The 144,179-nt window shown below is 40.5% G+C and overlaps 3 protein-coding genes and 1 long non-coding RNA gene across 8 annotated transcripts in view; 2 read left to right on the top strand and 2 right to left on the bottom strand.

Annotated features, from left to right (window-relative positions):
• Positions 1-17,765, top strand: part of LOC134493327 (neuferricin) — a 33,127-nt gene extending 15,362 nt beyond the window's left edge. Inside the window, exon 5 of one of the 2 annotated variants that reach the window (XM_063297814.1) lies at positions 17,626-17,765. The gene's annotated coding sequence lies outside the window, so the exon portion shown is untranslated. Of the gene's footprint in view, positions 1-3,492; positions 3,811-17,625 lie in introns of those variants that run through there. The other variant, XM_063297804.1, reaches the window with a different exon arrangement.
• Positions 1-65,750, bottom strand: part of ANKFY1 (ankyrin repeat and FYVE domain containing 1) — a 70,137-nt gene extending 4,387 nt beyond the window's left edge. The window contains exons 1-23 of one of the 3 annotated variants that reach the window (XM_063297754.1): positions 65,716-65,750; positions 51,914-52,106; positions 46,324-46,442; positions 41,853-41,988; positions 37,022-37,145; positions 35,098-35,247; positions 34,284-34,449; positions 29,459-29,663; positions 28,254-28,322; positions 27,653-27,852; positions 27,440-27,537; positions 26,276-26,501; positions 23,901-23,999; positions 19,612-19,765; positions 16,993-17,161; positions 15,287-15,405; positions 13,496-13,652; positions 11,715-11,915; positions 10,594-10,770; positions 8,506-8,653; positions 6,249-6,339; positions 2,574-2,698; positions 112-258 (exon numbers count right to left, since the gene is read on the bottom strand). In XM_063297754.1, the coding sequence (XP_063153824.1) occupies positions 112-258; positions 2,574-2,698; positions 6,249-6,339; positions 8,506-8,653; positions 10,594-10,770; positions 11,715-11,915; positions 13,496-13,652; positions 15,287-15,405; positions 16,993-17,161; positions 19,612-19,765; positions 23,901-23,999; positions 26,276-26,501; positions 27,440-27,537; positions 27,653-27,852; positions 28,254-28,322; positions 29,459-29,663; positions 34,284-34,449; positions 35,098-35,247; positions 37,022-37,145; positions 41,853-41,988; positions 46,324-46,442; positions 51,914-52,106; positions 65,716-65,725 (3,283 nt within the window). In that variant the 5' untranslated portion in view covers positions 65,726-65,750. Of the gene's footprint in view, positions 1-111; positions 259-2,560; positions 2,699-6,248; positions 6,340-8,505; positions 8,654-10,593; positions 10,771-11,714; positions 11,916-13,495; positions 13,653-15,286; positions 15,406-16,992; positions 17,162-19,611; positions 19,766-23,900; positions 24,000-26,275; positions 26,502-27,439; positions 27,538-27,652; positions 27,853-28,253; positions 28,323-29,458; positions 29,664-34,283; positions 34,450-35,097; positions 35,248-37,021; positions 37,146-41,852; positions 41,989-46,323; positions 46,443-51,913; positions 52,107-65,715 lie in introns of those variants that run through there. The other 2 variants (XR_010067575.1, XM_063297767.1) reach the window with 2 other exon arrangements.
• Positions 65,751-75,485: 9,735 nt separating this feature from the next.
• Positions 75,486-125,325, bottom strand: UBE2G1 (ubiquitin conjugating enzyme E2 G1). The gene is made up of 6 exons (XM_063297741.1): positions 124,860-125,325; positions 89,585-89,687; positions 82,488-82,585; positions 80,043-80,221; positions 78,113-78,234; positions 75,486-76,546 (listed from the first exon to the last, which is right to left on the bottom strand). The coding sequence occupies exons 1-5, from the start codon at positions 124,903-124,905 to the stop codon at positions 78,148-78,150; spliced, it is 513 nt and encodes a 170-aa protein (XP_063153811.1). The 5' UTR covers positions 124,906-125,325; the 3' UTR covers positions 75,486-76,546; positions 78,113-78,147.
• An 817-nt stretch (positions 125,326-126,142) lies between these two features.
• Positions 126,143-137,092, top strand: LOC134493294 (uncharacterized). 2 transcript variants are annotated; one of them, XR_010067574.1, is made up of 3 exons: positions 126,143-126,220; positions 132,318-132,479; positions 135,386-137,092. It is a non-coding gene; the product is annotated as an uncharacterized LOC134493294 (long non-coding RNA). The 2 variants fall into 2 exon arrangements; XR_010067573.1 differs by having other exon boundaries at positions 126,185-126,266.
• Positions 137,093-144,179: the final 7,087 nt, after the last annotated feature.

Genomic DNA, 144,179 nt, shown 5'->3' with positions numbered 1-144,179 from the left:
GTCCACATACCTTAAAGTTGCCATGGTTGAGAAACACTGATCTGGAAGTTGGTCATTTGTAGCTGTTTCCCACGGATAGGCCCTGGACATGCAACTTTCCAAGATCCTTACCCAGAAGCCGGAAGAGAAGCTGTTTAGTTGCTACTTGATAGTTGAAGATATTGATCCCTTGATTGTTGTTGATGCCCAGACGAGCTCCAGCTCTCACTATAGCCCGACACAGGTTGGCATTTCCCTTCGTGTAGGCCAAAAGGAGCACTTGGAAGGAAAGGACAAAGGCAAGTATTTGGATCCCATCACGCCCAATTCAATTAAATCACCAGCTTTTGCACTTCAGTGATTCTAGGAAATTAACATTCCCCAGCAAGTCATATGGCAGCAAACAATTTTCCTTAATTGGAAAAAGAAAATAAAACACTGAACCCAGCCTCACATGCAACCCAACTATTTTGACATGTGTTACTGGAAGTCACTGGGGCAAGGAATAGCTGAGATCAATGTCTACTTCTTCTAGTCTGCCAAAAGATCTTTGACAGAAGCCACCAGAGAGGCTAACACGTTGACACGCTGTTGCACGCTGACATGCTTACACTTCTGCCCCAAATAACAGCTGCCACATACACTAAACACAAGTGAGCATCTGGTAAGTTCAGAAACATCATTCCACCCCAGGAAAATTCCATGATTATGTTAGCAAAGAGGATGACGCTGACACTGTCCAGTTTTTCCCCAGCTCAAGGATACAGATGCCAGCTGCCACGCTCAAAGTGTCTTTTGTCCTCCACTTCTAAAGAACGTATCTCTTATAGCCACAGAAGATGTTAAGCTACACCGACAACATTTTATTTATTAATATATTTCTACAGCATACTTCCATTTGAAATGTTCATAGTGGTCTCTACAATTAGAGAGATGGAAGAGGACATGAAGTCTAACGCCTGTTCAGTGCAAGAATCTGAATTAAAGTATGGCTGATGAAGGCTCTTCAACCTGTACCAGAAAAGGTAGAACTAGAAGCAAATCACGACACTGGGTGGAAAACTGCAGATGCACATATAGCAGAGATAAAATGTGGGGGGAAAAAATGTCTGGTATCTCCCTGGTCTGAAATCCAACACGGTCCATTCCAGGTGGGTTGGAACTACACAGCCCAGAATTTCTAAACAGCATGGGTAAAAACTAGGGAAATTCTGGGATTTTCAGTCTCAACATATCTATTTATTATTATTAATTTCTTAAACAAATTCATATGGCCATCCAACTCCCACATAGTGACTCCGGGCAGCTTACAAAATTAAAAGGTTACGCGAGGGACCATCTCACCCCCATGACATCGACCCGTTCCACCTGATCATGCAGAGAGGGCATGTTACGGACCCCGTTGGTAAGGGAATTTCATCTGGTGGGGTCCAGGAGGCGGGCCTTCTCTGCAGTGGCCCCCACCCTTTGGAACATCTTGCCCCCAGAGGTGAGACAGGGCCCTTCGCTCCTGGCCTTTCGGAGGAATCTGAAGACCTGGTTCTGCCGTCTCACTTGGGGTGGGGAGGTGGGTAGCCATTCCTGGGGGTGGCTCGCGCCTTAGAGCCCCTCTCACCGGACTGGAATTTTTATAGCCACTTGGATGCTGTATTTATTTATATTGTATTTTATATCTGTAACTTATTTTTACTTTTTATTGGATTTTAATTGTTATAGTATTAATTTTATTGTAAACTGCCCAGAGTCCCTCTTTTGGAGGAGATAACAAAATCTGAATAATAAATAAGTAAATAAAATAAAACCCACAATATAAAAACCCGCAGCTAAGCCACTTGATCGGTGCCGTCTGGGGTCCCCAGGCCAGCTGACAGAACCATGTCTTCAGGGCATTTTGGAAAAGTATCAAGGTGGGGGCCAATCTAATCTCTGGGGGAATGATGTTCCACAGGGAGGGAGCCACCACAGAGAAGGCTCTTTTTCTAGAAGGGACTAGGTTAAAGAAAGGAATTCTAACAGCTGCACCACAGCAGTTCTTAGTACGAGAAAGCAAGAAGTCAATAGATTTTTAGTGGAGTGAGAATTTCTACCCCCTCATTCACATATCTCATCTCTTTTGCCAAGACTGCAGTTACTCTGTTCGGCTGGGAAGACGCTAAAACACCTTCTCCATCTTGGATGAGAATTCTGGGAGCTACATTCTCAACATGTGGAGGGAAGGGCTAATTTTGTTTTCAGCAAATCTTATGAAAGGGCCAGACCAAACTCAATGCCTGTTGTACCCAAAAGCACAATTAGCTCTCTTTTGTGAATGGGGATCCTTGGGCAACTTTAGACTTTAAAAACAAAAGGCTAAAGCAAGGAAATGGTTGGGCAATAGTTAGCCTAAAACAGTGTTTCTGAAACTTGGCAGGCCTTGGTGGTAGCCTCTTCAGTCCCTCTAGAACAGTGTTTCTCAACCTTGGCAGCTTTAAGATGTGTGGACTTCAACTCCCAGAATTCCCCAGCCAGCACAGCTGGCTGGGGAATTCTGGGAGTTGAAATCCACACATCTCAAAGTTGCCAAGTTTCAAAAACACTGGCATAAAAGTACTTACCTGTGTTTCCATCAGCATCTGGCTTGTCAAGTGGATAGTCTGGCATACATTCCCGGAAGAAATCAAAGATGGTGGCTGCATTTTCTTTCCCATATTGCCCCAGGATGTGCATCGGGGACTGGCCTCTAGTAATGAGATGCTGAGCTTGTTACATTCAGAGCAAATTCCACTGGCAATACAAGAAGCTTTCTCCTTTCCAAGTCAGGGCTCACTTTTTTACACACACACACACACAATACATCTTTAAAGGGAGTGCTGAAGCAAAAAGGTGTTACCTGCTAATCACCATTATGACCCATAAATTCAGGCTTGTGACAAACTCTTTATTTTTTAGAACTGGCACAGCAATATCCCTAAAGCACCTGGTAAGCTGATCTCAAAGCTGAATAAAACTGAATAGAGTGAATTATCTTTTGTTTTGTTTTTTAAAAAGCTTCTCTCATATAATCTTCTCAACGCAGGAATAGTACTGTTGAAAACTAGTGAGGACCTTTTTCGTTCAGCTACACAGGCCCTGGAAAGGTGACTAACGCCACCTGATATGTACCTCCCTCCCCTTCATGCTGTTCCCCTCAGCATCATGCAGAGCACAGAAAAGGAGTAGGAAATACAAAACTAAGAGATTAAAAGCCTGGGATAAGCAAAAGAAAGCAAACCATAGCTAAAACTACTTTACCCAGTCACCATTTGCTGTACCTCTCTGCTTTGGATCATTTTCCTCAATGAATAAATGAATGAGGATAATTTTTTATTCATTCATTCAAGTTCTCTTTATCGAGTTTTAGGACTTGTGCGGAGAACGGATGGCGTTTTAGGTAATAAACGTGCACAAATGTTTAAGCACCACTGTACTTTCCTAGCCTTGCGAATCTTCCTTGTTGCCTTTTGTTCTTTAAACCTTTCACCCTTTTTTCCCCAGGAACTCATTAAGCCCATCCAGCTATGACTTTCTCAGTCCTCCCTTTCCTCTTGACTCCTTCACTCTTTCTTCATAATTTTTTTGTGATTCAATCCTCATTCATTCTCTGCAAGACCAAACCACTTCAGCAAATTTATTTCATATTCATACAAATATTTCATATTCAATCCACATCATATTCAATCCACATTCATTCAGCACTCATTCATTTTAACTCTCTTCTCTTACCATGCACACTTAAGTTCCTCATTCCCACTCCATTCAACTCCATGTTTCCCCTGACATACCTTTTACTTCCATTAAAACAAAGTGGGCATAGGCATGTTCTACACAGCCATTAGGAATGACAAACATTCATTCCTAATATAACAATATTACCCACTATCTTTTGACCAGCGTTTGCATGTCCTCAAATCTGTCCATCCATTTCACCATCTTTAGTAACCATTCGTCCAAGTTGCAAAAATTGCTTGCTCAATTTTTTTTACTATTTATTAGGGACGCGGTGGTGCTGCAGGTTAAACCGCTGAGCTGCCGATCGGAAGGTCGGCGGTTCGAAACCGCGCGGCGGGGTGAGCTCCCGTCGCTAGTCCCAGCTCCTGCTCACCAAGCAGTTCGAAAACATGCAAATGTGAGTAGATTAATTGGTACCGCTTCGGCGGGAAGGTAACAGCGTTCCGTGAGTCATGCTGGCCACATGACCCGGAAGTGTCCTATGGACAACGCCGGCTCCAAGGCTTAGAAACGGAGATGAGCACCGCCCCCTAGAGTCGGACTCGACTGGACTTTACGTCAAGGGAAACCTTTACCTTTACCTTAAAAATACTCTACTCACTGTCCCTGCCAAACACAACTACCTTAGTATTTTATACATTTTCAGATCCATACTCCTTGTTGCATTATACAGTCTATCTAATGTTCACTGCAAATCAATCAGGTTCTCAGCCAACAGCACAGCATCATTTGCATAGAAAAGTACAGGCATATTCATATCCCCAACCAACACATCACAACCCTTGCTTAAGCTTATACATATATCCATAAATATATTAAAACCGCAAGGGGACATCACACATCCTTGTAGTAGTTGCTACTCAATGTTGAACCACTTGCTAAACATTCAACATTCTCACAACTTTTACTTCCATAATACACCATTCTTATTGCATCCAGCAATCAACTTTGCATCTATAGTCATGCAAAACCTTTCATAATTCAAGCCTATTCAGTTTATTATATAATTTCCCTAAATCAATAAATGTATAATCGAACTTACATTCTCACATCCATATATTTCTCAACAATATGCTGAAGAGCAAAAGCTCCTGCTTGGCAAAGAAGCTCCAAAACCACAAATTATACTTTCCACACTTGGCTCACAGTCACCTGCTGTCCCGATGCCTTCAATCGGAATTCTTCCCAGCACCTTCCCAGGCACACTTAACAAACTAATCCCTCTGCAGTTTTTGCATTCACTCTTGCTACCTTTCCCTTTGGAGGAAAAATAATGGCATTCTTCCAACCAGCTACAGGTACATATTAAATGATTTGCATAGTCACTCTATAAGCAAATATTTTGACATTTCACTATTTGCAGCATCTACATTTGCAGGTGGGTTCAAGGGGGAATTCCTTGGTGGAAGGGCTATGAACTTCCCAGCTAGGTAAATTAGGTTGTAGCAGGAAATTTGGGCTGACTGGAAGCATCCTAGGGTGATCATTCATCCTTGGAAGAATGGGACCATCGGTGAGCCTTCTGATTACCCCTCTGAGAGAAAACAGATTGTTCTGCAAGCATATGGGGACCAAAGCATCAGGAGTTAGTTTTTTAGGCTTTCTTGGACAGCAGTCCAGAAGTGTAGTTAAGTACCATGTCAGAAAAACGGCTACTTCCGGTTATTGTAGAGGCTGACATTGACAGGAAGCCAATTTTTCTAATTTCGCTTGATGTTCAAATGTACCCGTTATGTCAAAGAGAAGGCAACAGCAAACTTCTTGGATTTTACTTGCTTTGTGCATCAACACTCCAAAGTGAGAAACAATGACGAGGCTGAAACTTTCTGCATTCAAAGCATAGTCTATCACTGAACAATGACTATCTCCCATATTGGAAAGCCTAATATCTCCTTGCAAATTTCAAAGACATTTTTGATCCTGGTTAGATGTTATACACAATTACTTTTCAATGATGATTGCATACTAAGTGCTCATACTCAAAAAGTGCTAAAGACCAGGAAAAGAAGGTCTGTTTCATCTCTCATCTTTCTCCCTTTCCTCCAGAGGAGCCTCCCTAAGAAAGCCTTGTTATACATGGCTACTTTTCCCCAGTGGACTGTTTCTCAACCTTGGCAACTTTAAGATGTACAGACTTCAACTCCCAGAATTTGGCTGGCTGGGGAATTCTGGGAGTTGAAGTCCACACATCTTAAAGTTGCCAAGGCTGAGAAACTGTTCCAGCGTGATTGCATAACCACAATCTCTGAAACAGTCTGAAAATCCAAGGTCAGATAAATTGACAGCTATGAAAATGTGGCAATCATGTGCCAGTGTAAACACACACGAATCTATTAAGAGCCTGACTTCTGGGAAACCCCCCTAAATTTGCAGCAACCTTACTGGATATGGGAAAAGTTCCTCCCACTGAAAGATATTTGCATAGCCTTGCTTCTGAAGCAAGGAAAAAAGCAGTCCACCCCTGGATAGTTTTCAGGGCTAAAAAACAACTAATGCAGAGACAAAACGGCTGTTCCTCTTACCTGGCATTAATGGCTTCTGCATCTATATTACACTCTGTCAGGAGGACACGAATGTTTGACAGACGCCCTTGCATGACTGCCAGGTGGAGAGCTGTATTTTGATAAAGAGGAGAAAGCAACCATGATTCAAACAGAACATAAAGGAAGATCTGTGCTTGATTTTCTCTGCCACTTAAAAGCAAACTTTATATTCAGTATTGTTAATATTGTTGCTATCTATTTAATATGCAAATTTATAAGTCCACCCATCTTGCATCAACCCTGTTACACAATCTCTTCTGAAGAATAAACAGCAAATGCTGGTAATTTAGAGTCAATTCAAACTCTAAGAATTGGCAAATACCATATAATATGTATGTGGTTCCAAGCAAAGCTGTTTTTGTAAATGAACTGTTGTGAGGTCAATAATTCTAATTTTGTCAGCTGTTCCGATTTTTCCATTATCTTGCTCCCAGTGTTCTCATAATTATGACCGTTTTACTCCATAATCTTTGTATTTCAATTCTTAAGACTCAATATTTCACAGTTATTTTCCACCTCACACTAGGTGACCTTGGGCCGGTCCCTCCCTCTCAGCCCAACTCACCTCACAGGGTGGTGGTTGTTGTGGGGAAAATAAGAGGAGGAAGGAGTATTAGGTTTGTTCCCCACCTTGAGTTATTTATAAAAATAATAAAGGCGGGATAGAAGATAGATAGATAGATAGAATGGTAGTAAGTCAAGGACAACGTGTATTATCATTATCGGCTGTTGTTCTCCTTAGCATTTGTCGGTTGCAGAATCTACTTCGTTTTTGCACTGTGCTCACCTAGTCCTTAAAGTTAAGCTATCAGTGCATCATGCAACAAGGAGTTTTGTTTTTCAGCTGGTTTGTCCCAGAGCTTCATGCTGGTTAGGGTTGGAAGGGAGTGACTGCCAGGGTCACCCAACTGGTTTTCATGCGTAATGGAGAACTAGAACCTGGGTCTTCCCACTCCTAGTCCGGCACCTAAGCCCTCATTCTTACTATGAACAGTACTATTTTTATTAATACTGAATAGTTCATTTAAAATGAGGATTAAAGTGCAACATTTGGTCAACTGCAGTGGCACAGAAAACTGGATTCTGTAACATGGTCACATTTTACAAACTGGAATGATTATCTTTTTGCTCCATCTTTCCCTGCGTGCTTTGTGCTCCAATGAACATTTATTCCATTTCTGCTCTTCACAGGGAAGAGGCAAAGAGCTTTGTGGGGCAGAAACTGCAGCGTAAGTTACTTCCCATCAGCAGAGACAGGAAACATTTTTCCTTGGGGGTTTCTTTTCGCCAGCCTACAAGGGGTACAGAAGCACAGTGGTAAGGTTGAGATCTTCCTTCTTTATTGCTGTTTGAGGGGGAATATAAAGAAACAGTGCTAGCAAAGCTTTTTGGTCACCAGATTTCAGAGTGGCTATATGGCTGCAAAATATGGCTCAGGGGCTGCAAAGCCGTACACCACAGGTCATTCCCCCTGTCTTAAAGCAATACAAGCGTTAGATGATAAGTTTCACTGCAGTTGGCCATACCAGCTTGGAATCCTGAAAGATGGACTCAGATGCATCTGCAAGGTGGCACACTGGGAAAGCCTAATTAGAAAAAGACAGCCAGCTCAGGCTATTAAGCATCATATGCATTAAGCCCCGCCTACCCCAACTGAGAGAACACTAGCAAGAATGCTGAAAAGGGCCCTGAAGCAGAACCAGGAGCCCAGAGAAGCAGGAGCTTGCAAGGGAATCAAGATGGCTTCTCAAGCCAAGGAAGTACAGGTAGTCCTTGCTTAATGACCAATTGTTTAGTGACAGTGCTGAAAAAACGACTTACAACTGGTTCTCACGCTTACGACCACTGCAGCATCCCCATGGTCACGTAATCACGATTTGGATGCTTGGCAACCGGTTCGCAGTTACAACCATCACAGCATCTTGCAGATTGCCATTTTCGACCTCCCCAGCTGGCTTCCAGCAAGCCAAATCAATGGGGAACTGTGTGATTTGTTTAACAACCACGTGGTTTACTTAATGATCACAGTGATTCACTTAACAACTGCTGCAAAAAAGGTCATAAAATCAGGTTAAATTTGTTTAATGACTGCTTCGCTTAGCAACCAAAATTCTGCTCCCAATTGTGGTTGTTAAGTGAGGAGTACCTGTACTCTGCTAAAGCTTCAGAAAAACTGAGAGGGGAGTGAACCTGAGTAGCGCAGAAACTTCTGAACCTTGGAGTTCAAAAGACATACCGTTGTTTTTGTTTTCATCCATGGCAGCAAAGTCAATGCCATTCTCCAAAAGGACTGAGCAGATTGTGGGCAAGTCTTGCTGGGCTGCGAGATGGAGGGCAGTCTGGCGGTGCTTGTTCAGCTCATTGACCCTGGCACCTGCAAGCAGCTATGGGGAAGGGAACACACAGAGAAAGCATACTGTATTTATGTTCGATATTATATTTGTATTTAGTTATGGTATTGTCATGCTTTTATCTCTGTTGTAAACCGCCCAGAGTCCCCCTTTGGGCGGAGGCAAAACAAACAAACAAACAAACAAACAAACAAACAAACAAAGGGATTGTTTAACACTGCCTGTTCCAGTGGCAGTAAGATGTAAGGCAGAAGACTGCCTGGAAGAAAAACCATCTACTCCATTATTAATAATTCAATACCTTGTTTACTGTTAATAAGATACCAAGGCTGGCTGGAGCACATTAAAGGAATCAAAAGCTCCCATCACAGTCAACAGTGAGAACTGTTCTGGAATCATGACAAATTGAAGCAATTTGGCACAACAGCCTCTCTTAATTTTACATGGTTTTAAATTTTAAAAAAGACCCTCTTTCAAGTCAAGTTTGACTCCAGATGACTTCAAGGACATGTCAATGCAGTTTTCTTAGCAACAGAAGAAGTGGTTTGTTATTCCATTCATCTGAGATGCATTGCTACTTTCTACAGCTTTGGGATTTGCTTTGGTCTCCCACCCAAATTCAGACCCAGTTCACTTTCAGGTACAGGCAACGCCAACCAGGTGCTGCAAGCTGCTGGGATGATTTCAAAATTAAAAGCCATACCGGTAACTTTGAAGGAAAACACTGTTTCCATTTCGTAGCAGCCGCGTCTTAGGCAGGTGCTTCTGTATGACAGAAAAAAATGGTCGGGGAGAGGCCTTTTCTAGCAGTTGCCACCTGCAAGCCAGTTGATGGCTTCGTGAAGATGTCCGTGTAGCTTTCTTGGCGACCACACAGAAATGGTTTGCCCTTTTTTCCGGGAGGTGCTATAGTTCAGTGCTTTCCTGGTGATCTCACATCCAAGGACTAATCAGATTCTGAAGTCAGCCAATACTGGCTAGCTGCTCGGTTCATAATAGATTTCTGAAGTGCACCAGGCAGATCTTATGGACTACAAAAACTGAGTGGGGGAATTATATTGGAATGTGGGAATGACCTTGGAAGACAGGGGGAAGAGACGCCGCCTAGGGAACGATCAGATAAAAGGCGGAGGAGCCCGCAACTGGGTAATGGACAGAGAAAGACACTTAGGAAGGACCCGCCCTAACTTGGCAGGCAATAAAAAGGGATGGCAGGAGATTTGTACTTTCCAACTTGCAAGGTTCTGTTACTGTAGCCTAACAGTAAAGTAGAATTAGCTCATCTGGTCATGTTTCCTGTTTGGTTTACCTGGGAGGACTGACATCTATCTTGCAAGTCGGAAAGTACAAATCTCCTGCCATCCCTTTTCAATGCCTGCCAAGTAAGGGCAGATCCTTCCTAAGTGTCTTTCTCTGTCCAGGCTCCTTCCCCTTTTATCTGATCATTCCCTAGGCAGCATCTCTCCCCACCCGCCCACCCGTCCTCCAAGGTCATTCTCACATTCCATTACATCGATAAACATGGCCCACCAGGTACCACCTCTGCAGTAAAACTACCTTGCCCAGTTGGGCCAGCAATCAGGTCAGATGGGAAAAAAGGATGGAATAATCCCAATTTATCAGCACCAAGTTAAAGAACAGCACTGTAAAGCAAGCCAAGACTAAAAGAGACTTGCAAGACAGAGGCAAGCACCCAAGACCTGCAAAGATCCACATTTGTGTCCATAGTTTGCTCACTTGAAGCTACATGCAGGGATCAGGTCAACAGCAAAAGATTTTCCTGAGCCATTGTAGAAAAGTTTCTGCTCTTCTGTCTAATCTGCAGTAGTTTAAATTTAGAAAATGGTTAATAGTCTGCTATTGTCTGCTGTTTGTCTTCTTCCTTCAAAAATGTCCTGAAGCCAAAAAAAAAAAGCCTCTTTTTTCCCTCCCCATCGCAACTTGAAGAATGCTGTAAAGTTTGCACCACATACCAGGTTGCGCACAATAATTTCAGAGCCAGCTTGCACAGCAAGATGCAATGGTGTTAGCTTGGAGGTATCCTGGACTCTGGAATTCACATCTGCTTGGACGCTGATCAGGAAGAGTACACTCTCAATGTCCGAATTCTGAACAGCCAGATGGAGGAAATTCCGACCTTTATTGTCCACCTAGCCAAACAAAATACTGTTTTAAGTCAACCAAAATAAGTTAATCCTTCTGCAGACATGATTACCCGAGCTATGAAGGATAATGCTTCTGGGGTGGCTTCGCACAGCTGGGCTGGGGCAGTTGCAGTTTCGTGCTGTGCTGCAGCTCAGGGGCTTCTTGCAGCCCCAGAGCTGCACGGTTCTGGGTCTGCTTGCCACCTTGCCAGGCAGGGTGCTGGGCAGCCAAAAGGGCAGAGGTTGGGGGGGGAAGATAGGCAGGTGGGGGGAGTTGAAGGCAGCCGCTTACCTAACTGAGGTTCGGGGCAGGGAGGGACCAAGCCTGGAATGGTTTGGACTGGGGTGGGTGCTTGGCTAATGACTGGTAAAATTCACTTAACGACAGCAAGGGAAATTGCCATCGCTAAGCAGTGCAGTCACATGACATCTTGCTTTATGACCGCACTGCTTAGCAATGGAAAGTCCAGTCCAAATTACCATCATTAAGCGAGGACTACCTGTATACCATTTACTCAGAACATCTGAGAAAATTAGTTGTTTTTAACAATAGCCCTTCTACTGAACAACAGTTAATTAAGCACTTTTAGGGAAAAAAGACTGAGATTTGCAACAGTTGAGGTACCCTGTATTTCAGCTTGCTTTAAGCACCCCTGCAGATAGACCAAATCACTTAGCAAACCCAGAAAACTACCACTTCAGCAAAGGATGGAATTCTTGTTTCTTGTAACAGCTGATTTCAAAACCAAAGTGACGGCCGAGTGTTTTATGGTCAAAGAACACAAAAGAATTTCACCCAGTTTTTTTTTTCCTAAATGAGTCACTTGCCTACATACTGAATACTTTCTAGCCATGAAACTAACACGGCATATCGATGGAAGCCAGCGGTGTCTCTGCAAAGGGTGGCCTGCACAAGAGTGTTTAATACAGAGCATTTGGACCCCCTCTACCTGCTCAGCAGCTCCAGGCTCCCGCTTGAGGATTGCTTCTGCTGCCTTGTTGTTTTTATACGTCATAGCACACGCAAAAGGGGTGGCGCCCTGCCGGTCCCTTAAGTTGAGCTGGATGGCAGAATGCGAGATCATCATCTGGATAATGACGTTGTGCTGATTGATAATGGCAACATGGATTGGGGTTTTCCCTTCCACATCCTGCAAAAACGGTTTAGTCAGTGGTGCAAAATAAATACCCAGTGCCCACAGGATCTGCCTTGGGGACAAAATGGCTAGATTTTGCTAGGAATATCAGCAAAGCACAGAGTAACAGATCAAGTACAGAGGCTTTGAATATGATAGGACAGGGGTGGGCAACTTGAGGTCCTGAACCCATTTGGACCCCACTCCCCAAAGCCCTTTCAAAATAGACCTACTGGAAACTGATCACAGGGTTACTGCTGTTTTGAGGTGGGAAAAACATCAACACTGCCATGTAAGTCCTAAAAGAGACTTAACACCATTTTCAAAGTGCTAAAACAAAAGAACAACATTCTCTCCTAAAATCCAAGGAAAAGTAGTAGACAGGCCTAGTGTCATGAGTACTGATGGTGAGCAGGAGGGGGCCCCTATCCAGGGGGGAAAACGCATGCGTAGTACTGAGGAGTTAAGCAGCCATTCAAAGAGACACAGATCAGACCCGCCTTAACTTTTGGGGTTTATCTGTCTGGGTTTTTCCCACGCTTCTTCAGTTTGTTAGGATTTTCTGTCTAATGTAGCAGTAATAAAACACTAGAGACCTATTCCTTGTCTCAGCGTGGTTCCTGACTGTTAGGACACCTAGCTTTATTTGCACATGCAGCACCACCGTGCCCATCGTGCTCCAATTTCCCACCCAATTCAGCCTCTATCTGGAATCAAACCCAACTCCATACTTCTTATGTAGCTTGAAACATACAATCACACACCAATAATGTAACAGCGACTGTGGTCTGTAAGTGTGGTATTTATTCTAAAATAATTATGCATCAGAGGAGGGACACGTGTCCAAAAATGGTGCAAAGAGCTCCAAGTGAGTGGGACAAATTAGTCAATTTAACCTGTAGCCTCACCTAATCTAAAGAACAGAAAGGATTTGAGCTGGCTTTCAACTGAAGGACAGACCTTATATGCAAGCTAGGATGGGTTCACAGGAAAGGATGGACTTCTTAACAAAAATGATAAACCAGAGTACCGGTAGTCCTCACTTAACTATCACAACAGGGACTGGAATTTTGGTTGCTAAGCAATGTGGTCGTTAAGCGAGGCACCCCGTGACCAGACCCAATTTTACGATCATTGTTGCAGCGGTCATAAAGCAAGCCACCGTGGTTGTAAAGCGAATCATGATGGCTGTAAAGAGAATCGATTGTTTCCAATTGATTTTTTGAGTCGGAAGCCGGCTGGGAACATCGCAAATTGTGATCATGTGACTGCAGGACACTGCAAAAGGTCATAAATGCAAGCCGGTTGCCAAGTGCCTGAATCACGATCATGTGACCGCGGGGGGTGGTGTGACGGTCGTAACTTCGAGAACAGGTTGTAAATAACTTTTTAAAGCCCCATTGTATCTCTGAACTGTCATTAAACAAATGGTTGTTAAGCGAGGACTACCTGTACAATGTAGAGCTAGAACGTTTTCATATCAACGGTCCACAAGGAAAGGTTTAAAGAGCAGAGGCACAGAAATCAGTATGCCAGCAGTGAAGAAAACAGGGCTGCCAGCAGACAGCTGAAGTGTTGCAACTTCCCTCTCATACCTGTGCATTTACATTGGCGCCAAACTCCAGAAGGCATTGGACTGTTTCTTCAAGTCCCCAGCAAGCTGCCAAGTGCAGTGGTGTCTGTCTATCATGAGCCTCCTCATCACCCTCTCCATTGGCACCTGGCTGCCTTGGGCTGTTCACATCACAGCCACTGGGAAGAAAGTAGCATTAAAAGATCAGCCTGAGCCATTCAAACTTCCAGAGACAGGAGCATAAGAAAAATGGAACTTGCCTCATACGGACGAGAGTTAAAATGCTACCCACTAGTCCTCAAATGGGAAGAAAACTATGTAAAATTTCTTACCCCTGCTAGTGACCCCTATCCTGCCACTGCACCACACCAGCAAACGATAGTGTCTTATTTAGAAAGTACAGTGATCTTTATGGACAGAGATGGGCTTCCTATCCTTCCAACCAAACATTACCAGCTATCAGAACTTCCACCAGCAGCTCTCCTTAACTGGGGCAGGGCCACAGCCGGGGGAGGGGTGAATTCTGACAGACAGCTGGACCATCTGTTTCAGCACAAGTGCTTTGTGCAGGTGCATTCAAAGGGAATCTGACTATCAGGTAAGATGCTTCATTTGGCTTGAGTTTAGCATTATTCCAGAATAGTGCTAAACCTGTGTCCAAAAACACAACCGATCAACCAATCACCATGTTCCCTTTGAACATGGGTTTAACGCTATTTCAGAAAAGCACTAAAGCCATATTTAAAAATAGCCTGAACAACAGCTGATGGGCATTGGGAGAGCTGTGCTGTGAAACAGCAGTGAGAGAGAGTTGGCTTTCTCTCTCCTAATGTACTGTATAGCCTACTCTCCTGCAGTACTACTAGTCATACACAGTTCAGGCTGATCCAGGCTTCCAATCTGGGGATCTGCTCAACTACCTGGCAGATAACAGGAAGAGAGCTGTCTGAAAGAATCGGATTCTCCCACTGCCAAAGCAGAATGGCCCCGCAAAACAGTGCCCACACCAGTCTAAAGTGGCCAATATGTGCCAAGCTGATGCTCTGGGGATAACTGACTGTGCCAATAGAATGGTAGGTGAAGCAGGTCAGAAATATCCACAGTAATACCTGTGTTGGAATTAAAAGAGAAAAACAATGTTTCTATAATATCAGCGCAGTTAAGGATGTTTTAATACTGCCTTGGATGTGAGCTGGGGCTCAGAAGAAGGCAACACCATGAGGACTCACAGAAGAAAGAATTTGCCAGGGCAATTTTGGGCTATGGTAAGATGCAATTGAGGGAAGGCTCAAAGTCACCAGCTGTTTGACTAACTCAGGGTTCTCCTTACTGCCTGGTAGGGGATTCTGTGGTTTGGGGCAAGCTTTTCTCCAGCTGTACGTGAAGAATCCAAAAACTGAATCTGGGACCCTATAGAGAGAGTTTGTATAATAGGTTCAATGAGGTCCATTAAGGATGGCTGCATTTATATGATAAACAAAAGTTGTTTAATCTTAACTTTAGTTATTTTGCAGCGCAGTGCATTTGGACAGCTTATTGATCAATGCATTGTGTGCAGCAAGGAACTGGTTTAAGTATCTGTGCAGACCTAGCCTATTAATGCATCAGGCTTCTGTCTCTGTCCTACAGCCTTTTCTCAAGAAAGGAAGCTACGTTTGACTTCAAAGAACAGCAAATGGTGGCTTGCCAATAAAAAGATTGGTTAACTGAGCAGGAACACTGAAGTTTCAGTTTATCCACAAAGTATTGATCAAAACAGCTTCCACAGCCCATAAAATGTTGAAAATCTTTGGACCACAGGCTTTTTTCTGACCTGCGGATCAAGAAGCAGGCAATCTGTTCATTGTTCTCATCAATGGCTCGGTGCAGCAGTGTCTGTAAACAGCCACTTGGTCCTGGGCCCCAGCAAGTTGCATCACAGCCATGCCTTACCTGCAGACAAGAGGTAGAGAGACTTATATATGCCACTCAATATATGAAAATCAGACTTTAAAAAAACTTTTAAACATGGAGAACTGGCCTCTGGAATCAAAAATAGGCATCTTTATACCATGATCTGCCTTTCTTATGTATATATAGACTAAGAGTATGTGGACTGTTCAACCTGCAAAATTGCATTTATTTATTTGCTCTCTTAAGATATTTAAGATTGTAACATTTGTTCTTGACTTTATCAGCCTGCCCTTGCTAGCATAATATATGGATTACAGTGTTAATTTTCTGCTGTATTATTACTTTTTTCTTAGAATACATTATTATTTGAACATGCTGCACTTTTAAAAAAAACAGACTTCAATCCATAAATACATCCTATCAAAAATACTAATAAGCTAGAAGGGGTGGAGAGGGGGAAGAAAGCATAACAAATCAAGCCGACTCACTATGAGCTCACATTTATATATTTGGAACAAGTAATATTTACCACCTCAGCTAGAAGAAGTGAAAACTATTTTCAAGCTGCAATTGAGCACATAACAGGAAGGTACAAAACTTAACTATCTGGAAAATGGAACATCTTGGCCTCTCCCAGAACTTTTCCTCAAATGCGCTGATCTGACTAGAAGCAGTTTCTTATTTTCCAGAAGTGAAAATTCCAGAATAATCTGCAAGCCACTCCTGTTTTAGAATAATCACTTCCAGGAAAAAAACAAACTGCACCCAATCCCATGGCTGGATCAGTAAGTTCTTGGAGAAAATCAGATCATTCTGAGGACTGTTGAATGTTCTATCACTGGACTATAGAGGTTTGCATACAACTACACAGTAATAGAGCATCATGCAGTAAGGAAGGAAAAAAAAAACAATTTTAACAATTCAATTTATTCTGACTTTTTCCTGGGTATTTAACACTAATTTTTCAGATTTTTTTCCTGGGGTCCCCCCACTACTACCAAGTTTCTTTTTGCAGCATCTCTGGGTTTTATTATCTGCACTCTCTGCATGTATTGCCTAAAAATGTAATACTGCATGGAGTTGCATTAAAATAGACACAACTCAATTTAAACACTTCAAGTCAAGTCAAGGGGAATACCTACTCTCACTTCATGAGGCAATTGACTGCGGTGTTGAATTTCCCTTAGTGGAATCTGCAATTGTGTTTCCTAAGCTTATTATTCCCTGTCCTGCAATCTGAGACAAAACAGAAGCTTTCTTTTAAATGACATCTCTTCTGATACTTGAAGAGTGCCATCATATCCCACCTCAATCTTCTCTTTTCAAAGTGAAACATAAAACTGAATGTAAGTCGTTCCCTCCATCTCTCATCGGATTTAGTTCTGGATCACCTGATTGTCTTTGTTATGCTTCTGAAAACCTGTTTCAGTCTCTCTGAAACCATCTTAAAGGACAATGTGCAGAACTGGACATAATATTCAAAGTGGGACCAGTGCAGAATGGAATGGAACGACTTCTTCCTGTGATTTGGAAACTACTTCTACTGAAGCAACTTAAATTTGTATTAGCCCCTTCTGTAGCTATGACCCATGGTTGACACATATTCAAATTATAATTCCCTCTTACCAGCGTTGAAGCAATATCTTCCAGATTATTTTCAAGAGCAAGCCAGAGGGGAGGGTTCCCTTTCTCATCCGGCACAGACATGTCTGCTCCTCTTGTGCAGATTGCATCAACTACCAATGGCAGCTGGTTTTTGATAGCTAGCTGGAGAGCTGTCTCACCATCCTGAGTCCTGCAATAAAGCCAATGTGAAGTCTATCAGTAGATCTTTGCATCTGGCAAGGGAATCATTACTACTCAATACTTCATTAATATAATCACCATTCCACACCTTAATGGGCTTTCCCTCTGGGATCACAGACAAGAGTCCATCAAAAGATACAGCAGAACTGTACTTGCAGTGACACAGAAGGGGGAAATTATTGCACAGATGAAGAGCAACCACATTAAATATAATTTAAATTATATTAAATAAAGTGGGGAGGTGTGCTGGACCTACTCTTTAATTAGACCCTATCCTCTTATTGGGACGTGGCTCTCAAATGCCTTTCAAACACCCTGTAAATACTTTGCCCTTAAAACAGTGGCAGACCCCATCAAAGAGCATGTAATGATTTCTTCTCCTTTTCTCAAAAGCAGTATAGAAGCTAAACATTAAGTTCTCTATGTTTTTATTATTATTATTATTTCAACTAGGTAGATTGGAACATGCATGGAGAACCACAGTATCTTTGCTATTCTTGAAAATGAAGGTTCGCTGGTCCATCTGCCCACACTAACTGCCTCACAAAGCATGAGTCATCCTCCAAGATTTCATACATGCTCCTGCCCACCCACCTCCTACTACCCAAGGCCTTTTCAACTGACAATGCCAGGTGGTTGAAATTGGAGCCAACAAGATAGAGAAGTCAGACAGGCCAGGCTTTATCTTAACTGTCATGCAAAAAGTGGGGTTGAGGGAGCTTCTTTTACTTGTTCCTCTCAAAGTAATAACAGCGGTATAAAATAGCATCATTTTGTGCCTGCTGTTCTTTTTCTCTTTACATTAAAAGTTGTGTCTTACATACTCTCTTCTGCATTGGCATTAAGAACAATGAAGCAACCCTGAAACAAACAAGGGTTGATAGTTACTAAAAAAAAGCATAAATTGTTCAATACTGGGTCAAGAACAATATTGTTCATGTACCATGTTACTTCATAATATGGGGTTTGAATTTGCCTTAACATTAATGTGCATTATAGTTTAGTGTGCAAACCAGGACACTCTGACTTCCTCAACAAACTTCAGTTAAAACATTAGTACCTAGGTGGGCAACCTGTAGGTCTTAAGCCCTTTTTTGTGCCTGACTTAGAGCCCTTCCCTTCCCCCAAGATCACAAGCTGCCTATCAGGTTTCTCTCAATCAGCTGGGCTGGAAACACACAAGCAAACAAAAACCCAGATACTCAAGTATACAAGAAATTCTGATAAGTAGATTTAAGAAATGTTAAAAAACCATTGTGAAAGAGTTTTACTAATTCTGTATTTTATACTGAAATCACAGTTAAAAATCCTTGTATCGCTTGCCTGAGAAAGGCAACAAGCTACACCCCCTCGGTTTAGGTTGGGAGACCTGGATTCCTGGTCCTGATCTCAGGCTGTTTATCTCTGACCATGTGAGAACTTGCTCTCAATAATGCATACTTTCCCACAATTTTTAGTGGGAAACAAAAGAAATAGTGAATAATCGATCGGACTAACTTAATACATTTAAGTACTTTTTAAAACAAAACAAAACAAAACAAAACAAAACAAAACAAAACAAAACAAAACAAAACAAAACAAAACAAAACAAAACAAAACAAAACAAAACAAAACAAAACAAAACACAAAACATTTCCTGCCAAAAAAAACCCTCTTTCTGGAATATCCTGGCCTTGTTTACTTGTGTAGTATTACTACCCCAGCCACTGAATCCCTCAATACAAACGAAAAATGCATCCACAGCTACAAAAAGGGCACTCACCCTTGGCTTACTCTAATATAAGCAGTGACAATACATCCTTTACTATAAAGGACAGTCCTTTATTTCAGGAAGCTGTCCTTTAGATTAATTTAATTTAATTATTTATTATCTTCGTTTTGCTCTTGAATCTTCCTTTGTAAAGCAAAGTTATCAACATAAACATTTTTTTTATCCTAATGAACCTCTTTCAGATTTGTCCTTTTTCAGGTTTGTCCTTTATTTTTTCCAAGAAAATATGGTTACTGTAACTTCTATAAGAAATAGTCATTTTAAAATCATTATATAGAACAGTTGTACTTCTGTCCTCACAATTCCTTTTATATGGAAAAGCAAGCTTTACCTCAATGAGAGTGACAAAGAGTCATGAGTTTTGTTTCAAACAACTGTATGTGCAGGTCTGTGTGAATTACGTTTACAGCAGATTCAAATATTACAACATAAGATTACTTCTAAAAAATGAGCCCCTCCCAGATTGACTCAACTTCCAGGGCATGGAGAGGGCCAAAAGACTCAAGGCAGCTATGAGAAGCTGTCTGACATTTAACTGGCGGACAATGAATATAGCAAAATGGGTTCTTGGGCTGGTTCCCCTCAGATGCTTGGAGCCTAACAACTGAAGTCAGAACGCCTACCAAGAGTTACGTACAAATACAGAAATAATACCAGACTGTTATTACCTGACACTGATATCAGCTTGATGCTCTAGGAGGAACAGGGCACTCTTGCTGTCCTGTCTCTGTATTGCCATGTGGAGCAGAGTTTGCCCGTCTGACATTGTGTCATTGATGGAGGCTCCAGATCCCAGGAGCTGAGCTGCGATTGTGTGCATGCCTGATAAGAAAAGGGGCAAGGTATTCATTTATGCCTTCAGAAAAGGATCATTACCTTGTCGTGGTGCTGGAGCTTGAGCACCTCAATGATGCCATGAGCTAAACCGTGAAGGGCCACCCAAGACGGGAAGGTCGTGACAGAGAGGTCAGACTAAATGCGATCCCTGGGGAAGGTAATGGCAACCCACCCCAGTATTCTTGCCGTGAAAACTAAATGGATCAGTACAACCAGAGATATGTCGGTATACTATCGGAAGATGAGACCCCCAGGTCGGAAGATGGTCAAAATGCTACTGGGGAGGAACGGAGGATGAGTTCAACTAGCCCCAGACGTGATGACGCAGCTAGCTCAAAGCCGAAAGGACAGCTAGCGTCCGACGGTGCTGCTGGTGAAAGGCGAATCCGATGTTCTAAGGATCAACACACCATTGGAACCTGGAATGTAAGATCTATGAGCCAGGGCAAATTGGATGTGGTTATTGGTGAGATGTCAAGATTAAAGATAGACTTTCTGGGTGTCAGTGAACTGAAATGGACTGGAATGGGCCACTTCACATCAAATGACCACCAGATCTACTACTATGGACAAGAGAACCACAGAAGAAATGGAGTAGCCTTCATAATTAATAGTAAAGTGGCTAAAGCAGTGCTTGGATACAATCCAAAAAACGATAGAATGATCTCAATTCGAATTCAGGGCAAGCCATATAACATCACAGTGATCCAAATATACGCCCCAACCACAGATGCTGAAGAAGCTGACGTAGAGCGGTTCTATGAGGATCTGCAGCACCTACTGAACAACAGACCTAAAAGAGATGTTATTTTCATCACAGGAGACTGGAATGCTAAGGTGGGCAGTCAAATGACACCTGGAATTACAGGTAAGCATGGCCTGGGAGAACAAAACGAAGCAGGACATAGGCTGATAGAATTTTGCCAAGACAACTCAATGTGCATAACTAACACTCTCTTCTAGCAACCTAAGAGACGGCTTTATACATGGACTTCACCAGATGGACAACACCGAAATCAGATGGACTACATCCTTTGCAGCCAAAGGTGGCGGACATCTATACAGTCGGTAAAAACAACACCTGGAGTTGCCTGTAGTTCAGATCACGAACTTCTTATTGCACAATTTAGGATCAGACTAAAGAGATTAGGGAAGACCCACAGATCAGCTAGATAGGAGCTCACTAATATTCCTAAGGAATATGCAGTGGAGGTGAAGAATAGATTTAAGGGACTGGACTTAGTAGATAGGGTCCCAGAAGAACTCTGGACAGAAGTTGGCAGCATTGTTCAGGAGGCGGCAACAAAATACATCCCGAAGAAAGAGAAAACCAAGAAGGCAAAATGGCTGTCTGCTGAGACACTAGAAGTAGCCCAAGAAAGAAGGAAAGCAAAAGGCAACAGTGATAGCGGGAGATATGCCCAATTAAATGCAAAATTCCAGAGGTTAGCCAGAAGAGATAAGGAATTGTTTTTAAACAAGCAATGTGCTGAAGTGGAAGAAGACAATAGAACAGGAAGGACAAGAGACCTCTTCCAGAAAATTAGAAACATCGGAGGTAAATTCCAGGCAAAAATGGGTATGATCAAAAACAAAGATGGCAAGGACCTAACAGAAGAAGAAGAGATCAAGAAAATGTGGCAAGAATATACAGAAGACCTGTATAGGAAGGATAACAATATCGGGGATAGCTTTGACGGTGTGGTCAGTAAGGTAGAGCCAGACATCCTGAAGAGTGAGGTTGAGTGGGCCTTAAGAAGCATTGCTGATAACAAGGCAGCAGGAGGCGATGGCATCCCAGCACAAACTGTTCAAAATCTTGCGACATGATGCTGTCAAGGTAATGCATGCTATATGCCAGCAAATTTGGAAAACACAAGAATGGCCATCAGACTGGAAAAAATCAACTTATATCCCCATACCAAAAAAGGGAAACACTAAAGAATGTTCAAACTATCGAACAGTGGCACTCATTTCACATGCCAGTAAGGTAATGCTCAAGATCCTGCAAGGTAGACTTCAGCAATTCATGGAGCGAGAATTGCCAGATGCACAAGCTGGGTTTAGAAAAGGCAGAGGAACTAGGGACCAAATTGCCAATATCCGCTGCATAATGGAAAAAGCCAGGGAGTTTCAGAAAAACATCTATTTCTGTTTTATTGACTATTCTAAAGCCTTTGACTGTGTGGACCATAACAAAGTGTGGCAAGTTCTTAGTGGTATGGGGATACCAAGTCATCTTGTCTGCCTCCTGAAGAATCTGTATAACGACCAAGTAGCAACAGTAAGAACAGACCACGGAACAACGGACTGGTTTAAGATTGGGAAAGGAGTACGGCAGGGCTGTATACTCTCACCCTACCTATTCAACTTGTACGCAGAACACATCATGCGACATGCTGGGCTTGAGGAATCCAAGGCTGGAGATAAAATCGCTGGAAGAAACGTTAACAATCTCAGATATGCAGATGATACCACTTTGATGGCTGAAAGTGAAGAGGAACTGAGGAGCCTTATGATGAAGGTGAAAGAAGAAAGTGCAAAAGCTGGCTTGCAGCTAAACCTCAGAAAAACCAAGATGATGGCAACCAGCTTGATTGATAACTGGCAAATAGAGGGAGAAAATGTAGAAGCAGTGAAAGACTTTGTATTTCGATGTGCGAAGATTACTGCAGATGCTGACTGCAGTCAGGAAATCAGAAGACGCTTAATCCTTGGAAGAAGAGCAATGACAAATCTTGATAAAATAGTTAAGAGCAGAGACATCACACTGACAACAAAGGTCTGCATAGTTAAAGCAATGGTGTTCCCTGTAGTAACATATGACTGCGAGAGCTGGACCATAAGGAAGGCTGAGAGAAGGAAGATCGATGCTTTTGAACTGTGGTATTGGAGGAAAGTTCTGAGAGTGCCTTGGACTGCAAGAAGATCAAACCAGTCCATCCTCCAGGAAATCAAGCCAGACTGCTCACTTGAGGGAATGATATTAAAGGCAAAACTGAAATACTTTGGCCACATAATGAGAAGACAGGACACCCTGGAGAAGATGCTGATGCTAGGGAGAGTGGAGGGCAAAAGGAAGAGGGGGCGACCAAGGGCAAGGTGGATGGATGATATTCTCGAGGTGACGGACTCATCCCTGGGGGAGCTGGGGGTGTTGACGACCGACAGGAAGCTCTGGCGTGGGCTGGTCCATGAAGTCACGAAGAGTCGGAAGCGACTAAACGAATAAACAACAAATTCATTTATGCTATTTTTCATCCTGTTCCTTTCTTCTAAGGTCAACTTAAGATAGCTTCCCAGTCCAGGTTTTCAATAAAATATATTTTATTGAAATATAGGTTCTAAAATATATTTATCAACCTGTTAATAATTTCATTATTTTTCATTCAGTCAACAGAAAGCCCAGCACCCTCCAGATGTTTAGGGATATACAATGCTAGATTTTGTGTATTCAAGCTCAGCATATCTGGATGATGCAAAATTAGCAAAGATTATTCTGCACCTAAGGCCTAGGAGTACATATGTCCCCTGATGGCCATGGAATGCCTCTGGAATGCTTCCAAAAGTTGCCACTCAACTGTAATTTTTAAGGAAGTGTTAGGGGAAAATTATTATATTTATGTAATACAATCATGAACTGTATTTAATTGAAATTTAAATGAAATTTAAATGAAACCAATTTCTTAAATGTCTTAGCAGCATCCTATTTTTGGCCCTGACCTCATCTGCTTTTTAGGATGTATCCCTACCCACAAGTGTACTCCTTGGCTTGCAAAAACTTACAACTTCAGGGAACACACTATTAAAGAAGTGCTGAGCTGCTACCCATAAAGAATAAAGGGTGGTTAATCATAGGAAACAACTAAATCTCCTCTGTATTTGAAAACAGAATAAAAAATATCAGGTTGGACAAAGGTAAGTGCTTTAAACTCCCATTAATTTCAACTGAGAGAGTAAAGAAGTGAAGTCTCTGTGAATCTTTTGAAAGGATTTTTAAAAGAATTAGTTTTGTCTGGATTATATCCTTAATTTTTTAAAAAATGCTTTCTTTTATTTTGCAAAATAAAGCCTCCTCAACATATATGTATCTGTCCATCACACTTGTTTCAATCTTTACCTGTCCACAATGCTAATCCCAGCACAGTTTGATCTCTAGAGTCCTTGAGACTGAAATCTGGAATGATTTGCAAGTTGTTGCTGGCATGAAGAGCATTAGCTAAAAAATAAAAAGTAAAAAATCAGGTTTTCTTTTAATATGCTAATTTAACAATCTAAAATATGTTGAGACTACAATTCCAAAAACTCTTAGCCAACATCAATAGTATCCTTCCCCAACCTGAGATCTTCCAGATATATTAGTCTTTAATTTTCATAATCTGTGACTCAACTATCATAAAGGTCATACTTATCTAGTCCCCTGAAGGGAGGAGATGGACAGGGACAAATTGGATGGATGGATGGATGGATGGATGGATGGATGGATGGATGGATGGATGGATACATACATACATACATACATACATACATACATACATACAGGTTGAGAATTCTGGGCTTTGCAATACCAACCTATCTGGATGGAGCCAGGCTGGGAAGGGCTACAATAAGATAATTTTTGCTTTAAATGATCAGATTGAGACATACTGCTTTTCTAACACTGGCTTCCATTTTATTTTAACAACTGGGAATTCTATAGCTGATCCCTTGGGTAGGATCCACAGTCTGGAGAAGAGCAAATGCCTAAGGTTCTAGGGTCAGTGCCACACATCTTTAATTTAAAAGGGTCAAATAGCAAACAGTAAGAAGAACCCTTTCCCTGAGATCCTGAAGAGTATCTACAGGGCTGGATGGATAAATCAGAGGTCCAACTCTGCATACAGTAGTTAGAAATCTTAATATGTTTCAGTCAAAGGTGTTTTGATTTTTTTAAAATGCACTAAATCAAAATATAATAGCAAATATTGAATTCTTTTCAACTTGTCCAGGTTGCTTAAAGGAAGCTACCCAATTAAGAGGGATGTGCACGCTTCAAAAACAATCTGGAAGAGGTGCTTCAGGCCTCACACAAGCCCAGTGCCTCTCTGCTGTTGGTTAAAGCAGCCTGACTTCTTTCAAATTTCTGCATGAGCCTACAAAAACATTCAGGCAAAGCAGCCTGAAAAAAAGTCAGGCTATTTTAACAAGCATCAAAGAGAGGCTGTGCTCATGTGAAGTTCAAAGCACTTCTACTGAACTGTTCTCAAAAAGTACACAGCCCTACGAATGAACCATTTTTAAAATGTTCAGGAGGAGTAGTCAACTCACTGTATCCCTCAATTCTTTCCAGGAACTGGAAAAAAGGGAAACAGGAAGGCAGGGCAACTCACATGCTTCAGGGAAACCTAATACAGGTAGTCCTCACTTAACAACCACAATTGGGATTAGAATTTTGGTTGCTAAGCAAAGCAGATATTAAGTGAATCCAACCCAATTTTACTACCTTCTTTGTGGCAGTTGTTAAGCAAATCACATGGTCATTAAGCAAATCATGCGGTTCCCATGCTGGCTGGGAAGGTAAAAAATGGCAATCGCAGGACCGCAGAACGCTGTGACCATTGTAAATGTGAACCAGTTGCCAAGTGCCCAAATTGTGATCACGTGATTGTGGGGATGCTGTGATGGTCATAAGTGTGAGGAATGGTTGTAAGTTGGTTTTTCCAGCACCACTATAAATCTAAACTGTCACTAAACAAATGGTCATTAAGCAAGGACTACTGCTACTTCATTAATGCCCCTTTCCCAAGCTCCTCCTTCATGAACATGCATGCTTCTCCATACCACAATTAGAGCAAGTTTGTAATTCTTGGATGTAGAGATGGCTTTCCTCTTAAATATTACCCTCCCTTAAATGGGCTCTTCCTCTACACTAGAGGTAAGTAACATGGCCCAAGAACAGTCGTTGTCCCCGGGTCCCTCTTGGGGGGACTCTGGAGCCTCTTGCAACTTTATTTTAACACACTGTAAGCCCAAATTGTAAGCCCAAGAAAACATCATGAAAGCGCCGTCCCCCCAAAGGGTCAGACATGACTTGGTATTTGCACAGGGGACCTTTCACAAGCCCAAATTAGATTTGCACAGTAAAAGTTCTGGCACAAGATATAACCCCTTCCCACAAAACCACCCAGAAATACTAACTCCACCACTTGTGCAATGCCACGCCAACTACATTGTCCTACCTCTATGATCTTTTCCCTCCACAGAAAAGCATTACGGACACCCCCTCAACCATAAAGGTTTTTCACCTCTGCTCTAGACCAGGTTGTTACAGATCTTTTAGGGCCCCAGAACTCTCTCCCTTACACAGACCACAAGCATAAACTCCCAGCCTCCCTTCTCAGATTTCTCCTCTTGGCTCTTCTTTAAATCTCAAGTAAATCTTTTCCAGGTGAGCCTTTTCCTACTCCTTGGTCTTATTCATTCTACTCTGACGCTTTCCAGTGAGCAACAACTTACCTTTTTGCTCCAGGATGACAGATACCACATCTGGGTGGTTATAGGCTATTGCCATATGAAGAGGCATTTGCAAACTAACACTGTCTGCAGTGCCAGCCATGACAGCCCCCTTCTGGGCAGGTGCTGCTTTCTCTGTCTGGATATTTGGGTTGGCTCCCTGTTGCAGCAACTCAGCTGCAAGATTGGCTAGACCGTGCTGGCAGGCGGTGTGCAGTGGCGTTTCACCCTTGAATAGAAGAAGAGTGGAGGAAATGTAAGGCATCTTTTTCAAGAGAAAAAGCTCCTGAAAAAGGCTTTCCAGAGCTACGTAGCCCAGTCCTCAAGAATCATGTGCTGACATGAACTTAGTTCTCACTGAGCTGATCCAATCTGTGTCCGGGCCAGATTGCTTCTGAATGCAAATGTGAGTTGGCCTTCTATCCCACCCTCCCCTAATCCTCCCCCCAAAAACACTACCATGCTGGGCTTTACACCAGAAAAAGAGAAGTGATTATATTCCTGTCAGCTGCCTTGGATTCTCAGTGGCCAGTTAAAGGCAGCCACTCTATCATACTGCATAAGAAACAGAAAGGAATCAAACAAGGCTACGTGAATGGTTTTAATCGCACCTGGTCATAACTTAAAAAACAGTAATTTATGGATTTGTGTCTAAGCTTGTTTTTTCCTCCTCCCCCTTCTTCCCGTGTGCCATATCTTTTAGAGCATAAATCTTAGGGCAGGCATTATTTTTGCTATTCCCATCAGGATGCCATTCAAGGAACCTTGCTGATGAACAACAAGAATCACACGGGTCAGCAAGTTACTAAGTAAATACATAAAATTGCCCCGGATGGTCTCAAATACAGTCTGGTGGCTCAGAAAATGCATTGCCCAGATGGCAAGATAGATTTTTCAGCAGCTTTGTAGTTAAACCAATTCAATAATTAAGTGCTCGGCTCTTTTGATATCACCAAGCTTGCTGACTACAAGGTTTGAATGAGGATGAAATCAAGGCATATTACCTACCCTCTAACAATACCTTCTACCCTTACATTTTGCAATAAGAGCTTTCTGTGTTAATGATCTATCTCCCATGACACAGTGCAAAAGAAGCCCCGCTGAGAACTACTTCAGGACAGATCAACCGCAATCTTTTGAATTCAATATTCCTTTCTCCAGACCTACCCATTTATTCCTATGATTAACTGTGGCCCCATGTGTGGCTAGGAAGAGCGCCGCAGCTTCTTTTTCAGCCCCCGCAGCTCTCTGTAGCAAGCAGCTTCCTAAAAGCAACCGCCAACATGCAGACAAAATTAGAGCAGTAAGTACAAATTCAGCCACCCATCCCTTGTTAAAGCCTCACTCTTAATTTCTTGCCAGCCTCACCCTCCCTCTCACCTGTCACTGTATCTGGAGCATCAGTATTGCTCCCTCGTTGGATGAGCCTGGCGGCAAAGCTGTTCTCATCAAAGGAATTGCCATTCTCCACTGGAACGTCCTCAAAGGGGTTGACAGATGGGTCGGAAGACATGGTAATATACTGAATCGCAAGCCATAGGGCGGTACTTCCTTCATGGTCCTTCAGTTCCAGATCAAGTCTAGGAAGAACCACAGCATCTTACTTTCCATTCTTCTGGAGGTAAGGCTTTGTTCCAACATAGTAAAAATCAGGCCCTTCTCCTGTTGGGGGGTTCCCTGAATCTCACCTATTTACTGGACTGGGCTTTCAACAGCTACGTTTTGCATTCTCTGCCTTCCAGAGAAAGTAATTAGAGTAAATGGATATATAACTTTTAGGACCGAGGAATATCCGGCAAAATTTATAAGGTTTATAAGATCAACATTTATTACAATTTCTGATAAATGCAAGTAACTCTTCCAGGCTATAACCTAATGTAACAAATGGTTCATAAGGACATTATTTAAAAATACCAATCCAACAGACAAACCCTCCCCAACTGACATATTGTCCATATTTTGTTGGCTTCCACAAACTTACTGTTTGCACTGCAGCAGCTGACTGAATACTTGGTCATTTCTCACAACAATAGATGAGTGCAATGGAGTTCTAAGGGAGGAAGGGAGGAAAAGTTATTTCAAATGCCAGGTAATAAGAGCAATCTTCCATAATTTGGAAGCCCCCCACACACACACCTGGAGAGAGAACATAGGGACTCCTCCTTCACTTGGCTCTAATGGCTTCAGTTTGTTTATATCCTGACTACTTAAAAAAATGACTCTCACCAAATATCGTCAAGAACACAGGCAATTGGCTTTAGGTTTATCTTCCAACAAGATTCTTCTTCAGTATCACTTCAGCATTTGAAGAGCTGCCCATTTTTATTAACAGGTTAGCTGAGCTCTTACATTTTTAACTCATGGAACCTCCTTCTGAGAGATTCTTAGCCATCATCATCTGACACCCAAGTAGCTTCTCCTTATCCAATGGCCACAGTCAAATCATGTATTGTGTACTGTGCTATCTTTAAGCAATGGAATAAGTTATTATGTAAGGTCATGAGACACCTTATGAACAAGGTACAATTGTAGGTACAACCCCCTACAATGACCTAAGCAATCTTTAACAAATTGTATCTAATCTCCTCTTGGGGTCTCTCCCCAAAATTCTTTGTGGATGTTTAAATGGTAAATATAAAGCTATACTAGATATTAATATCTAGTTGGTTTTCTGGCTGGTTTTCCTTCAGTTCCAGATGAGGTCTAAGAAGAACAGCATATTATGATGAAAAGCATACACAGCCACCATGTTAGAATTAAGGGTTTGTTCCAAGGCAGTGAAAATCAAGCCTTTCTTTTCTTGGGGTTCAGTTCAACATAGAGCAAATGCCTTTGCAAATAAAACGTCCCAAGTTCAATTCCCAGCACCTCCCAACTTACATCTGGCAAAGATCACTGCCCAAAGAACTTGGGATCCTCTCTGAATGAGAACCACAAAACAGTGAGCTACATGGATTCATTAATTGATATTCTATAACAGCCTTCAGCTATCTGAATGGAGAAGACAACTACAGATATGTGGACTCCAATTCCCATTATTTCTCTGCAACATGGTGAATGTTGAGAATTCTGGGCTTTAGTACATACTTCTGGAGGATGTTGAGGTTGGGGAAAGCTTCATATGTTCAAATCAACATCATGAGTAACAGTAGCAAGTACAAAAACAGCAGGCTACCCAATAGTCACCTTCCTTGACTGTCCTGCATGTTGGGATTGGCTCCTGCCTTTAGGAGGGACTCCGCAATCTGGGCCATCTCCGACATTACATCTGGTTTGTGCTTCTTGGGGTTATAGGATGCCACAAGGTGTAGTGGAGTCTCTTGATCTCCCAGTGTTGCAGCATTTACCCGGGCACCATTTTTAATCAGGAAATTAGCAGCAAATTTATCTCCTTTTGAGTAGGGAAAAAAATGATGACGAATATCTCAACATGTGGAGTAAAGGTCGGCTTCTCTCCCCACGCCCCGTCAACTTTCACCCATATTAAGAACCTAGTCCTGAAAATCATTAATCCTAATGCCTCAAAGCCTAGCAGTTTCTCTTTCTGATCATCCAGATTAAGCACACAGTGGTTCAGAAGACTTTTCTGCAGACTAAGGAATTTGCTAGGTACATATGTATCCCCTAATAAAGGAAAGCTCTTCCACAAGACTCACATTAAAAAAATATTCCTGTATAAAAACATATCCCAGTGTTACAAAAAAAAAGAATAAATAGTCCTGATCATTGGAAGGCCCTCAAAACAGACCTTTTAGACTGAAAGGGAGATTGATGGATAATACTTTAGGCTTCTTAGAACTGTGTCCTGGGTCACACATTATGCCACAGTAGAACTATCCAACATTTCAGTGATCAGGAGATGCCTTCAATAATCACAGTTAAATTTATGCTAAGCTTATGTTAGAGATTATGTTGCATGTTTCCTGCTGCAAAATGATAGGAGATAATGTTGCCAATTTTCAGCAATCAATGTCATCAAAATATGACAGGATGGTTGAAGAGATATGAAGACTTACCCCTACAGTAAGCAATAGTTTTTCAACCAAGTTTTACTGACTATTCTACAACTTGCTGGGCACATTGAACCAAAAACCAAATAAGCCAATTTATAGTTTAGCCATAACCCAGACTATGTGTGAACACTGTAGTAAAGGCAGGTTAACTCAGCAAGAGCCTGACTACAGATTTACGATCATGGTGCCAGCTCTGTCTACTATAAAAGCTGAAAGAGACAGAAATCACACACACACACACACACACACACACACACACACGGAAAGAGGAACTGCTGGATGTATCTCTGAATCCACTGTTACCTTTTCTCCCTTTTAGCAACTAAATTTTCCTAGATGCTGGTGGTGGGACAGCAGAGAAAAAAACAGCAGCATTATTTATTTATTTAATTTATATTTTCAAATTTCATCACCACCCATCTCACTCAAAGAGCGATTCTGAGCAGTTTACAATAAAACTAAAAATATACAGATTAAAATACAATAAAAACAGTACTTCTAAAAAATAAATATAAATATAAAATACAGATGTAAATGTAGAATATAAAATTCAAGATGGAGATATTAAAAGTTCTTAATTTAAATTCATAAATTCACAGGGGCCTCTTTAGGGCGCTAACATCCCCGGGATTGATTACCCCTCCTCCCACCCCAAGTGAGATGGCAGAGCCAGGTCTTTACCCCTTTCTGGAAGGCCAGGAGGGTGAGGGCCTGCGTCATGTCTGGTTATTATACAGGACAAGACCAACAGTAGAGGTCACAAAGCAGCCAACATTGACAATTCTCCCTTGTTTGTTTACATACTATTTCTTCTGTCCCTTACAGCTTTCTCAGCCTGCCAGAGGGGGAATCTTCCAAACTGGCAGAACACCAGACCGATGTGTAAAACATAAGCAAACTCTCAAAACAGGCCTTCCTACAAGGTTTTAATGGATCATGGCTAGGAGGCTCTGGGCTAGAGAGCCTGCTAGATGGAGACAACTGGGAGCCAGGAATAGAAGCAGAAGAATGTTTTAAGAGGGAAAAAAAGCAAAAGATGTCTGCAGGTTTTCAGTTTTCACTCATCCACAGCTTAGTGAACAAGTACTACAGGAGGCAACACTAGAAATGGCTGTCCAGAATAAGCAGCTCAGGAAGGGCGGGGGGCATATTTCTACCATGAATCAGGTACAGTCTGTGCAAGTTCTCCAAACAGCAACCATCCTTGGCCTGGCCAAGAAAAGACTGGGGAAAACAGAGCAAGGGAACGGCAACTGCATGTAGACTCTGAGGACTTGGTATGTGCTGAGTTCCCAAGCAAACCCTCACCCCCCTCTTTTTCTTGTGGCCCTCAGAGCTGCCCATAAAGAGAAATGAACAGTGTGGTTACCCTTCATTTGAGCAGGAAGCACAAAAAAGTTGTAGTAATCACCGTGAAAAATAAACAAGACTGCCCCCAAGAACTGGAGAAAAAAAATCTCTCATTTATATACAAAAACCCAAATTAGCCTTGCCCCTGCATCTTACTCCCTCTGTTCAGTGTGGACCGTGGCCACCAAACGGTTGCCCACTGATACTTTAGGACAGCGTTTCTCAACCTTGGTGACTGGAAGTTGTGTGGACTTCAACTCCCAGAATTCCTCAGCCAGCCATGGCTGGCTGGGGAATTCTGGGAGTTGAAGTCCACACATCTTCCAGTCACCAAGGTTGAGAAACACTGCTTTAGGACCACAAAGAGATCCAAGGGAAGCATACAATGGGAAGCTGCTTCTGGAGCCTCAGTAGAGTAAGAAAAGAAGCTCATCCACGCAGCTGCCGGAGGGAAGGGCAAAGGGATCTTGTTCCCAGCTGCCTGAAGCTCCACAGTTTCAAACTCCAGCATGATATCTCAGCCAAAAATCCTACCCCACTGATGAGGAGCACAAACTGTGGTGAACTGCTAACCCAAAATGAAGCAGCACCCAATGCAGACTACATCTGATGATTAAGATATATACACTCCTAATCTGCAAATATTTTTGTACTCTACATCAGAATAGAGAAGGGCACCTTTTTTTTTAGGTGGGAGCACGCTTTATTTTTTTTGGCTTCTGAAGGTCGGTGAGGGAGGTATGACGGTGGTGCAATTATGTCAATGAAAAGGACACTGTAAGATTTTTCAGCCCTTGGGGTTGTGAACCAAATAGTACATTGATTCTACTGGCAGCCTAAAACGCCTCTTTTAGAGCTTTCTGAAATAAAAAATAAAAATAGTGGAAACAGCACTGCCAACAATGGACACTTTGCTGCTGACACTTGACAGCACTTCATAGTGGGCACCCAGCCTGTGGCTTGCCTGCCTGTGATTTATATACTTTTCATTTTCTATAGGCATTTAGCTCAGGGGCAGAGCAGAAGATGCTTCCCCACTGCCAGAGAACGATGTAACTCAGGATGTTCCTGCTCTGTTCTTTTGCTCTCTGGGCATCAGTGTCATGGCAACCAATTCCTATCTGACCATACCAGTCCTCAAGACAATCTTCCTCTTGCACACTAAAAACTTAGAATATACAAACACAACACACATTGTGCAAGGCTCCTGGGAGGTGTTGGTTTGGTTTTTTGTTTGTTTTAAGAAACACCAGCTTAATAAAGTGCAATACAATATCTAGCATTAGCCCAGGGACTCTGTCATGGTCATAATAAGAGACTTTAAATTAGAGAAACACAGAGCAAGCTTTCCCAGCTACAGTACAGGGACAGTTATAGAGGCCCTCCCTGTGTTGGAGTTAACTGTCCAGAAATACGTACAATTCTGCGTGCAAAACAATGGACAACAAAGGTCCATTGGAGAACAGACACAGCAGGAACAAGAGGGAAAGTGACAAGAAGAGTACTTATGCTGGCCACTTTTCCTACAAATGAACATCAGGTTTGGGGAGGTGGAAAGAAAGAGCAGAACATGCAAATCTTTGGCTTGATGGCACTGTAGTCATGAAACCCATTCCCTTCCTCATTCTTCACTGTTCCCCACCAGCAGAGGGACCTTGTCCCCGTCTCTAAAACATGGCATAGAGATCAAGGACAACCCTCTGGACTCCATCCCAGGTTAGCTAAATCTTTCACATAGTTGTGAAAGGGTAGTTGGATCAATTCAAGTCCAGGCTTGAGGACAGATGGCCCCTACCACTGTGTTGGGTTTCCAAGGGTTCCTAAGCATTCTCCAAAGCTCCAGGCTCAAGAGCATGGTTGGCAACTTTAAGTCAGAGGTACACAATCTGAGGCCCTGGACACACATACACATATCCCCAAAGCCTACAAAAGTTGTTGTCGAAGTGCTATTTCTAATTATATCAAGGAGAGAAATGAGTCAGTATCAGAGCAGCAATCATATTAAATATATTCAATTTAATGTAAACTGCATAAAAATTAGTTATATTGAATCAGAATTAATTGTTGTCCCGGGCCTACCTTTTTGTGTGTGTATGAAGAGGACAGCCTTCACCGCTTCATTCGAAGGCCAAATATACGTAGCTCAGACAAAGTTTTACATTCCGCTTTATTTATTTTGATTTCTATAGCCGCCCATCTCAACAAGTGACTCATGTTAAACAGATGCCGATATAACATTCACTATGGTCTGTAAAAGTCGGGCATGGCAAAAGGAATGCTTTCAGGATCACCCACTGCTTCTGCTCTAAAAATGCCCACCCCATTACCTCTGTAGACCAGAAGCAAGGAATCTATGCATGGTACTAAAAACCTAATTCTGTCCTAAATGTGTGAGATTATATTAAGCCAAAATGCAACTGTATGAACCTAACACAGCTTTTGTCCTTGCACAACATATGAAACCAGCCAATGGTTGCTTTTGCAACAAATCATAGTTAAGCAAAACATGTCTTATCACCTTGTTGAACCCAGCAATAGTTACTCTGAGTTCCTAACGATTTGTCTATTGAGAAATTCAAAGGCCTGCAATTATTAAATTCAACCCATTCTGATCTATATAAACGAAGGCTCAGCGGCACTATCTTTACCCCTTTGAATTGCTTTGTGCAACAGACTCCAGCCTTTCTTGTCCACCAAATCCACATCTGCTTTGTGATTCACCAAGGTAGTTGCAATACTTTCCAGCCTTCGACAGAGTGCTAAGTCTAAAGCCAGGTCTCCGTTGTGATCCAGTTCATTTAACTTTCCAGGCAACTGTAGGAACAAGACCAGTGGACAGATGTCAGTCACTGTGATAACACCAGTAACAGAAATATCTGGACTTTACTCTTATTTATATTATTAATATGTAATTTTATAAGGCATTTTATATATTTATTGTTTCAGTGAGTATTTTGTTGTAAACCACCCAGAGTCCCTCCAGTGGGAGGAGATGGGCGGTGAGAAATTTGATAAATAGACAAATAAAATAATACCAATATATTAAACTAGGATTCAAATATTTCTTCCTCATGGAAATGCTAAGTGCTAAGGAAACAGAAAGGGCAGAATACACTTTTAGGAGATGGGAGGAGTCACAGCTCAGTGAAGAAACAGATTCTCTGTATGCTGAAGGTCTAAGGCTCAGCTGCAGTTCAGAATCACTGCCAGACAGGAGGAGAGAGAAACTGCGCTACACAGATCAATGGTCTCAATGTAGAGGACAACTCCATACATTGACAAATATTATTAGAAGTAAAGATGGCAAAGGCTACTATTAATTTATATCCCTTAGTTTCTTCACTTTTTTATTAATATCAGTTGCTAGCAACTGTTATTCTTTTTTAAGATATATAGTGCACGTATATACTTTCAAAATTCCATCCTCTTATAGATTTTGGAGGCAAGGGCATCTAATCCTACCTGTGAATCCATTTCTATAAGATATAGGAAAACAACATCTTCTCTCTCCACTTTAATAGCTTTGTGCAAAGGGTAGTCTGTTTTAGATTTGATCATTTTATACAAGAGCTGAGCACTCATGCTACTGAAGTCTTCTTTCCTCAAATCATCCTGCAAAGTTTTAGAAAAAAGATACAATTTTATATTGATCTCAACAAAGCATTAGGCTAGCCTTCCCAATCTGGCCATAGGTGAGAATGGCCACTGAGCAGTTTTGACTGTGAATTCAGAGTTGAATTGCCAATGTATCTGGAAGGCACAAGGTCTTTTTCATCAGAGGCCTGATCAACAGTTCAGTGAGATTTACTAAGGCAAGAAACAATGCTAAGTGTTTGTTCATCTCAGAAAACGGAAATATCTATCCTTTTAGAAACACGTCTCAACCTGGGAGCAGATGGACTGAGGATATCTAGGTTTCTCCCTTTTGTGTATCACATCAAGCTAGATCAACCTATAAAGTCAAAAAGAATGAGATCCCAGGAATTATATTGTACTTTCCCCAAAACAGAAGATAGAATGAGAATCTGAGATGGCAAAGTAATGGCATTAATTAAGGAACTCCTGAGTCAGACCATGTGCTGTAGTGTAAGACGACCACTAAGGCTAAAGGGTTTGTCTTATATACTGGCCATCTTGAAGACTACCTATCTAGGCCATACTGTACATCCTATTTATAAAAAGTACTGTATTTTGATTTTTCCATATTAGAACCAAACCTTGCAGGAGAAAAAAAGGAAGTCTAAAATATGAGTTGTTCTATTGCTTTGCAAGGAAGAAAAAAACCTTTGATTCACTAAAATTTCTCTCCTGAAGAATGCCAGTGTAGTAGTTTTGTACACAATGTTTCCCTAGGGTCTGGATCACAATTCTAAGAACATCTGCCCATATTGCATCATCCCAAACTACTAGCATATTTATCTGAAGACAGCACACAGGCTGATGTTCTCTAATGGGGCATTTTCTCCCACGCCACAAAATGTTTTCGTAGAAGAAAACAGTTTTGAACTGAGCTGCAATTTAGTAATTACAGGCCAGAACCTCCTGTTTTCAGTTCAAACAGCACTTCTATTGTTAATGCCGTGACATCCTATTTTAAGTAGCCAGTCACCACTGGTGTGAGGGAAAAAACTGCATGGCTATATGGTCCTTCATGTGAAAACAAAACTTCTCAGGACGTGAAAGGCTAGGACATCACAGAGAAGGCTAAGCTAAACAATCTCTCTCTAATGTGTTAGCTTTTTACATGCAAGGTTCTCTCTTTCTTTGTTTATATCCATAAAAACAGTAAGCTCTTCTATCTGAGTTCTGGGATACAGCATTGTCTACAGGAAGCCTCTCTTAACAACCACAATAGGGACTGGAAAACTGATTAAGTGCTGCAGCTGTTAAGTGCATCACCACGTGACCAGATCTGATTTTACGACTATTTTTGCAATGGTTGTTAAGCAAATCCAGCATGCCCAATGGATGTTTTTTGCTGGAAACTGGCAAAAAAGGTCGCAAATCATGATCATGTCACCACAGGATGCTGCAACTGGTTGTAAATGTGAGCTGGCTGCCAAGTGCCCAAGTTGCGATCACGTGACTGCAGGGGTGGTGTGACGTTTTGCAACAGTCATGTGAGTACAGGTTGTAAAGCACTTTTCCCGAGGCTGTTTGGGACCATTGTCGAACGAATGGTTGTTAAGTGAGTACTACCTGTATTGGGACATGAGTAAGGTTCACCCCAAAAAAGTTCTGTAATGATAAATAAAACAACATCGTAGCATAGTTTCAAATTTCACACAGTTTTGCATAGAACATGGACAACAGCTACATTTTTAGTGATTAGAAATAAGGATGCAGATCCTCAAATATCTTCTTGAAGAGATCTCTTAATGCTTACCCAATGATTAGCAATTATCTCAGCACAATAGTTCATTAAAGTGCTGGCATTTAGCTCTTCTGCTGTCTGATAGAAGCGGATGCAGTTCCTTACATTTACAAGTGACATGACTCCTTTTTCACACCTACCAAGACAACAAATACAAGACGGTCAGCAAGGACTACTCAAAAAAGAGAGTAAAAGAGAAGGGGCATCTCAGTATGGAACCAACAGGAAGAACACTTCTATTTTGTATTACTCCAGTTGAATCTAAGTTCCTTGTAAGGATCTTGGCCCAGATCAGTTATTATTTTTCCAGGGCATTATGGAAGCCAGATTCAAAATAAATCAGGGTCCAAAACCAACTTCAGACAGTGTTTTCAAGTTTGTTTTGAACACAAAAAAACCACCAGGAGCTAATTAGCTCAGGAATGTTTAAATTATGGCACACCAAGAAGGAAAAGGGTCAAAAGGAGTCTGGTAGCACCTTTTTTGACTAACAAACTTTATTAAAAGATACTGTGTAAGTTTTTGTGAGCTGCAACTTACTTCATCAAATGCACAGAATGCCTAGACCAATGTAGGATTTAAATTTGGGTAAGGCGGAAAGGGACATTTCATCTACATCTGAGACAGATTTAAAGCACCTTATCAATTAACAATTGTAGTGTGTTAAAAACCCTTGTGTTTGCTCAGACCTTCTGAGATAACCTGAAACCTTTGGATGTACATGACTTCAGCAATTTCTCACTCAACTGTATGATTAAAAGGCCCATTTCCCCCTGCCCCAAAACAGTTATTTTGAGGTCTGCCATGGAATATCCCCAGGGAAGTTGAAATGCTCTGATACTACTTTGTCCTTGTTTTGAGTCCTGATGTCAAACTTCTGCCCATTAATTCTTTTGTGCAAAGTTTATCCCATTTGTCCTACAAAGAATCCAGAGGGGCGTTGCTGGCAGGTGATAGGATGTATCACATTAAAGGAAGAATGTGTAAAGAGGCCCCTAATCTTGGGGCTGTGATGGTATTATTGGTGTAGCTATGGAGGCAAAGCAGACACCAACAAAGTTATAGGGAATATTAATAAAAATCCTAAAACTTTAGAACACTAAGATCTAACTACAGGTAGTCCTCAACTCATGACCACTTGTTTAGCGACCGTTCAAAGTTACAACAGCACTGGAAAAATGTGACTTGCAACCGGTCCTCACACTTATGACCATCTTGGTGTCCCTGCAGTCACGTGATCAAAATTCAGGCACTTGGCAACCAGCATGTATTGCAGCATCCTAAGGTCATGTGATTGCCATTTGTGACCTTCCCAGCTGGCTTCCACCGAGCAAAATCAATGAGGAACTGGGTAATTCACTTAACAATTGTGGTGATTTGCTTAATGACTGCGGCAAAAAGGTCATAAAATTGGGATTGTAAAATTGAGTGCAGTCACACGATGCCTTGTATCAGATTTGTACTTACTATTGATATTAAAACTATAAAGACAAAAGAAATTCATTGGTACCATAAACAGGATACTTTATATTTATATTACTAATTAAATATATTTTGTGGGTATATTTTTATTTTATGAAATTATTTTAAATTTCGTGTCTGTGTACGCGCACACGCGCGCATGTGTGTAAACAGGAATAAGAATTTAAGATACAGAATGACAAGTTAATAGTAAAGTTATATGGGTTACTAACACAAAAGTGAAAAACTTTTAACACAAAGATTTATTTACATAGATTTAAAGAATGTCCAACTCCCAAAGACTCTGGGCACTTTACATTCTAACAAGGTTAGAGCAACAAAAAACCCCTCAAGGGATGTGTGTCCAGAAAAAGAAAAAAAACAGACAAACAGACAAAATCTTACAGGAGCTCACCAGCCATCCTTCCCCAAGGCTTGGGAAAATAGACAGATTTTTAGTGCCTTCTAGAATGTCATTATACTGAGAGTCTGATGCATCTCTGCAGAATGCCATTCCAGAGGGCAGGCACTGCAACAGAGTAGGCACGTTTCCAAGATCCCACGAGATGGCATTGTTTAATTGAAAGGACTTGAAGTACACCTACTCTGCCAAAGCTTATTAGACAGGCAGAAACTATAGGAGATAGATGGTCCCTCAAATAATCAGGCCTATAAAGGGCTTTATAGGTGGTAACCGGCACCTTAAATTGCACTCAGAAGCCAAGTGGCCACCAGTGCTACCCACAGAGCAGAGGTGTTACATGGACATTCTGTAGCATGACTTATTACTGCCTGCACTGCCATATTCTGGACCAGCTGTAGTTTCTATGTGGCTTTCAAATGCAGCCCCATGTAGAGCACATTGCAGCAGTCCATTCTTGAGGTGACTAAGTGACCATCTGAAGGGCCTTCCAATCCGGGAACAAGCACAACTAGCACACTAGGTAGATCTGTGCAAAGGCCCTCTCGGTTACAGCTGCCATCTGCTCTTTGAGCAGGAGTGGTGAGTCCAAGATGACCCTCAAATTGTGCACCAGTCTTGAATGGAAAAGCGCAGCCCTATCCAAGACTAAAATTGGAGATTTCCCAAGTCAAGTGGGCCCAAATATCCATAGCTACTTGGTCTTGTTGGGATTGAGCCTAAAGATTCTCCCTGTCCAGACCCACATAGCCTCCAGACACTGAGACAGGACATCAACAAGAGTCCAGAGTCAAGATATAGAGTGACCTCACCCAGAAGCTTCACATAGAATGTTGAAGGTTCTGGGTGTCTCAGTAGATCAAAAGAGCTACTGGTAGCCCTCAGGTTACAACGGCAATTGGGACTGGAATTACCATTGCTAAACAATGCAACTGTAAAGTGTGACATCATGTGATCTCATAGCTTAGCAATGACAATCCCAGGAGTCCTGGTTACCGTTGTACCCTCAAGACAAGTGGGTTAAGTGGGAAGAGGCAGGAGTTCCAGATAAGGGGCAGGTGGGGTGCCACAAGGGGAGTGAGGAAAGCCAGGGAGGGCCAGGGAGGCCATGCACAAGCAGGATGGTGGTGCTCCGGGTGGGAGAAAAAGCAGGAGTGACTTATGACCTTCCCTGCTGGCTTCCCCATTGACTCTGCTTGTGGAACGCCAGCACAGAAGGTTGGAAATAATGATCATGTGACCACGCCTCCCTGCAACGTCATTAATTTTGAGCAGGGCACTTGAGCGCCTGGATCATAATCATGTGACTGTGGGGGTGCTGTGATGGCCAGAACTTCGAGGATTGGTCATACGTCCATTTTTTTTTAGTGCCACCACAACTTTGAACAGTTGCTGAATGGACATAAGCTGAGGACTACCTGTAATGCAAACCTGGGCTGCATCAGGAGAGGTATCATGTTGAGATCACAGAAAATGACAGTTCCATCTCCCTGCACTAGTCCGATTTTGGTCACCAAAATATAAGGAGGATGCTGAGGAGCTGGAACAAGTGTAGAGAAGAACAACTTGGGGAGGCTAAATCTTATGAAGGCTGAATCTTATGAAGAACAGTTGGAGCTTGGAGGCTAAATCTTATAAGAATCGCTTAAAAAATATGGGTATGTTTAGCCTACAGAAGAGAAGGCTAAGGAAAGACATGATAACAGTATTCTAATACTTGAAGGGCTGTCACAGGGAAGAGGGGGTGGATTTATTCTCCATAGTGCCCAAGGGTAGGCAAGAACCAGTGGGTGGAAGCTTTACAGAGAGAGATCCAAACTTGAAATAAGGAGTAATTTCTTGACTGTAAGAACTATTTTGCAGTGGATCAGCCTTCTTCCTAGCATCGTGCTCCATCACTGGAGGTTTTCAAACAAAGACTGGATAGCTATTTGTCTGGGATGATCTGAGGATTTCTGCCCTGGGCAGGGGATTGGACTAGATGTCCTTCAAGACTCCTTCCTTTATGATTCTATGACAAATGAAATAAAACAAATATAGAATAAAAGTGGTCAGTAGACCAAACAATCTAGATTATAAGGTGTAATAAACTAAGAATTTTTTTGGCTCTTGTGGAAGGCCTTTGGATCCTGATTAGTGGAGAATTATTGGCACCAGACGTGGAATATGTATAGATGTGCAATCGTTAATTCTTAATGTAATGGTGCATTTATAGTATTTATTATTTACTGGGTTATTGGTGTTGCTTTCTGTGTACCATCTAGAGTCTTTTTAAGACTGAGAAGGTTTGAACCCCCCAAAATTTAACATATTTGTTTTACAAAAAAACCAAACCAAACCAAACCTGAGGAAATCCATAAAAATACTCTCCCAAATCCAAGAATCATAGAATGCATGAGTGGGAAGGAAATTGGACTAGGATGGGGTTGAGCTGTGAGGATTGGTGACAGGTAACCATTCAGCTCCCATTTGATAATCTCCAGCAAGTAGGAATCCACCATTGTTCTGAATAGATGGTTCCATTGCTTAATAGCTATTTCCATCAGGGAATTCCTTCTAATATTTAGTTTGAATCTCCTTTCCTTTCATTTTAATTCAATAGTCCTTATCCTACTAACAGCTTCAAGGGAGAACTGATCTATCCTCTCTTCTCTCTCTCACACACACACACACACCCTTAACCTGGAAAGAGTCCTCCTTTTTGGGGGGAGATGGGCGGTGATAGAAATTTGAATGAATAAATAAATAAAAACCACAGCCTCATCCAATCAGCCAAATACTCCATACATCAGCTCCACAACTCAACAGCCTCCTTGGGAAACTCCCATTTGCTTGCTTGGACTCCCAGGTGCCTGACCTGTTACTAAAAAGAGGCCAGTATGCTGTGACGCTAATTGACATTAGGACCAAACAGCCATGCCATGCTAATTAAGACACAGGCACCAGAACTCAGAAGCTTGCCTTTCCCTGAGGAGCTGCAGCTGAAACCTGTTTGCTACTTTCATCAGCTCGGTCAGAAATACATCGTCTTCTCGCAGCTCCAGCTCATCTGTGTAAATCCAGCGCAGCATTGCCATGGCCACCTCGGGATCAGCGTCTGGTGGAAGAGCATCAATTATTTTACTCCTATAGGGAGAAAAACTGTTTTGCTTTTGCAAGAGACTAGCTTTAACAGTCATCAATAAGAAAACAGTAAGTAAAATTCAGACCTCTGATCAGTGCCAATCATCACTCAACCAACACAAGGAGGAAACAGTGGCATGGACACACATACAACTGCAACCAAGTATGGTATTTTTTGGCTTCGGCAGTTCCATCGCCCCAAGCAATTGTGGCTTACTGAGCAAACCATGGGTTAAAAAAAGTTGTTGGCTTAGCACAGCATGTGAACCGAACCAACATCAATAGAAATGGACTTATCAACAGGTGATTTGGAAGGATGAGAGATCTAAGAGGAAGGTCTTCTACCGCTCAGACTCGATTAGTGCGGATAATGAATCCCATGAAGTGGTCGCACTATTCAAAGTTCTAATTACATGTAAAACATGGTAACTGGTTCCAGCTTGACGGACATAGGCAAGGAAACATTTTAAACATAAGTTTTTATATGTTCGTTAATGAACTATTATAGTAAAGGATAAAAAGAATATACCTATAATCTAAATTTATTGATAACAAAGTTACAGAGTAGTTATAGGAAGCAAAATAAAAATCCAGGCATTCCAATGGCTCATTTTAGAGTTGCTAGGACCACGTTCAGATCGCTCAATCACATCAAATTTTTGCTCTAATGTAATAACTCTTTTTTTGTGCTCGTATTTTTATCTGAAAGAATTTTCCTCCTATCCATTTTGCACATGCAAAGATAAACAAGTGCAGACTGAAGCAGCAGCATCTAAAACCCCAACAGTAACCTGGTAACCTCAACTGCGCATGTGCTAACCTCAACTATGCATCTGCTAGCCTCGCATTAACTGAATTTTGGTTTGCATTAAATGTGACCTGCTGTCATCGTACAATTCGCATGATATTGAATACTGTATTATTTGAACTCGCATTAATTGCAACCTAGCACTATGTAGTATGCACAAAGATTTGCTAAAACCTGGCTTCACAATACATATAGTGGCTGGGTTCCCACAACAGATTGAATTAGGAATGATCTAAACCTGATTTTAGATTAGTCTAGTGTGTTGTGGGAACTCAGACACAGAAAAACATGTCTGTTAATAAATAGAAATGAGGATGGTCTATTAATTGGTCACCAGGATGCAACTAGACAACCGGAACAATTTAATTCCATAGCCTGTTCAGCAATCCCCTTTATTGATGACACTACTATCTGATTAATCCCTTTATGGCTAAGAAAAAAAGAGTAGAACCTTTGGCCACAATAATGTTACACAACTTTGCTATGCAAAATTAAGAATTCATGCCTTTCTCTTTTTACTCCCCATCCTTTTTTTCACATTATATCATTTTTTTTCAGATTGTCTAGTTGAGGCAAAGACTGCCCTCTTTTGATGGATCTATAACCCTTGGAACTTTTCTGACTGAGAGTGGGACATTAATAAATAAAAATAATATTGTCAGGAGAGCTCTATTTTTAAAATATTGATTTGTTATCTTAAGGTATTCCCTTTGCCCAATGTTGTACAAGTTCTCAGAGCCTACGGATCCTGTTACAAATATTAACAGAATGCATGACAAAATTCTGATTTAATATTGCTCTAGTTTAACGTATGTTAAAATTATGAGTACAGCTGTAAAGCAGTAAGAAATCAGTGGTACAGTACTGTATTCTAACAAATAACCTCTAATTTGTAACCTAACAAATACCTTTACTCCTTGCTTTCATGTCTTTTCATCAGATTTTGAGTTGCTGCTTATGCTTTTTAGTCAGATTTTTTAAGCTGAAAAATCTGTTTACTGTGAGGCATACATTTAGAAGTGGCCAAAATGAACGTATTATCAGATTCTGATTACCTATGCCTCCATAGCTACAATTTTAAGGCCACGGCATTAGTGATGACTTGTAAATTCAAAGAGCTGGTGGCATTTACTTTGTAGCGGTGAAAAGCAGTGTACAGTAACACTGTTTGCTGTGAACATTTTAGAAATTAACACAAGGTAGGGCCAGCCCATGAGCCTCAGAAACCAGTAATAGCAATACTATTAGTGATATTTATAACTCTGCTGTAAGATGAATGCTGACTATGTGCCCACTTTCTAAAAAGCAGAGCACACTGGCTGAAGTACTAATATTAGAAGGGGTCTTACAGCCAGAAGCATAAGGGACAAGTCAGCCATAAAGGGGTGCTACCTTTTAATGAGGTTTAATAAACAGTCCATGTTCAAATACCCCAAAGGCATTACAATCGCTGATATTCTTTGACTGGTTCTCTTCCGCTGTCTCCCCATTCATCATATTTCAACATCAGAAATTAGGCTAAAAGCAAACGACACTGGTGTGAAACTAGAATACTTCAAATTCCTATTTTCATGGGGATTAGAATAGCAAATTGGGGCCACCAGTCCTATCAGAAAAAAGGACAGGACCGAATTAAAATCCACAATTGGGCATGCATGGCCCTTCTTGGACATCACTTGCTCTCAGCCCAATATATTTTGTGCATCTATTAAAATAAAAAAATGGGTGAGGAAAATTGTTTCGAGGAAGGAAAACATGTATTGTGTGGTCAGCTCACAATATTTATTTATAACAATGTTTAGTCTGATTAAAAGGGACTAAAGGGATAACATTAACCCACAGCACCATACAATATTATGATGGTCAGAACCATAAATACTAGAGAGAGGCCACTCAGGAGCAATTACATCTAATGTTCCCACTACCTCTGAATTCCAGAGCTTGATTAGGTGTATGGTAGAACTGCCTGCCAGGCTATCAGGAAGATACCAAAATGCCTGCTGGATACCTTGCTCCCATTATGGAGGCCATAGGTGCCAATAAGCTGGATGGTGATCAAGAAAAAAATCTAACTTTGAAAAAAGACTAATTACAATGTCTTCAATCTTCAAACCATTAGCCATTTGATCCAACATAAAGGCCAGATCCAACATGGGGTTGCCTGTAAGAGTCAAATGTGGGTTTGGGTTTGCTTTCACATGCTACATGAACTCAGCCACTGGGATCAATTTCCTTTACACAGGCTTCAGTAATTTTATGACACACGAATTATATACCACTAGTACTAATTTTAGCAGATGATAATGGTTATGCTATTTTGGGGAATGAGCATGTAGCCCTATAAAACTGCCTACCTGAACCTATGAATAACAGTTTTGGGTAGTTTCAATTTGATTGATAGTAAATACATTCTTTATGAGATTAGCACTGTGGAACTCAATGCTTTTTAAGACACAGAAACTTATTTTGTGGGGGGGAAAAGTAAATTAAAAAAAATCTTCTGGAAAGTTTGTCATTATCGATCACTTATTTTCAAGCAACAAAACCCTTTTTAACAGAGAGCCAAATCTCTTTTAATTCAAAGACTGACACATACCTGAATAACGTTGTTTATTTATGTATTTATTTTTTTGCCTATTTTTATACTGCTTCTCCTCTACTCATTTCAAAGTGGTGTATAACAACAAATCATTAGATATACTGTAGAAATAAAATTACAATACATTAAAAATAATAAACATAAAAGCATACAAATTAAAAAGATAGGGAGAAAAGAACAATCTGCAACATTTGAGGCATGAGAGATACAGCATAATTCAATACGTTGGCTAGGAAAATATGGGAACTGCTATGCAATATGAAGGCTAACATACCCTAAGGAATTTTAAAGTGACTTATTTTATAACATAAATTCCAGCAGCTCTATTTATCTCTTTAAATGTCATTTCAGAACATTTCTCTTGGACAGTAGAGTCGAGTCTCATCCCAGAACCCAGTTTTTAGGGAAGAGTCGTGAATTTTTGACAAGCTTCTCAATCAGGAAGAAAAAAAACAAAACAGAGACACAGCCAAGTACCTAACTTAGGCTTCCAAAGATAAAAATGCTGGAATTGCAACAGTCGCCTTTATCCTGTAAGGCATAAATGACACTGATGCTTTCACAAAACAGTTTTGAAGACAAAAGGAACAATCAGTCAGTTTCAACAACTTGGTTTCCTTGCTATCTCAGGGACCTGTTTAATAAGACGAAAGAGACAACCATACCTAACATTCATGTCATTAAAATTAAAGAGAAATAAGCTTCCAATTTAACTGGCATTAAACACTTAGCATGTTTGAAAGACAAACACTTCATAATTAAAAGATTAACACTTTTGCAAGCTGAGCATTTCCTCTTGAAGGATAAAATGTAACCTCCTCTCCCAAAGGCATTTTATATTTTCATTATCTTCCCAAGGCAGTGAATACCTCTCTATTCTCTCACTCACAAACAGCACTAACCTGACAGATCTAGCTCATCCGTTGACACCAAGTTGGCCAGACTCCAAGCCTCACTCCGAGCTGCCAGTACGAATTTGTGAGCACTGATGTGCCTGTCTCCCACCTTGATCTTCAGGTCACTGAAGAAACACAACAAACAAAGCTATGTTTAGATGACTCGGTATTCTGCATAACTGCAACATCAATTTGGAAGAAATCAGGCGAGTTGCAGTGGGGACATGGTAAAGTATGTGGGTTCCCCCTGTACTTTAACCTAGTCTCCAGGTCTTTATAATGCCTGAGAAATCCAAAGCAACCTCTTCTCTCAGCACTTCTGGGAAACATCTGCTCTAAGAGCGTGATAAGAAAATGAAGACAACCCCCCCCAAAAGGGGGGATGGTGACTAATATTGCTTATTGCTTATTATTTGCAAGCACAAAACTAAGGACCAAGCCACCCACACAGAAGAAAAACTTTGGGAGGTTAGGTAAAATCCCCTTCTCTATTCAGGAAGGATTACTTTTAAAGGGCTACATCTTCAGCTAATTCTGGCTATACATCTGCAAATCTTAAAATAACAATATGGTAGCAATGAAAGTAAATGTAATTCATCGTATCTTTTAAGACAAAGATAGTCTGTGACAATGTGCCCCCCCACCCCACCCCTGTTCCTCCAAGCATCTCTCACATATGCCACCAAATTTCAGCAATGAGCCTTAAGTTTTTCAGTGGCATATTCCCACATTTTTGGCCAAAAGTAGGAGCTCCAAAATTGGTAGGCGTTTTCAATAACTCTGCTGCCATCTACTGTTCACTTGGATTTCTGCAGCTCGGATATAACAGCCCTACCCAAATCTTCCCACCAATGGCCAAAAATGCTGGTCTTGCTCATTCTTGTAATATCATCATATCGCTGACTATGCTCCAATGCCCATGGAGGAAAAAAATACTTTTTTTTTTTAAATTATCAACCTTGGTCTTTATTTATTTATTACAAGTAGTCCTTGCGAACTGACTGCCTCATTTAGTGACTGAAGTCACAACGGTATATAAAAAAAGCTTTGTAACTAATCCTTGCATTTACAACCGCTGCAGCATCCTGTGATCACATGACTGCAATTTGGGCACTTTGCAACTGGCTTGCAACAAGCAGAGTTCATAGAGATGGCAGAAGTAAAATCGTAAATCATAGTCAAATGATGTTTCGCTCAGCAACCATGGTGCTTTGCTTCATGACTAAAGGGGAAGTAAGGTCATAAGCCTGTTGTAGTCACGTGATTTTCTGCTTAGTGACCACAGCACTTAGTTACTGAGTTGCTGGTCCCAATTGTGGTCACTAAGCAAGGACTACATGTATTTCATTTGATTTATATGGCTACCCATCTTGCAACAGCATGTTTGGGTGGCTAACCCAGCTTAAAAACACCAATGTAATAACAAATAATAGCAATTACAGAAGACAACCAATAAAAAGCATAGAATGGCAACTGAGGACAGACCATCCAACAATAAATCAACCATAAATTAACAAGATCACATGGAATCAGCTAACCCATCAATCCCCATGCTTGGTAAACAACCAGATCTTAAGAGCTTTCTGAAAGCCGACAGGGTTAGGGTCAACTTAATCTTGGGTGATATGGTGTTTCAAAGGGCAAGTGCTGCAACAGAAAAAGCCTGCTTCCTGGGCCCTGCTAGATGACATTATTTAATCAACAGGACCTAGAGCATGCTTTTCCTGTCACTTCCAATGAAAGAGGCAAAAACAAGTGGAGAGAGGCAGTCCCTCAAATATCCTGTCTTAAGCCCAGGTTGGTAGATTTAACATTCATAATAATTTAGCTCATAACTGAAAAGGGGAAGAAAGAAGGTACCCAAAAGAAGGATGTGACAGAAATTTACATAGATGTTTATGATACAGAGAAAACATGGAAGAGACATGAGGGTGACAACAGTTAATTGTCTAGTTAGCACACCATTTTTAAAAAAAATTAATCTGTGAAAAAGATCCCCATGCTAATTTGGACAGATATGCTATATGGCATAAAAATGCTGAAAATGTACACAACAAAAGACAAATATGAAGTGTAACTACCAGTTCTGAAGAGCAGAAAGGACTTGCACACCAAAGGGAAAAGACTTGCACACCACCATGACAAATATTTAATTCAGAATACTGTAGGTTAAATATTTTAACCAGCAAAACGAAGTACATCTGCCTATATGCTGTACTCATGTATTTATCCTGCATTCATGTATTAAGTTTGCAACTGTAATTTAAGAGAAGCGTTTACTGCCTGAGAGCTACATATGGCCCTCAGACTAATTTCATGCAACCCAATTTTATTCAAAATGCCTCTGCATGAGGTAGGTTCTGAGTTATCTGTCACTACCCTGAAGCTTCTTGGGGAAAAAAAGAGAGTTTGTTACAGGAAGATTAGAAAACAGAAAGGGTGTTCCACCCACTGTTTAGCTTTAATCTCATCCACCAAGTGCTTCTAAGATATTGAAAATATTTCCTGTCCAGCCATTTAAAGGGACCATTATCTTTACAAGACCCATTCGCTATGAAACTGAATTATAGCAAGCTGGCATTGGCATTATTTATTTATTTATTTATCTATCTATCAAATTTATCACCGCCCATCTCCCAAAAGGGACTCTGGCCGGTTTACAATAAAACATGAATAAAAACATAAAACTGTAAAACACCATAATACACAATAAAATAAATATCATAAAAACCCCAATGGCTGGAAGTTCTCTGTGATTTGAAAGCAGAGCAGGGTCCTTCTAAGAAACTAACCATCTCCAGGAATGGCTACTCTCTCTCCTGCCCCAGGCATAACTACAGAACCAGGTCTTTAGTTGTTTCCTAAAGTCCAGGAGGGAGGGAGCCAATCTCACTTCCAGGGGAAGAATATTCCAAAGGGCAGGGGCTGTCGCAGAGAAGGCCCACCTCCTGGACCCCGCCAGATGGAATTCTCTTGCAGACGGGGTCCGTAGCATGCCCGCTCTGCACAATCAGGTGGGATGGATTGATGTGATGGGGAGGAGACGGTCCCTTAGGTAACCTGGACCTGTGCCATGTAGGGCTTTAAAGGTGATAACCAATACCTTGAATTGGACCCAGAAGCATACTGGCAACCAATGCAGCTTGCGGAGCAACGGGGTGACATGTGCTGATCTTGGGAAACCCAAGATTGCCCGCACGGCTGCATTTTGCACCAGCTGTAGCTTCTGGATACTCTTCAAGGGTAGCCCCATGTACAGTGCATTGCAGTAGTCTATATGGGAGATAACCAGGGCATGAGTGACCGTTCGCAGGGCCTCTCGCTCCAGGAAGGGGCGTAACTGGCGCACATGAAGTTGCACAAAGGCTCTCCTAGCCACGGCTGCCACCTGCTCTTCGAGCAGGAGCCGTGAGTCCAGGAGGACCCCCAAGTTACGCACCGGGTCTGTCTGGGGCAGTGCAACCCCATCCAGAACTAAAGATGTTAATTTCCAAGAAATCGAGGAGCCATTAATCCACAACCACTCCGTCTTCCCCAGGTTCAGCTGCAACCTGTTGTCCCCCATTCAGGCCCCCACAGCCCCCAGGCACTAGGAAAGGGTGGCGACAGCATCACTTACTTCACCCAGGATGGAGATGTACAATTGGGTATCATCTGCATATTGATGACACCTCACCCCGTAGTGATGGATTATCTCACCCAGTGGTTTTATGTAGATGTTAAAAAGGAGTGGAGAGAGTACCGAACCCTGCAGCACCCCACAAAGTAGGGGCCGCGGGCCGGATCTCTCGCTCCCTATCAACACCGACTGGGACCGACCCTGGAGGAAGGAGGTGAACCAGCACAGAACCATGACGCCCACCCCCAACTCCCTAAGTCAGTCCAGAAGGATACCATGGTCGATGGTATCGAAAGCCGCTGAGAGGTCAAGAAGAGCAAGGATGGATGCACTGCCTCCATCCCGCTCCCACCAGAGGTCATCCATAAGTGCAACCAATGCCGTTTCCTGGGCCTGAAACCTGACTGAAATCACTTGACTGCTCATCCTCATGCATGGAGTTCATTTCAAGATGCATCCCTCAAGAAAATACAACAAACTCATACTCAGAACAGTTCGCTAAAGGATAAGCCTCAACCTTTTGAAACTGTAGCTTGGACTGGATTTCATTCCACATCTTGAAACTCCAACACACAGAAGCAGCCTAGTTCTTGTGTGTTGGGATCTAATTCATTTATACATTCTATTCAGACAATACATTTTCATGCTCATGCATCTTTCGAAGTTGTATTTAATTAGTTGGTCTCCCTGTATTTAATACATTTCCTCTATGATCTTCTTCTATAAGGAAGAATACATTCATAAATAGGGTAAAGAAATAGGGAGGAAAAAAAGAGTATTCATTATTATTTCTCCCTAACCACACCCAGTAAAGAAGTAAAGGGCAGGGAGAAGCCCATAGTTGGCAATGTATGCTTAATTAAAAGCTAAAGTTAAGGTACTCTGGAGGTCTAAATGTCACTGATGGCTAGTGAAAGACAGTACTGTAAAGGTTTAAAAACTAGACAGTGCAGCCAAGTCATATCAATTTAATCATTTATTAACATTCAGAATCTATCAACAAAACTTCTGTTCAATGAACTGATAAGCCATAATACACAATGGCTGTTCATACAAAGTTAAATACCTGGCAGATAAATTCACAAACCATGCTAAGCTTAGTGTTAACCTAGATTAGGTTTTGTGCATTCGGTTATACTTTAATGAGTGAACGAAGAAAATGGGATAATTCCGTAGGAAGATTAAGCATTGTATGAATGCAGCCAATGTGCCTGTGAGAGCTAGAGGGGCATGGCCAGAAGCAAAGGGCCTGAAACTAGACTAGTCTGTTACAACAACTGCTTCACCTACTGAGAAACAAGTGGCTCTTAGTCTGTTACAATGTATGGGCAAGAGAAATAAATATAAGATTTGAACCTTGTGTTTGCTACAGGTATGCAGTAGCTGGTTTTCTTGTTATTAAGAGCTTCTGTAGTACCTGCAATGAAAGTATCTTATCAGAGCTGCACCTTGATTCTCTGATTGCAAGTCTTCCAATTCAAGCACCCATTGTGGGAAAGCCTGACTGTGTCATGTTCACTGTTTCAATGTACAGTATACATCGTAATGTTTCACACGCCATGGCGCTGACGCACGTTGCTGTTTGGGAGGGAGCTGCTGTGAAACCTTGTACCAAGCTCTGTATCTGTGTTCATTACAATGGGATGTGTTTGGATTATGTTCTCTGTTCAAGGACTTTTCTCGCAGACCATCAGAAACCATTAGGAGCACCTGGGATTGTGAGCTTGGGAAGATTCTACGGGGGGAGGGATTTCATTTGCACCGAGGGTTTTTAGTTTGCATTCGGCGCGCTTTGATCATTCTCAGCTTTCTCTGTGATCCTGCATACTATTCTTTAATAAATCAGATATCTTTGAATTCCTGCTCATGAGTCTGATAGTGTTTTAGAATAGGCAACCGTTACAGACCGTGATATTGGTAATGATGTTATATTACAGGAAGCAACCCGTGGTCTACCATTTTTAGGGAATCTCTTACCTATATTGCTCCTGCTCATACAATTCTGCCACAATGGAAAGCAGTCGACTGATGAAAGAGTCACTGGCATTCTCTTTGTTTGACTGAGCAGCTAGGAGAGTATATTTTCTCTCTGTTTCCGTCAGTTTTTTCTGCAATTTGACATATTCCTGACGGAGAAGCATCAAGTGTTTTTCCAGTTTTGCCACCTCTTCTGCAAAAATAAGCAAACAACAAAAAATCGTAACTGAATGGTACAACACATGACTTGCATGAACAAGAAATACCCACATTGTTCTCCACTAGGACCAGGAAGAGGTAGACAATAGTAGCAATGCATATGCAAGCTTATTCAGCCATGATTGTCCATAGAAAAAAAAATCAACATCCACTCTGTGGCACTGCCCCAGATGATTCCAAAGATCTTGAAAGTCTGACAGTCCTCTGAAATTCAGGTGAGATGTTACAAAAAAGGGGGGAAAAGTCTCCACCATAAACCAAATGTTTCAACTATGAGGTCTCTGGTTTTACATCAGTCTCAAGACAGACTGCAGATCAAATACAGTCTGTGACGGTGACTCTGAGTATCAGATTATCATATAAACAACCATGTGAGATCACAGCTGCCAGTTCTTTAGCTGGTGTTGGCCTTCATTCGCATCGAATTCTTCCCAAGAATCTAGGATGCCGTAATGTATCGGTGTAGTACATGTGCAGATCTAAGCAGTGTGGCCTTTTGTTATTGACAGATGGAAATTTTGTCATCTTATTATTATTACTTCCCATCTCTTTTATATATAATTCAAGGCGACGAACATACCTAATACTCCTGCCTATTTTCCCCACAACAGAACCCTGTGAGGTGGGTTGGGCTGAGAGAGTGACTGGTCTAAAGTCATCCAGCCAGCTTTCATGCCTAAAGGAGGTATCCTGGTTTCTAGGCCAGCACCTTAACCACTACACCAAACTGGCCCCCTATTATATTATACCTAGATTATACCTAGCATTAGTGACAAAGAGTAATGGCTGATTCTCATTCCCAACCAGTTCTGAAAACAAAAAGGCTGTTAGTCTAAGCCATCAGCAAAATGTATGATCTAGATGAATCAGATAGCTTGTGGAGAAGTAGCCCCATCAAATGCCTAAACTAGCCTTCCAACACCAAGATGACAGTGGGAAGGGACTGTCATCCAAAACATCTGCAGGGCACCATGTTGGCTAGCCCTGATACCAAGAAAGTGGAGTTTTCAGACTCCTATCTGATATTCAGGAAGTCTACTTCCTGTCAGATCAATGACCAGACTTAAATTAAGGACGTTCCATACAAGCTTGTGGAAGACTCATAGCTCCATGGCAAAAGAACTTTTAGTTCTACTTAAAGAATTAAAAACCTGGATTGAATCTCTACTGCAATTTCTCCCAACCTGGGGCTATCTGGATATGTTAACAGTACAATTTCTATAATTCCAATTTAGCAAACTTCACATGTACTTCCAATACTTCTGGAAAACAAAATATCAGTATCCCTAATAAAAACGATCATCTTCCCTATGAGAAAAGACTAGCTTTTGGAGTTTTTCTGCTACAAGCTACAGCATGTCATGGAAATGAATATATGAGCAGAAGTATTTTTCTCCCTCTCTCACCTTGTTCACATTCAGGGTCACTCACTGAAATCAAATGTGTTAGGATTCTAGACCAATAATGGGATTTTTTCTTTCATAATATAAAGAATGGAACCTGATTTATTTTATTTATTAAATTTCTCTGCCGCCCTTCTTGTGTACAACAACTGATGCTATCTGGTGTAGTGATGGCCAGAAATTTAGAAAATTGTAAAGGGGCACTAGGCAAATTCATGTCGGATCAAGTGACTGACAATGACTAGTCTGGATAGGTACCATATATACTACCTCTTGAATCGTAGGCTGCATATCTTAAATACCAGTTTCCGGGAAGCAACAGTGAAGGGTGGCTATTTTTCACGTATCTATGTCTGTGAATTTCCAGAATGAATCTGGTTTTGACACACAACTCAATGGGCCTTTGGCCTGATTCAGTAGTGCTCTTACAACAGCTAGCAGAAAGGCTGGGGAAAGATGTACTTGCTACCTTTCAGAATGCCAAAGAAAAAAAATTATTTTATTTATTTATTTATCCAATTTGTCCCCACCCATCTCCTCCCATTGGGGGACTCTGGGCAGTTTACAATAATCAATTAAAACAAGTCATAAAATATACAGTATAAAATTACAATAAATAATATAAATAAGAGTAAAGATAAAAAGCCCAAGTGGCAAAAGAATCTAAAACAGTCCAAGTGGTCTATAGCAGCCATCCCCATGTAGATCGATTCCCCTCTCCACCCCAAGCGAGGCGGCATAACCAGGTCTTCAGACTCCGCCGAAAGGCCAGGAGCGATGGGGCCAATCTCACCTCTGGGGGCAGCATGTTCCACAGGGCGGGAGCTACTGCAGAGAAGGCCCGCTTCCTGGACCCCGCCAAATGAAGTTCTCTTACTGACGGGGTCCGCAGCATGCCCTCTCTGCACCATCAGGTGGGATGGGCTGATGTAATGGGGAAGAGGCGGTCCCTCAGGTAACCTGGCCCCATGCCATGTAGGGCTTTAAAGGTGATAACCAACACCTTGAATTGGACCCAGAAGCAAACTGGTACCCAATGCAGCTCGTGCAGCAGCGGTGTTATATGTTCCCTTCTAGGGGCACCAAAAACAGCGGTTTTATCAATATCAAAATATTGAACTTGAGAATCATTCCAAGGAAGGTGGTGTTCTGGATCTGGATGCATTGGCCCAATAATCCAGACATTGGGGGATTTCTGTATACTCTTTCACCAACCGTTCAGCATACCAACCATGTGTGAGGGCAGCTTAGTCAGGCTGCTCAGTTACTGAATCAATTTGCAGTATCTTACGATGGTAAAGAGACATCACTTTAGCCTTTACTAATCTTTATTATAAAATCCAACAACAATAACCATTTTTCTATCAAGCACTAGCCACAAGATTTCCTTTAAAAAATCACAGATATAGCATTAACTGTATTTTGATGTAATGCATCAAAGGTTGGGAAAACATATTGAGGCAGAAGATTCTCTTTATGATTTTACATCAGTGGTAAATATAAAAACTGTCAATATATATGAAATCATTTTACATAAGGAAAGAAATATTACATCACCATCTTAAAAGACTCTAAACTCTAGTCTTAGAAAATCTACACTGTACAAAAACAGCTCCAAAACAGCTCCAGACCTGGCCAATTTTTTCATTTCTAAATGTTATTTCTCAATTACTCAGTGGGTAAGGACCAAGGTCAATTGGTAGAATGAGGATAATGTATAATATACTATCTTGTTGTAAATGTGTGGGGGCTGCTGCAGCAGCAACTTGCTCCCAATGAGTTCAGGAATCTGAACAAAATATGTGCTCTAGCATTGTCACCCAGTCTTGAGATTAAATTTTGAGTAAGGAAGTGGAAGGGCAGTAAGACCTTTGACAAAAAGGGACAGCTGTAAGGGGGTATACCCACAACAGAAATTAATAAATAAAATTTGCATGGACTCTGTGTTTAGCAATAGTTCTGTTTCATTCAGTGGACTCTGTGTTCAGCAGTAGTTCTTAAATAAAGTATTTGGTTATAACTGAAATATCAGTTTCAGTTGTAACTAAACAATAGCCAAACATATCCATTTCAGTGGATTAGTATATCCATCATGTTGTCACAATGTGAATTAGTCTTAGTCCTATGTTTCGGGTAAATCCGCTCATGCAGTTTATAGCAGGGGTCAACAATCTTTAGAGTAGACTGCTATAACATATTGCACAAATGAAGCCTAGTATGACATATTCAATAAACCACAGCTTCAGGATGTCATCTGAAGCCAGTCAATACAAGAAACTTATCATTGATTCTTCCTTCCCAGGTCTTACTTCTGTGAAATAAAATATAGAAGTGATAAGCAGAATTTATGGGAGCAGAAAGCAAAAGCTTGAATACTAACCTAGCCCTAACATACCCTTAATAGTGGCAAGCATAAAGGTAAAGGTAAAGGTTTCCCTTGACGTAAAGTCCAGTCGAGTCCGACTCTAGGGGGCGGTGCTCATCTCCGTTTCTAAGCCTTGGAGCCGGCGTTGTCCATAGGACACTTCCGGGTCATGTGGCCAGCATGACTCACAGAACGCCGTTACCTTCCCGCCGAAGCGGTACCAATTAATCTACTCACATTTGCATGTTTTCGAACTGCTTGGTGTGCAGGAGCTGGGATTAACAACGGGAGCTCACCCCGCCGCGCGGTTTCGAACCGCCGACCTTCCGATCGACAGCTCAGCGGTTTAACCCGCAGCGCCACCGCGTCCCGTGGCAAGCATAACAGCAGGTAAAACATTATTTTAGTAAGCTTTCCTCCTTAGTGCTCCCTGAATGACAGATATGTTCAATAGGAGTTTAGGAGTAAGAAGAGGCCAGTTAGGTCACTGATTTCAGCTCCATGCTCAGTACAGGAATATAATTTAGAGTGTCCTCAAAATTCAATGTCTGACTGAACACATTTGGTGTATGAAACCTTACTATTTCCTTTGCTAATAGCCGTAACTGCCCTTACTATTAGGATTTTTTTTCTCTAACATTCACCTGGAATCTGCCTGCGTAACTTATATTCTACACTCAGAAATAATAGACAACAGACTTCCAGTGGGGACATGGCAGACTGAACAGCTGTGTCCGTGAGCTCCGTGGGCAGAACTGGCATTGTGGCAGTTTTTTCGGGCTCAGGCTGGTTTCTCCTGAAGCCCAGGAGTGTTTTTCCAGATCAAGGAAAACGCTCAGAATCAACCCATTTGCCCTCTGGACGGTAAATTGCAGCCAGGATATTGTAAACAGCATTCGTGATCAACGGGTAAGAGTTTGCCAGGAAGCTGGGACGTCACCATTTCCAAGCCATGCTGCAGCCTTAAAGGGACAGTAAGTCCAGCCACCCCATTTCTAAAAGCACCCAATTTTTTTTTTAAGTATTTGTAACCTAAGAGAGGCTTTCTATGTTAAGGAGCGATGAACTCTCTTGGTGCTCATCGTTATTTTTGAATTTTTTAAAAAAAAATCTTTTTAAGCTTTGGATTTTGCTTTCCCTTCAAATACTAAGGATGGTTAAGAGTATATTATTGTCTCCCTGTCACTATTTTTGTACTAATTTTGAAGATTTTAGCATTTTCCCACATGTTGAATCTGCCATTCTGAACTTTTATTTTCATGCCGCTACTTTCCCAGGGAAACTGTCTGTTATCTTGCCTTCAATTTGTAAACTTAGTTCGGATATTTTCCATTACCTTTTACTTTTGCCAGTTAAGTACCTACGGGGTGCCATACTTTACTTCCTGAGACATGGAGGATTTCAATCAGGCTTTCTCTGACTTCCATCAAGATATTTAGCACATTTTTTTCTGATTCCTGCCAAGTTATTACACAAGACATTCAGAGCATTGTGGAAAATACGTGGTCTAAAATGTGCCATCTGGTTGGGGATGTTAAAGATGAAACTGAAGAATTTAACAGCCATGGAAATGTCTCTTGTAAGAGTGAGATTGGGGCTTCTGTTGCAATGCTGAATGAAATTGACAATGCTGAATTGAAGAAGTTTAATGGAGAAATTGAGTTGCAAGACATGAGTGAATCTGATCTTCTGATGGAATGCTATGGGAAACAGATTATTATGTATGGGAGGTTTTTTTGAAGAGAAGTCTGTTTGTGAGAGGAGCAGTTGGGCTGTTTGATTTCTTTAAGAAAATAGCTCTGTGTTTATTATGGGGATATGTAAATATGTAAATTTCATGCCTCAGGCATGAAAGCTGGCTGGGCGACCTTGGGCCAGTCACTCTCAGCCCAACTCACCTCACAGGGTTGCTGTTGTGGGGAAAATAGGAGGAGGAAGGAGTATTTGATACGTTCGCCACCTTGAGTTACTTATAAAAATAATAACGGCGGGATAGAAAATAAATATAAATAAATAAATAAATAAAATAAAATAAATGCTTTGGTCTATGTTGAAGTGGGTTAAGGGGCTAAAATATTTATTTGGATGGTCTTTTGGCTTTGGATGATTTTATTTATCATTAATGATTGGACTATATTAAGGTTTTTAAAATTAATATTAATTCAAGTGTTGTATTATTAATTACAACAGCAAACAATTTACATGCTTTATTTTTGATCTTCATTAAAGTATACAGGAATGTATAGAATAGAAGTGGGAAGGGAATAAGTTAGTAATTGTTATTTTTGGGGGGGAGTTGATTAGGTGGTTTATACTTTTTTTTTTAATATAAGGGGAGGGAGCAATGGTATTTAGTGATTTTTATAATGTGCTAAGGGGTTGATTTATAGAAATAATGTGAATTTGGGTTTAATATAGAGTAAGGGATTATGGAAAACTGTTGTATATCTTTGATGTTTAAAGCTGGAAGTCACTTCTTTTTGTAATCTATTTAAAAAAATTTACTCTTGTGTTTTCACACTTTTTAGTTCTTTTTTTTGTGGCTTTTTGTTTTTTCTGTATCCTTTATCTTTTTCTGAAACTTAATAAAATTCTTATAAAAAAAAGAAATAATGGACAACAGAACTTGGCCTTGTTCTAACATTTTTTCTGGTACTTGAAGCATCTTACTGTATTCCCATTCTGTTGTATTTCCTCAAAGATAAATATACCCAATTCTCTCAATCTTTCCTTGTTTCCAGTTCCCCAATTATCCTTTGTGTCTTTCTTTGCACCTGCTCCAGTTTGCCTGAATCCTTCCTAACACAACATGATACTCAACGTGAGAACTGGTCGACAGACAACGAAGGTATCAAACTGTTTCCTGGGTATCTACAAAATGACAATGATCAAGCGGACACCTTTTCTTCGAGCAAGGCTGGACTTCAACTATATGATTCTTATGAACATTTCAACTTAAACAGGTACTAACTTTCTAACAAGTGCAACAAGAGCAAAACTTCCTGTCTGGGTGGGAGAAGGGGGTGGAAAAGCCAGCTATGCCTCTAAAGCAGGCTGACAACCTACTAAAACAGCCAGGAACACTGTCAGAAAATCAAGCTCCATTGCTTCAGATATTAAAGCGTTATTGATCAGAGAACTTGTATTGAATGATGCATAGAGTTAGCTTTACATTTCATGCTTTTATCTGCTGCAGCAGCAGCAGCAGCAGACGACAGAGTATTTTTGAACCCCTTGATACACAGGAGACTGCTTATTCAAGCTTTTAAGGAATAAATAAAGGGAATTCATAGGCTGCAAAGCCATACCTTAAGCTCCCTGACTTCCCCATAAAGCAGTCCACATTTATTGTATTGTATGTGTATTCCCTTAATTCCCATGTGCATTCCCATGTGTATTCCCTCAATTCTCAGGGAAAAAAAAATACTAAAAGGGACATGTTACACTTATTTCTTTTTAAAGGTTTATACTGTGCCTTATCTCTGAGGGGTTTCAAGTGGCTCACAATAAAAACCAAGAACAGCTTTCGAATTTACAACACAATAGAAAAGAGATGAGCAAGATAAAATCACAAGCCAACAGCAATCTAAATGTAATTTAAAAAAAAAACCCAATTAAAACAGTTGATTCAAATTACAAACTGAATGGCTTCCTAATGAGGTAGTAAGACAGGGTTCCCTGGGAAGAGAAGTGCAGAGGCTTGAAACAGCAGTACAAAACAGCCTTTCTTCATTCCTCTGGACCAGAGTTTCTCAATCTTGGCAACTTCAAGCTGGGTGGACTTCATCTCCCAGAATTCCCCAGCCAGCCATTATAATTCTCTAATAACAAGCTGAAAAATGTAGCCGCACAAGGCCCCGAATGCATTGGAGAAAGGGTAGGATAAATGTGTAAGTAAGTAAGTTACAACCACAAAATACAAAAAAATTGGATTTTCAGAAACTGAATTTTTATTTAGGTAAAGCCATCTTCCCCAACTTGGTGTCTTTCAGATGTGCTGAAACTGCAACTCTGAGAATATCCTCAACCTTTGGCCCTGCTGGCTGGGGAATTCCACAAGCTGCAGCCCCAATACAGCTGGCCCTGCTTTTAAGCAAGGATTGTCCAAAACACTTTGTTAAAGATAAAAACAGCTGTAATATTTTTATTAAACTTTACCAACCCATATATTTGCTCAAAGTATATTGAATTAGCGTTGTATATGTTAACTGTTGCAAGGATATATTTATTTATTTACTATCCCACCTCTATTATTTTTATAAATGACTCAAGGAGGTGGACATACCTAATACTCCTTCCTCCTCCTCTTTTCCCCACAACCACCACCCTGTGAGGTGAGTTGGGCTGAGAGAGAGTGACTGGCCCAAGGTCACCCAGCCGGCTTTCATGCCTAAGGCGGGACTAGAACTCTCATACCACGCCTGATTGGCTCTTGGGCTGAGAGAGAGGGACCGGCCCAAGGTCACCCAGCTGGCTTTCAGGCCTCAGGCGGGACTCAAACTCTCAGTCTCCTGATTTCTAGCCCATTGCCTTAACCACTAGATTTTACTGGAAAAGTTGTTTGGTCCTCTCAATGAAAGAATGGCTAACTAAGTTGTAGGAATATGCTTCAATGTCTAGAGTATTGGAAATATTGGAAATCTCTTATTTACTCCTTTGTATTCTATTCCTTTATCCCTTTTTCTTGCTTTTTTCCTGTTTGCTTATATGTCTTAGGGTGTTTAATTAAAAAATAAAAATAATAGATTTTTAACTGACAAAAAATATCTTACATGGATGGAATACCTACAGTAGCTCATGTTATGCCTCCCCATCACTCTGACATACCAAGCACAAATAAAAAAATGCTGGTTTTGATTTATAAAGGCCAAACAGTGTTGGCCCATATTATTAGCATTTAAAACTACCCAGATTCTTCGATTGTTGCCCTACTTACTGTACCTATCATGATACTGTACAGTGATGATGTAACATTTTTCTGTGCAAGCCTCTTACTTTTGAGATCCCCATCTTCGGAGCCCTTGCTGCTATCATTTAGGAAGATAATTAACTTCTCTTTTTAATCAGGCTTTTGAACACTTTTAGGTATTTTGGTTATTGTTTGCCTTACAGTATTTGATTTTTTAAAAATAGGCTTGTGTACATACTTTTATGTCTGCAGATAGACATAAATTACTCCTTAGGAAGTACAGGCTAAATCCAATTTTAAAATAATACTTTTTAAAGTAAGGCATCAAGTTGACCGCAATGATTCAGAGAGTTTTATAATGTGCAAATAATTTCATCTTAAATTTTCTTTTAAGAATCCAGCATATTTCTAGATGCCCAGTAAACTGGGATTCTCCAAGCCTAGATTTATCTGCCAAAAATGACAGTATTTAATGATTCTTCAGCCACACAGACTGAAGATGGAATTCTCAACAGCTGCTCTTTGGAAAGCACAAGTGATTCTACAGATATTACGCAATGATATACTATTATCCTTCTCATTGCTAGTCAAACAACATGTGTTAATTGACTGGCTGAATCTGGAGCCGTATTTTTAATATAACTTCTTCCAAGAACTGCAAGCAGCTTTTTTTTAAAAGAGGCATTCCCCTTAATTGTATTAGTAAGAGATGCCTTTTCTAAGACTATGCCATGCATATATTATTTAAACATAAGACATATATACTTTTACCTGGTAATTGTTTATTTGATGCAATTTTATTTAGATCTGATAAAATAATTAAACAAATGCAAGTAATTTAAGAAAATTAAGAAGGTTCTAGTTGTTGTAAAACTACACCTCACAGAATTGATGGCTGGCTGGGGAATTCTGGGAGTTGAAGTCCACACATCTTAAAGTTACCAAGGTTGAGTGCACTAACATTTCTGCTGTGTTATCTACCAAACATCTGCACAGGAAACAGACATATTACAAAGTACTGCAGAGGAAAGAGAAGTCTGAACAAGTTGGTCATCCTCCAGTGAAATTCTAGAAAAAAATCTTCCTTTCCTCTACCAATGCTTTCTTAAAAAGATAAACAGAGAACACAGATTTCTGGCAGGATGAGGAAGTTGAAGTAAATCTGCAAAATCAACATTCTGACAACTGCTTCTGTGCTGTTTTCACATTTGCTTTCCAGTCAAGAAATGTTTAAAATTTCAGGAAAATGGACGGTAAGTATTTTAAATTAGTAAGGTTTCCTATATAAAAAAATATAGGACTAGAATAACATATTTTAATCCCACTTTAAGTGTTATACAATACATTAATTCTGATCTAAACTATCTTGGGTTTATTTCCGTATGCTCCTTCAACATGGAGAGCACAATTATAACCCTATAAAGTAGGATAGGCAAAATGAGCAAAGAGTCCAAATTTACCTGAGAATGGATTAAAGCATGATTATCACATCATAACTGGTTTTCAGACAGAACAGTATCACAATAATTTTGTCTCCGAGTAGAATCCATTAAGGATATAAATTCAAAACAGATCAATTCCTTTTCAGTATCCTGTCAGAGTTAGGGCAATCAAGAACCAATGTGGGATAATTAATTCAAATCCTTACTCATCTAGGAAACCTTCTCACATATCTTGCCCAAAATGCTTTCTTACAGCTCAAATTACTTTCCCATTTTTTTCCAGCTAAGACATAGTATTAAGTTCCTTGGAAGATGAGTAAGACTTATGTCATAATAAAACAAAAAAGATGACAAGGGTTTTTTTTCTTTTACCACTACACATTTAATAGCTGGAGAAAGGATTCTTTTATTAAGCAAGAGGAAATGGGCATAAAGGTGTAATTTCTGTATTAAGGGAGGAAGTATCAAGCAATCACATTAAGCAAAATGCTTTATTGGGTTGAGCATGCATGTTATGTGAACATAATAACCATGTTTTATTAACCTAGATTAGAGTTAAGCATCTTGGGTGACCCAGACACTAACTGTACTAACTCACAATTAGATGCATTAGCTTACTAATAAGATCTTCAGCCGGTAACATGTTTAACTGATAAAACTAAATTGTTATATCAACAAACAGAAGGCACCATTTCAGACTTCAGAAATGATACTCTTCTTTTTAAAAATGATGCTAATCCCTCTTTGAAGTAGCACTCCTTAAAAAATAACTATCCTAATCCATCAAACTTTTAAAAATTGATCTAATAAATCAATCTAGCTAAACAGTGCACCATAAATAAACTGAAGTATATTTTAATAGCTTGCATAGGATTGAATTAGGATTGGGAAGATCTTGCTCTAATTTTCAATCCAGCATTATCCTGACTGATTAGGGCAGTGTACCTACAACATACAAGCCATACATTGGTTTACCTGGTTTTAACCTAGCATATAGATCATGGTTTTTATCCCAGAAAAGTATGAACGCAGCCATCTTAGTCAACAAACCATGGTGAAACAAATTATGTCTTAATGCAATATATGAACCCAAGCTTTTTCTCAGTTGGACCTACTTGACTGTTGTGAGTACTGTAGAGGTAGTCAGAGAAAAAGAAACAAGTATGCTTTCTGAAGCTTCTCAGAGAAAAGGCAGTAGAATTTTCTATTTCATTTTTCAGTAGCATACAAATACATTTAAGTATTTTCACTTATAACACATGCCAACCCAATAATCCAAATTCAGCAGAAGGTTGAAAATAAATTAAATAAAATTATTTCAACATTTTAAAAGAATTATATATTTTCCCACATTAATATTTGCCTCTTTTTTCATCCTATGCTAACTTTTAGACTACCATTTGATTTTGGACAGGCATCTGTTGCTATAATTCAGTAAAACATGCATGTTAATGGAAACCAAATATATGAACAATCTGCTAGCAGTTCTCCTATAGTTTACTGCTTCTTTACAGGGATATATTCCTAGGGCATTTTTAATAAGTAACTATAATGATCATATGTGCCTTGGGGCAGATGACCCCTCTTACTGCTTCTTTCATAGGCATTATACATTAGTTAGATTCACACCTGGTTAGTTTTAGTTTACAATGTACATGAACCCAGCCACTGTGGCTTGTAAATTGTGATTTAGGCTTAGTGTTCAGCTGAACCTGGCCACTACTTGTTCAACAAACCTTAATTAAAACTGTCACATAGCATAACATAGGAACCATGACATAATGTGATACGTGAACTCAGCCTACTGAGAATGCTGTATAAAATAGCAATTTAAAACCTCACGACTGAAATTCCATCATCACCCTAGCCTTTTTGAGACTTCAAAAAAGAAATAATAACCATACAACAAGCACCATAAAAGGATAAAAGTTTTATAATCTTTTGCTGCTTCACAGACTAGAGTGGAAACTAAAACATTTATAAATATGTGAGAAGAGCATTGATGTGATGGTTGAAATCAAGGGAAAAGTTTTTCCTGCAGCTATGGAGAATCCATGTAGCTAACAGGAAGGGGCAAACAGTATGGTGATCATTTTATAAGCAGAAAGTTCACACTTAATCCCCAGTAATTTCAGGCAAAACCAGAAAAGACTTTTGTTTGAGACACTGGTGACTCATAGCCAACCACTGAAAATTAGGAGTGAGAAATCTATGGGTTCTCAGATCTTGCTGGATTAAAACTACCATCATCCCTGACTGCTACCCATATTGGCAATGTTCCCTCCATATAGTTCAGAAAAAGTCCTACATAAAATTCCTGGCACTACCAGTTTAATAATTAGGTTGAAGAGAATGGGAAAGAAAGCAGGGACTCTTAAGAGGATTCCTGTCAGTTAATTCAAGCAAACCTGAGCTAAACATACTAACAGTCTGGATTATTGTTAGTCAGTTCTCTTAAGGAAGGCCATTGTTCAGCTCTGCGTGCAAAAGGCCCCAAAATTTAGTCACCCACTCTCTCAATATCAGAGCAAGTTTGGTGCAGTGGTTAAGGCATCAAACTAGAAACCAGGGGACCGAGTTCTAGATCCCCTTAGGCACAAAGCCAGCTGGACCACCTTGAGCCAGTCACTCTCTCTCAGCCCTAGGAAGGAGGCAATAGCAAACCACTTCCAGAAAAACCTTGCCAAGGAAACAGTCACCAGGAGTCAAAAACTGACTCCAAAGCACACCCCAAAAAAAGAAAAAAAAACCTCTCTCAAAACATAGAAAAAGAAACTCTAAAATTCAACAGATCATGCCAGCCAATACTCAGCTTTGCTAAATAGATCAATGGACTGAAATAAAGCAAATTAAGTTCCTAAGTGGGTTGCAATAAATTAACATACCTTTGAGAATAATAGTAGACACAGCCCATCTCCAGATAGGGCTGGGCAACGGGGGAGCTATAATCCAACCTGAGAGCATCACGTTGGGAAGCAAGGTGCATTAAAGCATCTTATTTCAAAAATTCCTTCTATCCAAAAAGATATTGTACAGTGATTTTTTCCCTCCCTCTCTCCCCCACCACTCCCTCCTCCCCAACATCCAACCCAGACAGAGCCCCTCCCTCTCTAGTCCAGGCTTTCCCAACCTGGCGGCGTTAGACTACACCTCTCATCATCCTCCGCCGGGGAAGCCAAAGATCACCTTAGTTACGAGCGATGGGAGGTGTAGTCTAAGACCAGCGTTAGACCAGGCTGGGAAAGATTACTCGATGCTCTTTCCCCTGCCAGGTAACGCCCCCTGGTTCACACACAAATATAGGTAACCCCCTATCGAAAAGGCGCGTTTAGCCCCCCATTTCTTTTTCGGGCTTTTCCCGCCGGCCCCCGAAGGAAACGCTCCACCCCACAGAAAACCACATGGGGGGAAATCCACCCTTCCGCTCAACTTGCGGCTACCGCTACCACCCCCATCTCGCTTACCTTCCGCCATGTTAGCCCTCCACCGTTTCTCGGACGGAGCTCTCGCGATATCTGAGCTAGAGGGCAGGGAGGCGGCGGGAGAGGAGCGAAATAGTCAAGGGATCGAATGCGCAGGCGCGATAAGGGCAGCTGTCTGCCGACGTGAAGAAGTTGGAAGTGTTTGTAACTACCGGGGTGCTAGCCCTCTTAAATTTCCTTTTTATTTTTTTTCCTTTTGGATGGCACTAACGACGTTTCCTAATTCTTCTAACTTTTAGGAGCTGAGGGCAACGTGCTTCTGAGCGTAGATAGAGTTCAGCTTGCTAAATGAAACAGGATTACTTTTCCCCAGGACAAAATAATGTCTTGAGCACGTGCTGAATTTTCTTTCTTTTTTTCATCTTAAACAGAGCGAAGACTTTCTTAAGGACCTCCGTGATAATGCTTCCGAGTGTAGACAGGCATTTTCTAAGGACAACAGAATTTATTTGAGCCTCTCTCTCAGCATTTGTGGTCTTCTTCTTCACCGTTATATTTATTTTTAAAGACCTACAGGGCAAGTGCAGGTGCCCAACTTTGTTTTCCCCAGTGGGGGAGATTTTTGTAAAGAAGACCTAGCAAAGCACCTCTGAACAAATGTGGTTTTTAAAGTTTTCTGTGTTATAGAAAGTGTTATTTTAATGATCTAATATTAAAATATTTGCCTTTTGACAGAAAGCAACTTGAAAAAAAACTGATATAACCTTATCAGGCTATGCAGGATATAAAGATTTATAGAGTATAGTATGCAGTATGTGGAAAAGAGGAAGACCTTCAATGCGATGGATTGATACAATTACCACAACAATGGATGCAAACACTGGAACAGTCAGGCATATGGCGGAAGATGGAACAGCATTTTGTTCTGTTATACATAGGGTTGCCATGAGTCATAAATGACTGGACGGCAACTAACAACAACATGCAGTCTACTTTTTCTAGAGCTTTCTAGAGCTTTATATCAAGTGGTTAAAATACCGTTTCAATGAGGTGAGACTCATGTCATGTTGCAACATGCAAAGCCATAATATAGTTTAGCAGTGAATGGCTAAGGTACTATTCCAACACATCTGGCTATTCTCACATACAAAGATAATTAATTAGTTATGAATAGTTCTGTCTCTGGTTGGTTTAGCACAGCCTCAGCCTAATGCAGCCTTTCTCAACTTTTTGACCCTGGAGGAACCCTTGAAATATTTTTCAGGCCTCGGGGAACTGCTGCACATTCAGGCTCAAATATAGGCCAGATGTTACAAAATTATCATGGGTAGGCCTGTATATATGCAGTCACAGTGTTCTTAAAATAATTAAACTTACCTCTTTAATGTGAAGCCCAAATTTGAAATGACTTTTTAAATCAATTGTGATCTCCCAGGGAATCCCTAGTGACCTCTCCTGGAACCCTAAGGTGCTATGGAACCCTGGTTGAGAAACCCTGGCCTAGTGCCTTCCAGAACTCTTCTGCAATTTATTGTACAAGTTAAGTTGCCTTTTCCCCCCAAATAAATTAAAATTAATTGTATATCACTATTACTGGAAAAAAATGGGGAGGAATTAGAATTTAAGCTCCTCGAGGAAAGGTGGGATATAAATCTAACAAGTAATTAATAATTGTAAATATCAACTTCAGTAGGATTAAAATATTTCAAGACAATGTGATTTCAATTTGGGATGGGCACCAAAAGGCCTTCCAGATGTTGAAATTCCATTGGCATATCCAACAGTAATGGATGAAGAGAGCTGTAAAAAAGAAAAAGGGAGGAAACATATTTTATTTGGGGTATTTGTACTCCTCTGCCAAATGAATACTTAAGCTCCCTTTATATTTCATGGATTCATATATCACACCAAATCATAGCATATGATTTATTTTATTAATTTAACAAGTATATATGCCATCTACTCCCAATTGACTTTGGATACCTTGCAATTATTTGGCTTAACACATACAAACCCAGCTGTTACGATATGTCAAACAATTTATGGCTTTATGTGATGTGAGATCCCAGCCAATTATGATTTATTCAACAAGCATAGTTAAGTAAATAATGGTTTAGTGCAGGCATAAACAACGCTCAGCTTCTTTTACAGTAAGGTAAAGGTTTCCCTTGACATTAAGTCCAGTTGTGTCCGACTCTAGGGGGCGGTGCTCATCTCCGTTTCAAAGCCGAAGAGCCAGCGTTTGTCCATAGACATTTCCGTGGACATGTGGCCAGCATGACTACACGGAACGCCGTTACCTGCCTGCCGAAGCGGTGCCTATTAATCTACTCACATTTGCATGTTTTCGAACTGCTAGGTTGGCAGGAGCTGGGACTAGCAACGGGAGCTCACCCCGTCACACGGATTTGAACCGCCAACCTTCCGATCAGCAAGCTCAGCAGCTCAGCAGTTTAACCCGCAGCGCCACCGCGTTCCTTCTTTTACAGTAATGGTCCCATATTATAGCACTGAAATTTTACAGAGGAATCACCATTTTCAGTGGTGTACTTTTGCGTTTCTGGGACAAATTAAGTACTTTAAGCTGTTACTGAGGGGAAAAAATAGGAGGGAGTGCTGTTTATGACATCTTGAGTTCCTTAATGAAACAGGGTATAAATCATCAGTGTTTTCACCAGCAACTTTTCTTGTAGCCCTTGAAGGCCAAAAATAATAATAGTAAAAATAAGTATGGCCTTTCACTGCAAATATGCCCAGCTCTGACTTGAATGCAGTGTGTGAATTAAGACACTGACCTGGTTTATACATTGTATTATTTATTATATTATGGATCAAGTGGTTTATTTAATCATTGTTCCATAAATAAGTTACAATTCCTCATGGTTGGTTCACTTAACATACGTGAGTTATTTTGTTTTGATACAATGTTTTGAAGGCCAAGCTCATGTGTCAGCACGGTTAGCCTGTCTACCCCAGTATTTTCTCTATTCTAATTGGCAGTAGTTTTTTCACAGCTATCCTAAACTAAGACTGGAGATCCCTTTGAACCCCTTCCAGATCCCCCTGGAGTTCCCTTTAAACTGGAGATAGCAAAGATTACTGCAGATGCTGACTGCAGTCAGGAAATCAGAAGATGTTTAATCCTTGGGAGAAGAGCAATGACAAATCCCAATAAAATAGTTAAGAGCAGAGACATCACACTGACAACAAAGGTCCGCATAGTTAAAGCAATGGTGTTCCCCGTAGTAACATATGGCTGCGAGAGCTGGACCATAAGGAAGGCTGAGAGAAGGAAGATAGATGCCTTTGAACTGTGGTGCTGGAGGAAAATTCTGAGAGTGCCTTGCACTGCCAGAAGATCAAACCAGTCCATCCTCCAGGAAATCAAGCCAGACTGCTCACTTGAGGGAATGATATTAAAGGCAAAACTGAAATACTTTGGCCACATAATGAGAAGACAGGACACCCTGGAGAAGATGCTGATGCTAGGGAGAGTGGAGGGCAAAAGGAAGAGGGGCCGACCAAGGGCAAGGTGGATGGATGATATTCTAGAGGTGACAGACTCGTCCCTGGGGGAGCTGGGGGTGTTGACGACCGACAGGAAGCTCTGGCGTGGGCTGGTCCATGAAGTCACAAAGAGTCGGAAGCGACTGAACGAATAACAACAAAGGTTTGTGACAAACTGAAATGACACCATTTGACAACCCCTATAACATACCTTAGTTGCTACAAATTCTGTAACACTTGGCCTCTCAAGTATCCGGAGCTTGCCAAAGGCAGTGGATTCTTCTGTCTTCTATCTTGCAAAGACGTCTGGGTGTTGTCTATACAGCAGCCGTCGAAGAGCTCTGTGATAGATGGACAGCAGCTTTTGAGAAATTCTATAAAATAGGACTTATTTTATTCCATAAAATAAAACAAACGCAAATGCCATTTTTGTCTTGATGGGATTGTTATATTGGAACACATAATCCAAGCTGAAGGAATTAAAGCTGATCCAAAAATGGTACAAGTTATTTTGTAAGCCCCAAATCATGAGAATCTGATTTGTTACATGTTCAAGCTACCTGCAGCCATATTACAGTATTAAATTTATTATTAATTTAATTATGCAGTTATTTTGGAGACACTGTGCCTGCGGACTAGAATAGGAGTCCCTTGGCTCTTGTCTGCAGCAAATGACTCTGCATTTCAGCAGCTGAAAAATGCATTAGCTAAGGAACCTCGTCTTCATAAGGCTTATTAGTTTGAATGCACCAACTTTTGGGGTGACTGATGCCAGTTTTGTGGGGTTTGATGTCATCTTGTACAGACTCAGATGGATCAAAGAAGCCTGTTCCACATGGTTAGTTACTCACTTTCCTCTCCAGAGTAAAAGTATTCACAAATTGAATGTGTAACTTCAGGGTGTTTGTGAACATTTTAATATTTATCTGTGAGGATCCTCAATTGTGTTATTAAAAGATCACAAACTACTCATACGCATGCTTCAACCTCATTAACCATCATTTTGCCCCTTTGCATGCAGTGTCTGTTGGAGATTGATTTGCTGTTCAACACTCTCTGAAAAAAGGAATATAGCTGATTCCTTATCACATCTTCCATTACCTGATTCTGGGTGAAGAACAATTCCCTTTTATTAGGATTTAGTTTGACCTTGTTTCATCTCATCCAGTCCCTCACAGTCTTCAGACATGTACCTGTAATAAGGACTTAATCCAGTGCATTCTGGGAGAGCAACATACAGTATAACATTATCATCAGTATCCTTATACCTCACTCCAGATTGATGGGTGATCTCTCCCAAAAGCTTCATATGGATCTTAAATAACATAGGATAGTGTGCTGAATCTACATTGGAGCAACTAAAGGCTGGGGAATTCTGGAAGTTGAAGTCCACCCATCTTAAAGCTGCCAAGGTTGAGAAACACTGAACTAATGTATCAATTATGCTTTCTCCATGGCTATTGCCTGGAACTGCCCATAAGTAGGAATATAGAATTATAGGGTTGGAAGGGACCTTGGAGGTCTTCTAGTCCAACCTTCATAAAATTGCATCCCAAATCCTTGCAATTGGTCCAGCAAGATACCAAGGTTGATGATACCGAACACCACTGAGCTATCAAAAAGGGCCAGGAGGGGGGCAATCTCCCTATCCAGGTCCCAACAAAGGTAAGCAAAGCTACTATGATTAGATGTCCAGGTCTGAATTCTGACTGAAAGGGAACTGGGTAATTACTCCTAGGAACCTATATAACTGACCTTTCACCACTTTTTCCAAAATCTTCCACCAAAAGGGAAAATTGGAAACTAGAAGTTTTCAAATTCATCTGTATTGAGTTGGACTGTTTAAGAGAAGGCACACTTCCATTTCCTTCATGATTAGAGGCATTATGTCCTTCAAACAGGCATTGATTACTTCTGGAATCCAGTTGTGCACACACTAGCTGAAAGAGCCAAGTTGAACACGGATCCAGCCCACAGGATCTACTCAGTTTTCCAAACTCCACAAAACTAAGGAATCCCAAATCACACCGCAAGATGTTGTCCCAGTCACCTCAGTAGATTGCCTGATACTCAGCTCCTTTATCTGCAAAGAATCTCACAAATGCATTGCAGAAGCCTGTTCAGGTTTTCCTAATGTTGTCTGGGCAACCCTATTATAGGAAAGCGCCTAACAGCGCCACTGAATGAAAATCTAAAGACATATAAGACATACACCACTCTTATCACCACAGTGTAGGCCTGAATATGGGTGTATTATTTGTATTCATTCATGTTCATTCTTGGTTTTCTGCCAAGGTCACCCAAAATGTCCCATTACTCACATCCTTGTCACACAGTGAAAAGCAAACAGCTTTTATACCAGATAATGTCCATTGCTAAAATAAGAGATAAATGGACACTAGGCCTCTGACCTCCAAAGAGGACCCCAATCTAAGGCAAGCAGATAGAAATTCTCCAGAAATATTAACCCAGGAGATTCTACCACTGGACCAGCAATGAGATCCAGGAAAGCATACCAACAGCAGGTCTAACTTGTCCTTAGCTAACCCAGCCTCACATAATGACAGACCTTGTTATCTTTGGAGCAGCACACTTGGTCACCACTAAGATCTCTCAAAGGATTGCCACTCCTGCTCCCTGGCCTTATGGCTGATGCAAGACCTGGGAGGAAAAGTCTCTGAGAGGGATACATTCCCATCATCACCCAGATTTCAATAATACAAGCCAAGTCCACATATTGAGTCTTCCCCAGATCATGGATGGATGATTCTGACTTGTGGAAACCTGTTGGCTTTCTTCTGCTGCTTTAGCTAAACTTGGAACTTTTACATAAGTAGTTCATTTAAGTAGCCCTTACCCATTTCTTTACTGTTACAGCTGAGCTCCTTGTAGCAATAATAGAGTCAATTTTATTTCTGTGAGCCCCATCTGGAGATGTCCATGTATATAGGTATTGGTCTGGTTGTTGGAAGATTGTATTAGCAATGAAGAAATAATTAGATTGGCAGAAACAGTTAAGTCATTCTTCTGCTTCATTTCAGTTTCCTAGGCCATACAGCCCAACTGCATTTTCCTCAATATTTCCATCTTTGGCATTCCAGTTCCAGTCTTCCACAAGCAGCAGATCTTACTTGTATGTTCTGTGAATTTCAGATGAAACTTGACCATAAAACTCATCAATCTCCTCTTTTTCTGCATCAATGGTTGGAACATAAACTTGGGATAATCATATTAAAGGATTGTCCATAATGGGTTGTCTGGGAATTGATATTATTCAGTCATTGACTGCATTGTACCCATGTACTGTTCTTGCAGTATCTTTTCTGATTATAAAATCAGTGCTGTTCCTTTTTTCATTTCCTGAATAGTAAATAGTATGACCCTCTGAGTGAAAGTGTCCAATTCCAGTCTGTTTCAATTCACTGATACTTAAGAAGTCAATGTGTAATTGACTGTAGCCATGTTATAAACACCATTAGTGTTCCAAAAAATCCTTAGCTCTTCCACAGAAGCATGTTGAATGCCATTCAAGCTGAGGGGGCCATCATCCAGCACTACATCATCTATCACTTTATACTATCCTTGAAGTTTCTTGATAAAATACAGGAGCAGGTTACCACTGCCTTCTCCTGTGCAGTGTGAAATGCCTTTGCCATTGTCACTTAAATGATCATCTACCTCCAGCATCTTCCTCTATCACTGCTGCCCAATGTAGGTGTCTGATGGTCTTAGCTGGGCAGCTGGGAGGACCTTCCTGACTTGAGTGACCCTACTGGGATGAATGCTGTTGGCATACACTTCCGACATTCTTCACTCATCTCTCCCAAGACCACCACCTCCACCCCAAGTTGAGGCAGCACTGCAGGACATGGGTGGATCCTACCATCTACATGCAGTTTTAAAAAGTATGAATAATAGTGGGTTACAATAATCTGACTGCAAAATTGTATTCTAAAATACCAATTTTTAAATTGATAAATCATAAAACAAACCCCAGAAAACAGTTCACAAACCATAGTTTGTTATTAGTTGATCAGAACTGGAAAATCAGATTCAATAGATTTTAAATAGTAAAATGTAATACTAAAACAAGGGCTTGGAATTTATGTAGATTTGTTTAGAACACAAGAATGAACGTAAGATGAGCAGCAAAATCTCCTTTGAGTTGAATTCAACTTCCTCTTGGTGCACTACAGAAATGTTTGCCATTGCCTTCTTCTGGAATTATTTTACTTCCCGCTTTGCCTACATGGGATTTCCTGTTGCTCTTCCCTTCAAGTACTATGTCTAGGTGTTTCAAGATCAGACAAAGTCAGGAACAAAACCTACCAAAAACAGCTTGGCCACAGTGTAATGGAACTTTCTCTTAACATGGGACTAATTTAACTTCAATCTGCTTTAAAGACTGGTCAGACTTCTGTTCTACAGAAAGATGCGGTACAGACTGGGATATTTCCCTTCATGTTTTAACTATGGAAGAGGTGGCCAGGATACAGTACAATTCCCCCTGCATATTTTACTCAAGAAAAAGAGCACAGATGATAGCCAGCTGGTTGGGAAGGAATCTCTTCTCTCCTTCAAACCCCCCTCCCGCCCACCTGCCCTCCTTAAGCAAGAGCCAGGCAAATTTGTTTCTTGCTTGACCAATTGTCTAAACCAAGCTACCATGTCTAGGTACTAAAGTTCAGAAGCAGCAATAGGTACTAAAGTTCAGAAGCAGCAATATATATATATATATATATATATATATATATATTTAGTATAGACAGTGAATTTATGAAGTACCATTTCTAATTCACATGCCAGCTTAGAGTAACCTGGGTTGTACATGCATGCAGCCAAAAGCAAAAAACATTCCATTTTTAAATAAATACTCAAGGCAAGAACCTACTGCCTCTATTTCAGTCTTTAATTGCTGCTTCTTTCAATTAAATCAATGGTGGTCTCCTGACATTTGTGATTGGTTACTGTTTTCTTCCTCAGGGAACTACCATATATGTGTTCTCCTCCCACCTCATCTTTTTTGTTTGAAGTAACAACCAAACAAGCAGAAAGATGCCAACTGCTTGTTTTAAAGACATTTTGAGTTTAGAGGCTACATTATAGGCACACATTGCTACATTACTTCAGTTGAATCCATCCAGACGTATTCAATTAATTAAAAAGGTAAAATTACTATTAAAAAAACTCTTCCACTAAGAATGCCTTGCTGTATGAATGTTCCTTCTATCAGAAAAATACATGCATCAAGTTAGAAATTACCCCATACAAAAATGCATGATTTATCCCGTGTGTACTTAATAGAGTAGAAAAGTGGGGTATAAATCAAATAAATATGTAATCAAATAATTATAATATAGAATCACTGAGGATTTTTATGCACTTCTTTATGTTACATTACTCAGCCCTAGTGCCTCTGTACCCAGAAGGATTCTGCTATTCCTATGTGAATTCCAACCAGGCTATTTGCTCCCAGTCATAGCTCCAAACTAAAGAGAGCTGCTGGAGGACCGAAGGGATGAATACACAAAAATTCTAATGAGGCGGCCAAACAGTCCAGGAAGAATGCTATAATACATATAAGAATTATTATGTTTCTAATAGAGAGAGATCACACACTTTTTTTGGACAATTTGCCATCCATCCCTCTCCCAACCTTTTATCAGTATATTTACTCATTAATAACTTAAAAGTCTCTACAAGTGACTTATTCTACTTCAGTTTGTCATACAGACATATAGATGTTACTGTACTCCATCAGCCCTCAATCAACATGGCTGATAGTGAAGAATGCTGGGAATGCCTAGCAACATCTGGACAGCCAGTTTCCCCACAGTGGCTTGTATAATAGGCTCATTTCTAAACGGGCATCCATTTAATATATCACCTACAAACATACCCTCTCGTGCAAGAGTCCCTAGTCTTCCTGTCCCCTGCTAATTTGGTTTGGATAGTCCCCTAGCATTCCTGAACAAATTTTAAGGACATGAAAAATCTGCATGGAAAAATGAACTTTCCCATGTTTGATTCACTGATGGGGGAAAAAAAGTTATATCAAACAGGATTCTGCTTTATCCTTCTCATATATGATGCTTCATCATTTAATGCAGTTGTTAGGGCTACGTTATGTAGGGGTTCACAGAACTCTCATTAGCAAGTCTTTGACCAAGCCAATAGTCCAGCTATATGGAACACACAGAATTTGTCAATACGCATTGACAAGGGTTTACAATCAAAATCAGTTAAGGCTCTCTGAAAATGTGTTCTTATTTTTTATGGTGCAGACAGCCAACTTGACACAAAACTATTGGAAAAATTTATATTTTGGAAGAACTCACTACAGAAGGTGACAGAATTCCAAAATCAAGTTACATGAAAATATACATTGCAATTTCTCTTTATACATTAAGTGAGAAAAATCTGTATGGGATCAGAATGCAAAAAGGAGGAGGAAAAAGAAGAGGGGAGATGGGGAGAGTATATGATAGCAAAACCAGAACTCACTTGAAGTCTATAGCTCTGCATGCTTTTATTTATCCAACTTCAAATCAGGCAAGAAATAAAAAAGCGGTTCAACCTATATTGGGCAAACTTACATAGTTGACCGCTTTCAAAGCAAATGCTCTCAGCCCTTTTGGGAACAACTAGTAGGCTCAAGCGTAATCCATGGCTGTAAATCTTATTGCTGCATCCAAGCCAAAAGATGAGCGCAGCTAGGTAAAAACATAAGGGGAATAAATGCATCACCCAATGACAATGCTCAAGTCATCATTAGAATCAAATAACAGATCTCAATGTTTTATTAATGTACTCCCAAAAAAAGTTGAGGGGAAGGAAGTTACGAAGGTATTAAATTTTTTATTAAAGTGAGATTTTTAATGAAGCTTTAATGGCTGAAAAGAAAAGTTAAAATGGAATTTTTTTAATCCTAATTTGTTTTAGTCCAACATGCTTCATGAGAAATTTTAAAGACTCATAAGAAAAGAACCCCATGAATTGGAGTGGAGAAGAAAAGAACCTGCTAAAAATCTTTAGAATTTACACGATTCTTATTCTAACTACAGGACAGCATTATTTGGTACAATGTGTATTTGTGGATGTACATGAACAGTATATATATTATCCGGATCATGTTGTGCTATGTACACATCTTTACAATTCTTCCTGAAGGTTAAAGCAGTTCCATTAGTTTTCAAAATGCACAAATCTTTGTTGGCACTTGTTAGACTCCTTGTCAGCATTAATAACTGCCATGTTTTATTGCAGCCCAGTTCCTGCCAGTGTCTGCCAACTTGGTATAAACAGAAGTCCAGCAATAGGTGGGTAGAGTGCAGGAAAAACAGTGCCATATTCCTCAATTGGAAACCTACAGACAAAAGAAAAGAAAACCATCAGCCATGAGATCTAGATTTCATATGTATCTTCATAAATATTCAGTACTTACAAAATATATTAACATGAGAATTCCCAGAATGTTTTTATTAGACAGTTAACATCCATGATCAGCATCTGAACTGCTGTTCAGAGTTCTAATTCATTTACCCCTGGGCTGCTCTAGTTCACTAAGCACCCTTTGTAGTTAAATATTTAGAGAGGACATGTGAACTTTTAACTGCTAATTTATAAAACTATAGTAGTTGCACTGACATAAAAGTCCATTTGCGAGCTCCATTTAAAACATGCAATTAAAAGCACTTTTGCTCGCTTGACTATTCATGCAATAAGCTGAAGTATTGCACTAGTGAAATGTATCCCTTTTCCTTCTGAGATGGGCTGAGATACCTTTTGCATGACAGTTGTCTAGGCTGCAGCTCTTCCTCCTGTCTCCCACAGTCATTCCCACATACCATTACACGTAATTCTAAATCTAAATTTTATAGTTTTCAGAGTCAAGTGCCAATATCTTGATTTAAAAAAAAACATCAGCTGCAAGATTACCATTAGAGCTTACAACTACTGCTATGCAGACAAATGTAGCCTATTCTCTCACTGAGAATTAGATAAAGCAAATGGGCTTCTACAACATTGGAGGTATAATATTAGACAAAGAGGTTTCTATGGAAAAGTTAACACTCCAAACATTATAGTTTTGTAGAAGTCCTAGTATAATCAGCTCTTATATGGAACAACAGTGGAATCTGATCCATGAGATTGGCTAGTTCCACATTCACTTAACTTCTGAAAGGTGTAGCACCAGTGCGCTAATTCAATTCCTGAACATTCCAATACCACAACTTTTCTCTCTCAAATATGAAACCAGCAGTTGAGTATCCTCAGATGTTTTAATATACATGTTTCTTTTTTGTCCTTTGGGTTTCTTCTAATAAAAGAATTACCTGCAACCCATGGCCCCAAGGAGCTTTTATGCAACAGGGATTTAGACTAGGCTGTAACATGAAGTCTAACATTTATATCACCTTGATTCTTCTTAACATTCTATTTTAACTGGGGTTCCTACACCAAAGCAAGCTGAATTGATATATATCATAGTGTCAAGTATTAGTAGATTCTGCTGTAGTACTATGTGGGAAGAAAATCAAGTCCACTCAAAAAGCAAAAGCAAAACACAGAGGAAATACTGCTATTACAGAATGGGGGGAAAATCTTCTGTAGAATAAAGATTCATCCACTATTATGCAGCCCAAGAGACTCACTGCTTCAAATTATTTCCACTTCAAATGAAAGGCAGGAAGAAAACACACTTCCTGGGAACAGTTTCTAAATGCTCAGAGTGACCTGAAGCTGCTTGTTTCCTGCACTTAGCTGCCCAGTGAAGTAGTGGCCCTGATGGCCCAGAGGTTTCCCATATAAGTATGAGGTCAATCTTTCCTTGTTGTCTGGGGAACACTCAGCATATAAAGGTAATATTTATGATGCTACCTTGCAGTATTTCCCGTTATAACTGGAATTGTCTGTTAGTTAAATTACTTACCCTGAAAAAAGTGAAGCTACTAACTGAATTAAGTGTCACTCAAAAGCAGTTTCTTGGCTTTTTCTTACACAGCGGGCAACTTTTCTTTTAAATTCTCCATTTCTATCTTCCCTCCATTCTTTCTGTAAATTAAAATACAGATATTGAAAACTCTCTAAGATATGCATTCTCTCTCCAACCCTCTGAGAAAAATACCTATTATTTGCTTATATTGTTTAAGAAAATAAAGTAGTATGTGTCATTTTAGCAGACATTTCAGATTAAGCATACATTTAATTTGTAGCTTGCTGAGGAACTTCATAGGAAGCATAATTTGCAATTCCATCTTGAACAAATATATATATTTTCTGTTGAGATTATTCTGTACCCAGAGTTCTATCTGGTTATTTATTTATTTTATTAAATTTATATAGCTAGCCACCTCAGGCTTGTAACTCTGGGTAGCGAACACAAATAAAAACACAAAACCATTAAAATACAGTTAAAACAGTTAAAAGCTGTAATAACAAAAGACGGGGAGAGTGCATTCTAAATTTACATACAATACAGCCAGTTAATGGGCTCCGCACTTCCATGGGATCCACAGGACCGAGGGCAGAATCAAGTTTTAACGTCCTTCCAGAAGGCCAATAGGGTTGGGGCCAATTTTACCTTGGGGGGAATGATGTTCCAGAGGGTGGTATGGCAGAAAAGGCCTCTTCTTGGGTCCCACCAAACAAAGATTTTGGCTGACAGGACCCGCAACATGCCTCTCCTGCCAGACCTGATGGGATGGGTAGATGTAACCAAGGAGAGGTGGTCTCTCAGATAAGCTGGTGCCAAGCGATATAGGGCTTTAAAGGTCATAACCAGCACCTTGAATTGGACCTGGAAGCAAACTGGCAATGAATGCAGCTTGCAGAACAGAGGTGTAACATGTGCTGTTCTAGAAGCACACACAACTGCCCATGCCACCGCCTTTTGCATCAGCGAAAGCTTCCAGATACTCTTCAAAGGCAGCCCCATGTAGAGCGCATTACAGTAATCCAATCAGGAGGTGACCAGGGCATGAATGACTGAGAGTAGAACCTTCCGATCCAGGAACAGGCACAACTGGCACACAGCACAAAGTTATGCAAGGGCCTTTCTAGCCATGACTGCCACCTGCTCCTTGAGCAGGAGTTATGAGTTCAGAAGGACCCCCAGATTGAGCACCAAGGTCTGTTTGGGGCAGTGCCACCCCATCCAGCAGCAAAGATGGCAAGTTCCCAGATCCAGAATACTCCCAAACCCAAAGCCACTCAGTCTTGCCAGGGTTGAGCCAGAGCCTTTGTTCCCCATCCAGTCCCCTACAGCCTCCAGATGCTGAGGCAGGACATCAACATCGCTTAGTTACCTATCATGGTTATATCACTAGTCTGTGTCAAAATCAGTCAATCAATCTATCTACCTACTTATCTAAAACAGCAAAGCTTAACAATGAAATTTAATTTGCTGACCAGTTTTGAACCCAATTTCACCAGCCATACATTATATTCTACTGCCCAAGTGACAGGTATTCAAAGTTCTTCCCAAGAACGCCACCTGAACCCAAGAAGCACTCATTTATACTTTATTGGCCAAGCAGCAATTCTCTGTTGCTCAAAGAATAAACTATGACAATTACATATGCATCCCTGTATCCATGGAAGGTTTCCTCATTCAACAATCATATTTTTAATGTTTTCTGAATATTGAGGAATGAACTGATCCTCTCAAAACATGGATAGCAAGACACTGCGGCAATTTTGTTCTGTTAGATTAACACCATTAACACACTATTTTAGTGCAAGCCCTGTCTCTTTTATTAAGAGAATATTTATTACAGAAGAAACCCGCTAGTCAAGGACCCAAACTAATTCCTAATTTCTTTCAGCAAGGGTAAGAAAACATTTATTTACAAGAGTCATACCGCTGCATCAACGTTAGCAGGAGAATCGCCGTTGGGATCTGCCAGCATAGAAATTACACTAATCATTATGGTTTCCACTGTATGAATGGGAAGCCAGCGTTCTTCAGGTTTCTCATAGCCATACTTGTCTTCACCAGGTTCATGAAGGATGGAAATACAGACATCACCATTTTTGTCAACTACCAAGAAAGAAGGGGAAAATCATTCAGAAGCATAGTGTAATAGCAAAGATATTTCAGATAACAGTGCCAAGATGAGCAGGGGGGCTAGTTCTCAGAGATGACCCTCAAACCCATCATGCTACTATTATGGAGTGTCACAGTGTGATGAGGTTCTTTTCTGAACTGGAGGTGTATTGTTTTGCAAGGGTGGTAACTGACAGAGAAAAACATGACAGTGAACGCTTTTATGCTTTTTTCAATTGACAGTGACATTATTTAGAGCAGGTATTTACAACAGGTACATACAACACAATATTGCTGTTCACCCACTGTCAGGTTTCCTCTTAAGTCTCCCTCCCAGAGACGATCCCCCCCTCCTGCTTCCTCCTACTTTCTCTCCCTCTCCCATTTCTGGGCTGGACAAGAGAGTGAAAAGAAAGAAATGGGCTAGAATTTACTGTAGTGTACTCAGTGTGGCACGACCTCCTCCTGGAACTGCTAAGCCCAACACCTACTGCTTCTCTGTTGGGGAAAGATCCTCTCTCAGGGTCTTCTGACCAGCCTTCCCCCAGAGACCAGGGGATTCTCCACCAACAGCCAATCTCCACCTTCCCCTCTTGGGTCTTGGGTGATGCTGCCACCTGCAGCCAGCTGGATTCCTCCATCCCGGTCCTGGGTGGAGCTCTCGTCCCTCTGGGTCTTCACTTCCCTTCTTCCAAGGAAGCCACCCCCGGACCTTTCTTCTCCCTTTCCAACTGGGAACAGACAACCACTCTGCACACTTAACTTCTCCAACTTTTCTCTCCAGCCACTCTGTCACTCCATTTTGTACAGGCTTTTTCTCTCCTCTCCTCCTCTCTCTCTCCAATTTTTAGGTTAGACCAGCAGCATGTCCCCCAGCAACTGAGGAGGTGGGTGTCCCTCTGGGGCTCTAGTCTCCAACATCTATATACCAGGCTGGACCAATGGGACTGCTGTCCTGACATCTCACCACAGGCAGGTCAGCTTATCAGCCCCTGTGACAGCACAGCTGCCCTTCAAGGCCAGAGCTTAGCTGCTTTCCCCATTTTACTCACACCAAAGGCTGGCTCAAGCCAACAGAACAGCAGCCATGCCAGGCCACCAAAACCCATATGCCACATGGAGCAAATTATTGTAATACTATACATAGTGTGGTATAAATACTGAAAACAAATAATATTTCATAAACTGAAGTAGCCACAAGGAAATACTTTTTAAGATTATGATTGACATATTGAATTTACTGCCACAAGATTTTGTGATGCCTTCAGCACAAATATCTGAAAAGAGTATGTCGTGCCTAACAACCATGGGGATTTGCTTAACAACAGCAACCAGAACTGCCACAGCTGCTGTCATAAGTCGGTGCAGTCACATGTCATCGTGTTTTACGACCGCATCGTTTAGTGACGGAGTTGCCGGTCCCAATTACTATTGTTAAGTGAGGACTACCTGTATTAATAATGGCTATATGGATCCGCCATATTCAGGTGAAGCACACAATGAACATAATTGCCAAATGAAATTGTGCAAGAGGGATACTGCTTTCACTGCCTGCTTGTGAGCATCCTCAGAATCAGACTGGCCACTGGGAAAAACAGAAGGCTGGAATAAACTTATCTTGGTGTGCTCCAGCAAAACTTTTTGTTTAAGGTTTACTGTACACAAATCCTACATGCATCTGATTACATTGATTGCCAAACTCCAAAAGCAAAAGGATGCTAACAGAGTATGTTTGAACATAGTAACTGTTCGATAAACTAGAAACATTTATGAGATTTTCATTTTTGAAGTGTGCAATCAGAAGCTAGAAGCAAATTTTTTGAAGTCACAAGTCTTAGACTTCAACAAATTGCTGTGAATAGGCTTTCTTTCAATAAAAAGTATATTAATCTTGTGTACAGTATAATACAGTAGACAGTGCATTGAGCTTGACATTTTGGAAACTCATTTCAAATTTCTGTGAAATCCCCTTTCCTCTAGCACCACATTCACAGCGCTCAAATGGATCCTACAATTTTCAGGGGATCATTTCAGGGGAATTCTGGACATTAAGGAGAAGACAGAGTGGGAAAGCTACCCACTTTGTTTTACATTCTTATTTCACAAAAGCGTATCTGGATCCATCCTGATTTCCATGAAGAGATTCCTCTGAGCCAAATTTGACATTCCTTTCTAGTAATTTCCCACAGTGGTTCCCAATGTAATTCATATTCATTCCAAATATAAGACAGAAAACAACATTTTATAAGACATATCTTACCATTTGGATGCCATATTTCTGTGATAAATTTCATTTTTGGCGGCCTGAGAGGATAGTCTTTTGGGAAAGTAAGATGAGCCTTGAAGACACCGCCTTCGCTAAAGAAATTAAGAATAAAATCAATTTTTCAAGATGTCAAAGCCTTAAGTTATTTGTTGGCTTGAAATCAGTCACCTCAACATCCAGAAGACTGATTATTGATTAAACAGATCAGCTACCATATGCTTTAATCCCTTAAACTGCTTCCCATATATTCAATACTTCCTCAGTAGGAATTAATCCTGAAATGTCATAAACCAGAACCATGAAGCTTTTACTGTAATCTAGGTTCATTATTTCATAATTATATCACTCTGCTCTATATGGCAAAAGTCCACTGATTTTAAATGGGATTTATATCAAAGTATAAATGTTAAAGATTCTGGTCTTTAATCTACTATCCTCAAATCAAATTTATGTAGCATTTCTTACCAACAGTACGTATTACCAAAATTACAAAGAACACAGACCTTGCATATGATAAAAAACATGTACAGTTTTTTTAAAAAATGACAATTTCCTTTTCAGCTTTCTACTCTCATTATCCTGGCAAAGATATAATCTAAATTGCTAGTCCAATTAATGATGGCTGAAAGTGAAGAGGAACTGAGGAGCCTTATGATGAAGGTGAAAGAAGAAAGTGCAAAAGCTGGTTTGCAGCTAAACCTCAAAAAAACCAAGATTATGGCAACCAGCTTGATTGATAACTGGCAAATAGAGGGAGAAAATGTAGAAGCAGTGAAAGACTTTGTATTTCTAGGTGCGAAGATTACTGCAGATGCTGACTGCAGTCAGGAAATCAGAAGACGCTTAATCCTTGGGAGAAGAGCAATGACAAATCTCGATAAAATAGTTAAGAGCAGAGACATCACACTGACAACGAAGGCCCGCATAGTTAAAGCAATGGTGTTCCCCGTAGTAACATATGGCTGCGAGAGCTGGACCATAAGGAAGGCTGAGAGAAGGAAGATCGATGCTTTTGAACTGTGGTGTTGGAGGAAAATTCTGAGAGTGCCTTGGACTGCAAGAAGATCCAACCAGTCCATCCTCCAGGAAATCAAGCCAGACTGCTCACTTGAGGGAATGATATTAAAGGCAAAACTGAAATACTTTGGCCACATCATGAGAAGACAGGACACCCTGGAGAAGATGCTGATGCTAGGGAGAGTGGAAGGCAAAAGGAAGAGGGGCCGACCAAGGGCAAGATGGATGGATGATATTCTAGAGGTGATGGACTCGTCCCTGGGGGAGCTGGGGGTGTTGACGACCAACAGGAAGCTCTGGCGTGGGCTGGTCCATGAAGTCACGAAGAGTCGGAAGCGACTAAACGAATAAACAACAAAGTCCAATTAATGAATAAGGAACCATGGCTAAACATGAAGATTAAAAACCCACTGGAAAAGTATCAATGGCCCAACAGTCCACCAAGAAACAGGAAACAGTAAGTTGCTTACCTGCAACTTTGAGTAGTCACCTCTGAATTTGCATATGAGTTTTTGAGCATGCGCAGTAGCTAATTTGGTATGACCTAAAGCAGACTTCCCCAACCTAGGCACCAAAATTCAGCTACCAAAACTCTTAGCAATGGCCATGCTGCCTCAGTATTTTGGGAGCTGAAATTCACACAATTGAAAGGCATCCAAGTTGGGGAAAGCTATTCTACAACTAAGATGTTTGCCATTAAAAAAAAAAGTAATTTTACCCTCCCCACAATGTTTATGCTAAGGGAGCATCTCTCTATTAACTTGGTTCCATGGTGACCACAGAATGAGCTTTATATCACAGTACTCAAATCTCTAGACTTAAAGGAAAGGAAAAGAAAGGGTAATTTGTGTGAATGCCCAGATAAGCATTTGAAGAATGAAAATCACGAGCAGTTTGTGATACATAAAGGCCATGAAGAAGAATGACAAACGGGTGAACAGGAAGCCCATTTACTGTAGGAAGGAAGGTGCATCCTATAAATGGAATGATAATGCCTCTCTGAAAACCACATGAGATTTGGCTTAAATTAGGCAGTCGTTATACACATACAGTGAATGTTGCAACCAGGCAGATGGACAATGGAGGCCAATGAGAGATACACTCATTTTAAAAAATGCTGTCACAGTCCTGAATGACTGGTAGCTCACTGAAGGGGGAAGTAACTTCACTAACTAGCAAATCTGATATACTATATCTCAAATACCACATATAAATGGTTTCACTTGTAAACCGTCGTTTCTTGAGATGGGCAGTGTAGAAATATGATGAACAAACAAATAAATCTCTAGAAATGGACTGAAGAGCTATAGCATAGATCACGAACAAATAAGCACTGTCTTTTGAAAGACAGCTGTGTACTGGATGTAGAACACTAAACAAACCCACATAATTATGAAGCTATATGACAAAGCTTACGCGACAAAGGCCTGCCTGAATAAAAATATTTTGCCTGTCGGAAGAATAGAAAAAAAGAAGCAGGTAGGCTAAACTTTCTTGGCAGGGTATTCCAAACCCTGGAAGCCAGTTCAGAAAAGATCCTCTTGTCACTTTCCCATCAAATGTACCTCCAAAAGTAGTGAGGCTCAGAACAGATTTACAAGGTTCTTAAAAACAGGACAGATATGTGAGGGAAGAATACTCTCGTGGCCTCTTAGCCTTCTATCTAAATTCCTAGAACTGTAGCTTGGTACAGGTAGAGGAATTATCTTCCAGAGATCTCTGTCTCAAACGTTTTTTCACAGTGATATAAGGAAATTCAGATGTGGCCCAAGCAAAGGAGGAGAAAAACAGAGACATGTATTTTAAGGCCAAACTTATGGTAAGGATTAAAAGCAGGACCAAATATTTGGAGACCATCTCCAGTACAGCCTATAGTAATATAGATTAAATAAATGGAAAGCTTCCCTGCATTTGGAATAAAAAAGTAGTGAGGTTTCTATGGATGCCGTCTGACATTTGTTGCATAAAAGATGTCATAGGGCCACCTGCATTTGTACTGTCATCATCTCTATTAAGTGAAACTACAAGCTTACTGGCAGAGTGCCTAAAACAGCATTTGGTATGTAAGGGGGTATTAAATGAATAAGCACTACAACAAATGTTTGAACTTGTTAGCTGGCTAATAGTAACAAGATATGCACTTTCACAAAGTAACACTATCAACTTCAGGAGTGTATTTAGAAAAATATTTTTTCCACCAGGTCCTATCATCTGTACTCACATCATTTATCCCAATTAATATGCCAATATACAGACAAAGATTGACCTGTCATTTTCTATTTTGGGAATAGTCATAAAATGGATAACTTTTGTCACTAAACCACATTTAGAAATCCAGGTCTTGATTTCTGAAGCCCAGGATGGCACCAAGAGCATGCTAAATATGCTAAATGATCAAGATCAGGAAAAATACATACAAAACCCTAAGATGCAGGCTCCATTTCGCCCGCTATCCTACTTATGTGAACATTTGCATTATCTTTATATACCGCTACTTTTATGTAATTCATGTTCAGCTCAACATTTAAGCTTCTGAGCCATTATTAATTTATAGTCAAGGGACTATATGAGCAGAGTTTCTGTAAATAGGTGAAAAATGGTGTTACGATATTTATGCCTACTTACGCTACAGTGTAACATGATAGTAGATCCCATGAAGACTAAGCAGAGAGCTTTTGGAATTTACTTAAAAGTATGGCTCATGTTTAATGAGATTTGCTCCTTAGTGTTTTAAAATTAATTTTAAATGTACACAATTTAGCTTAAGAGAATTGTTTTATAGCTTGACCTCCATGCAACACCTTCATCATATCTATCTCCATGCTTCAAACATTGATCTTTTGTTCCTTTCAAGCCTTCTAGAGAAAGTTAGTTATCTGGTGTTCCTACAATTTTGCTCATGATTAGTATTCATAGATCCTGCATTATTTAATTACTCTGGGGAAAAAAACCCTACTGAAGGGCTTTTTCTGAGTATATGTATATATGTATATGTATATTAGGTTGCAGTGGACAGCATTTATACTCAGAGCTTTATTATTACCCGCATAAGCTTCACTAAACAGAATGTGCCTTATTTCTGAGAAAAAGGTGGACTTCTGAAGTGTTTTTATTCTGTAGAAATATATTCTTAAGCACCCTAAATTATATAAATAATGGCCAGATAAGGCAATTTTGCATATTGTCATAAACATATTGTGTTGGAAGGAATAAATATAGGTGGTCCTCATTTAACAACACTAATTGGGACTGGAAACTGCAGAAAAACATGACCATGCTGCTTAGTGATGTCAGTTCCGGCAGCCATCATTAAACAAGGAATGCACAGGTGGTTAAGCGAGGATCTCATTTAACTGCGACTTTCAACTTCCTGCCAGGTTCCCCATTGACTTTGCTTTTGGGAAGTCAGCAGGGGAAGTCACAAACTGTGGTCAAGTGACTGCGGGGACGCTGCAACGGCTGTAAGTACAAGGTCCGGTCGTAACTACCACTTGTTCAGTGCCATTGTAAGTTCGAATGGTTGCTGAACAAGTGATCATTAAACAAGGACCACCTGCAAGAACTTGATTTAAAAACTGTGGATATATTAATTTTTTTAAATCATCTTTTTATTTTGAAATAAAAGGTAGGGAAAGCACACAAAGCATTGTTTCTGGAATTCTTTCCTATCCTTTGACCAGCAAAATCATAGAAGCTGCTACTACAGGTAGTTCTCGCTTATTGACCTGTTCAGCAACTGTTCAAAGTTAAGAGAGCACTGAAAAACAAGACTTATGACTACACCTCGTAGTTGTGGCTGTTGTAGCATCCCCACAGTTACATGATTGTGATTTGGGCACTTGGCAACTGGCACACATTTATGATGGTTGCAGCATCCCATGGTCATGTGTTCATCATCTGCGACTTTCACAGCAGGCTTCCAATAAGCGAAGTCAATGGGGAAGCCGACAGGAAGCTGCATAAGTTGCAGTCACATGACATTGCACTTAATGACTGTGGGTGATTTGTTTCATGACTGCAGCCTGAACTGATGTTGTAAATCAGCACGGTCATGTGATATTGCACTTAACAGCCATGCTGCTTAGTGATGGAGTTGCCAGTCCCTATTGCAGTCGGTTAGTGAGGACTACCTGTATGTTAGAAAGTAATATGTTGCATCTGTATGTATGTATGTATGTATGCATTTCTGCTGTTCTCTCATGTCGTGTCTATCTGTGTTTTATGCGTATATGTGCACTGGGAAGTACAGGGTTGGCGATATGCTCTGCCCTGTGTCATGTGACCAGGAGGGAAGAGAAAGGGGCTTAGAGTGGAACAGTCAGCAATATTCTATGCAGCTGCCAACTGTCTTTCCCATAGGGATACACTGGGGATTTTTTCTGGATTTTTTTTTCTGTATGGCCCATTTTCAAATTCATTTTTTCTTTTGTCAGCTTCTCCGCACACACCAAATTTGCTCCCTTTCTTTTCAGTTTTTGGAGAGTTATCCTGCCTACAGTCAGAGTCCCAAGCAACTTTCCACAATTTCTTTCCAACATTCCACTGAGTTGGAAACAAATATTTCTCAAATGAGCAAGAAATGTTATATTTCATACGCAATTCTGAATTTGTTTGAGCATGTGGATCTCATTAAGCTTCAGAGAGAGCTGGATAAAGTAATGGCTATTCACCATTTTTTGTTTTTTTTTGGTATCTTTGAGTCAGTATTGACTTCTAGAGACTGCCTGGACAAGTCCCTGCAGTTTTCTTGCCAAGATTTTTGGAAGTGGTTTGCCACTGCCTCCTTCCTAGGGCTGAGAGAGTGACTGGCCCAAGATCACCCAGCTGGCTTTGTACCTAAGGTGGGACTACAACTCACAGTCTCCCGGTTTCTAGCCTGGTGCCTTAACCATTACACCAAACAGGCTCTCATTCACTGTATTGCTCCATATTTCTTAATCCTTATAAAACTATTCCTGCTATATTTAAACACAGCATCATACTTGGTCTTTTGTTGTTTAAACTTCTCACAACTCTCTTTCTGAGAATCTCTTCAGGTCCATCCAACCAAAACTTTCTTGGTCTTCTCCTTCTTTTCAACCTATTCACCATTTCTTCATACATTTGTTTTGCAATTTGGTCTTTATTCATTCTCTATGTATGAACAAACCATTTTAAGGCACTTATTTTGTACTACTCATGTTTTTTATTCATCAACTTTCAGTCAGAACCCATTTATTTTTATCTTATCAGAAAGACATTTTTATAAAGAGAGATTTTCAGTTCTTTTGACAAAGATACGTTGTCATATACCACCAATTACCTATCACCATTTCCACATCTTAGTAAATATTCTATCATGTACTAATTCATCTATATGTTCTAGTTTTTCACTGTTCGTGTAAAACCTGTAGTTGTTCACTCTATTTTTCCTTTTCCTTGTTGGACACAACTACTTTGGTCTCTAATACATTAATGTTCATAGTCATATCTCACACTGCATCATACATTCTGACATTTCTTGCAATTCATTCAGGTTCTCAGCCAGCAACAGCATTCATGTCCCAAATCAACACACCACAAACATTTATTCATAAGTACATTAAGTGATCAAGAGGATATTACACATCCTTGTCTTATTCCCTCCTCAATGTCAAACCAATGTTAAGCATTCAGATGTATGCTTTACTTCTATTGTATACAGATTACTGCATTCAGTAACTAACCTTTATATTCATACAAAGCATTCCATAGTTTAATCTATTCCCTTTATCACACACTTTCCCTATAACTTTACACTAACAATAACTTTCTCACATATATTACCATAACACGTTCATGCTATTCTATGCAAGTTAGGATCTCGAATCTAGAGACTACCTTGCAAGCCAATATACTGTTCCCCTAAGAATACAGAGTACTGACACACTCAAGATGTATACGCAAGTGTTATATTAAACCCTAAAATGAGACCAAAAGCTATGCTTTAGTCAAGAAGTGTATCAGTTTCAGCAAAACCAAAGCCTGAAAATGATTTACAAAAAAGTAAATGCTAACATGACAAGCTATTTAGCTTCACTATTAGAAATACTTACTAGAGTGTATCTGGAGGCCCAATAATGAGAACTTCCCATCGATAGAGATCATTGTCATCTATTAAACCTGCTGAAAAGCCTTCCACTGGGTTTTTGTTGAGCTCTGTTGAAACAAAAATTGTTATAGTATAAGTTGTATTTATACATACTTGGTGCTTCATTCATGACTTGCAGGCAAGAGAATTTTCAGAAAATTTTGAAATATTCCTTTTCGCTGCCATACTCTCAAGATTCTGATTTACTGATTTTCTAAGAACCACAAACTCACAAAAGACTAATAAAATGTCCATATTAAAAAAGTAACTCAAGGAGAGCCTAATCACCTACCTGACTTCCTCCCTGCAAGTTACTGTACTGGCTTCTGGTTTCCTGCCTCTTATAATGCACATTAATACTATTTAATAGACCCAGTAGTACTAATCAAATCCCATCTACCCTTTAGATTGTAAGCTGTTGTTAAAAAGTATAAATACAAAAATTTAATATTAAAACACACAGATACAAGTCCTTCAAGTCACTCTAACATTAAGCTTTTTACTTAGAGCCAGGAAAAAGCTCTAAATGATTTGGGAATCTATGAACCACCTGTTCCGATAGCTTTCTGGCCTGTGAGAAAGTCTTGAAACACCCTTCTCCATGTGCTTAGGCAAAAACTATTGTAGAATGACAACTTCTGTGGGGGTTGTGCAGCAGTGATAAACTCCCCAATGGAATGTTCATCTGGCACCCAAAAATGTACCAGATGAAGTCTGTCTTTTTCTCTTGCATTTTAAATAGTATTTATTTTACATGGCTTTAGCTACGGCTTGATCAAAATGTTTTGCTGATCAGATTTACCTATACGGCTTATATCCCACCCAAATTACATGAACTCAGCAGCTCACGTATTATATCATAAAGCAACCATTTAAAACAGCATAACAAATCGTAATTAATGACGACCCACAACACAAAAAACTCAAGCCCCAAATGCTCACCAGAAAAGCAAGGTCATCTGTATAGATCCAATACCAGCACTCTGATCTATATTCAGAAACATACTGGCAATCAAGAGGCATTACACTGAAGTGGTTCTAACCCATCCACATGCAAGTTGCTGCATTCTGTACTAAGTGAAGTTCCCAGTCTTCAAAGGCAACTCCAAGTATAGGGCATTACAGTAATGCAGTCTCAAGTTTTGTTTTGTTTTGTTTTGATCGTATGGCATAGCAGTTCGGTGTTCATGCTATTTTTCTTGCTGGGAAATCCTTGTGAAGTCCAGCAGCCAGATGTGTAGACTATTTAGCCGTGACAAGTCACACTGCCCAGGGTGCACCACGAGGAGGCTAGTCTACGCTGCACCAAGTTGGGCTGAGAGAAAGTGACTGGCCCAAGGTCACCCAGCCAGCTTTCATGCCTCAGGTGGGACTAGAACTCACAGACTCCTGGTTTCTAGCCCAGAACCTTAACCACTAGACGAAGCTGGCTCTCAGTCTCAAGTTAATGAAGGTGTAAAGTCACTGTCATTACTGCCTCCTGCTCCAAAAAAGGCTATAGTCAGCTCACAAGTTGAAACTGGTCAAAGGATTCCCTGGCTATGGACTTCACCTGATAATCTAGTAGGAGCTGGGAACCCAAAACAAAAGGAACTGTTCCTTTGAGGAAGTGAGGCTTCACTCAGAGCCAGTATGTGAACTCCTAGAAAGTTGGATGGTTTCTGTACAAACAATGATTCCATCTGGCTGGGATTAATTTTCAGCTTGTTTTGTCCCATCTTGCAGCCTCCAAACATGAGAAAGTATATCTACTGCATCTCTTACCTGGTTGGAGATATATAATTGGATATCAACAGCAAATAATACCTTCTGATGAACCAACAAATGAATTCTCTGGGAACATTCATATAGGAGATATACAACACAGGGGAGAGAACTGAGCCTATGACACCCCAAACAGGAGTGGCTAAATACTCAATCACTCCTTCCTCATCCCTATTGACTAGTAACTGCTACAAAACAGTGCCTTTTTTTATACTCTTGCAGGCATCCATAAGGATATCATAGTTAATGGTATCAAACATCACTGAGAGCCACATATGAGACTCATATTCCCTCAATACATGTATTAATGCAAGTACCTATAATGCAGCTCCCATCCCATGCTCAAGCCAATCCTGACTGAAAGGATAATCGACTCCATCCAGTTTTCTTTACAAATGCAATACTACCACCTTCTCCACAATCTTCCTGAGAAAGGGGAAGTTGGATCAAAAGATGACTTCTTTAAAAAGGGATGCACCACCACTTCCTTCAAGGTGGAAAGTACAACTTTCCTCTCCCAAAGAAGCATTATTCACCCCTCTAATGTTTCCATATGCACACCACAAAAGTGAAGTATTTTTTTTTACTGCCCTTATCACAATATAGGCTTCAACCTGGGCTCATATCATATCATATCAATCATATCCATGCCTTTTCTTCTGCCACTGGTATAAGGCACTGCTTCTGCTGTTTATCTCCCATTCCCCCTTAGTAAACCATGAAACCCTTCAGGATTGTGAATAAGTCCAAGGTATCTGGGGTAAACCACCTTAATTGGTCCCCCACCCTTGTAGAGATCAGTGTTACTGATGAGCTGCAAACTGGTTGTGAAGTGATATGTCCATGACAAAATACTAATCACAAACAAAAGTCATCTAAAGTAAAAACTACATCAAGCATACAACATCCTTTATGAGCTGGACCAGTTATTAAGTCCATGGCTGCTATGGGAGCCATGAATTCCTGAGCTACTCCAGATCCCACTGTTAACGTATACTGACTCCAGAACTAACAGCCAGGGGGAATTAAGTGCCAGTCTCACCGTGAGATCTAGTTGCTCAAGCAGAGAACCTGCTGGGTAGCATGGCGGGCAGTGCATTAGCAATATCCTTGGCTTATTTCTACAGTCTACCATTAGGAATTATAGAATCAGTGGAAGCAGAGCCATCTTCAGTGATGCTCCCTGCCTTCCAAATGGTGAGCATGACTAAGGCAAAGCCCCACACTCTTTTAATATGTGTTAGACATAGTGCAAGCACATAAGAATGGGTAGGGTTTCAATTCCTCAGTCAAATCTGCCATTTTGAAACCAAGATCCACTAGGAAAAGATATTTTCATCCTGTTTCATGTAGAGTTGAGCCTCTGGTCATAGCAAAGCTCTCACAAAGGATCAGTATTATCTCTCCTCCCTGACTCTAGAGTCTCCAGCTGTGCAACACCTGAAACCTTGGTGGGCAAATATAAGATTAGGTGAGAATGGGCAGGGAGTTGCTCTGTCAGGTCTCAGCTGTGCATGCCAGGTCTGCCTAGTCTAAAGCCAAGACATCCAGTTATACAGCATCCAGGGCCTGGGGAAGGGGCAATTGAGCTAGAAGAGGGAAATACCTCCCACATGTATTTCTACATTAACCCCCTTGATGGTTTTTAAAATCTATAGCTGATTATACATTTTCAAGTAAATAGGCAGTATCAAGCCTCTGGGAAAAAAGAAAGGTGGCTCCAGGGATCTACACATCAGTCGAGCAACAGTTCTGTGCAAAATTCTGAAAGAGATTTTAGACTAGTCACTACTAACTTGTTAGCCAGCATGCACTGATTACTAGAAGCTAATATGAATTTGTCAAGAACAAATCATACTGTACAAGCTTTATTACTTTTTTAATAGGGTCATTTGTCTGTAGACTGTAACAATGCCAATAATGTATCCTGAGTTCAGTGAAGCATTTAACAAGGTGTCTCATGATATTCTTGTTGACAAAAGGTTGGAAACTGGCTGGATGGACATTATTACTGTTACATGAATCAACAAATGGTTAATCAACTAGTGCTTGTCAATAATTGTGTCAGTGCTGATACAGAATTACCTCGATGATAATGTAGGTAAGTTGCTTATCAGGCTCGCAGATGACACAAAAACAAACAACAACATTAACGCTGACAAGGATCTTGACCGGCTAGAAAATAGGTCATAAGATGACATCCAACAAAATTTACTGTAAAAATTTGTATTTTGATACAATAAATAAATGAGGCAAATACTTGACCTTAGAGCTGTATTCATGAAAAGGATCTAGGTGTCTTAGTGAATAACCACCTGAAGTATGAATCAGCAATATATGCAGACACTAAAGAAGTTAAAATAAGCTTTAGGCTCCATAAGGATGATGACTGGGCTGAAAACAAACTTCTGTGAGAAATGGTTGAAAGAGGTAATATATGCAATCTGGGAAGAGAATCTGAAGAGTTTTGCTTGGTTTTTCCAACAGGCAAGATAAGAACAAATAGGTAGAAATAGTAAGGAAAATAGATACATTTCCTAAAATAAGTGTTCAGCAGGTAAAAGGTAAAGGTAAAGGTTTCCCTTGACGTAAAGTCCAGTCGTGTCCGACTCTAGGGGGCGGTGCTCATCTCCGTTTCTAAGCCTTAGAGCCGGCGTTGTCCATAGGACACTTCCGGGTCATGTGGCCAGCATGACGACACGGAACGCCGTTACCTTCCCGCCGAAGCGGTACCTATTGATCTACTCACATTTGCATGTTTTCGAACTGCTAGGTGAGCAGGAGCTGGGATTAACAATGGGAGCTCACCCCGCCGCGTGGTTTCGAACCGCCGACCTTCCGATCGACAGCTCAGTGGTTTAACCCGCAGCGGAGATGGTAAAATGGTATGCATCCTTTGCTAGAGGATGGTTAGCCATCTGTTAGGGATGCTGGAGATACTATGCTGAGCAAGGAGCTGAACAAGGCTCAGTTGCAAGAAAACTGTTGCCCTCCTATTATTATTGTCTGCCGCTGGACATACTAGCCAAAGCTGATGGCAGCTGGAGCTCAACATACTAATTACTCTTTTTTTTTTTAATCCATTCAATTGTGTCCGATTCTCGGAGACTCCCTGCAGTTTTCTTGGGAAGGTTTTTCAGAAGTGGTTTGCCATTGCCTCCTTCCTAGGGCTGAGAGAAAAGACTGGCCCAAGGTCACCCAGTTGACTTTGTGCCTAAGGTGGGACTAGAACTCATGGTCTCCCGGTTTCTAGCCTGAAGTCTTAACCACTACACCAAACTGGCTCTAATTTATTTATTTATTTTTCAAGCTTCTATTACTGCCCATCTCCCCCAAAAAGGGAAACTCTGGGCGCTTTACAATAAAACCAGAATTAAAATAATAAAATATAAATTATAATAAATACACCAATAAATAAGAATAAGATAAATACCAAACCCAAGGGGGAATGTTCTTATTCAGTGGGAAGGATCTATGGTGCTAGCCACCCCCAAGACGAGCTATTACCTCTCCCACCCCAAGCGAGGCAGGAGTTACTCTTAGACTAGATTTCCAATTTTATGATGTGTCCCTTGGTTTTCCCACAATCCCTTACACTTGTACTAATCTTAGTGACCAAATTCTGATTTTGAGAATAGTATTACATCTGTAAGATTAGCTAGTTTTCATTTTCAGGAAACACAAATATCTAACTCATTTTGGACTACACTGAAATAGGAATCTCCAAAACATTAGATTCAACTGAAATTTTGAAAAATTAAGCAATTTATGGTTGTCACTACACTTATTCCCATCTCCCGTCCCCAGTTTCCAAATAACCTATACTTTCTATTGGGACTGTTTTACTGTTCTATGGATACCCTTCCCTTTCCAAAATCTGGGAAGAAGTTATATATTTATTTGATTCTCACCACTGTCTTAACTTGCAGCTGGCTCTAATTCATAGGCCTTGAGATTCTAGTTGAAACTAGAGTCTGTAAACCTGAACTCCACCCATCACTTCTTAGCTATTATACTATAATACATCAAGAGCCTCAAGGACCCTCACTGTTTGTTTTAGTTAGCAAGCTTGACTTAATTATTTGCTTATACTCTGGGTTTGCAAATAAAGGCCAGAATAAGAATGCATAGAAACTATCATTTTTTTCAAGATGTGAACCAATATTTTGAAAATCCAATTGAAAGCCTCCCAGTTCCTGAAAAAGATTAAAATATTTACCCAGAAGCCTATACAACATATACAGATAGTATGAACGTTTTTTGTTAACAAACAGAGTTTCATTTGGATCATACAAACAGCCTGAACTATGGTTTGCTAGATGGGAGAGTAACAGTTGCGTTAAAGGACAAAAGCAAAATAAGACACTGACGCAAATAGATGCCACAGCTATGTTCCAGGTTTGCAAAATTTAGCAGCTATGTAATTGAAGCTGTATATATGTCCAAGTTCTGCCTCTCCAGTAAGGTCAGCAACACTGAAAGCACATTTTAGTCTGCTTAGGGCATTTAAATCCTGAGAATTTGTTTTGCTTTAAAAAAAAAACTGGCAAGTTTAACCTACAGAGGGAGACAGCACCCTTGAATTCAGCAACAACTTTAATGCTTGGCTCTATCCTTGGGAGTTTCCTACAGGGAAGCTATAAACTCCAGAGCTTAGAAACTTTTGAAATTATGCTATTTTCGTATAGCATGCATCCCCTTGTAAGACAAGCTCTTGAACTAAGCAGAATATTCCAATTATTGAAACACCAATATGAAATACTGTGTATCTCAAGACATTTATTTATTTTTCAAATTTTGTTACCGTCCATCTCCCCCAAAAGAGGGACTCTGGGCAGTTACTTTGCTTCTACATTGTCTCAAAGATAATTACTTTAAAAAAACAGAATCAGTATATAATTATTTAAAATGAATAAATTACAATTGAAATGCAAAAATGATTATTCCAATAGCCCTTACATTTACTATCAAGGTAGCACTGCTATTAATTAAGAACAATATAAAATAGTTTTAACTGTGCACAGACTGCCTACCTGGTCACAGCAGGTAGGCAATTATAATGACTACTCTAATCAATCTAAGATAGGAAACAAAAAGGCTGCTTTATTACACAAACAAATAGTGTTTGGGTTATATCTGTAGTTCAGAGACGTACCAGGCAAGCGGTGTTGCCTTTGTTAATTTTATTTAATGGTGATCGAGCCTTCAATATAAATCCAAGTCAGTCAAAGCAGCATAGTCAACAAAAGTGACTAAGCAGGAAAAATCTTATGGCTACAGGAGCAGCAATGCAGGGCATCTCAACTTTTCAACTTGCTTTGGCAGCTGTAACCTTCCATTTCATACCAATGCTTCTGCCAGTACACTGTGAATGCTAAGGAAAGAAACACCGTTCTAACTAACAACCACTACCTAACGCACATGTTGTTTCAACTCTGGACTAAACTTCTCATTGTCTAACTTCCTGCAAAGAATGTTCCAAAAACTAGGATAGATATTTGTTTAATGAAGCCAAAAAGACAAATAACTTGAAAAAAAAATATTAAAAAATGCTGGAAACTTGTCAAAAACAGAAGTGTCTTCTAGTTACATTTCAAGGGCCACACTCCTGTACTAATACATCAAGGACTACATGCAGATGGCAGATGGGACCATCTGGGGAAGAGTATTAATAGTAAGTTAATTAATCGCTCCTGGACTTTCGCAAAAGATTAAAGACCTGGTTTTGTCTGCAGGCTTGGAAGGGGAGGGGGAATAATTACACCTGGGGATGGCTAGTGCCGTAAAGTGATTCTGAGGGGGCTATTACACTCAAGGACTGATTAAGATCTTTTCGCCATGTAGATTTTATTATATTTGTATTTTTACTGTATTTTGTATTGTGACGGTTTTGAATTTTAATCCTGTTTTATTGTAAGCTGCCCAGAGTCCCCCCGTAGGGGAGAGATGGGCAGTGAATAAATTTATTAAATAAATAAATGCAGACCAAGTACATTGCTTTGAACTAATAATTTCCCACGGTACTTCATTGTAAAATAATTCTAAAATCTTGTCCAATTTTATTATGCAAATATAGCAAATTAAAAGGAGAAATGTTTTACATATCACTTTTGTTTCACATTTTGGTATTTGCATACCTATTTTACAATGGCAAAATATCAAATAATTGGTGAGTCTTTCCTCCCCAAAGCCTATGAGAACTCCAGCACAAAAACCTAAAGCCATTTACCATTTATGTTTAAGATAAACAGTCCAAAATTCTGACTCCTGAAGCAGCGTATCTGACATTTTAAGGGGCACAGGAAACAAGATTTTCAGTCACTCATGGATCAACAGCAAGAACAATTATGATGAATTCCCTTCCACAAATCTTAATGCACCGTTACACAAAGGGAAGAATTCTATTGAGACTTGATTATTCAATTTATATAGCTACAATCTCACATTTGTGACTCTAGGCAGCTTACAATTAAAACTTAAAACAGTACCAAAAAAATAAAAAAATCAAGCAGTCGTATAAACAATACAAACATTAAAAACAATTATACAATTAAAGCCATACAGTACAACCCTGGGGACAGCACAGCTATTCAAGAACAGTATAGACATTTTATGGGCTCCACACCACTCTCTGATCCCCAGACCAGATGGCAAAGCCAGGTCTTCAGGCCCTTCCGGAAGACCATCAAGGTCAGGGCCTGAAGTCCTGTTCAGACTATGCAGCCAGACAAGGTCTTAAAAATACACACTTTATTAAATAACCATTTACAACAAATAAGTCCTTGGATGCGACGACTCAAATCAAAAGCCGAACTGGCACAACAGGCAGCAGAACAGGACTCTCTCACTGGATGGAGAGGCTGGATACGACTGGAATGCGGTGCTCTGGAAGCAACAGATCTCTAACTGGAACCAAATACTGGAGCTATTCTGATGCTGAATCGCTGGCAATCTGGAACGAGATTGGGACTAGACATAGCAACTGGAGCTTGGGATCAGGACTTGAACTCAGAGCAAGGCTGTGAGCTGGATGCAAGGCTGGATTCGTCTGGAAGCCCCAGACTAGACTGAATTCTCTGGGCTGGAAACTTGGAGCAAGACTGGAAACTGGAAGCAAGGCTGGACTCAGCTGGAACCTCCGGAGTGGCCAGGAACGCAGATCCTGAACAAGATAGCCGTGAAAAACCCAAGCATGGAGAAGTCTGCGAAGCGCGGTTGCACCGGACTGAGGACAAGCAGCGACACGGGAACCTCTTGGCTTGATTACGTTGCTGAGGAGAATGCGGAGTTTCAAGGCTGGATGCGAGGTGAAGACTGCTGATGCTGGTTCCTCGACTGCAGCAGATGCAAGATTCAATTCCCCTTCAGAGTGGAGCTCAGACACTGATTCTGCTACGTCCACAGACACTGCCTCAGACACTGGCAAGGACTCCTCTTCTGAAGCTACAGGTTTAGAGGATTGGTTCTCTCCGGCAGCCTGCCCTCCACGCGGCTGCCCTTTATACCGTTCTTTGGCACCCTTGGAGTCTCCTGCAGCCAACTGGGCTGCTTTCTCCTGTGCACGCTTTTCAGCTCGTTGTTGGCGCACGCTGATTGGTATATTCAATTCTGAATCTTGCCCAATCAGTGCTGTGGATTCTTCCCGCGCTGCTGAATCAGCCTGGAGTTTTGTTTTCTTGATTTCGGGCTGATAAGTTTTCAATTCCTCCTCTGACTCTGAAGATGTTTCACTTTCCGAGTCAGAAGCAGGCTTGGTTCTGACACCTTGGGGGGGAATGATTTTCCATAGGGCAGGTGCAGCAGCAGAAAAGTCCCTCCTCCTGGGTCCCACTAGATGCACTCTCTAATGGATGGGACCTGCAACAAGCCTCTTCTGCTGGACCTTTACTGTGGGTGTCACTGGAGAGAGGTGGTCTCTCAAATAACCTGGCCCCATGCCATGTAGGACTTTATAGGCTAACATCAGCACTTTGAATTGGACCCTGAAGCAAATTGGTAACCAATGCAGCTCGCAGAGCAGATGGGTAATGTGTGCATTTTGCACCAACTGAAGCTTCCAAATACTCTTCAAGGGCAGTCCCATGTAGAGCGCATTATTGTAATCCATATGGGAGGTAACCAGGGCATGAGTGACTGAGTGTAGAGACCTGAGTAACACATTAAAGTCTGTTACCCAAATTGTTGCATGATTAAGTTCTAGTAGGGGACATATAGCTTTCCTTTTCTTTACATTATCCTCTGGTATATATTTGAAAATGTGGAATCATGTAGATGCTACATTTTAAACATTTCAAAACAGGTAAATAGAGAACTTGCCCTGCCTATGCAGCAATCTGTTATCTTTATGGCATCAACATTATTTGTTATACACCCACTCCTTGTTTAGCGACTAAGTTCCTCCAGGAGCCGATGGCTTACGTGAGGATTTCCCTTCATTTTAATTCCCAAAAATAGCTTGTGAAGTAGGTTGGGCTGAGAGAGAGAAACTTGCTCAAAGTCACCTAGTAAGTTTCCATGGCTGAAGATGGATATAAACCTGGGTCTTCCTGGTCATAGTTAAAATACCTTAACTCCTACAAGGGCTATGATTGCATGGAAAAAGAACCATGAAATTAGTGGTACAGCATCACAGCAGAGTTTTGGGGAGTTGCAATAATTCCACTATATACAAGTATTAAATCTTCAAGTTTAATAGTACCCTACAAGATCACAGGCAAACAACCTATAATACCTTATAATTGCTGTTTCTATGAACCAGACCTCAATTAAAAGTAGAGAAGTGGGAAGAGAGATAAGATTGAGTACAGATATAAAATGAACGAGCAACAAAATTTCGAAGAGCTACATATCAACAATGGATTCACATTTCATTAATGTGTATTTGTGCAGCACTCTGACTGAGGAGGACAAAGAACAACTTTTGCAAGAAATTAGATCCCTACACAAGTTTTTCAGAAAGGATTAAATCTGCCATTAAGGACAAGTGGCTAGATAAACTTGTAACACAGAGAAGCGCAATGCATACTGCTAGCTTAATCACCTTAAAAAAAATTGGTTTAGTTTCCAGAAAGCTAGCCTGATAAGTTTGTTCCAGCAAAAACAATGAAGTGTTTTGTGGCACTTTAGCTGCTGGTCTGATAAAAGTACTCAAAGCATGTAATAAGAATGGTCATGAACCAAATAGGTTTTAACCAAACAGTAGTCCAAATATATCTGAAGATATATTTGAAGGTTGGAAATGGCGTGCTTAATATTACATTTGAATCCAGCCCATGAGTAGTAATTCTACAGGGTTTAAGGCAAAACTCTTTCCCAATCCTCATGTCAAGGATTAAACAGAATCAGGTATAAGTTCAGGTTCAGGACTATACTTGTTTTGCATATGAAATTTATGTCTACTGCTGAACGTGCCCCCCTCTCCATGAATTTAGGAGACTAGATTCAATTCTTCATCATATCTAATCATCTCAGCAAACTGATCTGAAATATTTCAGTTCACAGGGCCCAAAAGTACTACTGGGATGATTTTTCTGTATCAAACAGAAACTGTTCTTATACAGGTAGGGTAATTCCCATGCTGTCATGGTTCATCTGTATCACCTGTCCCCGGAAGCAACAGCAATGTCATTTCAAGTATGAAACAGCAACAGAGATATATTGGTTTGGTTATGCACATGATCATACAAGCAACCTAGAAGGAGATCCCTCTGAATCACTGCTATGGATGGGTGAAGGTGAAAGGTCCCCTGTGCAAGCACCGAGTCATGTCTGATCCTTCGAAGGGTACCTTTGAACCTTTGAAGTATTTTTAACAGTACTGTACTTCTTTAGTACTGTACGTTGCAGTGGCTTGTATATTTTTACATATGCCCAGAAACCATATACTAACTAGCACATTAAAGTATCCATTCATGTTTTTTTCTCATTCTACTTACTAAACTAACAGTAAGTTTTTAGAAATCCAAAACGGACTATATTCTAGATACATAACTCATCAGACTAACTGAAAGGTTTGTGGAAGGAAGGAAACCCATTTGATAGTAAAATGGTTTACTTAGCAAACGAACTCACAATTTCAAGTAGCAAGTAATCTAACTGGTGGGACTAAAGTCTGGCCCTTGAGCAGAGGAAAGACATCATGATGAATAGTAAGTGATCTGCTTTAAAAACAAAAGTGATTTACTTGGCAGGAAGAATAATTTGGGTCAATTAACATATCTACTCACTAACTTAGCTTCTTCTTACTGTTTGTCAGTAAAGTATAACCAGCAATAACACTCACTGTAGAATAGCCCTAGCACCTCAGATCAGCCTGCCAAGACGCCATGCTTTCACACTTGCAGTTTTATTTTACACTTGGCTCAGCAGAGACCCACTTGTTTATCTTTTCCACGGTTAGCCTTAGTAGTATCTTTCAGTACTTCACGTATCTGTTATTTCTATATCACTACCTTCTATTTTACAAAACAGATGTGAAGAGAGCAAGTTGGACTGGTTACCAATTTGTGAAATTCTAAAGGGTACACAAGCCAAGAGCAGCACTTGAACTTTCAGTAGTATGCTGACATTCAAATTTCCAAAACTAATGGGTAGGACCACAGCAAAAATTAAATTTGATTTCATTTACATTTAATTAAAGTTTATGATTTCTCTCTAATCATGAACTAACTCTCCGGTTATTTCTCCTTCTATCATATTAAAAATTATAATTTGTTAACAACTTTTGAAAGTCCAAATGATAGACAAGCCTCTTGTAGTCTCTGAGGACATATTGATGGGGATTTACAGAGATGGAGAAAATCTGATGAGTACACTAATGATACGCAAGTCAAAATCTCTTAGTCTAGTTTACTCTGCTCACAAAGGTCGACTACATGACGATAACAAATTTTTGGAGAAGGAAGATGTATCTTTACCATGTGCCAAAATGTTCATTACAAAGCCTCAGCACTAACAGTACTTCACAATTGGAGTGCTACCATTAAAATGGCTTTCTGAGATCCTTTACAGTTATACCTCAAATAGCAGGATCCAATGCAAGGGCCTCTACTGAAGATCTTAACATGGTCACATCTTTAACCACTCACCTGGTGGCAATTCATAATTAGAAATTCCATACAGCTGAGTACATGGAACTCCCTTAAATAATGTATTGATTGGACTAATAGAATATCTTTAATAGTTTGATTTTCATATCTGCCACTGAGGAATTGAAACTTACTGAAATCACTGGTGTATTAACCTTATTCCCTGTTATATTAACAACCATCACTCCTTGCAGTTCATCAGCCACAGAAATAAAGCAGGCAAAGGTAACAAGGATCAATGCTCTGCTTTTTGTACATCTAGCTCAGAAACAGTAGATTGGTTAGGAAGACCTGGATTGCCAGCAGCAAAGGAAGACAAGCATTTCTCTCCATATTTTGCATGGAAGCCAAGCAAGGTGATGGTGAAGGCACATATAATCCTTGGGTTCATAATCCTGCTACATTACCAGTTGTAAGGTTTTTACATTTATCTTGCAGATAAAAAGCAGGCAAGTAAAATATTTTGCAACCAGGACTGATATACAAAGATAAGCAATCTTTTCAATATTTTGATTCTGTGAAATGTAAGTTCAAGCCTACATTTTTAATTGTATAGAAAGTCCTATTAAATACAAGTTTATAATTTACTCTGATCATAAGTTTATTTAATCAATTTATATAGCTGCCCATCTCAACAAGTGACTCTGGACAGTGAACAATGTTAAAAGTAAAAATAAAAACAATTACAATGACAGCTACAAAAATTAAAATACAAAGCAGCTGAGAGAAATACAACAATTATTAATCATTAACACAACCAGGAGACCGGGCCCTTCACACACTCAGGGCCTGAAGCCCAGGCACAGAACCAAGTCTTTAGGGCCTTGTGAAATGCCAGCAGGGTCAGGGCCAACCTGATCTCTAGAGGGAGAATGTTCCAGAGGGCGGGAGCTACAGCAAAGAAGGCTCACCTTCTGGGCCCCATCAGATGTATTGGGCTGTGAGAATAACCTTGAGGAGCAGGAAGAAGAGCCACAACCAAGATAAACAAAATGTGAGCCCAAAGCAGAAATGTAATTTGAGATAACGTCTCAGACTTGACCTTCCCTAGTTCTCTTGTAGATAAAGGCAGGTAGGGGGGAGGCTCATTCAGACCTGCAAGATTCTGTTGATGTAAACCTATAATAAAAGCAGTATTAATATGCACAACTTTGTCATTGCAATACGAGTTGGGTGGTAAAGAAATATGATAAATAAATAAACAAACAAACTTTGGTTTCCTAATCTGGTCTACCTCGAAGGGGTGATACCAGCTGATGGAACCTTGAGAATGCCCATCCTGCTGGACTGGATTGGACAGGTAGAAACAACTTGGCAGAGACAGTCCCTTAAGTAACCTGGTTCCAAGTCATGAAGGGCTTTAAAGGTGACAACCAGCACCCTGAATTGCACCCAGAAGCACACTGGTAACCAGTGCACCACATGAAGTAGTGGTTCACATACCCCAAATAGCGAGTGCCATTTACTGCCCATGCTGCCACATTCTGCAGTTGAAGCTTCCAAATGCTCTTCAAGGGCATTTAAGGCAGTGCCATCACATCCAGAACCAAGGATGGAAGATCTCTGGCACCAGAAGGTCCAAACACCCAAAACCACTCAGTCTTGCTTAGATTAAGCCAAAGCCTGTTGTACCCCATCCAGGCCCCCACAACTTCCAGCCAGTGGGTCAGGACATCCATGGCATCACTTAGGTGACCTGAGGTAGAGATGCAAAGCTGGGTATCATCAGCATACTGGTGATAGCTCACCCCAAATCATCAGATGACCTCACCCAGTTTGGTAGATATGACTCTCAGTTTATACACTGGACATGTGCACAAGCCTAAGACAGATATATATGGGGAAAAAATGCAAAAGCTTGTTTTGTTAAACAATTTTTGGTCTTCACCCTAATACCCAGGACAACAGGCATAGCAAACATTTCAGAGATTTAAACGTTTAGAACCACAGGCCTTGCCACAACAATATGAGGTTGGAAGATACTTTGGAGATTTAATCCAAGTCCTTGCCCAATGCATGAAACCACAAAAGGATCTCCAATAGTTAACAATGTAGCCTGTTTAAAAACTTCCAGTAAATGAGAATCTACCACCTCACAAGGCAGTCCACTCCACAATTGCTCTTATCATTAGGAATTCGTTCTAATGTTTAAGCAAAAACTGCTTCCTTGTAATTTAAACCCATTGTTTCTTTTCATCCAGGACAGCCATGAATAAGTCAACCCAATCTTCTGTATGACAGACCTTAGATATCTGAAGACAGTAACCTTATCTTCAGCAGCCTTCTCTTCTCCACACTTTAGTGTGGCTCCAACTATTCCTCTTACCATCTTGCTCTACAATTTATCTGTTTTTCTTTTTTATAAGAATTTTATTAAGTCTGAAACAAAGAAAAACTACAAAAAAGCAAAAAAACTACACAAAAGAAAAGAACTAAGTGTAAAACACAAGAGAAAAGAATTTTGAAGATTATACAAAGAGGTGACTTCCGACTTTCAACAAGAATACACAGTGATTTCCATAATCAATCCCTTACTCTATATCAAACCAAGATCACATTATTTCTATAAATCGTTCTATTAGCACATTATAAAAATCACTAAACACAATTGCTCCTTCCCCTTACATTAAAAGAAAAAGCAATATATAAACCTCCAAATCAACTCCCCTCCCAAAAAACATTTATTTAATTTTCTCCTTCCTACCAGTATTCTATATATTTCTGTCCAGTATAATAGAAATCAAATTATAAAAACATTTTACTTTACTTTAATAATTAATACTATAACAGTCCTAACCTTATTAAACCTAAAACCAAGCAAATATTATTATATCTTATAAATCTTAAAAATCAAACAAATCTAAAAGCAATCCAGTAAATCTTAATCCAAATCATTAAAGATAAAATCATACAAATCTTAATATCAATCCAAAATAAAAATCCATTCTTAATTTTTTACCCCACCTCAAAATATATCAAAGCATTTACATATCTCCATTTTACACACAAGGCATTTTTCATACAGAAATCAAACAGCCCAACTGCCCCCCTTGGAAACTCAAGACTTCTCAGTAAAAGAAAAAAATCTCCCACAGAACAGAGCCTCTTCTTTCCCATAACATTCCATCAAAAAAACAACTGCATTTGTGATTTGCAATTCGGTCTGTTCTTTTAAATCCTTCAGCACCAAAATCTGGTCATCTGGCACCAACAGGAGCTTCAGTTTTGCTGGTGGTAGAAACATCTCCTCCTTCATTAGAATCAACTTCTTCCACAACCTCCTCAGCCAGATGAAATATTTTAAAGCTGCTATTTTCTGCAATGTCCCGAATATCTTGCAGAATAGCCTGACAGGTATCATGAAAGATCTGTTTAAACTCACAGCGAAGCTCACAACCAAACTCTGAGAAAGTCTCCTTGAAATCCACTAAGTTTCAGGGGGTAGATTAGGGCGCCCCCTAGATATTTGCTCTCTTCAGCAAAGGATCGTTACCTTGCTGTGGTGCTGGAGCTTGAGCACCTCAATGATGCCATGAGCTAAACTGTGAAGGGCCACCCAAGATGGGAAGGTCATGACAGAGAGGTCAGACTAAATGCGATCCTTGGGGAAGGTAATGGCAACCCACCCCAGTATTCTTGCCGTGAAAACTAAATAGATCAGTACAACCAGAGATATGTCGGTATACCATTGGAGGGTGAGACCCCCAGGTCGGAAGATGGTCAAAATGCTACTGGGGAGGAACAGAGGATGAGTTCAACTAGCCCCAGACGTGATGACGCAGCTAGCTCAAAGCCGAAGGGACAGCTAGCGGCCGACGGTGCTGGTGGTGAACGGCGAATCCGATGTTCTAAGGATCAACACACCATTGGAACCTGGAATGTAAGATCTATGAGCCAGGGCAAATTGGATGTGGTTATTGGTGAGATGTCAAGATTAAAGATAGACATTTTGGGCATCAGTGAACTGAAATGGACTGGAATGGGCCACTTCACATCAAATGACCACCAGATCTACTACTGTGGACAAGAGGACCACAGACGAAATGGAGTAGCCTTCATAATTAATAGTAAAGTAGCTAAAGCAGTGCTCGGATACAATCCAAAAAACGATAGAATGATCTCAATTTGAATTCAGGGCAAGCCATCTAACATCACAGTGATCCAAATATACGCCCCAACCACAGATGCTGAAGAAGCTGAAGTAGAGCAGTTCTATGAGGATCTGCAGCACCTACTGGACAACACACCTAAAAGAGATGTTATTTTCATCACGGGAGACTGGAATGCTAAGGTGGGCAGTCAAATGACACCTGGAATTACAGGTAAGCATGGCCTGGGTGAACAAAACGAACCAGGACACAGGCTGATAGAATTTTGCCAAGACAACTCAATGTGCATAACAAACACCCTCTTCCAGCAACCTAAGAAATGGCTTTATACATGGACTTCCCCAGATGGACAACACCAAAACCAGATTGACTACATCCTTTGCAGCCAAAGGTGGCGGACATCTATACAGTCGGTAAAAACAAGACCTGGAGCTGACTGTAGTTCACATCACGAACTACTTCTTGCACAATTTAGGATCAGACTAAAGAGATAAGGGAAGACCCACAGATCAGCTAGATATGAGCTCACTAATATTCCTAAGGAATATGCAGTGGAGATGAAGAATAGATTTAAGGGACTAGACATAGTAGATAGGGTCCCAGAAGAACTATGGACAGAAGTCTGCAACATTGTTCAGGAGGCGGCAGCAAAATACATCCCAAAGAAAGAGAAAACCAAGAAGGCAAAATGGCTGTCTGCTGAGACACTAGAAGTAGCCCAAGAAAGAAGGAAAGCAAAAGGCAACAGTGATAGGGGGAGATATGCCCAATTAAATGCAAAATTTCAGAGGTTAGCCAGAAGAGATAAGGAATTATTTTTAAACAAGCAATGCGCGGAAGTGGAAGAAGACAATAGAATAGGAAGGACAAGAGACCTCTTCCAGAAAATTAGAAACATTGGAGGTAAATTCCAGGCCAAAATGGGTATGATCAAAAACAAAGATGGCAAGGACCTAACAGAAGAAGAAGAGATCAAGAAAAGGTGGCAAGAATATACGGAAGACCTGTATAGGAAGGATAACAATATCGGGGATAGCTTTGACGGTGTGGTCAGTGAGCTAGAGCCAGACATCCTGAGGAGTGAGGTTGAATGGGCCTTAAGAAGCAGCAGGAGACGACGGCATCCCAGCAGAACTGTTCAAAATCTTGCAAGATGATGCTGTCAAGGTAATGCATGCTATATGCCAGCAAATTTGGAAAACACAAGAATGGCCATCAGATTGGAAAAAATCAACTTATATCCCCATACCAAAAAAGGGAAACACTAAAGAATGTTCAAACTATCGAACAGTGGCACTCATTTCACATGCCAATAAGGTAATGCTCAAGATCCTGCAAGGTAGACTTCAGCAATTCATGGAGCGAGAATTGCCAGATGTACAAGCTGGGTTTAGAAAAGGCAGAGGAACTAGGGACCAAATTGCCAATATCCAATGGATAATGGAAAAAGCCAGGGAGTTTCAGAAAAACATCTCTTTCTGTTTTATTGACTATTCTAAAGCCTTTGACTGTGTGGACCATAACAAATTGTGGCAAGTTCTTAGTGGTATGGGGATACCAAGTCATCTTGTCTGCCTCCTGAAGTATCTGTATAACGACCAAGTAGCAACAGTAAGAACAGACCACAGAACCGACTGGTTTAAGATTGGGAAAGGAGTACAGCAGGGCTGTATACTCTCACCCTACCTATTCAACTTGTATGCAGAACACATCATGCGACATGCTGGGCTTGAGGAATCCAAGGCTGGAGTTAAAATCGCTGGAAGAAACATTAACAATCTCAGATATGCAGATGATACCACTTTGATGGCTGAAAGTGAAGAGGAACTGAGGAGCCTTATGATGAAGGTGAAAGAAGAAAGTGCAAAAGCTGGCCTGCAGCTAAACCCCAGAAAAACGAAGATTATGGCAACCAGCTTGATTGATAACTGGCAAATAGAGGGAGAAAATGTAGAAGCAGTGAAAGACTTTGTATTTCTGCAGTCAGGAAATCAGAAGACACTTAATCCTTGGGAGAAGAGCAATGACAAATCTCGATAAATAGTTAAGAGCAGAGACATCACACTGACAACAAAGGTCCGCATAGTTAAAGCAATGGTGTTCCCCGTAGTAACATATGGCTGCGAGAGCTGGACCATAAAGAAGGCTGAGAGAAGGAAGATAGATGCTTTTGAACTGTGGTGCTGGAGGAAAATTCTGAGAGTGCCTTGCACTGCCAGAAGATCAAACCAGTCCATCCTCCAGGAAATAAAGCCAGACTGCTCACTTGAGGGAATGGTATTAAAGGCAAAAGTAAACTACTTTGGCCACATAATGAGAAGACAGGACACCCTGGAGAAGATGCTGATGCTAGGGAGAGTGGAGGGCAAAAGGAAGAGGGGCCGACCAAGGGCAAGGTGGATGGATGATATTCTAGAGGTGATGGACTCGTCCCTGGGGGAGCTGGGGGTGTTGACGACCGACAGGAAGCTCTGGCGTGGGCTGGTCCATGAAGTCACGAAGAGTCAGAAGCGACTAAACGAATGAACAACAACAAAGATACTTGCTCTAGCGAGGGTAGGAGTTAATGAGTTAATAGACGACCTTGGAAAGTTGTTGACACAGGAGAAAATATGGTAACAAGCAGCTCTTGGAGAAAGTGAACAGAATACTAAAGATTCAAAACAGCAGATTCAATGTTTAGGAAAATGTTAAATCCTTCAAATTCAATACAAAAATAATAGCAGGAAGACAATTATTTATTTTCAATCCTCTTCAATATCCAAATGGGAAAACAAGCCAAAGCTTTAAAAGATTTTTGGAAATTAATCCCAGAAATAACAACAAGCACCAAGAGAGATCGTTTCTCCTTGCTATAGAAAGTCTCTCTTAAGGCATATAACTTTAAAAAATATATAAATTGGGTGATTTAGAAATGGGGTGGCTCAACCTAGTGTCCCTTAAGGCTACAGTGCAGGTTGGAAGTGATGTCCCAGCCTCCCAGCAACTCTTACAGAACTGGCTCAAATGCTGTTTGCAATTCTCAGGCTGCAAGTCACCATTCCAGAGGACAGATGGGATGATTTCGATCATTCTCTTTGTCCGTGAAAATGCCCGGGGCTTCAGGAAAAGCCTGCCTACACCCCAGAAAAAAAAGAACTGCTGCTGTCAGTTCTGTCTGTGGAGCTCACAGACACAGCTGTTCAGTCAGCCATGTCCCCACTGGAAGTCCCAATTTATCTGGTTTTTCTAAAAAGGAGTGCACAAATCTGGATCCAATATACTATGTACGGTCTGACCAATGTAGAATAGATGAATGGTGACTTCTCTTGACCATGACGCTGTAGTTCTGCTGAAGCAGCCTATGACTGCATTTTTCCCCCCACCTATATCACACTGTTGATTTGTTTTCAGCTTGTGATCCACTAAGACACCCAATCCTTTTTGCTTGTAATGCTGCCCGGCATGGTCTCCCCCATCCTATACTTATACCTCTCATTTTACTTACCCATTGAAAGACTTTGCATTTGTCTTTGCTGAACCCTTGCTGGTTTCTGCTTAATTTGTCAAGGACTTGCTGAATCTTGATACAGTCCTCTAAGTTGTTTGCTGTCAACCTTAACTTTGTGTCATCTGCAAATCTGATAATATTTCCTAAACTCTCATTCAGGTAATTTACAAATATGTTGAACAATACAGGGCCTGCAGTACATCACTCAATATCTCCTTCCACTCTGACACAAGGCCATTGGTGGGCATGATTGTTCAACCAGTTCAGTACCGATCTAATAAGAGCATAATCCAGCCCATATTTTTTAATCTTCTCTGCAGGATTTCCTGGAAGATTATGTCAAATACTTCGCTGAAGTTAACAGTATCTACCACATTCCTAATGTCAACTATATTGGTCATTCTTTTGAAAATGGAGATCAGATTCATTCAGCATAACCCGCTCTTGATAAACCTATGCCGGCTCTTGTCTTTTCTAAATGCTCAGAAACTGACTCCTTAATCTCTTTCAAAAATTTGCCCAGTATCAGCATCAACCTTATTTGTACACAGTTACCGAGCCCCTCTTTCCCCCCCTCATTTGAAGGTAAGAGGGCTTGCCTTTCTCCAGTCCTCTAGTACTATGCCTCCATGTCTCAGAGATCACAGAAACATAATACAGTTCCCAATTACTTGAAAAAGTGTGATAACAATAGACATTCTACAGCAGGGGAGCACAGCATATGACTCCCATATATTTCCGGATGCAATTCAAGGTGCTGATGGTTACCTTTAAAGCCCTTCATAGCTTGGGACCAGGTTACTTGAGAGACCGTCTCTCCCCAGTTGTTTCTACCCATCCAATCCAGTCAGGCAGAATGGGCATACTTCAGGTCCATCAGCCAAAGAATGCCAGTTGGCGGGGCCTAGAAGACATGCCTTTTCTGCTGTAGCAGAATGTTCCCACCTTATGGAACATTCTTCCTCTGGAGATCAGGATGGCCCCAACCCTGCTGGCTTTTCGTAAATCCTTAAAGGGTCTGGTTCTGTACCCAGGCCTGGGGCCCCAAGTGTGCACAGGGGCCCATTTTGTAGTTAATTTAGTCATTGTGAGGGGTGCTTTATTTTCGGCTGTGATTTGCATTATTGTTTTTGTCTTTTTAAATTTTGTTCGCTGCCCAGAGTCACTTGGTGAGATAGGCGGCCACAGTAAGTAAGTAAGTAAGTAAGTAAGTAAGTAAGTAAGTAAATAGTCTTTGATCCAGTTGCAGTGTCACTCCAAAAAATGTTATACAGTATCTGCCCATATCACAGTTCTTTGGAGAAACACGTTCATTTTCCCGCTCCAGAAACATGAGTTTATTCATAAGATAATGCTATTAAAGACCAACCTTTAGACAAGTTTCAGCAATACAATGTTATCATACATCATCAGATTTATTTTACTTTTATATTTAATGTAGGCAATTTACATCCCCCCAAAAACCAATGTCAAGTTATGAACTTGATACGGAATTTAAATTTTGTGAAGAAGTCATAAAACTCAAGGAGCTGAAGGAAAAACATGATAAATAAAAAAAATTAGGCAGGTATTCTCAATGTGATTATCCCTGGTGGCTTCTGAATAACTTGGGAAGGGGAGTTGAAATGGTTTTTAAAATTTTGCCTCAAGCAAAACGACTAAGGTTACAAATCAATTTTCCACTTGCTTCTTCTTAAAGGAGGCATAAGAATTCTATGAACCAATAACACTGTTTTGTTTAAATTACCTATTATGCAACATGCCAAAATGAACTGTTTTTACACTCACAAATGTATTGATACATTAAAATATTATTTCAAAAAACATGGTAATATTTTTACAATTTGCTTTCATTCAAGGATAATGAATGTCATAAATCTGATCCTTATACAACTGAAATGGAAAAAAGCTCTCACTTCTATTGAAGATTTGACTCCTATTCACCATGTGATAAAACACCTCTGAAAATTAGCAATCCACTGACAATGGCTACCAACAGCTGGGTTGACTTGTCTTCGAAATATTTGTGCTTCTCTACCACCTCTGTGGGTGTAACAGGTAGTATATCACAGGGTAACAGTACTGTACATACCAGTAAAATTCAGTATTTTTATCTATTTTATTAAAATGTAAGCTTCTATCAGAGTTTCATTTAGGGCCTGGATAGAATGGCTGTTCTCTGCCCATCCAGTAACATTTGGCAGAGTTAGCATGGGCCAGTCCTATCATTAAAACAATACCATTTTAAAAATTAACACTTTTTCAGGCTTTGCCTTGGAATATACATATATATTACACACACACTTTGGGGTTTTTTTTTACAGTGGAAGTCAGGATCCACACAAAACCTTATTTTATGCCAAAGACTCCATTCCTCCTAAAGTTCTGGGCATGTGGATTTATAGAAGCTAAATAGTCCCGACAATAAATTGCACTCATCACTAAAGTGATTTACAAGATTTAAGGGCTTAAAAGCATCTATTTGGAACTTTAGCTCCATTTATCATTTCTACAGCCTAAGAATGGGGGATCTGAAGCACTGTGAGATGCTGCTGGGCCCAATTGTGATCACTTCTGCAAATTCTTCTTTGTTCTCTATATTCATCTAGAATTAATGCTGAATAGAGTTACTTAAGAAGGTCGTTCCCTTATACATAAGAAAACAATCTATGATTTCCATATCTGAATCAACATTATAGTTGTGTTGTTGTTGTTAGTTGCCGAGTTGTTTACAACTCATGGCGACCCTATGCATAACAGAACAAAATGTTGTTCGGTCTTACGCCATACGCCTGACTGTTCCAATGTTTGCATCCACTGCTGCTGTGACTGTATCAATCCATCGCATTGAAGGTCTTCCTCTTTTCCACTGGCCCTCGACTTTACCAAACATGATGTCCTTTTCAAGCGATCGGCCTTTCCTGATGATGTGCCCAAAGTATGAGAGTCTAAGCCTAGTTATCTTCGCTTCTAGGGAACAATCTGGTCCATGGTATTTTCAATCATCTTCGCCAACACAATTTGAATGCATAAATTCTTCTATCTTCCTTTTTTAATGTCCAACTTTCACAGGCATATGTGGCAATTGAGAAGACATGGCATGAGTCAGATGCACCTTTGTTTTTAAACTGACATGTTTACTTCTGAAAACTTCAGATAGGTCTTTGATGGCAGATTTTCCCAGAGCGACACGTCATTTGATTTCTTAATTACTACTTTCCTTGGCATTGATCATTGATCTGAGTAGACTGAAATCATTGACGACTTCAATTTCTTCTCCATTTATTGTGACATTGTTTATTGGTCCATTTGTGAGTATCTTCATCTTCTTCACAATTCAGGTGTGGTCCGTATTGCTGACTACAATCTTTGATCTTCATCAGCAAGTACTTCAAGTCTTCATTTCCAGCAAGCAAAGTTGTATCATCTGCATATCGCAGGTTGTTAATGAGTCTTCCACCAATTCTGATACCCCATTCTTCGTACATTCCTGCTTCTTGAATTATTTGTTCAGCGTAAACATTGAATAAGTAGGGTGAAAGTATACAACCTTGCTGCACACCTTTTCCAATTTTGAACCACTCGGTATCACTGTTTTCTGTTCTAATGACTGCCTCTTGATCCATGTACAGGTTCCGCATGAGTACAATAAAGTGCTTTGGAATTCCCATTCTTCGTAATATTAACCATAACTTGTTATGGTCCACACAGTCAAACGCCTTTGCATAATCAATGAAACAGAGGTAAACATCTTTCTGGTATTCTTTACATTCAGCCAAGATCAATCTGACATCAGCAATGATATCTCTTGTACCGCATCCTCTTCTAAATCCAGCCTGGACTTCTGGTAGTTCTCTATTGATGTAAGGCTGCAAACATTGTTGAATTATTTTCAGCAAAATTTTGCTAGCATGTGAAATTAATGAAATTGTTCGATAATTTCCACATTCTGTTTGATCTCCTTTCTTTGGAATGGGTATGAATACGGATCTCTTCCAGCCAGTTGGCCAGGTCGTTGTCTTCCAAACTTCTTGACGTAGAAGAGTAAGTGCTTCCACTGCTGCATCTGATTGTTGAAATATCTCAATTGGTAATTCATCAATTCCTGGAGCTTTGTTTTTCCCCAATGCCTTCAGTGCAGCTTGAACTTCTTCCTTCAGTACCTATGGTTCTTGATCATATTCTACTTCCTTAAATAGCTGAACATTGACTAACTCTTTTTTATACAGTGATTCTGTATATTCCTTCCATCTTCTCTTAATACTACCTGTGTCATTTAATGTATTGCCCATAGAATCTTTAAGGATAGTAACTCAGGGCTTGAATTTTCTCTTCAGCTCTTTTAGCTTGAGAAATGCTGATCGTGTTCTTCCTCTTTGATTTTCTAACTCTAGGTTTTTGCATATTTCATCATAATATTTTTCCTTATCTTTTCGAGCTGCCCTTTGAAATTTTCTATTTAGCTCTCTTACTTCATTTTTTCTTCCATTAGCTTTATCTACGCGGTGTTTAGAAGCAAGTTCCAGAGTCTCATCTGACATCCATTTGGATCTTTTCTTTCTTTCCTGCCTTTTTAATGATCTTTCACTTTCTTCACATATTATGTTCTTCATGTCTTCCCACAACTCTTCTGGTCTTCGGTCATCAGTGTTTAGTGCATCAAATTTATTTTTGAGGTGATCTCTAAATTCAGGTGGGATGTTTTCTAGATCATACTTGGCACTTTTGGACTTGCTTTAATTTTCTTCAGCTTCAGCTTGAACTTGCACATGAGCAATTGATGATCTGTCCTGCAGTCAGCCCCTGGCTTTGTCTTAAGTGATAGTATTGAGCTTCTCTATTGTCTCCTTCCACAAACGTAATCAATTTGATTTCTGTGTAATCCATCTGGTGAGGTCCATGTATATAGTCATCAACTGTGTTGTTGGAAAAGTGTTGCAAATAAATCATTGGTCTTAACAGAATTCTATCATGCAATCTCCAGTGTCATTTCTGTCACCAAGGCCATATTTTCCAACTACTGATCCTTCTTTATTTCCAACTTTTGCGTTCCAGTGACTAATAATTAACAGAGCATCTTGATTGCATGTTTGATCAATTTCAGATTGCAGCATTTCGTAGAAGTTTTCACTTTCTTCATCTTCAGCATTCGTGGTTGGTGCATAAATTTGAATAGTAGTAGTATTAACTGGTCTTCCTTATAGGCGTATAGATATTAGTCTATCACAGGTGGGGTTGTACTTTAGAATTGTTTTTGAAATATTCTTAATGATGAATGCCATGCCGTTCCTCTTCAATTTTTCATTCCCAGCATAGTATACCCTATGATCGTCAGAATCAAAGTGACCAATGCCAGTCCACATCAGCTCACTAATGCCTAGGATGTCGATCTTTAGTCATTCCATTTCATTCTTGACAACTTCCAATTTTCCTTGATTCATACTTCATACATTCCGTGTCCCAATTATTAATGGATGTTTGTAGCTGTTACTTCTCATTTTGAGTCATGCCACATCAGCAAATGAAGGTCCCAGAGGTTTTACTGCATCCGCGTCCTTAAGGTTGGCTCTACTTTGAGGAGGCAGCTCTTCCCCAGTAGCATACTGAGTGCCTTCCAACCTGGGGGGTTCATCTTCCAGCACTATATCTCAAAACATTCTGTTGTAATCCATAGGGTTTTAATTGGTACGTTTTTGGGAGTAGATTGCCAGGCCTTGCTCCCTAGTCTGTTTTTTGTCTGGAAGCTCTGCTAAAACCTGTCTACCATGGGTGATCCTTCTGGCAGTAGAACTACTGGTGGCATAGCTTCCAGCATCATAGCAACAAGCAAGCCACCACAGAACAACAAACTGACAGACGGGTGGTGGACTAACATTATAGTTAGTCATAGATAATGAAACCACAAATAATGCATCCTTGAATCTATGAGAACTGGGGGGTTAGGTTCTGGAGCCTAGGGTTACCCTGTTCCTCTCACAAGGACCTCCTCCCTTCCTCCCACTGTGGCCATCTGTGCATTGTACCTGCATTTTTCCCCCTCCTCCTTGCTTGGTTGTGACAGATCTTGCTGAGCCAGCCTAGTCTTTAGGGTTCATGTGGTCTCCTCTTGGCATCTGGCCTTTTCCAGAGTGGTTCACTTGACTGGTGATGGAAAGAATTACCTTCCTCATACCACATGTCTCACACTGGCTTCTCCACCCCATGCACCCCTTCAATTATTTAAGTGAAAGAACCTCTAAATCTTTATCTATTTAAATCTCTAAATCCAAGTTGCCAGTTTGCTTCTAGATGCAATTCAAGATGCTGGTTACCTCCTATAAAGTTCTACATGGCAAAGGGCCTGGTTACTTGAAGGACTCCTTGTCTCCCATAACATCTGCCTGGCCAATTTGATCCTGCAGGGTTGGCGTGCTCTGGGTTCCTTCAATTAAACAATATCATCTGTTGGGACTCTGGAAGTGTGCCTTCTCTTTAGAGCACTCTCTTTAGAGCACTCTGGAACAAGGTTCCCCCCAAGATCCTGATGGCCCCCCCTCTGCAATTGTTGATGTCTTTGGCTAGAGACAGTGAGACCCCTCGCTTCATTGCATTTGCCATCTTTTATCTTTACCTTTTATGTTTTATTGATTTTATTGTAATTTCTTTGACTGTTGTGAGCCACCCAGAGTAGTTGACAGTCGGTTGGCATACAAATTTATTATTATTAAATCATACCACTGGATATTAGTGCTGTCCAGAACATTCATGACAGTTGGACTGAGCATGTGTAGTCCATGGGCAGCTTTAACATCCAGCCTTAGCATCCAACAGTACAACTGAGAGATTACTACGAGTGGTGAACAGGCAGCATTAGTGTTCCTCATCTGTAACTGAGAGTAAAGAAGAACCAAATACAGGTACATTGCACAGACACTCTAATCCTAACCCTTAAAAAGTTCTTTATGCGTATGCAAAATGCTGTTTGCCATTAACTAACAAAATACTAGGTGAAAACCATGGATACATTTTTACATATATATAGCAAGGTCTGGTTTCAGATTATCAACCATGTGTCCACAAACTACAGATAATGAGACTTCAGACAATGCAGTTCACCAATATAATTAGAAAGGCTATTTTCTTAACTAATAACCTCAACAGTAAAGCTTAGCTGTTCCATTTTTGAAGAACTGTCTTATAATTGGATTATTGTAACTTTCTGAAGTAGTATTATGTTATATATGATCAAATGTGGACCAGAAATTAATATATTCATAACATCCCTAAAAGAAGGCAATTCAGACATATTCAAGAGTGACAATAAAACCACTCCCATCTAAACCAGTTAAGAAAAAGATACCTATATCATGGGTAATTTAAACCAGAAGAATCAAGGAGAAGAAAGAGCTGAAATATTTTCAGCTCATACTTTGGGGCACATTTAGTTAAAAGGAGAGCCAGCATTATTATTAAAAGGTCAGATATTAAATAATTGGAAATGGGTCAGAGGACTGTCATGAATTAGCCCAAAGGGGAAGATGCTTCAAAAGGCTTTCATTAGGACTGAAATTAGGACCAGTTAATTAAGAATTAACTGGTCAAGTTTTTAATGAACCCTAGAGGAAACAAACCCTCTTAATAATATGCAAGGCAGTGACAAAGTGCTCCTAATCCTTGCAAGGTCAAGGTCCATATTTTCATAGACACTCATAATTGCATTTAATAAACAACTCTAGTTTCCCTACTTTTAAATAAATGCTGAAGTTGCTATTTGAATCAACTCTACAATTTAATTTAGATTCTGATTCAGACCAATGATATCACTGTGGACACCTTCCTTGGAATTAACCAGACTTCCTAACTTTAATTTATAACAGTTAAACCTCAGCCTCCAGAATAATTTCTATTTCCAAGAATGCTGCCAAGAGATTATGACAGAGGTGGTCATAATCCAGTGCTTTATTTTGAAACACACCTATTTTGAGCCACCTAGAAAACATAAAAGGGAAACCAAAGTGTTGATAGGAAGCATTCTGATGATATGCAAGATGCTCTGCCTATGCAGATATATTTTTTCTGTTCTGTAGTAATGCATCAAGTTGGTCTGTTCTGGTATGATATTTGCATGTCTCTCTAAACAGCATCGAATTGCTTTCTGCGAAACAGATATGTTATCAAAATATGTATTTGTTTGAGGCAAAAACCCTTTATATTCTTTTACAATATTTACCCAAGTTGATGAGATATGGCATCAACTTTTATTCTGTGAAATTAGTACTAGAGATGAAAAAGGAGGGTTCAAAAAAGTGACTATCGTATTTAAGTATCACCTCTATTTTGTCCTTTCATTCATGGGCATACTACTTTTCTTTTAGCTTCATTGTGTTTTCTTCACAATATTGGAAATAGTTGGAACCTAGAGAGCATTTGGTATAGGCATTCTTGGAAAATGATTGCCATATATGGTAGCAGTTGCCAGTTACAAAGCATCCATATCATATTCCAGCAAATATGAAAATATTTTAATTCAAATTTATTAGTATCAATAAATATGATTATTCCTAATAATAAAACAAATAGAAGTATAACAAAACAAAAATGGTAACAAACTATCTACCAAATGCTCTTCAGTATATATATGTATATACTGTGTATATCTATGAACATTCCACTCCACCAATTACCAGTCTAAGGAACTGCTTCTGTCACACACTATTGCCACTAGAGGCAACCTCAAATGCAACAACCATGAAGGTGTAATTAAGCAACAGAGAGCTGCGCTGGCTTCTCTATACAAATTGCAAGAATTATAGAAAGAATTTTAGGTGGACGCTATCTACCTATTCATAGTAAACCTACTTAATAATTAGGGGTCTTTACATATCTACTTACATCCAACACAGTTCTTATAATGTCTTGTAACACTGTTTTAACTGGGAGAGGACAGACTGTATCACAAACACTTGCCTACAATTCAAAAGTCAATCTTATGGACCTTATGACCAACAAATTTACTTGTTACGAGCTGCCACAATAAATTTATTTCAGGTGTCATGTGATTCTCATTTTTGCCACAATGAACATGGATGTCTGACAACGAATGCCTTATAATGCAAAAAGTATACACATGAAAGAACTAGATAGTAAAACAATTTGTTAATGCTCCATTCAAAGAACAGCTGAAATTGGAACACAAGTGCCAGCAAACAGAAGGGGGTTGGGGTTGGGAACATTATCTGCACAAGGGAGTTCCCTCTTACTGCAGTCAAGCATAGGAAACTAGCACAGGGAAGCCTGAATTTCCTGATCAGTGTGTGCATGTATATGTAGAAGGGGGAGAATCATCATGGGCCTCATTGCAAAAATAGCACATGGAGCTCATTTTGGTTTTTTTAAAGGATTGAAAAAGGATTCACATCTATTAAGGTACTATCACACCCAGTTATAGATAGCAGGTTGACATAGACACATGTAAAATTACTGTACCTGCAACTTTCAAAAGGAATCTTGGCCCAAATACTCATACTGTCATCTACATTTGGAAATGTCCACATCTGTAATATTCATTTTAAGCCAGTATTACTCTTTAGCTGTTATCATCAGTATTTAGCATTTATTGTAGATGGTTCACATATTTGGCTGGACCTGCAAGCTAAGCTGAAAATTAGAATCACCAGGATCTGTCTCTCAACTGACTTCTGATTTCATAGATTTGTGCAAAATCGAAGAGAACGCTACTCCATGCTTGTAGTCAGAAAAGATAGCAGGTCTTGCCTATTAGGCTGCTAACACACCCCTAATGCTTCATTTCCAACCCTGGAACAATGGGCAGTGAGGGAGGGACCAAAGATTTACACTACTGTATAACAGCCTTTTCCTGCACTCCAAAACTGAGATGGAGAATGGGATCTTCACGCTTGCCAGAAGGTAGAAGCACTCACATAGATGAGTAAAATGTAGGAGTCTGTAAATCATTATTTTGTACATATGCCATTACCAGTTTAGAAGATCAGTAGGAAAGAGCCAATGAATATTGATAAATGTAATTTCACTTGCTGTAACAGAAAATACAATAAAGTTGAAGGTACACCCAAATTATGATTGGAGATATTATGAAAATAATTTTGTTTTTGTTTTTGCTTGATTTAGAGAGGTTTTATATTGCTTTTGTTGATTGTTGTTAGCCACCCAGAGTTCATATGTAACATGGGTGGCCATATAAATTTTCTAAAATAAATAAATGTAGATGACATCTATTTATACTGCACTATTTCTAATGAGTTGTGATTTGAGATTTCATGGTATACTAGACACTACTCCTAACTTCAAAAGCTTTAAAGTATTATGAACATAAAAAGCTTTTAATGCCAATTCTGATCATTGATTCAAATGACAGCACTTCTCCAAAGCGATGGCTACAAAATCTATGTCCAATTTTAGATTTAGATACAAGAAATTTAACTTGGGACCTTTCACATGCATATTAGTACCACTGAATGCAAGCATCCATTAAAGGAACAGCAACTCTGATCAGGAATGATCAGCCAGGATTCTGGCACATGGTTGGGTAGGATGGAGTGTTGGTTGTAAGAGTCATCAACCTGATACACATATTGCAGTAAGCCACAGTTTAATCACAACTTACTAGAGTCACACAATATGCTAAGCAAAAACCAAACACCACATTATAACTTAATGAAATGGATAAGCCTAGTCATCCTATAGCATTCAAAGGGCAAGCTATGTTATTTATCACCATGTAGACTGATTGTTTCAGCTTGTTCCAGCCCTAAAAGAGGACACAAAAGATTTATCCAGCCACCTAAGCAGGCTGCCTTAATTTCTTTAGTCTAGTACCCGGGAAAAATCTCCAGACTACAGGTTATCAGTATTATGATAATGGAAACTCTCAAAAAGTTCTCTATTTGGACAGTAGAGAAACGATTATGAGCACTGGAATCATAATTCAGAATTTTTCTTAAGATTACTTTCTTGTTCTTTTTAACTGGATAGGATCAGATACCCAGGTTTCCCCATGTACAGCTGCATGATATTTCATATGGTGCAAAGTTAAATGTGCTCCGAATTTAACACTGTCATACAAAGCATCTGATGGTTGTTACAATTCTTTGTACTACATTAAAAATAAGTAGCAGTTATTTTACTACTGTGTCATGATATTTGAGTTGCTGAGTGTGGCAGACTAGAACTACAAAGGCCACACAGGCTTTTAGCCTCCTTTTCTGCAATACGTGATGTCTCCCCATGAATCACACCATCAGAATTCAGTGTAAAGTCTTCTTCAAGTCAAGCTTTACCCCTGATAACTTCAGGAGTATATATCCATGTAATTTTTTTTAGTAGTGATAAAGAAGTGGATCTCCATTGCTTCTTTAGGATACATACGTACACCGTTCAATCGTGTCCGACAAGTCCCTGCAGTTTTCTTGGCAAGGTTTTTCAGAAAACTGCAGGGACTTGCCTCCTTCCTATGGCTGGGAGAAAGTGACTGGCCCAAGGTCACCCAGTTGGCTTTGTGCCTAAGGCAGGACTAGAACTCACTGTCTCCCGGTTTCTAGCCTGATGCTAGATAGATAGATAATTTCCAAGTACAGTATATAGTTCAGTATTCCCTGGAATTCTCCTATCCATGTACCAACAAGTCCCAACTCTGTTTTGCTTGCTGTGATCTTTGTTTTTAAATAAACAGAATAGGAATATTATCCCCCTTTTGGGGGGAGATGGGCGGTGATAAAATTTGATAAATAAATAAATTATAGGCTTTAATATACCTATTTTACTAAACTTCCCAAATCTCTACAACACATCAAAATGGAAATTCCATATAACCATATATCTACATCCCAAGACAGTAAAAAAATATAATTCTTTGCTGAAAAAAAAGTTATCTGCCATGTTTTTGTTCTGTCTATTATAGGGCAGGTAATTTTTTCAGCAAAGGATTATATTTGCATTTCTTTACCACATCTGTAAGTTTAAATTTAACTTTAGAAGACACTCCATGTGAGAATAGCTATAGAATATTTTCATATAGAACTAATTCTTCCATAACATTTAATAATTTCTTTATTTTATACTATTGCAGACATTTTTTCTCAATGTAAGTTATATAGCCTTTTAGTGGTTTTATGTCAAAGCCTTCTGTCTAGATCATACTAGCCCTTACCTTTGTTTACAACAAATTAAAATAACTTTCTATACCAGGGAAGAAAAATGTTCAGGTCTGATTTATCAAACTTTAAGAAAATCTGTAGCAAGAAGTTCTAACATCCTGACAGGAGAAATCAGAAACCGTAGATGTGCAGGGTTTAAAAATCCTATGAATTCACAGGATGACAAAAAGAAAAGAACTGACACATTCTGTTATTTACACATTGCTGTTGCTTCCTTTCTCTTTCAATAGGCAGTGAGTAGCATATGGAGCTACTAGACATGCAATGCCAATCTAACCATACAGGCAACATACTTACATGTCTGACATAATTGCTAGGACAGACCAAGCTCAGCAATGCCCCTCCCCCCATCACTTGCTAGAATGTTAGCCAAGCAAGACTGGTCAGTCAAGGGACAAAGAAAAGGGGGGAGGGAGTAACTGTGGACAGAAATAAAAAAGTGAAAGAAAAAGCCAGTAATATGTTTCAAATGCCCCTAGGTTCAAGCTGCAGTCCTCTATCAATTCCCTTTTTAGGTTTCAGGTTCTGTCACCCATTTCCCAGGTAAGATCTCTGATAACCTATGTCCTTTCTTATTCCTGGTTACTGCCAGGAATAGACCTGGCAGTAACCCCAGTAAAGAAAAAGTAGTTGAAGACTGCAATTCCCCTATTATGAATTTGAAACAATGATAATTAATCCCCCTGCAACCCCACCCCAATACTGTACTCCACAGATGTCAGCCCTATTCTGCTTTGTTCAAAACAGGCAATGTACAATTTCATTCTACACTGCACAGGAGGAGGTATTCAAGACAGAAGCTGAGATAAGATTCATTTGACTGCATACTAAACAGGTGAACTCAGTAACTGTTAACGAATCTTCTAATTTCTAAAGTGTAATCCTAGTAAAGCTCTTATCCACAATAGCCAAGCATCTTCCATATGATCACAGTACCCATCTTATCTCCTGTTTGACTTATGCAGCCAATGTACAAACCTCACTAGGTATTCTTTTTCTGAAGCAAGTTTTTTTCCTTATCTTTGCTTGAGTCTAATAGTTACTGCCTAATAACTTCTACAAATATTCTTAGGTGTCAAGTTTATCCTATTCTCATCTTCCACCTGCTCTTTATGCACCAAACATTCATGCCACCCTAATTGCACAAGACATTTTTTGCTTCTAATCCCAGCTATTTAACAATCTACACCACTCACTTATGCAACCCAGGATATCCTAATGAGGACCATTTGGGAATTCCAGAGGTTTTGGTTACTGTGTGAAGTTAAAACATATCCCAGAAGACAGCACTGGTAAGTCATTTCTATAGCACTACTGGGGGAAATGCACGCATTCAGCTTTGAGAAATCAGGCATTCTGACTAGAGGGCATCTTTTCATTTTTTTTTAGAGTATCCTAAACTTCAATCTGTCTTTCCTTTCCAGCTTTCCCTCATTCTGATGCTCTAAGTTAACCCTTAGTTGCTTAAGACGGTTTCCTTTTCCTCACATTCTCAAATATCTCACAAAATATATATTTCCTTTTGAGCTATTATTTTCCAGCTGCCCCATGACCTTCAATAGGGGTAGCAAACTGACTGGTATAACACAAAAAACATCTACCACTTTTCATTTCCCTTCTCCGACCCAGGCCTCTGCACCTCCAGCTTTCCTCTGCATACTTCAAGCCACTCCCCCTTTCTAACAGCTCCGGATTCAACCCCTCTGCCAGTCTCTGCACTAAAGGCTGAGAAAGATTAGACACACTGTTGAAGAGCCAACGAGGCACTTCTCTGAATCTTCAACTTCCACAAAGAAGCTGTTATTTACTTCAAACTCACCCCTGACACCTCACTTACCTTCACACCTCCCTCAAACCGATTTACAGATGCCTTGCTCTCTCCGATTATACACCACACCAATGCCCAGCAGCTCTTATGACTCCAACGACCTCTCCTTCCTCTCTCTATGCCTCATTCCTTCCAGATCAGTCACCCTTTCTACTCCTTGGCTAGCACACCCCTCATCCAACTTAAAGCAAACCTGCTTCCTCCCTCGTTAAACACGTTGGCCCCACTATCTACTAGTCACACCACGCCTCCCAACTCTTCGCCACCATACTGCCTAGTTGCCCATGGCTGCCCCTGGGGCCCTCCTACCCCCGCAATATTTAGACCCCCCTCCATTTCCATGCCTCCTATCCTCCCCTCTCTCTATAAAAAACATCAACCCCCCCCGGGTTTCTCAATAGCCCATATTCTCCCACACACACATACACTTAAGTTACTACTTCGGGAAATTTCCAGCCTTCCGCCCTAGGCACAAAAGGCACTTTTCCCCGACTATCTTCTGACCCGAAGACCAGTCCCTTTCGCCCCAAGCCCTGTTCTCAACCTACCTCGCGTCTTACCTCGCAGTTACCCCAGCCTCTCCCCCCAGACCCAGTTCTAACTCCTACTTTTCTTTTGGAAAGTCTCCCCCCCCCCACCGGCCCGCCCCACAAAGCTTCCCATTCCTCCTCCTCCTCGACCACGTTTCAAAGCCGGCCCCCTCCTCCCGGCACCGACTCCCACACACCGCCCTTCAGCCCAGCTGGGTCTCAGCAGGGACGGCCCTGAGATACCGCCGCCCGGACTCACCTGCCAGCTGTCTCCGCAGTAGCAGCGCGGACTGGAGCTCCGTCATTCTCCCCGCCGGTGCCCGGGGAGGGAGTCTGCGGCGGCGGCGCAGCTGCTGCTCCTAATCCTCCCGCTCCTACGACTGCCGGGCTCGAGCCAGCCAGCCGGCGAGCTCTCGTCCCTCCCCGCTCTCGCCGACCCCGCCGCCGGGGGCCTGCCTGCCCGCCCGCCCGTCCTCTCAGCGCCAGCGCCGGCGCCGCCGCCACAGCAGCGCCGCGAGTCCCTCCGCCTCGGGGGGAGGGAGGGGGATGAGGGGGAGGGGGAAGAGCGAGGAGAAACTACTCTGAGGGGATTCGGGAGCGGCGTCAGACCAAGTGTGGGGGGGAGAGCGCGCGGGGGGCGCTCAACGCTGCCGCTCGCCCCGCGTCTGCCGCTCAGACACCTTCCCCCCAGCTTTCTTTTCTCTTCCCCCCCTCTCTTTCTCCTCCCCCTTCACGGAATTTCACTGCACTCGGGCGCCGCGACACGCAGGCGCACAACTCTCTCGGCGCATGCGCCCTTCGCATATTGGGCTTGCGCTTCCTCGTCTTTTCTTCTTTCAGCTCGGTTTGCCCAGAGATGGGGAGGCGGCCATATTTGGAAGGTCGAACTCACAGCAGGACTGAGCCGCTCCGGCGCGCGCCCGAGCAGTCAAGCGCTGGGTGTGTGTACGCGCGAGCTGTGGTAGCGTTACTTATTTATTTAATTATTCCCCGGCCCTGACACCATCTTGGGAAGGGCAGAACCATCCTGGCTTAGACTGTTCTAACCCTAAAAGTTCGGCAAAGGAAGAACGGGCAGCGTTACTCCTCGTTTCCCCCCCACCCACGCTCTCCGGGGTATGCAACTATGATGCGGCTTTCGGTTTCACCTCGGTCGTTACGCTGCATTTTCGGTTTTTTTTAAATTCTGTCATATTTCTGTAACTGGCTTTCGGTGAATGGGGTTCCTAAACCACTTCCGCACGCAAAACATTTTAACGAGTGATGAAGATAAACAAATCAAAAGTCTGTTCAAAACATTCCTTTTTAAACGATTAAATTAAACATTATTATCAAAGGAGCCCACCTCCCTCCCTGTGCAGTTGCTTTGAACAGGCTCACGTTGCTGGCAGTCTCCACTGTAACAAATCTTTTTCCTAACTCTTGTGAAAAGAAATGTTTATGAGAGATACGTAGTCTACACCTGCTAGAGACAGTTTGATGTATTTTTTACTTCATAAATTCAGAACTGAGTCTTTACTGTTTTTCTATATTATTTATATTGTCTTTTTCAGAATTGCTATACATTGCATGTTACATAGGATTCTCAACCCAATTTTTTCCTAATGACAACCTTATGAGGTAGGTTGAAGAACGAGTGACTGCCCAAGAATTTCATGATTCTCGGGTGATTTGAATTCTGCTTCATTCATTCATTCATTCATTCATTCATTTAAAGATTTATAAAGCCGTCCAACTCAGCCAGTGTGACTCTGGGCTGCATACAACATAAACACAATAAATACATAAAAAAACAAACCTACAAACAACCAATATACAAATACAAAATCTAAAATGTAAATTGGCAACCAGGCACACAATAAAACCATCTCAGAGGGGGACTCTCACTCAACTGACACCTAATGCCTGGGGGAAGAGCCAGGTCTTAAGGGCTTTTCTGAAGGCAAAGAGAGTTGGGGTCTGTTGTATATTGGGGAGGGGGGAGATCGTCCCAGAGAGCAGGGGAACCACAGGAAAGGCACGCTTCCTAGCTCCTGTAAGATGACAAAAGTTAAAAGAAGGGACCTGGAGCATGCCATCCGTGTGGGAGTGTGTGGAACGGGCAGATGTTCATGGGAGAAGGTGGTCCCTCAAACAATCCGGTCCTTTGCCATGTAGGGCTTTAAAGGTCACCACCAAAACCTTGAATCACGCCCAGAAGCCTGTTGGGAGCCAATACTGCTTGTGGAGTAGCAGTGTTACATGGGCATAACAAGATGCACCCATAACTACCTGCGCTGCTGCATTCTGGAGCAATTGAAGCTTCCAGTTGTTTTTCAGGGGCAGCACATATACAGCACATTGCAAAAGTCCAGTCAGGAGGTAACCGAGTTGTGAGTGACCATGGGCAGGGTCTCCTGGTCTAGGAATGGGCACAGCTGGCTTCTTTAGTTATAACCTGCATACCATACCAGCTGAGCTGTGATCTACAATATGTACTGCCCTGTCTCATTAGTTAAACTAATGTAATGAGATTTAACATTAACCGTTTAGTTAACCCACACACAAAAAGACTTCTTTCAAATAATCCAGGACTAAGCCTATCCCTATCCTAAAAGTCAAGAACCACGCTGAGATGAAGAATAGATCTCTAGTGTTTTATTACTGCTACATTAGACAGAAAATCCTAACAAACTGAAGAAGTGTGGGAAAACCCAGACAGATAAACCCCAAAAGTCAAGGCGGGTCTATTCTGTCTCTCTCTGAATGGCTGCTCAACTCCTCACTACTACGCATGCGTTTTCCCCCCTGGATAGGGGCCCCCTCCTGCTCACCATCAGTGCTCATGATATCCCCAGAGTTATACAAAAGTACATAGTGACATTGATAATTTGGCAATTTTAATTTATTTCAATTACTTCACTTCGTGAAAATTGTTAGTACAAGTAAGTATTCTTTATTTTTATATTGTGTATTTTATCTATTTTATTTTATTGTAAGCCACCTAGATTCATGTAAAGGTGAGGTGGGCGGTTGTATAAATCAAATGAATGAATGAATGAAAAATGCAAAAGCAAGAATGTATCTTTCAGTGTTGTCTCTTAATCCCATCTTCCCAATTTTTGCATTCTCTGGGAGTGCTGTAAACTCCAAAAGGTTTATGGGAGCCAAATATATTTTGGACCACAGTAGCCAGGCTATAGATTGGCGAGACTGCAAACTGGAAACTACAATTTAGGAAGCTAAGGAAGCAGCAGCTTTCCATAACTTCACCTGGATGGGTTCCTAGTGATTCTTACCATACTATGTAATAAAATCTGTGCATAACGTATTTTAGGGCTAAACATTTATCAGTTATGAGCTTAAGTGTGGTCAAGGGTTCCTAATATACCATATAAAAATATTGATCATTTCCGAAGATCTATATTAAAAATGATCTCATTCTCACAACTTTATTTATTTTATTATTTACTAATCAAATTTTTAAGGCCACCCATCCGTCCAACAAAACTCTAGGTGGTAAACATGCCATAGAAAACATCAGCAATAAAACAAACACCCAGGTTGAGGCCCTCTCATTAAAAACACAAAACACCTATGCCATATATCCGTGCTGGAGCTCCCAGATTAACAGCTCTTCTCCAATGCCTGGGGGAGGAACTTGGTCTTCACGGCCTTCCAAAAGGCCAGTAATTTTGGAGTTGTCTATATCTCTAGGGAGAGGCTGTTCTGTAGAGCAGGTGCCATGACAGAGAAGACCCACTTCTTAGGCCCCACCAGGTGATATTGCCTCACCAAGGAGACCTGGAGCATGTCTACTCTTCCAGATCTGGTGAGATGGGCAGAAATCATGGAGAAGAGGCAGCCCCTCAGGTAACCTGGCCCCATGCCATGTGGGTCTTCAAAGGTGATCATCACCAACACTTTGAGTTGTACCCAAAAACCTACTAGGAGCCAGGGCAGCTCACATAACAGTGGTGTTATGTGGGCATATCGTGGTGCACCCAATACTCCATGCACCACCACATTTTGAACAAACTGAAGCATCTGAATTTTGAATTGTTGTTAAATTGGGATGATATTTCAGCTACCTACAAGATAGGTATGCAGTTGCCAGGCTGCATTCCTTGTAGTCAGGAGCATATATTAGACTTGCATAATAAACCAACCACTCTGCCTAGATGCATGTACAATATCAAGCCACAAACTAACCAGCCACATATTAGCCCATCATGCTGTACAAACCCAATCGATAAAATTCTGAAGGCCAAAATGTTAAATTCATCTTTGTATTTCAAGCATACATTAAAAAAAGGAAATAGAAGTCCAGAAGACAGAGAATGGAATTATGAGAAACACAGAAACAGAGAAGGAGGGAATTTAACCCTTTTCTCCCATACTATAATCCTGGCGAAAATTGCTCCTCCAAAGCTGCTGTTTGCACTGCAGGGGAGAAAAACCTCATAGATACCAAAACACAATTTGCAGTTTTTCCCTAGAATATCTTGAAATTAATTCCAGACTAGGTTCACCTAATGTGCTACGCTATAATGTGATTTGTTTCATTTTGGTTTAGAGTGTTGAATGAGCCTAACCATTGTGGTTTGTACTCTGGACTATGTGGATTAATATGTTGCTTGCACCCAACCAGTTATGGCTTATTTAACAAACAGATTAAGTAAATCTTGACTGGGCATGATGGGCAAACTTAGTCCCAGACTGAGGAGGGAATGCATCTTGTTCTTAGTGCATATGGAAACAAGTACATGAACAGTGTTATTTCACCTCATGGAACTAGAACCTGTTGCAGGAGAAATGTTATTTTTTAACAAAAGTTGATAACATTTTGGCTTTTGAATAAGTGGAAAACCAAGAGTAAATTAATACAGCAGTTGGAGGGAAGTTTTTGGCGATGTATAAGTTGACACCTCAGGATTATCCTATATGGAAATACCTGGAGCTACTTTTTCCACAGAAATGGCGCTGCAGGTTAAACTGCTGAGCTTGCCGATCAGGAGGTTGGCGGTTTGAATCCACGTGACGGGGTGAGCTCCCGTTGCTAGTCCCAGCTCCTGCCAACCTAGCAGTTCGAAAACATGCCAATGTGAGTCGGTTAATAGGTACCTCTTCGGCGGGCAGGTAACGGCGTTCCGTGTAGTCATGCCGGCCACATGACCACAGAGGAAGTGTCTATGGACAAACGCCGGCTCTTTGGCTTTGAAACAGAGATGAGCACCGCCCCCTGGAGTCAGACACGACTGGACTTAACGTCAAGGGAAACGTTTACCTTTACCTAATACTATAATACACTTTCAGTCTATTTCTTCGTACTGTGCATAATTAACCTGTGGAATTCATTACCACAAGACACAGTAATGGCCACTAATTTGCATGGCACATTGAGGGCAGATCTATCAGTGACTATTGGTCTGGAAGATCCTCTGGGTTGGGAGCAGCATCCTCTCTTGCCAGTATTAAAACATTGCCAGATAACAAACTAGCATATCACTCCCACTAGCCCCCAGAGTCCTTCCTCCTTTCCCAGTTTACTTTTATCTTTTTTTCTTCCTTGATAAATAGGCAATAAGCTACTTCCTATTCTTATTTTCTAAAAACATCTATGGAGTCTATGTAGGTCCCAGAAGCATTCTTGGAAATAAAAGTAATGTAAATAAAGCTCTGTGGAATCAGGCCAAGCCGTATTCTAACCCAACATTTTCTTATAGTGGCCAGCAAGATGCCTCTGGAATGCCAAGATGGAGAAATATCCCTCTCCTATCATTGTTACCCCACTGCAACATATATTTGGAGGCATGCTGCCCTCAATCCAGAAATAATGACAGTAATCGCTCTTGATAGATCCATCCTCCATTATCTTATGCCCCTTGAAAGCCATCCAAGTTATGGCCATCACCACATCTTGAGGTAATGACTTCTACAAATTAATTATGTGCTGTGTGATTTCTTTTATCTGCTTTGAATCTTCTTCCCATCAGCTTCACTGGATGGCCTTTGTTCCTAGTGTTTTGAGATAGGGAGCAAAGCTTCTCCCTGTTCACTTGCTCCATGATTTTATACACTTCTATCATGTCCTTCAGGGATTTTTTTTTCCTAAGTTAAAGTGTCCCAAACATTCTAGTCTCTTCATGTAAAGAAGGTATTCAAGCCCTCTGATCATTTTGGTTGCCTCTGCACGTTTTCCAATCACAGTTTGCCTGAGTGTGCATTGTTTTACATTTACTTAAATTGAACTGATTTTAGCACTTAGTTGAACATTCACCCACTTGGAAGAGATTCTTCTGGAGCGCCTCATGATGCTAAATAGTTTGGCATCTTCTGTAAGAATTTCTTCAGCTCACTGCTTGTCCTGAGTCAAGATCTGATCCTTCAGGCTGGCACTTTTCTTCACAGCATGACATCTTCCCATTTATATTTTCATTAAAAGCATCTTTGGTACAGCAGGGAGCCTAATGCTCATACACATCATATTGAGGGTGTGAGCCCTAGAGCAACATTATGTCAGACCCTAAAGGCACTGTGAGTGAATTAAACTATCATATACCTCCATGAATGCTTTTGGAGTACACTCATTTTCTATTCTCTAGAAAAAGAGGAGGGTGAGCTAAAAGTCCCACCAATTACAATAATAATTAATAAGGACAATATTTCTTCCTGGGGGAGACTAGAACAGAATACAAAAGAACAATTAAAAACAATGTTGAATAAAAACAGTTAGATAAAATGATCAAAAATAAAACCACCTGTTGTGAAACAAGACAATAGAACAATAAAAATACAATAATAAAGCAATGTTTATTTTAAAAGGGTAGCCTGAAAGGCAATCTAGTCCTGGAAAGCAATTATCCCGCAAATGGCTGGGTGAAGGCCTTCAGTTGTTTCAGACCAGCTGTATTTTCCCACGGAGAAATTTGTGAAGTGATGCCACTAAGAGGCCCTTCTGGCTCTCCACACTGTTTGCTGAGCCCACCAATGTGTTCATAATCAGAGGCTCCCCTGCTGATTTTAAGAATCATATTGGTTGGCCTTAGCTTTGCATACAACCCAGACCATCTATACTCAGTGCTTTTTCCATGTCCTCAGGCTTTCTATTCTCATAAGTCTACCATTTCATGTTATGCCATCAGATCTCTCTGCTCCGTGCAAGAATCCAAATTAAAGCATGCCCACCAGAGAGCTATCTAGTTCTCCTGGAAGAATCCAGCAAAGGGAAGCCCATCACCCTTCTGAGTAATTGGTTTCATTAATTGTTCTTGCTGTTGGGATTTTTTTCCAAACATTCAATAGAAATCTGTCATTTTGTAAATTGAATCTGTTATTCTGTATTTTGCCTTCTGTGATGATAAAGGGCTTACCTTTCTTCTGTGCAACGTCATTCATATTTGAAAAGAACAGTGATACCAACCCTCTGCCTTTTCTTGTCAAAGGTGAACATTCCCAGTTCCTTCAATCTGCCTTCACAGGACAAACTTTCTCATTATTTGAAACTATTGTTGAGGCAGGCCAAGTATTCCTCATTCTATACTTGTGCATTTGATTTCTGTTTCTTCTGTTCTTTCTTCATCCTGTTATTTCTAACCCATTTCTCTAAGCAATGGAGATCAGCTTGAATTTTATTGCTGTCTTCTAGGATATTAGATATTCTATCCAATTCTGGTTTCCTTTCTCTCAAGTAAAAGATCATGTGGGGTTCTATTTTTTCCAATTATTTTCCTTACAGGAAAACTCTGATATAAGATGATGTGCGCATGAAGTAACACCAACAATTTGTGGTGAAAGTACAAAAGCAAAGAGAGAGCTAAAGGCTGGAAGATTGAGGGATATAACATGCAATTTGTCTGTTGGGAATTCTGCTTGCCATCACTTATCGTTCCACCTGTAAGTAAACTAGGTGTAACATTCTAGTAGCCTCTTCCCTAAAGGAAGTTAAATTGGATAGAGTTCTAAACCTTCAGACTGCTCAGGGAAATGGGGAGCATGTAAAAATTATTCAATACTGGTTTTAATTACCAGTACTGAAAATATTTTGATTTCCTGAAGAAAAGAAGGCTAGCTACTAATATTTGAAACAATGGCGATGCTTCTGAGTTTCAGGTAAACATACTACCATCTGCTAATGTCTGCATATAACAGTGAAGTCATAGACTACAAAGGTGAATTCAACACTTGGCAGCTTTCCCAGATACTCATGGAGCCAAATGTTCATGTTGCAGACCTATGCAGAGTTAGCTTGGAGGTGTGGGGTTGGGGGGCACACACCACTGAGCTTAGTAAAAGTGACTTCTGATACATCAGTGGTCAAATTGTATGATGCAGTCAGTGGGCATACTTATTGATTGATTAACCCATCTCAGTGGGTGATAAAAAAATGTCAATGCTCTAAACTAAATTTGTACACTCTTGTTAATTACATTTAGTTCAAGAGTGACCCTTCATACATCACCAAAAAAAGAGGATACAAGACAAGTTTATTTAACATTTATATGGATTAATTTATCTGCATAAATACACATTTGGAGACAATATCTAACATGAAAAAATAAAGGAATATAACTAATCAGGCTTAAATAAAGAGGCTGGAATGTTTCGGACTATATGTCTTCTTAGCCCGTTGCTAATAATTGAGGGGGGATTTTCAAGGCCCTACGTTCTTTTGGTTTTCAGTCTTTAATCCCAATTTAGTATACTCAGAGTTTTGTCTTCCGTAAAATAAGACCCATGGCCACCCTGTATAGAGAACTCTATGCATTCAGCCATTTATGGAAGAGTTAAGAGAATGTTGGGTGTCATTTTCCCTTAGTCTTCTGGCAACATGTAGATGCATAAAGGCAGAAAAGAATAGGAGATGTGTCATGTAGTTCATAGCCATCTTTAAAATAAAGGTGGGTGGGGGCAGGTGAGTAATGCAATATCAGGGAGCCATTCACTGAGACATTTTGTGTTGGGTCCAAGCCAAGTTTGACTAACTATGCTGGAAATTATTAAGAAAAATTTATACATGCCAGACAAAATTCAGCACCAGGGCTGTGCAGCACTTTGGATTCAGATCCTGGGTAAAGATGCAGCTGCTTTAGGGAGCTATGGACAGATGCCATATGATCCCCTCCTAAGTCCTCCAAAGCAATCCAAAATTCTGCACAACCCCATTCAAGATTTATTTATCCATGTAAACTGTAATTTAAAAGTAATTGGCCTGGTGGTGTTACTGTATACCTGATCTCCTTGTATATGCATGGCTTACGTATGTCTGTGCATACATACAGAAATTCACACGTAACAGCTATATTTTCTGTTTTCAGAATACAGTGAGCCAAAATCTAACTAGGAGGCTGGGTTTGCCTAACATGCTAAGCCTGCCCTTCCAAATTAACCATGGTTAACATTAACCAACCTTGCTGTATGAATGCAGCTGCTAGATCTTGAACTTAGACAAGGGAGTCATGTGAACTTAGCAAATGTTTCTCAGTGGATTCTAAAAGCAAAATGCATGAGCAAAACAACAGGTAAAGCCTACCAAAATCACTTTACCAATTTAAGTCCCAGAGCTTGCTCTTTCTACCAAGCAGGTTTCCCTCTTATTTTTTGTACGTCATTTTTACACCAAACATCCTAAGAAGATAAATTATTTAAATCTTCTAACTTTTATATCATGTGGGGGTTTTGTTATGAAATACAAACTTGCTGAGAATGTATGGCTGCATTCACACTTAACCTGTTTACTAATTAACCCATTTTCTGGGTCTGCATTATATATTGAACCATAAACCAAGCAAAAGGAAAAGGCAGCTTCTAACTCCCTAATCCTAATCCTAATCAATATATTAGTATTGCACTGTTTTTTCAATAACAGGTAGCAGAGACGTATGTTTCCTAATTAAACAAGCCAAATGATTCTGTTTGCATCATGATCCTTATTTTTTTTATAATTCAGAATCTATGAGACAACACTGGTTGGGTTCAATGTACTAGATAGCCGAAATGTGATTGGATAATTTGTGGTCTAATCATTGTCATCTTCTATGAACCAGGCCATCACATTCAGTCTCACAATAGGGTGTTGGGGTGGGGAGGGGCACAAAAGTAATGTGAATTCTGCAGTTGTCAGACTTCCATCTTTGCAGTTAATCCAAGGAACAAGAATAGAAAAGCTCAATTTAATAGTACTTATTAGAAGGAAGTTTAAGGAAGTTTTCAAGAATTCCATTGAGTACCCTATTTTCAAATGAGGCACTGATATATATAGGTAGTCCTCGCTTAACTATCACAATTGGGACCATAATTTTGGTTGCTAAGCAAAGTGGTCATTAAGTGAATCCAATCCAATTTTACAACCTTTTTTGCAGTGGTTGTTAAGTGAATCACTGTGGGTGTTAAGCAAACCACATGGTTGTTAAGCGAATCACACGGTCCCCCATTGATTTTGCTTGCCAGAAGCCAGTTGAGAAGGTTGAAAATGGCAATCACATGACCACAGGATGCTGCAATGGTCATAAATGCGAACTGGTTGCCAAGTGCTGAAATCATGACTGTGGGGATGCTGTGACAGCCATAAATGTGAGGACCAGTCATAAGTAAGTTTTTCCAGCACTGTTGTAAGTCAGAACCATCATTAAATGAATGGTTGCTAAGTGAGGACTACCTGTAGGTAATTTAGGGTGGGAGAACTCACTGAGCAAGCAACAGAGAGAGAAAAGAGCAAATTTCAGTAGGGAAGGTCAAGGAGAAAGCACTTTTTTATCCTTCCTTTTTTATCTTTTATCTTTTTTTGACTTTCTTCTTTCAGTCCAGCCCGGTCCTTATCCAAAGGGGCAGCTTCTGGGAAGTCACAACCAGAACAAGGAAACAGGGAACATTTCTTTGGAAGTTTGGCAAAGGGAGTTGGCAGAGAAGGATCCAAGGAACTTGGGCAGCAAGGGAAGCATCATTGTGATCTGCAAAATGGGTGCAATGTTTGCAGTTCTGCCTGAAGAGGAATCAGACCATACTTGCTGTAGTGTAATCTAAGAAATCTATTGGAGAAGAAAATCATGGGGCTTGAGAAGAGTTGCTACATTGAAATGCATCAGGGAAGATGAGAGGTTCCTGGACAGAATAGCTGAAGCTCTCCAGGAAGAGCAAAGAAATGAAAAAAACAGCAAAGACCAGGAACAACTCCATTTGGCAGAGATAAACACATGGAAGAATGTGACTCAGAGAAGCAAGTGGAACTCAGACTCCCCTTCTAGAGAATGAACAGCAGCTCTTTGAGCAAACTATGCCATAGAACATTGTAGAAGACACTTGAGACCTCATGAATTAAAGTAACCCAAGAGCCGTCCTGAGAAAGAAGAGTTATGTCATGATGAGTGATTCCCCAAGAGGAGCTAAGGCAGCTGTATGCAGACATGATTTGTTGTTGTGGGAGTTGTGTTGTTTTCCAGTTGCCTGTATATAGGATGTGATGAGATTACCAAAATTTTTCAGACTTACCAACAACTATCCTTTTCCCTTGATCCACATCAGGATGAATGACACAGCCAGATGAGATCTTGGAAAACAATCTGTGTAGATTATAATGCCTTAGGCAAAAAGGTGAAAAATTGGGACCACAGGTTGTTTTTTAATCAATACTTCCAGCTAAGAGGCATGGCACAAGCAGAGAAAAGAGGATCGTGGAAGTCAACAAGTGCATCAGATGACCAGTCTTTCAAAGAGGCATGCAATAGTGATAAGGAGTGATTTCAATTACCTCGACATCTGCTGGGAATTGAACTCTGCCAAGGGTCAGAGATACAAACAATTCTTTTCCTCTCTTGCTGACCACTTCATTTGTCAGAAGGTAGAAGGAAGAACAAATAAGTCTGCTATTCCATGTGTAATCCTCATCAACTCTGGGTAATTTGTTGAAGAAGAGTGTGACAGACACCTTGTAGGGAAGTGATCTTGTTATCCTTGAATTTGTGATGGTCAAAGGAGGAGGAACTGAAAAGAGTAACACCTGCATACTCAACTTCAGAAGAGTTGATTGTGATGAACTCTAAGGGAAAGTAGGTTAGAGCCAAAGACTTCAAATCCTGAAGGAGAAAAGTGTCCAGACAGGATGGGAAGTTCTGTGAAATGAGATACTGAAGATGCAGTTGCAAGCAATTCCCACAAGAAAGAAAAATGTGAGAAATCTAAAAGAGGCCAATGTGAATACATGCAGAGCTCTCTAAAAATGTTGAAAAGAAAAAGGGACATGTATAGGAGATGAAAGGAGGGGAACATAACCAAAGAAGAATACAAGGTAGTCTCCAAAAACTGTAGAAACTGTCAGAAAAGCTAAAGTTCAGAATTGCAAGAGACACAGAAGAGAGAGAGACACACACACACAAACAAAAAAGAGTCTCTGGTAATGTTAAAAAGAAAGCCAAAGAAGAAGTATTAGGGGAACATACTGCACCCGGACCGCAACAAAGCCTTTGATAGAGTGCCTCATAATATTCGTCATAAAATGAGAAAATGTGGGTTGGATGATATTATTATTATTAGATAGGTTGACAATTGGCTGAGTGTTTATTAATGGCTCCATTTCAGCTTGAAGGGAAATACTGAGTGGAGTGCCATAGGGCTCTGTTGTGGGCCCTGTGTTGGTCCCTGTTTTTATCAGTGAAATAGATGAGGGAGTTGAGGGGACATTAACAAAGTTTGCAGGTGACACAAGCTGGAAGAGGTGGTTAATTTAAATGAAAGAGAAAACATTCTAGATAGACTTGAGCAGTGGGCTGAAATGAATAAGAAAAAGTCTAACTGGGAAAAATGTGAAGTTCTTCATCCATGCAGGAAAAATGAAAGGCACAAGTATGGGATGGCAGATACCTGGCTTGGCAGTAATACACATGAAAGGGATCTGGATGTCCTTGCCGACCACAAGTTAAATGTGAGCCAACAATACGATGTAGTTGCTGAAAAGACCAATGTTATATTGGGATGCATAAAGAGGAATATAGAGCCCAGATCATGGGAAGTAACTATTCCACTCCACCCTGTCCTGGTCAGATCCTACTTGGAATACTGTACCTGCTTCTGGACGCTACTGTTGAAAAAAGGAGGGCAAGTTTGGAAGACAGCTACCAAGCTGGTGAAGAAACCAAGGACTACAAAGAGCAGTTGAAGGGTTTGGATAGTATTTTACTTGCAGAAAGAATACTGACTGGAAATATGATAGCAATCTTGCAATATCTGAAGGGTTGCCACATAGAAGAGGGAGTGAACTTATTCTCTACTGCGCTAGAGGGCAGGACCAGAATTGGTGGGTTTAAGTTACAAAGTACAAGTACTCCTTGTTTAGCAACTGCCTAGTTTAGTGACTATTCACAGTTATGACAGTGATGAAAAAGTTAACTTTATGACCAGTCCTCGCATTTATGATCTTTGGAGGTCTGTAAAACAAAGGGAAGCTGAAGTAAGGTCATAAGCACAGTCACAGTTTCACTTAGTGAACACTTCACTTAATTACCAAGTTGCCAGTCCCAATTGTGGTCACTAAACAAGGACTATTTATCATTTATTATTAGATATATTTACAATACAAACAGAACAGAAAAAGCATCAAATAAAATGACCATTCTGCTGCTTGCAGGTCAGTCTTCTAAGGTAAATTGTTGCTATCAGTCATGCAGGAAAATCACAAAAATTGGGTCATAAATCAAAGGCAGCATCAAACTAGCAGATTGACTAGGAAGCAATCTTGGTGCAGCGTGTATATAAATTGTAACACTTAAGGGATCCATTGAAAGCTAGTGAACAGAGATCCATGATGTTTCGGTGGGTCAAGCCCAGCACACAAAGTCTGCAACCTGATGGATCAAAAAAGAGACCACAATTAGAAACAACCACAGGAAGATGTTTAATAGTGATCGGGGCTGTATACCATGCTAAGATAATCATTCATATGGGCAGGCAGTCCATATTTAGCAATTTTCAAATCCCAGGCTTCTTGTAATCTAAATCCTGCCACTACTGAGACATCAAGAATCCATAATGGGTTGGTTCTTTCGACAATGAGGTTAGGTTTAATGAAAGAGAACTGGATGGTATAATTGGCTCAACCCAAATAGACTTACTATCTTTACATAATAGTTGTTCCAGACATTGTAATATACAGTTATGGCGGGTGCACCTGGCATCGTAACCTCACAGACCTGTAAAATATGATGTAATGTTTCAGGGGCCCTACAGGTACTTCTGCATGTTTTATCTGTTACTTGCTGATTCAGGCCCCACAAACTTCTTGATTTTGTAGGCAACAATCCACCTCTTAATTGAATCCCATGTAGTAAAAGGGTTTTTTTGTGCCATTTATTTATTTGTTTGTTTTCTATAGCCGCCCAGAGTCACTTGTTGAGATGGGCGGCTATAGAAATCAAATAAATAAATAAATAAATAAAAGGCACAAAAGCCCCTAGATGGGTTTTACAACCATTTGTGGCTGGCTGAATTGATGGCAGGAGCATTCAATTCTTGGCCATCAACAGATTGTAATAACACCTTCCATTCAGCTCGTACTTCTTGTTTAGTAGTAACAACAGTAGAATTAAGCTTACAAGGCTTATTGGCTAGATTTCCAAGGGCGCAAAAGGTATCCTGTCATTTGATGGTATCAAAAATTGCACTAGATTGAGAAGCGATTTTAGCAAAATGAGCTTTTTGCAAGAACGGGATAATAGTTGAGAAGCAAGGAATGCCAATACCGCCATCTTTAACAGTAGCATGAAGGTAGTCAAGGGAAGTATCATTTGGCAACCATAGACATTGCCAAACAAAGGAACGAACCATATAATCTAATTTTCCAAAGGTGTTAACGGTGGGAGTTTTCTAGCACTAATTCATGCATAAATTTGGGGACCAAATAGATTTTGAGTAGCTGCAGCCATTGATAGAACTTAAGAGGAGCTTTCAAAATTTCCTGGAGTATATTGTCTAACCTGCCAGTATATTTTGATGTTAAATGGCCTTTCCATGTGAATTGAAGACCGAGATATCTAACAGATTCCTTTGGTTCTAAGGGCTCAATAGTCATATAAGACTATTAGTCATACAAGAATAATATGTCAGTGATAAGACCATGGACTTTTCCTTCCCATCTTTAACTATAGCGAGACCTAGGGATTTCTTTGGGTTCAGGGACATCCCAGCAGAGTGAAAGGCTCTACGTAAAAGATAGAGCTGCTCCTGCAGTCTACAAGGATGTTCAGCCATTAAGAGTAAATTGTCTGCATAGACTAAAGAGCCGATCTGTACTCCATCGAGATCAAAGCCAACATCTGGCAGTGACTTCTGCAGAACTTCATTGATGACCATAATAAAGAGGGGAGGAGATAGAGAGTCACCCTGTCTAACGCCCCATCCACATTTTGTAAGAGTGTCACCTAACTTCACAGTGGAGTTCTCATATAGATATTGCAGGTATTTAACAAAGGGAGGGGAAAGACCAGCAGAACCAACTACATGGATTAAGGTGGAATGAGACACCATATCAAAAGCCTTAGAAACATCAAGAAACAGCATCGCACTTGGAGACTGAGTGGAGTGAATCCTTCTAAGAACGAAATGTAGAAAAGTGGTTGCCTCAAGGCAGCTGTCCTTTTTCAAAAAAGGTGTGCTATAAGGAAGAAAGGTTCAAGAGGTCACACAAATGTTGGGTGAGAATTTTATGAAACAGAGAATAGAAGATGCAATAGATATTGGCCTGAAATCATTAGGACCTGAGGGATTTTCTGTTTTAGGCAAAAAGGTGACATGACAGCAAACAAGATGTTTCGGTGGTTCTTTGACTAACATCAAAAGGTTGAAATACTGTAAGCTGATAATGAGGGTTGATGCCAGGTGAGATGTTCGGAAGCAGTTAAGCGATCTAATCCCAGGGCACTAGAGCCCATGTCCCATAAAGCCACAGTAACTTCCAAAGGTGTAATAACATCCAGGAGAGACCACTGGAGATGAGCTGGTTGCACAGGTGGTTGTACATCAATGGCACTTGGTGCCTCAAAAACAGAAGACCAATATTGGTTCATCTGTCACACACTTCCATTCACAGTAAGCATACTTCCATTGCCCGGAAGAAATACTGGCAGCTGTGTCCTTCTGCTGAAGATGTTACAGATGCCAAATAGCAGTACAGTTAGCCCTCCAAATGGATTTATTGGATTGTAATTTGGAAGTGGTCCGATGTCATGGGACAGATGGTTTCTGTTTATGGGGAAACCAACACCTGGCATAGTCTTCTGATAGTTCAACACTAGATTGCGAAGAATGCTTGCCAGAATGAAGGCCTTGGGCAATAGATAGCAAGGTATCCACTTCAGTATTGGGCTCCTGGAAATTCTTGTTTGCATGATCTAATAAAGTAAGTCACCATACATTTGTTGAATCAGGCAGCTGCAGTGCAGGGACTGAAGAAGATGGCTCAGAAGAATGCAAAGGTGACAAAGGCCGTGTTGATGGAGACCACTTAATGTTCTGGAGACGTTTCTTAATACCCTCCGCAGAATGGCCTGGGAAGAGTTCGGTCAACAGCCGACACAGCTCTTTATTCAAATTCCTATCCTCCAACAACAATTTGCGTGTCGTACTAATGCCACATCGTCTTCTTGTGACCATTTCAATCAGCTCAATGGAAGAGCTGAAATACATTCAGCTTTCACTTCTTTGGGATGGCGGTCAAACTTATGTATTGCAAGAGGGCCACTGAATGCTGCAGGAACAAAGATATCGATCCAAACCAGTTGTAGAACTGCTAGAGGAGCTGTCTGATCTTCCTGCGATTCCATCACTGCTGTAGTCCTGAGTTCAAGAGGGATCTGGACATCATTGTCTTTGTTTATTCAGAACCAGCAAAGCCTCCTGCAGGGTGGTTAGCCTGACAGGAGGGTGGTCTGGATCTTAGTTCAGGTGTGATGAGAAATCACCTTCTCAGTCACCCTGAGGAGGCACCCAGGCCATGTAACTATGACCAAGAGAAATCCCAACTTTACGACCAGTCCTCACATTTACAATCTTCGCAGGTCTGCAAAGCAAAGGAAGCTGAAGATCAATAGCACAGTCTTAGTTTCACTTAGTGACCACTTCGCTTAACTACTGAGTTGCCAGTCCCAGTTGTGGTCATTAAACGAGGACTATCATTTATTATTAGAAAGACGCACAATACACGCAAAGAAAAACAGATTGTAAAAAGAACAAGTTGCTTGAAGGTTCTATCTTCAACTTCCTATGGTGAAACATCACTAACAGACAGAAGCACAGGATAATTGGCTCCAGAGTAGGTCATAAACCAAAGTCAGCCCTAGCAGCCACCAATCAGGAACCAGTCTTAGTGCCATGGGTGTACAAGTTATAGCACTGCAGAGCTCCCTTTACAGTTAGAAGACAAAGGTCCACAGTATCTTGATGAGTTAGGCCAAGCACGCGGAGATTGTAACCTGAGGGATTGAAAAACAAACCATGGTTAGAAACAACTACTGGGAAATGTTTAATTGGAGACAGAACTGAGTGCCAGGTCTGAATATCTTTTACACGGGCAGGCAACCCATATTTTGTAATTTTAAGACCCCAAATTTCTTGCAACCTGGAACCAGCCACAATGGAGATGTCCAAAATCCATAGTTGGTCAAATTTATGGAGAATAAGGTCTAGTTTAATCAATGAAGAGCCAGGTGGTATTATTGGCTCAACCCAGATGGTCAAACAGTCCTTGCGTAGAAGTTGTTCCAAGCATCACAAAACGCGATTTTGTCGGGCACACCTGGCGTCATGAGTAACCTCACAGACCTGTAGTATATGATATAGAGTTTCTGGAGCTTGGCAGGCCTCATTGTATGTCCTCTCGATCTATCGATTCAAACCCCATGCACTCCTAGACTTTGTGGACAAAACACCTAGCTGTATCCCTCAAATAAAGAGATGAAGAAACACTCTGGACAACTGAGACAGTCATTTATGACTGGCTGGATCAGTTGAGGAGACATTTAAATCATGCCCATCAACTGACTGAAACAAAACCTTCTTCCACTCCACATGAGCTTCGTTCTTGGTGGTAATTACAGTCGAATTCAGTCTACAAGGACGGTTTACAACATTGGTGATTACACGGAAGCTGTCTTGACGATGATCTTAGAAACAGCACTAGATTGGGAAGCCAATTTAGCAAATCGAGCCTTCTACAGGAGAGGAATAGTTGTAGAAAAACAAGGAATGCCTATCTCACAGGTTCAAGTTAGATATCAAGAGGAACTTCTGACCGTATCAGCTATCAGCCAGTGGAACAAGCTGCCACCTGAAGTATGTTCTCTTTTGCTGGAAGTCCTCAGTGGCTGCATGGTCATCTTTCAGAGATGCTCTAGTGGATCCTGCATTGAACAAGGGTTGTACTTAGAGAAGTCCCTTCCTATTCTATAATTCCTGTCTGTTTTCTCACGCTTTTTTAATTTAGGAGGCTGGTAGTTTGCCTCTTTTAGGAAGGCAGGGCAGTCTGTATCTGTTCCCTGTTTTGATCAGCCCTTTTATCAGCGTGAGATGAAACTCACAGTAATTACGTTTTTATTAACCAGGCAAACCTGCCACTTGGTTGTACTTTTTCCAGAATTGCATCCATGCTTTGTAGTATATCTAACCCAGCATTGTTGATAATGACTAGACTAGCTCTCCTGGATTTTAGGCACATTCCTAGACATACCTGGAAATGTTGAAGACTGAACTTCAGATCACCTGCTTGAAAAAGAGGCATTCCCCCACTGAGCCCCGTCCCCTGATGATGGATTCAAACTGAAAATGTTCTGATTGGTAGCGCCACTTCTTCTATTGTGGTATATCAATTTGTAAAAAAACACAGTTCTGCAGACATACCAGGACCAGTGTTTCATTCACTTAATGCTTTTGCCAGCCATTAGCCTATCTATGAACATCCGCTTTGGACAAGTCTATTAATAGAAAGCCTGATCACAGTTCTAAGTACTGAAAGTTACACGCAGTTCTCCAATATCTTAACCATACAGTGCAATCTCATAAGGTCATCACTTGGCAGTAACTTCACTTCTTTATCTGGGTCCCAGCTGCCCATGGGACACCAGTCCAGATAATTTGGACTTGGATGCAAAGCTTCAAATAATTCAGCCATCATTCACTGTTTTCAGAAAGTGGTATCGCTTCCTTTCTCACCATAAAGCTTTGTGGAATTTTATTAGCTCCTACTTAAACTTTTTGATGTGTATAAACAAACCAAGATTCATATCAGGTCTAGCTCCAGATACTGTGTATTTAGCTGTAGGCAGAAAGCTCTTAGCTTTGGCTTGGTTTTTCCTGTCTTCTCTTTTAATCTGGTCACCAAGATGCTAGAAATTGTTACTGTTATGCCCCTCATATAGAGATGCCTCTTAGCAGAATGCATCTTCACATATTTGTTGGAAATACTGCAATACTGGTAGTATTTAGAACTCTTTCTTTCTTTCTTTCTTTCTCTTTCTTTCTTTCTTTCTTTCTTTCTTTCTTTCTTTCTTATTTCTATCACCGCCCATCTCTGCCGAAAAGGGGACTCTTTGTACACTTTGTAATCAGAGCAGATAGACTA

This window comes from Candoia aspera, chromosome 1, assembly GCF_035149785.1.
Source record: "Candoia aspera isolate rCanAsp1 chromosome 1, rCanAsp1.hap2, whole genome shotgun sequence".
Lineage (NCBI taxonomy): Eukaryota > Metazoa > Chordata > Lepidosauria > Squamata > Boidae > Candoia > Candoia aspera.
This window is presented reverse-complemented; position numbering and strand designations above follow the sequence as displayed.

Excerpts from the sequence above, each read along its gene's own strand:
- UBE2G1 (XM_063297741.1), bottom strand. The coding sequence starts at position 124,905 with ATGACGGAGCTCCAGTCCGCGCTGCTACTGCGGAGACAGCTGGCAG. Across the intron at positions 82,586-89,584 it reads GGGCCTCCAGATACACTCTA|CGAAGGCGGTGTCTTCAAGG; the intron begins GTAAGTATTTCT and ends TAATTTCTTTAG. Across the intron at positions 80,222-82,487 it reads AGAAATATGGCATCCAAATG|TTGACAAAAATGGTGATGTC; the intron begins GTAAGATATGTC and ends CTTTCTTGGTAG.